The sequence below is a fragment of the Sapajus apella genome, unplaced genomic scaffold, assembly GCF_009761245.1.
Source record: "Sapajus apella isolate SASKATOON/1434 unplaced genomic scaffold, GSC_monkey_1.0 scaffold52, whole genome shotgun sequence".
NCBI classification, from domain to species: Eukaryota; Metazoa; Chordata; class Mammalia; order Primates; family Cebidae; genus Sapajus; species Sapajus apella.
In genome coordinates, this window is record NW_022436992.1 from 288,872 (window position 1) to 390,685 (window position 101,814).

A 101,814-nucleotide genomic window follows, 5' to 3' on the forward strand; every position below is an offset into this window, starting at 1 on the left:
GAGTTTCCACTCCACATCAGGATTGAAGTGGTATCATTAGGTAGGACTGGAAATTATAATTATTAAAAGGAGACTGAGACCAAGGGTGGCTGGAACAATCATGTGACTTGCCTAAGTTTCATTAAGGGGCAGAGCAAGAGCTAGTCCCACAGAATAAATGTAGAAGAGGTTGGGTGCGGTGGCTCACACCTGTAATCTCAGCACTTTGGGAGGACAAGGTGGGTGGATAACCTGAGGTCAGGAGTTCGAGACCAGCCTGGCAAACATGGTGAAACCCCATCTCTACTAAAAATACAAAAATTATCTGGGCGTGGTGGTATGTGCCTGTAACTCCAGCTACTCAGGAGGCTGAGGCAGGAGAATCACTTGAACCCGGGAGGTGGAGGTTGCAGTAAGCCAATATTGTGCTACTGCACTCCAGCCTGGGCAGCAGAGCAAGACTCCAACTCAAAAAGAGAATAAATGTAAAAGAGCAGTAAGAGGCAAAAATCAAGTTGTTTTCTGATTTTACCCCATTAAGTCATGTTCGTTCAATGGCAACAGTGCACAATATTAGCTTTAATTGTTAATTAACACACATCGGTTAAATAACGTTGTATTTGACTCTGGATTTTAAGCTTTCTGAAGGCAAGGACCATGTGCATTTTAATCCCACATTGTTCCCACAGCCTGGCAAAGTGCCTTGAATGTACACAGTGGGCACTGAGATGGCTGCTGACTGAATTGCTAAGAGGGACTGCCCCACATCAGGCAGCCCATACCATTACTGTGCTCATACCAGGCCCAACAGTACAAGGAATCCTAAGTCTTGGGTGGCTTGAATTGACTTTTCCTAAAAAAAGAGCCTGTCATCTAGGAAGTCTAATATAAAATGATGTTGCAAATTGCCCAGACTTAGGGTAAGAGGGGCAGAAATGAAGTAAGCATGGATGGGAATTCTGTTTCTCCATCAGGGCTGCTCTCACTCTGAAGTAAGGAGAGGAAGGGTAAGACACAAAAGGGGGACTCAGCCACCCAGCTTATGTCCTGTGATACCAGAAGGGAGTATCGCAATGACCTATTAAACCTCAAACCAAGCTGAATCCATTTTTGAGTAAGAGACTCTTACAGGGCTCCTGTCCTCAAAACTATATAAAATTGTCTAAATTATATACTTCTGAGATAATAAATTAGCAGAAGAAGCATGGAGCCTACCTCTTAAGATAGGGAAGTAGATCTTAAGCAGCTCAAGAAACAAAGTTTTCTACAGATGATGGATGAGAGAAGGAAACCCAAGACCAGTTGATTCTGGTTTGGGAAATGGTAACATTGCAGAACACATTCTACTGTTTCTTGTGACATCCCTTGTGCTACAGTTATTTCCTCTGTTGACATGGCCACCATTCCTACTTCTAGTTCAGTGGAGGTAAAAGAGACGTATGAGTGTCCCCAATGCTGAGTGCTTAGTTACTGCCTCTCTGGGAGATAAACTTGACTGGAGAGGATGTGGGCAGGCATTCAGTCAAGCAACAAGCCATTTGCTGAGTGCCATCCATGGGGTGGAAAAAGACGACTCTCCTTAGACTGGTCCATCCAAAACAAAGGAAGTGCGGAGTGCATACCTGGGTGGTCTTCAAGGTACTCCTGGAAACATCCCTCAGCTCATGAGCTCACAGCTGAATTCCAAATCCTGGGATGCCTGCTTAGAGGGAGGGTAAAACACCATTTCTCAGGGACAGAAGCCCACAAAGCTAAAGGCAATGGGTTTCTAAGTCAGGATTTTATCACAAGCTGTTTGGAAAGCCAGCTGATCTCCAGGAGTCCTGATACCTAAGACCTATGCAGTCTTTCACTTCTAGGGAGAGAGATGGGGACTAGTTCTGGCTCCTCATGTATTTCTTCCCTCTTACTCTCTAAAGACCTCAGAAAACAAATCCTCAGTAACGATGCCTTCTTTGGGCCAGAAAGCTTAGTTGACGTGTGGATTCTTATACAAGCCTCATGTTTTCTAGACTCCTAGGAGACTCAGAGGAGACACCATAAGTAACCCTTATTGAATTAGAAGAAGTGTGAAATACACTATCAACCCCTGTGACTTCCATGGCTCAAAAGGGTAGTTTTTAAATGCCATGTTCTCTGTGGCAGGTCTAACTAGATATAGGGCAGGTCCAACCCTCTGTGCAGAGGTCTAACTAGATGTAGGTTTCAATCCCTGGCTTTAGAAGTCTGACACTGCACAAATGTGCACACACTACATGCTCCCCTCACAGAGAAAACTGGAGTAGGGGAACAGAGCAGGACAAAATCGCAATACTACTACAGGACAACCTCATCATTCTATTACTTGTCCTTTGCTATGTTGGAATATTTATAGGTTAATTTCAACAATCAGGTTACTCCTTATCTTTGCTCTAAGTCTTGCACAGGTCTTTGGCAAAAAACAATAGAATTTTCACTTGACTCTCGGTGGGCTGGGGAATCTTGCCTGTACTACTGTTGGTTCACTCACATTCCCAAACAAGAACCTACAACCACGCTGTAACTTTATGTATGTAAAATCCATTCTACTCACCCCAGTGCAGTGGCCTGTGGCTCCTGGGCCCTGACTCCAATCCTTTTAGGGTGGACCTTGCAGTTGGAACCATCTACCTCTCGTTTTTTTCTACCTCTGCCATTAACATAGCCCCTCCTCTATTGCCTCACCAACTATTTTCAAACCAAAAACTCTTTGTCTATTCATAGCTACTGTAAAAGTAACATTCATTTTCTGTTTTTTAATCTAATGTCTGCGTCTTCAGTGGTTCTCACTGGCTAATCTAATCAGTGTGTTCTAGGGAGGTTTATTCCTTGTTTGTTCAGCTTGTCTCAGCACAATAAAGCTGAGGCATTTGCCTGGGGAGAATAAGCTCTTTTAAATCAGACAATCCTCAGGAAAAATGTCAGGACTTTTGCCTCTTTTCTCCATGGGCCCAAAATTCAGGAGAACATTCTACATTTCACTGCCACATAGCTCTGCAAACCTCAAATCCTGACTCTTTGGAGAAAGGCAGGGGCAAGGAAAACAAAGAAGGCATTTGAACAAACCAAACCCTGCAAGAAGAACTTTGCATACTTAGTGATTTTTCTAGGTTTATCCTGACTTTTGGCCTTTTTTTTTTTTTTTTTTTTAATGGAGTCTTGCTCTGTCGTCAGGCTGGAGTGCAGTGGCACTATCTCGGCTCACTGCAACCTCTGCCTTCTGGGTTCAAGTGATTCTCCTGCCTCAGCCTCCCAAGTAGTTGGGACTATAGATGCGTGCCACCACATCTGGCTAATTTTTTGTATTTTTAGTAGAGACAGGGTTTCATTGTGTTAGCCAGAATGGTCTTGATCTCCTGACCTCGTGATCTGCCCGCCTTGGCCTCCCAAAGTGCTAGGATTATACGCATGTGCCACTGTGCCCAGCCTGGCCTCTTTTTTTCATGAATTTCTTTTTTACAAGTGAGAAAGATGGTGACAGAGACAGTGGAATATGGGAAGTTTGGAGGAAGATGGGAAGGAAGAAGAGAGCCAGTGAGTAGAAAGTAAGAAACTGGAGTGGAGGGAGTGAGCGACACAGTGCTGGGGGATGGCGAAGAGGAACATGCCAGGAAGGTACAGTGTCTATGGGCACCCAGCATGGGGCTTGGTATATGCACACCTCATTGAACTCTTAACAGTCCAGCGGGGAGAACATTCTTGTCTCCCACCTTACGAAGCTAGAACTGAGGCTCAGAGACTCAAAGACAGGAAGAAAAGCTGGAGCTGGAAGCCCCATTAAAAAAGCAACTCTGCCCCTCTTTTTTCACAGTCCCTTCTGTGGCTTCTCTAAGGGTCTTCAGCCTCCATATTTCAGGGTTGACCTCTTTCAGATAGGAAATTTATCTTCTGGTTGAAAGTCCTCACTTTCTTCCTAGATCACGTGGAGTTTTCCCTTGGCGGAAAAGGCTCATCCCTGGATCTAGGGCCTGCCGGTGGCAGACATGTAAAAGAACATGTTTTGGAGGCCACGGCCAAGCCAACATATTAACCCAGCATTATAGTTTCTGTTAATAATCCACGGAATCAAAGGCTGGGAAGACTAAGGGAGATCAACACATGCTGGGCCACCAGAGACTTTCTTGGTTTTACCACAGAAGATCTGTGACCCAGGAAACCCCTTAGTCCCAGGAAGATCAGCACATCCTAGGCCAGAAACAGTTTCAGGCCTTAGGTAATTTCCAGCTGGTTGGGGATTCAACAAATTCAGAAGAATGTGAGGCTCCAAAAAGACGCACAAAGGGAGGGAGCGGTTCAGTGAAAGAAAAATCACCCTTATTTGGAGGATTACTTTGTTCCAAATGTTCATGGGTTACCTGCTGGCCCTGTGTGTTAAATAAAAGCTTTGTGGAGAAAATGGCTTTGAAGATGCAGTGAAGGGGTAGGATAGGGGTAGGATTTAGAATAGCAGGACTACCAAGGAGTATCTGAGGCAGAGGGAAGAAGCCACAAAATATAAAGATGTAAGAGGTGGAAGGACATAATGTAAATATCCTGAGAACTGGAGAGCAGTTTCCGTGGGCACAGGGCAGGTTTAGGGAAATAAAGCTTTCGGCCTGTGAAGACAGCCTGGGCATTCTATGGAGAGGAGTGTACATCAGCAAGCATGTCTGAAGTCAGAGGAATGTGGAATGGGACTTGTTACAAGAATGGAATAATTGGCTTCATAGTGGATTGTAGCACAGGTGGAAAGACAAGTTGAGAATTTACTGCCAAACATTAAAGTGAAACCCTTTGGTTTCTACCTACCCAGGTTTTGTTCAAATCATTTGGACATTAATTTCAGAGACGTTAGGTTTGGGGTTTGTTTCTCACTTCACACAGGAATTTGAAGGTGAGCTTCATCTGGTTTGGTGAGGGCATAGGAAGGTTTGGGGCAGGGGCTGTCCCTTCAGGATGCACAAAGGGAACAGGTGTGCAGGCTCAGGAATCCTCCTAATGGAGGAAAGAGGGAGGGGCTGCCCTGGCAGCACTGTGCTTTCTTCCTCGTGTCTAGTATCCACTGGGAGTTGGCTGGTGCACTGCCTGTCTCCTTGTCCAGGCCTAATGCCACAATAGCTGTCAATCAAAGTATGTTCCTTGCTTATTTGAGAGCCTTTCTACCTTGCTAGAGAAAGCCATCTGAATGTTCTCTGTGAGCAAAGAGAAAAGCAGGGTGGCAGTGTGAGACCACAGCCTGAAGTCCCCTGATTGCTACCACCTGCCACAATATCCTGCTGCCACTGCCCAGTTCTGCTGTCTCTGAGCCTCAGTTTCCCACATGAACCGTATGACTGAAGTGGGAATGGTGGATTTTCTCCTAGAAGGGAAATTGCTAGGCATCAGGTCCAAAGTAGTGTACGTAAACCCTTCCTCATATTCCAGCACTGCTTTGGAATTTTTTTTTTTTTTTCCCTTTTTTTTTTTTTTTTTTGCTTTGGATATTTTTCCCTTTTACATTACTTTTTTTTTTTCAACTTCTCTCATGAGGTTGCATACTTTACTTTTTTTTTTCATTTGAAAAATGTAATTCCAGTTGGACTTACGGAGGAAAGAGAAGTAAATATAACAGTTCATTTTGCCATCTTGAACTAGTTTTTTACTTCCGCTAAGGTTGATTTAACTTGGTAGTTGTATTTTTTGTCAATTTCCTATTCATATCTATGTTTCTATTGATGTGTTTCTTTTTCCTACTATTTTATTTAGAGACAGAGTCTCTCTCTATAGCCCAGGCTAGTGCATTGGCACCATCTCAGCTCACTGTAATCTCTGCCTCGTGGGTTCAAGTGATTCTCATGCTTCAGCCTCCCAAGTACCTGGGATTACAGGCATGCATCACCATGTCAGGATAATTTTTGTATTTTTAGTAGAGATGGGGTTTTGGCTGGTTAGCCAGGCTGGTCTTAAACTCCTGGCCTCAAGTGATCCACCTGCCTCAGACTCCCAAAGTGCTGGAATTACAGGCATGAGCCATCACACTCAGCTTCTTTTTCCTAATTATTTGTAAAAGTTATTTATCATATGTTATAAATATTTTTTTCTTTTTTGTTTTTAGAGACAGGGTCTTGCTCTGTCACCCAGGCTGGAATGCAGTGGCTCAATCACAGCTCACTATAACCTCAAACTCCTGGGCTCAAGCAATCCTCCCGCCTCAGCTTCCCAATTATAAATATTTTTCTGTTTGTCATTTAATTTTGTTTATAGACTGTTTTTTCTTTTTCTTACAGAAAGGTTTAATAGGTGTGTCTGTGTGTGTGTATTTTAATAAAGTCAAATTTATCTATATTATCCTTTAAAGTTTCTAGTTTTGATGTCGATTTTAGAAAAGTTTTAGCCATCTCCAACTTTATACACAAAATAAATTTTCTTTATATAGAAAATTTATGTGTTCTAGATTTTCTTCTAGTTCTTTTCCAGTTTTGCCTTGTATATTTAAATATTCAATCCATCTGGACTTTAATTTGGTATATGGTGTAAAATGAGGATTTAATTTTATTGTTTCTCCCAAGTGTTACATCACCATGTGTAAAATTATGTACCCTATACCCAGCATCCTACACCCTCCTCCCCAAAGGGCCAGACTGAAATCCAGCCAAGGGGACCCATCTTGCTTGATCACATACTAATGTTTCTTTGTGCTTGAGTCTACTCTCAGCCAACCATCCTGACAGTAGGCCCGGCACCCAGTTTCTCTTTCCTACCACTCACTCATCCCTCAAACCACTGGTCACAAACATTTCTGTGGCAAAGCTCATCATCAGACTTCTAATTGCTAAGTGGACAATTAGATGGTGGACACTTTATGTTGACGATTCCTTCCTTTTTTTTTTTTTTTTTTCCTGTTTTGCTTGGTGTATTTTAGGACTTGTGGGCCACTCAGTATGTGCATATTTATCTTTGTTAAATAAGTCCACATTGTTTTCCAGAGTGGCTGTAGCACTTCACACCCCTTACCAGCCGTGTGTGAATGTCTAACTGGATTATTTAAGGATAAGAGTTGGGAGATCTGAAATGCTCTGGTTTTCTGCCACCAGACATGTGCTCAGTGTCCCCTTCGTGCTGTCACCCCACAGATCTCCTCTCTCCTGTGAGCTTGAGTCCTGCTTGAGTTGGCCTAAGCCAACCCCACCACCATCACTACCAACCCCCAACACAAACAAACCAAGAGAGAGCTTTAAAGACTCACCTTCCCAAAACCTTGTTTTTGCATTTTGTTCCCTGTTCCAGCGGCTTCCCAATGCAGTCAAATACAGTCTGAACACCTTGGATTGGCACTAATGGCCTTCTCCTGCCTGGCTTCCTCATTCCTTGCCAGCCTTATTTCTCTCCCTGCTACACCCTCCTCCCAAAAGAGGCAGACTGGAATCCAGCCAAGGAGACCCATCCTGCTGATGGGGCTGTAAACCGGTACAGCCACTCTGCAAAAACAATGTGGCAATATTTAATAAAGATGAAAATACTCATAAGGAATGACCAAGCAATTTAACTCCTTACAGAAACTTTTGCACATGTGTGCCAGGGCACATGAACAAGGAAGGATATTTATATAGCATGGTTTGGAGGTAACTAAACTTGGAAGCAACCCAAATGTCCACTCGTAGTGGAATGGATACATTCTGGTCTCTTCACCCTTCTTCACCTTCTGCCCTTGCCACCTCACTGAACTTACACAGGCATATTAATTTTTCAGGTAACATGTCTTCATTTAAAACAGGAGCCCAACTACCTACTTTCCAAAATAGAGAGCATTTTTTTCCACTGAAAAATGGATTTCCAATATCACTATGTTAGTATGTATAAAAACTGGCTGGGCATAGTGGCTCATGCCTGTAATCCCAGCACTTTGGAAGGCCAAGGATGGTGAATCACAAGGCCAGGAGTTCGAGACCAGTCTAGTCAACATAGCGAAACCCTGTCTCTACCAAAAATGCAAAAAATTAGCCGGGTGTGGTGGTGTGTGCCTATAATCTTGGCTACTTGGGAGGCTGAGGAAGGAGAATTACGTGAACTGGGGAGGCTGAGGTTGCAGTTAGCCGAGATCATGCCATTGCATTCTAGCCTGTGTGACAGCACGAGACTCTGTCTCAAAACAAAACAAAAAAATGTATAAAAACTTTGTAAAATGATGTGGTCATGTTTTATCATTTGGTAATCTAAGTGTTTCTGTCTAGGTTTTCAGTTCTACATTGTCAAATGCATACAGTCTATCCTTTGCTTTTTACAAAGGAGTACCAAGATGAGTTAAAAGTGATTTATCTCAGATTTTGTTCACTGAGGCTTTGGAAAACAAAGTTTAATTTTACAGCTTGGTAGGCATGTTTACTCCATGAGTTCATGAGGATTCAGTTCCACCTATTGGTCCTTGCTCAATTGTTTAAGTAGGTCCTGATTACCTGCCAGATGGCCAGTCCTGGGCTGATCTTTTCTGCTAAAATCAGAAGGGTCTTTTCCGGCAAAGCAAGCCTGGCTTGCATTCTCTATGAAACACTGACTAGCCATGGCTGCAGCTAGAGGGCCCAACCAAGGATATTTCCAAACCAAGTGCCTTTGGCTGTCAAATATATAGGTAACTAAAACTCCAATCTCTGAGGGAGGACAGTCTGCCCTATTTGAACTCCCTGTCTTCTAGAAAGGGTCAAATAGTAGCCTAAGCATTGAGGGAAAACAAACTTTTCTCCTCATGTCTCTGCAAAGGGCAGGGAACACTAGACCATTAGTAATGATGTAGTTTTTAAAGTACATTAAATCAGCTAAGTTAACTGTTTAACCATAAGTTCACCATTCCTTTTTTTTTTCTTTGCATTCCATGTTAGGCAAAACCCCCAAATTTTCATTGACATGAAATAAAAACATAGAAATAAAAAGTATGCCATCCCATCATGAGACCAACCACTACCTCATCCAACATTTTCACCCTTCTCCACCCAATTGTTTTGATCTCTTTCAATGGGTGACATCACAGAATTGAGATGTTAGGTCTCAACAAGATGGTGACCTTTACAGCCAGCCCCTCTGGGGTGAGTAGGAATTAGCATTTCCTAGAATTCCCAGGTGATGCTGTTGCTGTTAGGAAATCACTGCTCTAAACCCAACTAACAATTTATGGAAAATGGAGAAGACAGAGGAACTTATTAACACCATGAGGATGCATTTCAAGAAAATCCATAGGCTGGGCGCAGTGGCTCAAGCCTGTAATCCCAGCACTGTGGGAGGCCGAGGCGGGTGGATCACGAGGTCAAGAGATCGAGACCATGCTGGTCAACATGGTGAAACCCCGTCTCTACTAAAAATACAAAAAATTAGCTGGGCATGGTGGCGCGTGCCTGTAATCCCAGCGACTCAGGAGGCTGGGGCAGGAGAATTGCCTGAACCCGGGAGGCAGAGGTTGCGGTGAGCCGAGATTGCACCATTGCACTCCAGCCTGGGTAACAAGAGCAAAACTCCGTCTCAAAAAAAAAAAAAAAAAAAGGAAATCCAGATTTTGAGAAATAGTTCAACAAATAAATTATAAGGAAAAATCATGCAAAAAAGAACTAGAGTGCCTGTGAATGGCCACTGCACTCCAGCCTTAGCAACATAGCAAGGCCTTTCTCTAAAAGAGAGAAAGAGATGATGATGATGAGGAGGAGGAGGAGGAGGAGGAGGAAGAGATGTTTCTAAGCTCAGAACTGCAAGAGACTGGACTAGAGGCTTCAATTTACTCCCAGCATCATCTGGGAGGGCACAAAGGGGAGAGCCAAGATGGCAGTCCAAGGCACAGTACAAGCCTGTCCTGCACTAGCCAGTGTCAATGTCTGCTAGATTCTGCCCCAGGCCTCCAGCAACAGCTACAGGCTAGAATGTGGACCATTCTTCCAAAGGAAGACTGCCTATGTCAACTCAAGGATAAAATATCAGGAAAGCTCTTTGCTCAAGCACCAGTAGAACAATATGCTGACACTGCTAAGGAGACAGTGAAAGATTACAGCTTCTACTTTGTAATGTGGTCTAGGATGACACTGCGCAGGTATAGTGCTTTCATTGGCATTGGCTTCATAGATGAGGGTGACGCCTTTGACTTTGATATCTTCCTGAAAAATCACCTTAACTGGATAAAACAGGTATCTGAGATGCCCAAAGGATCTCTGGAAATGAACACTCATCCCAAGTTGGATTTGGGCTTCAAGGAAAGGAAGACCATCAAGTTGAGTAATGGGAACATTACAACCAAGGAATGAAGTGTTTCAGCCATGTGCAGTGGCACACACCTGTAGTCCCAGCTACCCAGGAGGCTGAGGCAGGAGGACCACATGAGCCCAGGAGCTGGGGACTATAGTGTGTTATGACCATGCCTGTGAATGGCCACTGCACTCCAGCCTTGGCACCATAGTGAGGCCCTTCTCTAAAAGAGAGAAAGAGATAATTATGATGATGAGGAGGAGATATTTCTAAGCTCAGGACTGCAAGAGACTGTATTGGAGGCCTCAATTGATTCCCAACCCCATCTGGAAGCAAGTTACTCGTCCCCTCCATCCTCCAAGGACGTTGCCTCACCAGCTGTTCCAATTCTAACCGTGGAGAGAGTGCCACAGATATCCTTTTAGGCTGTGATTCTTCTGCTTCTGTCATGACACCAGCACCAGCTGCAGTCTCTGTGAGCAGTGACTTGGAGAGTCTTTAGTACTGTAACCATTCTGTCCCAAACCTGGCACCAGAGCCATCCAACTGACTCCAGATCTGAGTAGTACTGGCAGGACATCAAGAACAGACTTGAAGAACAAAAATGACCTTGAGAAAACAGGGCAGAAAATCACATCTCTGAGGAAGAACATGAAGGAGTAGACGGCAGATCTGGTAAAAGAAAGAGACTGTTTCCTAAAGAATTATGATGTCTGATGGTTTGGGTATTATCAGAGTCCTTACAGTGAGCCAGTGGATATTCTTGAAGATCTTGTTATAGAGTTCATCAATTAAATGATGAACTTCCAATGCCAATTGGAAGACCAGATCAAGTACAAGTTGAAGAAACCGTCTTCTTAATTTGAAAGGACCCAAGAAAGTTTGCTAGGGTTAAGACTTGGTTACTATGAACGAATAATTGAAATGAGCTAGAAAAGCATTTGACAAAGTCAACTGTGGATTTTGACACTTTTTGTACTTTCTGAAGCTATATTATTTTCTGGGACAACCATATATTGTAACTAGATATTTTCTACAGTAAGGTCCTGATATCTAACCATGTAAATGAAAGATGAAGAAACAAAGTTTTTGTATTTTCAATTTTAAAATGTTATTTCAGACTTTTAACGCCTGCATTTATATTACCATACTTGAATTATTCAGTTTTAATGACGATGAATGAAGGATCTTGCAAACTGCACAGTTCCTTCTGACTTTTGACTACCTACATGATGAAACAACACAATATTTGTGTTGAGTCTTTGTGCCACTGTAAGCTATACTACAGCTCTTTAATATGTGAAATCCAAATGGTACCTTTGACTCACCATAGCCTGAAACACAGCTTGGTCATGTGTTCTTTAGTTTCTAGACAACATTAATCAAATTATTAAAGATGGTGAGCTGTTTGATGTTTCTCTTGAGTAGATATAGAAAAAGTATCTTTTAAGAATATTTGTATTAAAAGGTAATTTGTTTTAATATTCTTTTCTTCAGATAGCAAGTTGTTTTTTTGGAGAAACTGTTTCATGTGAAGGCTTCAGTGTTGGAAAACTTTTTATTTGAGACAGTCTCATTCTGTCACCCAAGCTGGAGTACAGTGGTGGGATCTCAGCTCACTGCAACCTCTGCTGCCTCAACCTCTCAAGGAGCTGGGACTACAGGCATGCGCCACCACACATGGCTAATTTTTGTATTTTTTTTGTAGAGATGGGGTTTTGCCATGCAGCCCAGGTTGGTCTTGTCTGAAACTCCTTGACTCAAGTGATCTGCCTGCCTTGGTTCCCAAAGTGCTGGGATTAAAGGCGTGAGCCATTGTGAGCCATTCCAAAGCCTTTGGAAACCTTTTTAAATTTAAAAGCTTTGGGGCTTATCCATTCTATTTGTCAAGTTTTTGGAGAATTTATTTTCCTAGATCAGATAAAAGCTTCTAAAACTAAATGCTTTTAGTAGTAGTTGGAATGGTGTTGCTTTAAAAGTTGGTGACAGAACAAGCATTTGGTATTAAGCAGGTATTGTTTTGTTAACTTATTTGTTAGTACTATTCAGTGTGAAAATGCATCCTTGTCTAAAACTGTATGTGGCTGTGGACACCACTTTTGTAGTTCAGAATATACAGATTTTGTGTGCATTTAACTGTGTTACATGAAATCATCACTGCACTTAGAAGGATTGAACTTGCATTTAAAGGGATCGATGAATGTTACTGTTTGTGAAATGGAAAGTTTTTTATGCCACTTATAAACATTATCTATAAATCAATACTTGGGAAAATTCTTTCTTAACCTATTGATACCAGGAATAAAATCTGAAAAATTAAATAGAAATAAAATGATCTCGGGAGCAGGAATCTTTAAGAGGCTAGAAATCTCTTCCCTTCCTAGAACTACAGTAACTAAACAACCATTTTCTTAGCTTCCCCATTATATTCAAGCTGGTGTATGCCATTCCCCTTTGCAGTTACTTGCTGTGCAGCCAAGAGTGTCTGCCATCTCCTATTCACTAACAAGCCAGGAACTAATGGGTCTTACCATACTCACGGCTGACTATGGAGAAATGACCCCTAACACTGTAAAAACAAAAAATTTCCACCTTCTAAATTCCACAACTTATTTCAGTCATCTCATGGCTCTCATGTACCCTTTGTGAAGTTCTATTTAGCAATCTCAGAGGACCAAAACAAAACACCCTTGCTACTTCCTACTCCACTACGCCAATTCTCTGAAAATGGATAGACTTGCCTCCAGTGTTTATAGATTCAAAATTTTGATGGGTATGGAGAAAGACCTCTTACATAACCTTCTTCACCACATTCAGTGCTGAGTGCAGCTCCATCGCCCTCGTGTGTCTACATGTCTCTTCCTATGTTAGGAAGGTTGTGTTGGTAGCACCTCCATTCTTTTGTCAAAAAGTGCAACATCTTCAGCTAGTGGGTGTGGCTTGGATGAAGGAAGTTCAAAGGGCTGTTCTAAGTTATATTCTAGAAGTGTTTATTTTCTCCATCCAGCTACTGCAACTGATGCAAGGCTTTACTTTGTATTTGCCCCATTATTTAATCTAAAATTAAAGAGTTTAGAATTTTAACCTGATTTGTGGAGCAGAGAGATTGAAAGCACTTAACTCTCATTCAGTATCCATGTTGCCCTGCTGCCTGGGTATCTGTCTAGTCCCCTTTCATAAAGTTTTTTTCAATCCATTAGCACCTCAGTAAAAATCTGCTACACTTTCATCATTTGTAATGATGGAGAGTCATAGCTTCGGCCATTTGACAGGTTTCCCAAAGTGAAGGCTTTGGTATCTATCACCTAGAGTAGTGGTCCTCAACCTTTTTGGCACCAAGGACCAATTTCACATAAGACAATTTTTCCATGGAATGGGGAGGGGGAGGAGGATGGTTTTGAGATGAAACTGCTCTACCTCAGATCACCAGGCATTAGATCCTCATAAGGAGCTCACAACCTAGATCCCTTGCATGTGCAGTTCACAATAGGATTCACACTCCTACAAGAATCTAATGCCGCCGCTGATCTGACAGGAGGCGGAGCTCAGGCAGTAATGCTCCCTTGCCCACTTCTCACCTCCTGCTGTGCGGCCAGGTTCCTAACAGGCTATGGACCCGCTACCAGTCCACAGCCCAGGGGCTGGGGACCCCTGACCTAGAGTACCTCAAAGCAAGTTACTTTCTCACTACTTTCCCTCTGCCCTTTTTCTTATACATGGCTTTGAAGAGAGTTTCCTTTTCTAGGTCAATGGGCATTACCTATTTGGTTTGTTAAGGAATTTGAGGAAGAAATAAGATGATACAACTTCTCTCCTTAGCACCTGTCTGGATCCTTACATCCTGAATGAAGGACATTCTTTTTTTTTTTTTTTTTGTGAGATGGAGTCTCACTCTGTTGCCCAGGCTGGAGGGCAGTGGCATAATCCTGGCTCACTGTTCAACTTGGCTCCCGGGTTCAAGCACTTCTCCTGCCTCAGCCTCCTGAGTAGCTGGGATTAAAGGTGCATGCCACCATGCCTGTCTAATTTTTGTATTTAGTAGAGACAGGGTTTCATCACGTTAGTCAGGCTAGTCTCAAACTCCTGACCTCATGATCCACCTCCCTCGGCCTCCCAAAGTGCTGGGATTTCAGGCGTGAGCCACTGCACCCAGCCAGGAAATTTTTACATTTAGTTTCAAAATATATTCTCTCTCCTTGACTTACATCTTTTCATCTTTTCATAACTTTGAGTCCATTTTTTTTTTCATTGCACTCCCATTCCAGAAAGCTCCTGCTGTCTAGAATTCTTCCAAAGCCATGGCAGGACATCTTTAAATAGAAAATACTAAAAGGAAAATCTCTCTAATCCCAGTGACTAAGTACTGGGAACCTATGTTCTCAGTCTTCCTCATATTGTGTTCTTTGCATTATCAAGGTGATAATGTTATGTATCTGAATTGCTGACACATTGAAAATGAAGTTTAAAAAGAATGTATACAAAACAAACACTATATTAATACAATAATTAGAAAATAGGGGGAAAGCAGACTCAAAAGACATTTGTAGTGTATTGTCTTTGTCTTAAATCTCATCCAAATAAACATACTGTAAAACAAAATAAAACAACCAGGGTAACTTGAATACTGGATAGTTGATGAATTAACCTTTCAGATGTGATAATGGTATTGTAGTTTTCTTTTTTAAAGAGCTATATCTTTTAGGGATACTAAAATACTTTTGGATGAAATAAGGTGATAAGATGTCTGAGATTTGCTTCAAAATACTATGGGAGTAAAAGGGAGAGGAAAAGGGACAAAGATGAAATGAGATCAGCCATGCAATGAACAAATATTGTACATGTAAGTCACTACATTCTACTCTCATTTGTATGTTAAAATTTTCCATAATAAAAAGTAACAAAACACAGGGTGAGAGACATCTATTTACTCTGGTACCCGTTATTTGTGCAAGAAGAGTCTAATCCCCACATCCAAACTCCCCAGCCTTTGGGAAAGGAATGAAGGCCAAACGTCCCAGGCTGCCCCTCTGAGGACCTCTGTCCCTGGGAGTAGTGGTAACTGTTTCAGGTGGCACAGATAATAGAGATGGAGAGAGGCTAGGTATGGTCATGCTACCCATACACATAGAAGAGATGACACGAAACCACCACAGAGAAGCAGGAGGGAGCACTCACCCTCAGACTTTGTGTTCTCCAGGTGCCCTGGGCCTACTTGACAGGGGCCAAGGTCACCTGTGCTATGAAACTTCCATAGTACCTGGGCTATAGAGCATACCTGTTCCTAATGCACTTTTTGCCTCATGTCTGTATAGGGTGGACTTAGCTCTGGGGCCTCGTACATTCCCTAGGATTACCCAGCAGCAGATTTGGGTCTTTGCATTGCTCCACCCCTGCTCCCCACTGAAGTAGAGCGCTGAAAATGTGAACCAAGCAGGTGAATTCAAATTGTGGGAGTGGGGTGAGGGAGGTGCCACCAGGTTTAGACTCTCTCTCAGCCTTGGCCTGCTAAAAGGAGGTAAGAGTGCCTGGACAGTAGAAAATATGACAGTAGCCACCCAAAGAAACAAGCTGAAAATTGGGACACTAAGGGCTACCTATTATTTGGGGCTCAAAAGATGGTTATGCGTGTCGCAAGTACATCTTGGGAATGTGACTACTTCTATTTTGTTTCCTTTTCATTTGTTTAGTATCAACCTCTCCCAGGTATCATTTTTTAAGCACCTGTATCAAGCATGCTGTCTCATTTAATTTTCTCCCTGAAGACTACCTAAGAGTATCACTTGAGGAAGGTGCTATTGGCGTCATATTACAAACAGAGAAACTGACACTCAAAAGTTAAGCACCTTCTCTATGTTCAGACAGCTCAATAGTGAAAGAGATGGAATATAAGCCCTATTCTTTTTTTTTTTTTTTTTTTCCTGCCCCACTCTACTGGTAAATAAGCCCTATTCTTACTTCACAAAGCTGCCTCCATGCCGGGGCAGGTGATGTTAACCCTGGGAAACTGCCCAGAACCCACCAGAAGAGAGAAGCTCCTAGGGAACAGAGTTGATAATGTTCATACCCTGCCTCTACTGACTGCCAGCCAATCTGCTTGATTCTGTCAAACTGGCAGTTATGGCTCTGGATGAATCAAAGGAGGTTGTTAGTATGTTCCATCCTGGTACACAGAGCACCTCACCAGGCCTCTCCCCCACCATCACATCCCAGTTTCCAGAAACTATTCCCCTGGTTATCTGCCTGGCTACCGATTCTCCACAATCCCCATGAATGGATGCTACCCAGGACACACAGTGAGCGTGAGCTGCTGTCTCTCCTTTCTTACCACCATAACCCAGTTTCTGTTTCCTCTATCCCATGGAGACTGCTCTGGCCAGCTTACCAGGCATCTGTGCATACAATGGCCACTTCCCAGAACTCACTTGCCCTCTAAGCTGCTCAATCTCTGTCCTGCTGAGAAGTGGATGCCCCTTCAGGCTACAGACTTTTTAACTCTCAGGGCTTCCCAGGGCTCTACCTTCCCCTTCCCTATGTATACTCTCCTCAGGTAACTTGCTGCTTCAGATTCTTGCAGCCTTACCTGACTCACAGGTCTCCAGCTGCTTACTCTGTGCTGACCAACTCCAACAGGTTGGTGACCACATTCTGCTCCCCTTGCCACTACAGGACTTAGTTAGGCATGGGATCTGGCTTTCACAGTGGCCAAGTAGTATCATCCCAGCAAGAAAGTGGGAAGCTAACACTGGCTTCATGGCCAACTTTGGGCAGTAAAGTATGGACAGGAAGCAGAGCGGTGAATTTCCCCTCCATACCTCCATCAATCCAAATATAATGCATGGTGTTTCTGTGTAGTCTATTCAGAGACATCCAACATGGTCAAGTGACCAGCTGTGTCTTTGTGAAGCAAGGGCCAACTCACTAACACTAACTTTTGATTTTCTTTTCCTCCCTTCCTTTCACTGCTCTGAGACTTCACCTTCCAATAAAGTGCTAGCACTAGCTTTGCCTCAGATTCAGTTTTCTTAGTAACTTGAACAGTAACCTCGCCCAAACCATGCCTTCAACCACCACTGACACACTCCCAACTCACTCCCCAAACTTTATCTTCAATCTGGACATCTCTGCTGAGCTCCAGACCCAGTAGGTTCCAACTGCCAACTGGACAGCTCTGCTTGTACATTCTCACAGGCACCTGAAACTCATGTCCAAAATAAAATTCATCTTCCACCTCCCCAAATATGTGCCCTTCTCTTGTATTTGGCAGGATGCGGAGACGGAAGACACCCTAAAGGAACTCCTGCCTAAAGTGGGAGGGAAGTTAAACTAACTTCTCTTAAGTTAAACTAACACTTAAAATAGAAATAGATGCTTACTGGCATAAAGTAGCATAGTAGGAGTACATACTGGAGAAGAGAAGCAAGCCTACTGTGTGCCAGCACAGTGCTTGATGCTTGCATGCACTATCTCATTTGGCCTTCACAACAACCCTGTAAGATACCATTATTTCCGTTCTGCAGATAAGAAAACAGATCAGAAATTAGAAATCTTGCCAAAGTCACAAAGCAACTAAATCTAAGCATACCTAAAAAAAAGGTCTGTATATTTTGCTGCCTCCAGAGGAGGGCACTTAATAGGCCACAGGGATTGGAGATTTCCTGAGATGCCAATGGCAGAGCTATCTTAATAAATGGACAGAATGTCAGCTAAAGAATGAGGATGGGGCGGGGACAGGGAAATAGAGTGGAGAGAAGGAGGTAGATGGCATTCTGGGTGGTGGGAAGAGGCCTGAGAGAGCACAGGGTGGCAAGGAAACTGCAGGGGTTCACTGAAGCTGAACCACCAGGCATGTGGGGAGAGGCTAGAGAGGTGGACAGGACCCAAATCATGGATGGCCTCAAGTGCCATTCTAGTAAATTTAAATTTTAAAATCTAGACACATAGAGGAACCATTTCAGGATGTTACATGAATTTTAAATTTGGTTGGAGAAATCAATTCAGGATTTAAATCAGGGAATGACACGTCCCAGTTTGCATTTTGGAAATGTCCCTCATATTGATGTGCAGAACTGGTTGAAGAGAGGCAATGGAAGTAGGGTAACCAGTTTAAAAACTGCTGAAGTGACCAGAGCAAGAAGTTATTTATACACAAAGTTTGTGGATGTAAAAAAGTAGACAAATTTGAAAGAGTAATGAGGACAAGCTGAACAGGGCTAGATAACTACCTTAGCTAAGGAGATCAAAGAAGTCAAGGATATCCTGGTTTGTGGCTTGCCAAATCTACGACACAAAAGAGATGATTTCTGTTTTGGACATACTGACTCTTGGACAGATAACTGTGGGGCACTCACAGGGAGACAGCCAATGAATTTGGCTTGGGTGAATGAATTTGGCATTCAAGAGAGCAGTAGTTCAAGTAGTGAGAAACCACCACCAAGGGAAAAGGATGAAATAAAAAGCCCTATCCTTTCAAAGTGCCACCAGAAGTTGCTTGGCCTTAGTGTCTTAACAACACCAGTCAGAAGGCAGGTCAGCAGCTTGGGTAGAATCCAGTCCCAGGGAAAAGACAATGTGGTCTGTCTAGCAGACAGATTTGGAGATGTGAAGACTCTCTGGTTCAAGATACAACAACCCTTCTCAACCAGTTCTGTGAGAATTAGTACTTCATATGTAATGCATTATATCCAATGCATCTAGAATGATACTGGTTGTGTACCATCCTTGAGAATACTGACGAAAGTCATCAAATCATTTTCTCTCAGAATCCCAGGTGAGAAGGGCCAAGGTACACAGCAGGCATTCAAACTCCATAACCCACTGACCTCCCAGACAGTATGCTCATTAAGAATATGACCCCTAGGCTCCCACCTTGGAGCCCCCTCCTCCTGTCTGCCCTTCCCCTCATGACAGAAAGCACATGAGCAGGTCTGGCCTAGTCAGGCCTGGCACTCTGCAGGGCCAATGGTCTCTTTTTGCATCCAGATCAGAGCCTTCTGCAAGTTTAGACTGGAATTCTTTCCCTAAGTGGGGAAAAAAGAGAGTATAAAGGACCTAGCCAACTAATCTAAACTGGGGCTAATACCTACAATGCTAGGGTGTTGTTTACCAGCCTAATGGGTCCCAACTCTGGAAGTGTTTTCAGCAGATCTGGGTCAAGAGCCAGGTATCTGTTACAGTTTAAAAGAAGCTCCCCAGGTGATACTAATTTGTAGAGGGGTATGGGAGTAACTTTTGTCTTCTATCCTTTACTAGTGTGCCACTTTAGTTTTTCCTTATTTAGCAAATATTCCCTCTGAGAGGCCCCAGGTCTTGTGGGAAGACTCTGGCCAGTGCATCAGAAAGTTGGCTGGGGTGGTGATCATATCATTACTCCAGCTCCAAAAACTGCACTGAAGAGCAGTGGAAGCTACAGGAAACAAAGGCAGATTGGCAGAGGCTATACTCTCCCAACCCTCCTAACTCCATAAATCAACTTAGGTACCTAGCCCTAAGTCTAGCCCTTTCCTCCTTGCTCAGAGTAACTTACTGCAAATGAATTTTAGAGACAGCATTCTACTGGTGGCTTTGAAGAGGAGCCCTCAAATTTGATACAGCCACAGTGTCCTCAGCATCGCTCCTCCTCTCCTCCTGCGCTGAATGGCCCAAGTCCCACTCTCAACACCACACAGGAAGCACTGAAGCAGAACTTGCTTTAATCAAGGGGTGAAGTCCTCAATCAAGGGGACCTCACTCAACCTTTGGTGGTGGGGTCTCAGCCTACCCCCCACATGCCCTGAGGCCCCTCAGGAAGGAGGGAGCAGTTGAACAGCAAATTATGGCAGAGGCCAGGGGATAGGAGTGGGGGAACCCGGGTCAAGGTGAAGGGGCAGGATGCTGAAAGGGTGGGAGTGAAGCTGAATGTGGCAGGAAGAGCTTAACCCACATGGTTCTACCTGGGGGTTGGCTGAGGTGGCTGTGCATAGGGCAGAGCGGCACCAGAGGGCTGAGGGTCGAAGGGGACAGCAGCGGAAGGAGTGCTTAGGAGATGAGGCGACTGTGGAGCTGGTGCAGCTGCTCCTGGGTCAGCACCAGCCGGTGTCGCTGTCCAAGACCAGCCGCACACGAGAAGGTCACTTTGCCCATGTAGACTGTGTCATCCTGCTGCTCCTCCTTGGCCTGGTGGTTGATGAGGAAAAAAGGACTCCAGGTCAGGGACTTACTTGAGCTGTGGGCCACTAAAGGGGTCCCTGAGCACTGAGACCAAGGCGGCTCCTTGGGAGACTGGGGCTTCTGAATTCCTGGGCTATGGTGACCATATTTTTCAAATCAGAATGGGGATACGTAGTCTGACAAGGGAGTTTTGAGCCCTTCCTGGTGTCAAAAGTCATGGAAAGTGTTTATGTGCTAAAATATTGGAATTTCAAAGCTTCATAAGCACTTCTGAGTTACCTGTAAGATTTGGCCAGATAACCCAAAGTATGCAGTTGTTAGACCTGAGACTCCAAAGGCCTCTTCCAATTCTGGAGGAGAGGAGGACCCACCTGAGCCGTCCACACTGTCCTGTCCTCCACCCCATATACTCCCTCTTACCCTGAGGAAGGCTGACGAAGGGAAGGTGGCAAAGTCAGTGGGTACTGTGGCTCCAGGGCGCTGAGACACTGTCTCCTTTAGGACCTCATCCTACGGAAGGGGAGAGGAAGACAAGGGTTCATTTGGGGACCCCCACAGGCTAGCACAAGACCACCGTTTCACAGAAACACTAATACCAAGGGGGCAGAGACTCAGTCCTCTGTATCACCATACTTTTGCTCTCATCTCCGAGCCCATCCCCACCCCTACACCCGTCCTTACTTTATAAGTCCTCATATTGTAAGGCCCAACTCATATTCTACCACCTTTGGGAAGCCATGCCCAACCATTCTACCTCACAATGATCTCAGCTCTGATGGAAGCTAAAGCCTGAACCAGTCACTCTAAAGTTGATCCTAGCTTATCCATTTTGTTACGAGACTCTTCTGTTTGCACCAAGACAGTGAGCTTCCATGGCAAAAACCCTGGCTTCCCTTCCACCTCCTCCCCAGTTGCTGTCTAGCATAGGGCTGGGCTTAGAGGAAGTGTCTGGCTCCACCAGTGAATGCTGTGAAGTGAGCTCTGCAGGGCAAAGTCTGAGCTGACCTTGAGCTTCTCAATGGTGTCACTCAGGGACTTAAGCTGAGCCACTTGCTCCATAAGCTGGGCCGACGGGCTCTTGGCAGCTGTGGGGAGAGAAAGCTGGTGAGGCCCACCAAGGCGCTGGCAGGCAGCTGTACTGGATTAAGGGTTAGGGGTGCAGGACTCAGACTTTCTAACAGAGCAAGTACTTAAGAGGGAGTGGGTGAATCAAGTAAACTGAACAGTAAAGCCAAAGAACACTGCTAGGAAGGCTTCTGCAGTGGGGGAACCACCTGAGCAGGGGCTAAATCCCTGGGCCAAGTGGAGGGGGTGGTTTAGTCATCTTGGGGGTTGGCAGGTACATACCAGGGCTGGTGCGAGTGATGTCTACTACGTGCGTGTGTGCGCTCAATTGATTCAACGTCTCCAGCAGCTGGCTGGTCTTACGATACAGTGCTCCAGCTGCTAACTCACTGCTAGGGCCCTCATGGGATAGCTTTGCAACATGCAGAGGGGGCAGGGATGCCAAGGATGCCTTCATCTGGGCTCCCTGTAGGTGAAAAAAGAAGGGTAGTGGTAAGAGGTGTGCTAGGAGGTCCTTGCCATCTATCATCAATGGGACAAATATGCTCCATACCCCATGCCAGTCCTCCCTGTGGCTCCCTCACCTTAAGGATGGTGTTCTCATGCTGGAGTTGGGAAATGTGCAGCCTCATGGCAGAGATCTGCTGAAGCAGCAGTGGTGAGTCCTTCACCAGCCCTGGGCCTGGCACAGACCCTGGAGCCTGCCCAGGGACGCCTCCTATGGGGATTATAACAAATGTCATCAGCCCCAATTGGAGAGAGTTGAAAATTGGGCTCCATTCCTGCTCTTCTCCTTTATTCATTCCCCCCTCACCCACCTCCAGTCCTGGCCTTCCCCTCACCCTGCTCCCTTAGCTCCAATTCCCACCAGCCCTAGTAATTCCCAGCCAGAGTGGGTCTCTACCTCGCTGCTGTTCTTCTGTTCTCAGGATAGCCCATGGGGGAGCAGGAAAAGAGGAGAGAGGAGTTAGATGATTTGGGGGTTGGGGGACATGCCAGAGGAATCCTAAACACAACCTGCAAGAAAACTCTTTTCCTGATCATCATACTTTCTCTAACAAGACCCTCTGCCACCTACTTTTGGGGACGAGCAGATATGTATGAAAGAAAGACACCAAACAGGACTGTGGCCAGGAGACAGGGTACAATGTGTGAGAAACCGTGGCAAAGGGACTGTGCGCTGTACAAAGTACTTGGAACATGAGGGTGTTCCTGCCTCCCTGCCTCAGATGCCATTTTCCAGAAGGGCATAGAGAATGCTCCAGAGACCCCAATATGTCTGTACCCTTTGTGCTCACCAGCAGCAAAGCTTAGGTTGGGGATGCAAACACACTCCCTTGCTCCTCAGGATTCTCCATTACTCTGAGGCAAAAGATCTTCTTTTTTGGTGGGAAGTTTCATAAATTCAGAACTAATGTTTGTTTAAAAAGTGCTAAGAATAATACAATGTAGTAATTCTGGAAACTCTCTCCAAAGAACACAGAGCTGTCTGTACTAAGAGCCTAAAGTCAAGAAAGTACTTGGTCATCTCTCAAGACTCTGATGAAGACAAGACTCTATGTAGGTGAGGTCAGCTGACAAGACCCAGGAGCAGCTGGGAAAGTCTGAAGGCCCTAAGGGTTTAAATCCAGGGCAAGGAGCCTGTCTTCTGGACATGAGATGGGTAAGTGAGAAACTGGAGAGCAAACAAAACTACCAGAGGGCAGAGAACGAAGACAGCAGCAGCCACGTCCTGAGTGAGGAAACTGGGGAGGCTGGAACTGATAACCAGAAAAACTCTAGGTGAGGAGCCCTGACTATACTGAGTGACTAGGTAAAGGTCAGAACAAAAGCCCCAAGTGAAACTGGAAGAATTCAGCAGTGGAAGATATGACCATATCATAGAATTAAGCCACATGAACTCAGTGAGAAGACAGTGTCCAAGCAGAGAAGTAATCAAGAGCAGGTATGGAGCAGGGCCAGATGCCCCAGGAGAGTCAGCCCAGCCTGCTGCTGCCTGACAATCCTCTGGGATATAGCGCTGGGCAGAAAGGTCAGACTACAGAGCCAGAAAGGACATCTATCAGAGTCCAGCTATCATCATTATTCTGAACCTCATTAACAATTTAGTAATGCCCTCCTTTGCCCAGAGGAACTCAGCACATATCTTCAGGGGAAGAGAAAACCTGGTGAAAACTGGCACAGAGTGAAACTGTGCAAGCATGTTCCTCGCTGAATATCCCAGGGGTAAAAGAGGGCAGAGAGGTCAAACTGAGGCCAAGGACAGAAGAGAGGACAATCTCCTCTGTGCTAGTGCTGCCTATTCTACTGTACTTACCACCAGCAATGCCAGAGACCAGAGTAGCAATGCCTGAAGGAGGAGGGCCCCGGAGTCCCTCAATCGTGCGCTTGGACTGGCTGTTCAGTCGCTGCTTTAGTTCTGCCTTCTCTGCCTCCAGCTGGTCAATGTCAGCCTGGAGCGCATCCATTGTTTCCTCAAACTCTCTGTGAAGGAGAATCTGGGATCTAGCAGTGTCCCTTCTCCAAAGCACCCCTTGACTATTCAGCCCTGAGAGGTCCTTGGAATAGCCCTACTAGTGAGGAGCCAGGGCAGAGCAGCACAGGCTTAGGCTGGGGTGATGCAATGGGTTGGTACTGGGTAAAGAAAATGTGGAGTCTCACTACAAGAGAACTGAAACTGAGTAAGGGGTATGGGTTAGGAGACAGAGAGCTCTAGCAGTGGGGAGGATTAGAGGAAGCAAGGCTCCAGGGAAAATGCCTGACTTCTCCTTCTTCCGCAGCAGTGCCTGGGTCTCTTCCAGCCGAGTCTGGACCTTCTCGATGCGCTCATCCGCATCCTTGGCAGCACTGTCCAGCTTCTTCTCCAGGAGGCTCAGCCGCACATTGGCCTCACTTAGCTCCTCTCCCTGGACAAGGACAGAGCTTCTATATCCCTGACATCCTCCCCACAGTCCCTGGACCCTGGGAGCTAGACCATGAGTCAGGAGGCTCCCTGGGAGCTCACTAGAGCTCCCATTGATTGCAGGTCCCACTTCTCCCCTCAACTCCCAAGATGTCTTGGTCCCAATCCCCAACACTCATGCTTTCCCAGGCCCTACCAACTTCCTGGCCCCCAGATCTTGAGACTACACTACACCCTCACCTTAATCTTGAGTGACTTCTTCAACTCCTTAATAACTGTCTCTCGATCTTCGAGCTTCAAACCCAGGCCTTCAGCATCTGTGATCTCTGCACGAAGGGCGGCAGCCCGCAACTCAACTGGTGGAGGCTAAGAAATGGTCGGCGGGGGACAGGGGTGAGAAGGTGAGGGTGGAGAGAGGAGATCATCAATGTGCTCCTTTCAGAGAGATCCAGTTATAAGGAAAACCCTGCCTTCTAGGCAGGATGGTGCTCTCCTGATGCCTTCCTCCTGTCTCCCCATCCACCCACAGCTAGCAGTAGCTCTGCAAGTCTTACTCCTACAGGCCTCTGCGACTTCTCCAAGGAAATCTCCACCCACCTTGCTGGGGGGCCGCTCTGCATCATACTCCCCCTCCTGCATGGCTGTGGCCAGCTTGTTCATGGTACTGATGAGGATCTTGCATGACTGGCGCAGACACTCATAGGGGCTGCTGGAGGGGGTCCCATAGATCTGCAGGAGCCAAAGACAGAAGTGAAAGCCCCACACTGGTCACTGACTCTCCCCGCACCTCTGCCCAGCCACCCAGGCCCACCTGCTCGTTTGCTTTGAAAGCCAGTTCCTCCAGGGCAGCCACAGGTAGCCCCTCATTCTCTGCCAGTGGGGCAATGAGCTGGGCAGCAGCAGCTGCCACCTCCTGCAGCACAGCCACGACCCACGTCAAGTGCTTCCTGCAGTCTAGGAGTGTGTCAGATACCTGTGTGACAGACCAGAGTCAGGAGTCAACCCTAGGTTCAGCACCACAGTTTCCAGCTACCCCAAAATTATTTTTGTCCCCTGACCAGATCCAGATCTTAAAGTGCTATGCTCCTCCTGTTTCTACTCAGTTTCCTTCCCTTCCCCAATCGTAGTCCTAAACCTGTGGTCCAAAGGCCAGTGCAGCTGGGATCCCAGGAGCATCTGTCCCTGGCATTCGTCTTCGGATCTTCTTGCAGAACTGGCGGATGTCACTACATGAAGTTTCCAGATCCCGGAGCAGAAGGGCGATATCTGTAGCCTCCTGTCCACCCTACTCAGGAAAAAGAAAATGGATGGAGAACCAAGTTAGCATTAAGGCTGGGAGTATGGAAGTAAGGACTAAGGAGGAAGAGGAGCTCACACAGATCTAGATGTGCTCTCACCTGCAAGAAGGCACGCAGCCGTCCTACTTCCACGCTCATGCAGTCCAAAGCACTCTGCGTGAACTGTGAGGAGAGAAGCATGCAATCATCAGCCCCCAGCAGGAGCCCTTTTACCTTATCAGCTTTAAGAAGTCCCCACCCACCATCTGCTGACCTCCATACATAAATAGGTCCTCTAGTTTCCCTGATATGCCTTTGGTAACTCTGCCCTAGTCTTATGTGACACTCCTTGGGCACCTGATTTTTTGACCTGATGCCCACCATTTCTGATCTCCACAGGGGCTCAATCACTGGCCCAGACACTTCACCTTAATGTGGTCAGCCAGCTGCATAGTACAGTCCTCAGGCTGTTCGGCAAGGTGGATGCTGTACAGATGCTGAGGAGAGATAACAAAAGAAAGTTTTTAGGCCCTGGCAGGGTGGGGAGTTCTTCCCAAACTGTAGTTTGAGCCCTGGTCACCATGGGTCTCCAGAGGTACAAGAGAATCCAAAGCCCTCAAGCTGCATCATATGGAGAGTTCATCTAAGAACAAACCAGACCTCAAGCACCAGCATGGGACATATAACCTTGAATATATTCCTAAGAGCCCCCATCAAGTAAAAGCTTCCCTGCCTCCTACTCCAAGCCCGAGTTCTTGCCCCACACCTGATAGTACTTGATGGCCTTGGTGAGAGGCTCCACATTGACAGTCTCATCCAGTTGATCCTTGTGCAGCAGTTCAATGAGAAAATCCAAGGAGCGTTCATGGGCACTCATCTCAGGGTAGAGGCTGCCCACTTTTTTATATACATCCACATTGCACTGAGAGAGGGCACTAGAGACCAGAGAAGGACACTGTGAGGCTAGAGTCTGCCAGGCAATCTCAGTTCCGGCTAATCCTGGACCTTAACCCTGGGAGTGAGGGAGTCAGCGGTCACTTACTGCTCATAGCGGTGTAGTGTGGCCTGCAGCAGGCTCAGCGAGTACACCAGTCCAGCAGCAAAGCTGAGTTGCTCTCCAGCAGCTCCTCGCAGTCCGGGCCGCTCTGAACAGTTCTCACTTAGGTCAAACTTCTCCTGGGCCTGCTTCCGGATCAGCTCTGCCTGCGGGAAAAAGCACCAGGAACCTTGGCCTCAGAACAGAGGATGGAGATCACAGACTCAGGAATACAGCACGCAGAGCTTAACAACTATGTGGGGAGCATGAAAACACATGAGAGAGAAAACAGAAATAGCTCTTACCTGGGTGGGGAATCTTGCATGGGGAAAGGGTAATGATGTGATTACTGGAGATTGTGAGGAATCAGGATGTAAAAATGAAAGGGTAGTGGGACTGGTGGAATCAGGCTCTTTCCTGACTTAAAGCTGCCACTCCTGCTATCCTTTCACCTAGAATGCTATCCTGCCAATCATCCCCACGGTTAACCTCTAGGTACCTCCTGGCCCTCAGACAATTTTATTCCCTAAGTCACATCCTGCTCACCTCTAAATCAAATCTCCAATTGTGCTCTCTCACAGAACTAATCCCTCCTTCAAAACACACCATTTGTAATATATATTCATCAGTGACTTCATTGTGTTCCTCCACTACATCATAAACTCTTTGTGGGCAGAGAATCTGACTGCTGTCTTCACTTAGCATCTTCAATGCCTGGTTTATGGCAAGTTCACCAGATTTCTGTGGAACATGTGATTGATTGGCTGTACCTTGCAAATGAGACGAGGCATGAGCAGCAGCACCAGGACGCAGTCATGGTCCCCACCCGGCCGAAGGAAGCTGTCAGGCATGAAGGCTGTCAGCAGGGACATGTGTCGGTTGGCCTGAGCCACCTCCATCTGTCTCAATTCCATCTCAATTGCCTGTGAGGTGAACAGGGAGGAGGACTCTCAGCCAGAGTTGAAAGAGTCCTAGAACTCCCATGCCTTGCTCCAGTAGATCCCTTGCTTCTCGGGCAAGCCCAGGCCAGGAATCTTCCAAACTACCACACAAAGCACCCCTTCACCCAAGAATCTGAGGCCCAGAACCCCATACCAGGTCAACCCAGGCTGGGATCTTTACTACCTCATCCCTCAGACCAACCCACTTTCCTGACCTTGGCATGGGCCTTAGTCTCAGCGAACTTGATTTTGAAGTCAAAGGTCTCTGGAGGTGGCTGTTGTTGCCTCTCCACAGACGCTTCCTGCTGGTTTGTCAGTTCCCGATTCACATCCTAGGAGGAGAGACAGCGAAGCACAGCTGGGTCATGAGGAAGCCCTGGGGTGATGGTCGGCAGAGAGCAGGCAGTAGGCATGCACCTGTAGATGGGCGGTCAGCTGGCGGTACTTCTTAATTGTCTGCTGGTAGTCTGCAACTGTCTCCTGGGCTGCCTCCACACGCTTCTGGGCCTCACGTACCCGCGCACCCGCCATGTCCAGCTGCTCCCGCAGCTCCAGTTCTGTCTCACGTGCATTCTCCTGAAGCTCATCATTCATTTCATTCATCGCTTCCTAGGACACCACATCATAGTTGGAGCAAAAGAAAGGTAGGGTCAGCCTGGTGCAATGGCTCACGCCTGTAATGCCAGCACTTTAGAAGGCCAAGGCGAATGAATCACGAGGTCAAGAGATCAAGACCATACTGGCCAACATGGTGAAACCCCGTCTCTACTAAAAATACAAAAATTAGCTGGGCGTGGTGGTGTGCGCCTGTAGTCCCAGCTACTCGGAAGGCTGAGGCAGGAGAATCGCTTGAACCTGGAAGGTGGAGGTTGCAGTGAGTCGAGATCATACCACCATAATCCAGCCTGGGTGACAGGGAGAGACTCCATCTCAAAACAACAACAACAACAACAAAAAGAGGCAGGGTCAGGGTTGCAAGGCCAGGATGGGCCCCTTCACCTTACACCCTGCTCAAAAGCCAGCGGTCACGTCAATCTTTTTCTCGTAAGATCCCTTCCAAATACCCTCCTCATCAGGGTCAGATGTCAGGTGTCTGCTCTTCTCTTACCAAGTCTCCCACAGTCTCCCTCAACTCTCGCACTTTCTCTTCCAGATTCAGGTTCCGATCTGTCAGCATCTCCACCATCTCCTCAGCACCCAGAGCAGCATCCACCTGTGTTATGGGGGGATGAGGAGAAGGGCTGCTAGAAGGTACCTAGAAAGAGGAGGCATCAACCGATAGGAGAGTCAGGTGGGGGATTCTGGGTGAGGGGCTGGGCTCCCCAGACCTGCTCCTTGAGCTCATCAATGGTGCTCTCTGCTTGGCTCAGCTCCTCCTGCAGACGCTCCCGCTGTTGCCTCACAACTTCCAGCTCTTGGTTCTTCTTTTCCATGAGCTTCTGGAGTTTCACATGCTCCTGCTTCTCCGAGGAAGAAAGATCCCGCATCCTGCAGGGAGGTGGAGGACAGCATGTGTCAGAGTCTCTGGTGATGGGTGCTCTAACACATCTGGAGACAGGAGAGTGAACATCAGAACCAAGCACTGAAGATCCTACCTCACCAGGGCGTCCTTCAGGCGGGCGTTCTGCTCCTCAAGCTGCTTGAGCTGATAACTGGATGCAGCGCCATCTGAGCCTGGAGAAGACCATTAATACTTTCATAACACTTTCAGGTGTGGTTCACACCTAGTCATTTGGTCCCCAGCAGCTCTGGGCCCCTTACCCTTCTCTTCAATCTCAGCCTTGAGGATCTCTAAGTCAGTGGTGAGCTCGTCCACCCGCTCCTTCAGCGCCTCCACCTCCTGCTGTAGGGACTCAGCCCGCTCTTCAGCCATCTCCTTGTCCAGAGTGGCCATCTCAATGGCATCAGCAGTATCAGCCATCTCCTCCATATAGCGTTCCTTTGCCTCCAGTGCCTCCTTGGCTTCCTGAGGAAAAGGTGGAGGTGGGAGGGGATGCAAGCACAGAGATGCCCCATGCCTCCCTTTCTCACAGGGTTCTTCAGACTCCAGCTCCAATCTAGTTTCCATCATGCTTCCTTGGGTCTCAGGCCACCCCAGCCACCCACTTCATCCAGAGTCAAACCTTCCTCGCCTCCTTGAGGCGCCGCTGCAGGTCTGCCTGCTGCTCCTGCATTTTGCTCTTCCATTCCTGCACCTGCTCCAGCTGGATTTTGTGTTTCTCCAGCTCTTTAAGCTTTGCTTTGTCTTCTGCCCGTTTCAGTCTCAGGGTCTCTAGTTTCTCCTCCAGGTCCCGCACCTGGGCCCTTAGTCCCTCCTCTTCCTGCAAAGGAGAGGCCTCATGGTCTGTGCACAGCCCACCCCTCCTCTCCAACACTGAGCTGGTGCAAAGAACACAAGAAAGTATGCAAACAACACCCCACCCCAGGGCAGCCAAAACTCAGTGGCATACAAACATCTGAGAGGAAACCATGGCACAGTGTATACGGGCAAAGTATGGCATAAGAGCAAGAAAGGAAAGTGTGGCCCAGTCAGTAGCAAGATATCCACAGGTTATGTCCTCAGCCTTTCTGATCCAAGTTCTGGGTCTTTGCCAACCCCAGGAAATTTTCAAGACCCAGCCGGTAGCAACAGGCCCCTGGGTGTCTTGAATCTCCTTTACCCAACCCCAGTCCTTACCTTGGAGGGAGAAGGAAGCGGGGGTGCTGCTCCAGGAGAGGTGAGGGCCGGCGTGGGGATGATGGGTGCTGCCAGTGGAGTCTGAGCAGGGGTGCTAGGCTCACTGCTGCTCAGTTCACCGGCTGACGCTGAGCCAGAGGGGCCCAGGGAGCTACTGGCCCCAGCCGCCCCAGTGCTGGTTGGGCGGGTGGGCTACTCAGAGAAGGTTGAGGCAGACCAGAAACAGAGCAGAGGATAGGGGTGGTAAGAGGAACAGAAACAGAATATGAGAATATGGCAAGGGAAGGAGACAGGGAAGGGAAAGAGCAGAAAGAGAGTATCAAAGCACAGTGAGAACACAGAAACAGAATGAAAGGGACAGGGAGAGGCAGAGAGAGACAGTGACAAAGGACAGGGGGAGAAGGGAGGCAGAGAAGAGAGGGAGGAAAAGATAGAGAAAGACATAAGATTATAAGGTTCCTCCCTTGGCACTGACCTCACATTCCTCCTAACTCTGGCACTATCCTTAAGAGTAGAATCCGTTATTTCCTAGAACCCCTGTCTATGACCCACTTGTGATCATTCTAGCAACTTCTTAATACTCTCAGTCCCATCCTTGCTCCAGTCTATGCCCTCCTCCCCCAGATGGAAAAAGTACAATGTAATTCCCAGAGAAGGCTAGGCCAAAAGTGGGGGTGCCAGGCTCTCTATCCCTGTAGCCCTCCCTGCTCTTTGGAAATCAAGCTGAATCTCCCCTAGTCTATTTCAGGGGACTTTGCAGGTTAAAAGGGCCAAGGTAAAAGTTGTACCCCTAGACGGCCCCTTGAAACAACCCTTCTGTCATCTCCCCTGATCCTGTGACACTATTCATGCCTCTGTGGGGCAGGGGAGGAGGTGGGCAGAGGAGCTGCCCTGAAGCTCAAGCCCTGAAGCAGACAGGTCTGCCAAAGTGCTCTCTCAAAGCGTTAAGCCCCAAGCTCTCCCAGTAGGCTGACACTCAGAGATCATGTGCAATCCTCAGACATCCCCACCCAAAGCCTGTCACAGACGCACTTACCTCCTTATCCCCTGACATTTTACACTGCCAAGTTCTTTATCTCTCTTCCAATCCCTCCCCTCAAAACTGGTCAAAATTCCCTTGTTCAAGAAAGCCTGCTTTGATTAACCACAACCCCATTTCATTTCTCTTTTGTATTTAAGCTACTGGCTTAGACAACCTCCTAAAAGCCAACCTCCTAAAAGCCTAGGCCCTTCCTTAGGAGGGGCCTGCCAGCACCGCCAACCCCCCTTCCCTCTGAAGAGAATCCAGGGTGCACTGTGACCAGTTTTCACTTGCTCATACACACGCCCTCATACATGCACATGCCCGAAGTGTGTGTGTACACTCAACAGTGGCTCACACAGGGGGCTGTTTTCTCACCTTGGGCCGCCGAGTTGTGGTCTGGACAGGCAACAGGAGCCAGAAGAGAAGAAGTCAGGAAAGAAAGGAAAATGGCAGAAAGACAGACACCAAAAGGGACAGCAATGAGAGCAGAAGTAGTAACAGGAATGGGGCTACAGTTTGCCACCCCTCCCCATCCCATCCCCTTCTCCCTTCAGTAAACCATCGTGTTCCTACTTCAGGAACCCAGAACTCCTGTTCTCCCTGTTTCCTGCTCCCACCCTTGTCCAACCCTTGCAGCCTCACCCCTTCAGACACCCTGGAAATCCCAGATGTCCATCTCTAGGCTGAGCCATAGAACAAGGAAGCAGCTAGTGAGAAGGTCTCGAGAGACCTTCTCTCCTGAGAAAGATCTCTCTCACTCCAGTCCAGAGCCAGAGGCCCCACCCAGTCACCACTCCCAAGGACTTTCCCCGGTCAGCTTCTTCCTTCAAGTGCTAGACTCTATACAGAACTCCCTAGAAACCTCATGTGACAAGGGTAATCTAAGCCCAGAAATGGGAGATCAGATCAACACTGCTGTTTTCCTTCCCCGCAACCCCCTTCCCCAGAACCAGATCCTGCAGCAGTCCCAATCACTAGGGAAGAGGGCTCAGGTGTCAGGACCATGAATATTCCATTAGCAGAAGCCCAGAGCTCAGCAAAGTAACCCCACCCAGCTATAGGAAAGGAGGTGGGGGTGGGCAGCAGCACAGAGAAACTACAGCACTAAACCAAATCTCGAAACCCTTCAGGTTACCGCAAAGTGGTAAGCAGACAATTAACTTCAATTTCCAAATAGTGTTCTTGCTACCCAGTATCTCACTGCTCTAGCCAAGACAAGATTTGGCTTAGGCCCTATTTCCAGGATACACTGAGGCCAAGAAAACCAATTCCCATCCCTCCTCCCCTAGACTAAGCTTCATAGTTGTGGGTCAAAAACTATTCTACAGTCCCCATCCCTAGAATTTACCCTGGTAAAGTGACCTGATACAAACCCTGGGGACTGGGGGATGCAGGGAGGACAACCGAGAGGTATTCTAGCAAAGGCTGGGTGAGGCAGGCAGGCCTGTTGGAGCCACTGAGATACCTGGGCCTGCTTCCCTAGGTTCTACCATGGGAAACCCTCTCAGAACCAGTTTGCAGTACAGCCTGCCTGAAGCCCAAGCCTGTGAGACCACCGGGTATAAGGTCTGGAACACAGACTTAGGGCCAAAAGCAGGCAAGGCAGGAAGCAAATGCCCAGGGTGTGGGGCATAGTGGTGACACACACTTCTCCCTAACCCCACCTTCGTCCTCACCCACCTCCCCTGTCCAGGTAGACAGATGAAGTCAATCAGCCCCCACCCCCACCCCAGCAGCCTGCTGCCACCATTGCCCTGGCAACCCAGCAGCAGGACCAGAGCAAGCAATAGTACCTTTCTGGCTGTCGGTGCCTGTCTCATCATTGCAGAAAACCAAAGAAAGCAAGGAGAGGAAAGAGGAGGGACAGAGGAGGATAGACAAACAAACGGAGGAAGGACAGACGAAGGGAGGGAGGGCAAAAGACCGAACAGAGGGAAAGGCGGCGGAGACAGGAGATTAGTGCATCAAATCCCAACAATGCAGCCTCAGCTTCCCGGTGCGGCAGCTTCCCAGCTTGCAAACCACCGCCACTCTGACACAGAGGCCCCCGCAGATGTGCAGCAGGATCGCCAGGCTCCGGCAGGCACCGGAGCGGTGCCTGGCCCAGTTCACCAGCTTAGGCTGATGGCAGCCTCAGTGGCCGCAGCACCAGCTCCACCTGACGTCATGCACCCACCCTCCTCTGCTCCATGGGGGTGGAGCCACTGCTCCTCAGTCACCTAGCAACCATCTAGGGCTTTGCTGGCTCCTCCTCCTCATGACGGTCATGCGCAGAGATTGTCTTGCTTCTTTCTCCAAAGAACAGGTTCTGGCTCCTCCGTTCCCTCTCTTGCCCACTCCCAAGAGTGTGATCCAAAAAACTAGGCCAGGGGCTATCCCAGAAATGGCATCCTATGGGGCCAGAGCATCACTGGGCAGGGACACAGGGCCTCTCTGCTCTAGCAGTCTCTCTCCTACTCACACTCTCCCCATCACACCCACCCACAGCCCCATTAACTCCACTTCTGTCTCTTATACACCCTGGCAGCACCTTTACGGTCTCTTATCTGGCACACACATCTAGAGTGCCCCTCTAGCAACAGGCCTCAGCTCTGAAGAGCACACAGAGTGACTAAGAAATCGTGGAGAACACACATCTGGGTGGCAGCAGCTCTAATGACTACTGGGTTCCTCTCTAGCCATCCCCTGGTTGTAGACAAGTTAAAGCCTGTCTCTAAAGGGCTTCCAAAAAGAACTAAGCACTTTGCAGAGACATCTGAGTTTTCTTCTGTCTCCCCCGTCAAAGCACATTCTTTCGCTTTGGAATCAGCTCCCTGATCCACATGGGTGAGAGCAGGGGCCCTAAGCTAAGTGATATGCTTTGAAAAAAACCACTGAATAGGACGACTGGGGTGCCTGGGGGTGGGTGTACTCAACTGTCTGACTGACACTTTCCAACATGAATGCAGAAGGGCAGCAGGAGTGGCCTAGGCTGGATTTTGCCACATTTCCCCAGGCAGCTACCAAAGCCCCTAAATTTGGGCATTGCTTGGGCCCCAGCCCAGGGTTAAACCAGGCTGTGGCCAGAACTCCATCAACAGCAGACCATAGTTTCATGCTCTTCTCTATTCAAGGCCTGAGGTGAAATGGAAGTCCCAGCCAGGAGACAACAGTCAAAGGACAAAGACAAGTTTCTATGACTCTGAAATGAGCATAGGATCCTTCATAGCAGTATTTTCCTTATATCCCCATTCCCACTAGGAGCCAGCACCCAAAGCAAGTACTGGCATGTGGTCTCTACCATGGCAAGACTCCAAAGTGAGGACCCATTACCAATCAGGAGTTGAAAAGGAAATGTTTTCCTCTCCCCTCCCACAACCCCAATCCAGCAGCTCTCCATGCAATGTCAGAAAAGCCTAAGATAGGCTGATGACAAGGAAATCACAGAATTGTGCATACAGAACAATACATACAGGCCAGGCAGGTACATGCAGGTCAAAGACAACTTGGGCACAGGCCCAAGGCAGGGTCTGGTATGAGGAAGTGGTCATGGCAGTGATCTAAGATTTTAAAGAGTAGTCTGTGGTGCGGAGGGGAGGTGGCACGATTGAGTCCCACTCCAATGATGGTTAATGAAAGGCTGCAAGGAGTAGGAGGTAGGCCTCAGGCATACCACCAGAAGGAGGAGGCAGGGATAGACTGATGGGGCAGAGTTGCAGGGTGTGGAGATATTTATGGCAGTGCCCATCCAGAGGCAGGCACATGAAGGCTCTTAGGTTTTCCAACTCAGGACTGTTCTTTCTATGTTCTGTTCCCTGACCTCCCATCTCCTTGCAAAACCCCTCACTTGGTACCTTCCTCAACCCCATTTCCCCAGTCTATCCTTCCATGGTCTTCTAAGCTCTGGCTAAGTGAGAATGCACTGTAACCCAGTAAATGATCTATTTCACGGTGCTGCTATTTACAGTCAAATGCTTATAGTTTTTGACCTGGGAATCTTTGACTTGGAGTCCTGGGGCAGAGAGAATCATCCCTAATGAGTGCTACCTGGGCCTGGACATTAAGCCTGATGTTCTTGCACCCTTCAAAGGAACTCTGAAAGCCAAGGCCACCATTTCCTCTGGCCATCCCAGCCCAAGGTCACACACACATGCATGCAGCAGTCCAAAGACATGCAGGACAGCTGGGGAGGGGGCTCATGGCCCCCACCCACCCAGTCACAAAGAGTAAACACACCACCTTCTTAGGCTTCAGTCCCCGCTGCATGAGGAGTAGGAAGAGCAGAGTTAGAGAATAGATGTCCCAGGCATAGGTGTTAAGACCAACGAGGCATACACAGGTTAGGTGAGGGTAGGGGGAGTCAGGGTGCGATGAGTAGCCCCTCAAAGATCAGCTTCCAGGATGTCCACACCTTGGCCCAGAGAAGCTGCAGAGTCTGCAGCCCCACCTCACACACACACTGCACGGAGTGGCAGGGAGGAACGAGGATGCACCCTCTGCATATAGCTTAAAACAGGAGGCAGAGGGCCCAGCTCCTTGCCATTCACTTATGAATAGGAAAGTTCCTACTTCCTCCACCTTCTACCTTTACCTTACCCTCAGACCCTTTAGATGTTGGCAACTTTGGGTACCAAAAGGTAGAAGTTGACTACATTACTGAGGTCAGACCTGTGTTTCCTATCACCCTCAGCTCAATCTCATTTGACCCTGAACTTCTGGAGCCTATGAGTTTTTCCCTTCTACCACCTTAACTGTAACTCTAATGCAGCAATTCATCCCCAGAAAGCCTCCTTCTTGGCTAATGCCCTTTTCAGCCTTAGCCCAGCTGCATCCAGGTGAAAAAAAAAAAAAAAAAAAAGAAAGCCTCCTTCTTAGGGAAGTTGGAGAGACTAGAAGGCAACTCGGACTCACCTACTGCTTCTACCAGCCTAGCACTGGGTATCCCCCATCTTTCTCCTTCCCCTCCCTCTATTACTCCCCATTCTCACCCCCAAACCACTCACCAGTTTGCTAGTCTTTGCAGTTGTATCAGTTCCCTCTGTAGAAAGCAAACAGAAACAAAGTGTGTACTTGTATAGAGAGGTAGGGGCAGAGAACATCATGGTCAGGTTGGGGAGATATAAGGGAATATGGTGGTGATGGGGAAAAAAATCTTAGGATCCACTGTGGCCCCATGTTATGAGGAGAAGTTCTGGGGACTCCTCCTGGATATGAGGAGGCAACTGTAAGTTGGTGGTTGTTACCTCTTTTGAGGACTTTTGATGCAGAAGAATCAGGTGTCTCTGGGGAAGTAGTATCCGCTCCATCTTCAAATACCTGGATCTGAGGCCAGAGAATAGATTCAATATAGCCAGATCAAGGATGGCTGTAATATGGGTCCCTCCCCAGGCCTCAAGCAAGTCAAGAGTCCAGGGCAGCTTCCCTATGGATGGATCTCCAATCTTTCCACCCCCACTACCTTCCACTCTCCCAACCAGAGGCTTATGCTCATGCTCAGGAAAAGGAAGTACGAACACAGCTGCACATGTAACAGATATGCACACACACAGAAGAAGGTCACGAGTACCTGGGATTGGCGCACAAAGATGCCATGCCCTTCATCACAAGTGAAGTATTTCCTGCCTTGGACAGTTCCATCATTTTTGCCCTTTGCTTCATCCAGAATCACGCCTACCCACTTGCCAGTGGCAAAAAGCGTGGCTCCAACATAGGCCACAGTGCCTCGGTGGCCTTTTCCAATCACCTCTACACGGGAACCCACCCGCAGAGGCCGGGCGCTTGCCTCTGCACTCATCCTGTTGCCGCTGGGCGTCTAAAAGAAAGATACAGGCAAACATAGACAGTTAGAGGCCTCAGATCAAGGGTGGCATCCTCATGTATAAGAAATGTCTCAGCCAGGGGATGCTGGACTGAAAAACCACCAGAGTCATTTTCCTAAACCCCATATGCAGAATTGGGTGGACCCCCAAATTTCCCTTTGAAAAATGTCAGTGATGTTCTAAGACTTCTCCAAATCCTCTGGAATCTGCTAGAATTTTTAAGCATTTATATTTAAATTTTATAACAAATCAGAATTCACTGATCAGTCTGTGAATGTCACCACATGGCTGCTTTCTCAGAAACACTGCCTTCTTAATTCTCCTCTCAGGAGGGGAATTAAGCTCAAGCAAATAACTCAGTTTAGACCAGGCTCCCCACAACCCAATGCCCTGACTCAAGAGCCTGAGCTGGAAAGACAGGCAATTCAGCGGGTGACCCTACAGAATCCTGTTTCCCTTTCCACTGTCACTTGTCTCCTCTATGTTTGAAATGGTTTTCTTAGGCCTCACCCTGTCAGAGGCACATACTTGTGCCTCCTTCCAGACCCTTAAGTCACCACCTCACCTTCCTGATCTGACTCCTCCCACCCCCATCCACATACCCACCATGATACCCCAGATGCCTCACCACAGCCCATTCAACCATTCAACTCCTTTCTACCTGGCCTGAGTCTTGTTTGGTCAACTCTCTACCTGCAAGCTCTAGAGATTCTTTTTCATGCTATGTTGCTATAAAAAGCAAAACACAGGCCAAGTAAATTGGGTGGATCTATCCCTCACTCTGTCCCCAAGACGCTGCTCAGCGGTCCAAATGAATGGTTTATCGCCCTACTGATGGGCAAAGGAAAAGAGCAGACTAAGGCACTGTCCTTGGACAGCTCTCAGCCTCTGGCACACCCATGATGACTGAACACAATACGAAATTAGGTCCCAAATAGGCCCAAGCTTTAGAGGAAAATCACACTTAAGTCACTTTTATCAATAGCAACTCCATGAACCAGGGGCCTTGCAGCAAACAGATGAATGAGGCATAATGAAGTGATACCATCATCCTAAAGACTCTATGGAGGTCCCTTCTGATACTCCCATTTATAATAGCTTCAGAAGGGAGCTCTGGCAGAACCAAGAAGAGCCAGGACACCTCCCAGCCTGTCACTGCCTAATTCCCTTCCCCAAAGAGCTCATCCAGGAGGGTGAGGATATAGTTCCCAGAGGCTCCAGGACCCCAAATCACACCTGGGACAGCAGGATGGCTCTCATGGACCTGACAATAAAAGGAATTACCAGTGACATAAAAGGCTGAACACAAAGCCAAAGACTCCCCCACTTTCCAACCCCAATAAGCCTCCCAGAATCAGGGGGCCACAACAGTAGCTACAGATTCAATCTCAGAAGAGAAAGAAAGCAAGTAACATATAACAAAGCAGCTCTTAGGAAAGGCTTCACTGTAAGACCTCTCTGACCCATCATCCACATTCTGAGTCCCCAGGATAGCCTGGTCCCCCTCAGGAATCCCTGGTAATGAGGGCCAATTAGAGTCAGAGGCCAGGCCTTGCTAGTTCCCATTTAGGGCTCAACTCTAAAAAGGGAAGGCTGTCCAGCCATACATCACCAGGGCTTTGAGGGCTCCTTAGAAAACACAGTCTGAGTACCCCCAGCTGAGCTCCAGCCTATCTCCCCAGCCCCCACAGCAATGATGTCCACAGGCACCCAGGCCTTCCCCAGCAGCCCTTCCAGGGCCATCCCAGATTAGGGCCACTTACCCGGCTGTACATGTGCCTCTTGCTCTGTGCCATGTTGCTCACCCGGCCTCTACCCCCTCCCCCAGCTGGCCAAAGACAGAGAGAAGAGGTAGAAACCTAGGCAGGAGGGTCAGGGCGCTGGGCCGTCATGGAGGGACACAGGAGTCGTCAGGCACAGCCCTCCCCTGTCCATGGGCCTCACTCGGTGGCCTACACGGGTAGGGGTGGGGGCAGTGATGGGGGCTAAGGAGCAAGTCCCCTCTGCTGCCCGAGGATTCCTGAACCCAGAGACACAGAATCCTGCTTGCCAGCTGATGAGTCTCACTCTGCGCTAGTGCTGCTCTAGACTTGTCAGGAACCGTGCTAGCCTCTGGGTCCTAGTGCCCCCCTGCTTCACCTGGGCCAGAGACTAAGGGTTGGGCCCACGCCACAGACACTCAGCACTCACCTCTACAATACACTGTCCTAGGGCTGGGAGCAGTCTTGACAGTTCCTCCTAGTCTGTACCCACTCACCATTACTGTTTCCCTCTCCCCCAGGATGTAAGGCCTCAGCAGGCCCATAAGCATCAAGTGACACTTCAAAGTGATCAGCTGCCTAGGGCCTCCACAGAGCAAATATAAGGATCTTTCATCCACCTTTCTGGTGCTCTTGTCTCTCCCTTCCCTCTCCAAACTCTGGACTCAGGGTCCAAATTCACGTGATTAGGGCTTGTATTTCAACCTCACACTGAGCCAGAGGAGACAGGCCCTGCCTAATAGGCAGCAAGGGAAGGGCAGTAATGAAGACAACTTCACACACATATCAAAGCAAGCCAAGTATGCCAGCCTCCCCGCCCCCCGATAAGGCTGGCAAAGGTTGCCATAGTCACTCTTTATCATTTATGGTTGTTACAAGGAACCAGGTTGTAAACCCCAAGAATATCAGACTCAACTTGATTACTAAAGGCAGTATAGTCAAAAGCAGAGAGCCTTCTTTCCTCTTGTAGCACAAGGCCCAGTCCACCTCAGTCATCTGCCCCCTTGTACCCTTGGCCTTGCCTCCTAGCGTCTCAGACCCAATGAGATGATTTATTTTCTGTGTTTCTGTATTTCACAAAAATTCTTCAATAACCATGCATTACTTTTATAATTAAAATTGTTTAATTTAATGAGATTATGCATTCTAATGAGAGGTCTCCAAGTGACTAGCCATACTGCTTTCATTCACTTACACATCTAACATGGGCTGGGAACCAACAGACCAGGGTCCCTGCCCCTGCACAGCCAACAAGGTTGGCCTGGGGTCTGACCTATGGCTCCACTGGGTATGGTATGGATCTAGTTGCCTTCGGCCTAGTGACACCTGTCTTTTCTGCACTGGGCTTACTTCACTGGCAGAACAGTGACTTCACCAAACTCTACCCTCTTTCTAAGATAGGCCAGTAGCCCAACAGTAGAATGATAGCCAACATTCAGAAATATGGCCCAAAACGCAATTCCATATCTTCAGTCCTGGCCAGACCCCCTAGGAAATCATCTCTCTCCTCCCTTCAGAATCTCCATGTTGCCCCCTCCCTTTCCTGTTCACCATTACACAGATGGCCAGGGCCAGGCACGTCCTTGCAGCCTGGACCTCACATGTTTGGTGCACTTTACAGTCTACAGGATACCTTAAAAGAATACATTTTACCATGGTTGAGTACTGGTTCTAGACTCAGGCTGCTTTCCTGGCTTTACCACTTGGTAGCTACATAAACTTGGTCCAGTTACTTAACATCTCTATGCCTCAATTTCCGCATCTGGCAATAGAGAAGTAACATAGAACATATCTCAGAGAGGTATTGTGAGGATTAGCTAAGATAATCCATATGAAGCATTCAGACACTGCCTGGTATTTAATAAGTTCTAAATAAAAGTTAGCTAAGAACAATGTCATCATATATAGACACTACAATAGCCCCATTGAGAGGTTGGCCAGGGATGATGCTGACAAGACAACTGAGGCTTTGAGAACTGAGCAACTTCCCTAAAGTTACACAGATTGTGAGGTGTACAGCCAAAACTGGAACCAACCTGACCCAGAGCCCTCTGTGCTTTCTACTATGCCTCACCATTACCACAAATATCTCTAGGCTTCTAAGGCCGTGGTCTTCCCGTAGACCACACTGCCTTCAAAGATTCAAAAGAGCTCAGATCTAAAAATAGCCTTACAACTCACTAGCTACATAGGTATCAACAGTCCCCCAACTTCTTGGAATTTGTTTATTTTCCTATGAAATGGAAATAATATCTGCCACATCTACATCAGTATTATAAGGTTCAAACAAGCTGAAGCATATAAAAGTACCTTGTAGGTCTGGCATAGTGACTCATACCTGTAATCCCAACACTTCTGGGAGGCCAAGGCAGGTGGCTCACTTAAAGCCAGGAGTTCAAGACCAGCCTGGCCAACATGGCAAAACCCCATCTCTACTAAAAATACAAAAATTAGCTGGGTGTGATGGTACATGCCTGTAATCCCAGCTACTTGAGAGGCTTTAGGCATGGAATCGCTTGAAGCTGGGAGGTGAAGGTTGCAGTGAGCCAAGATCTCACCACTGCAGTCCCGCCAGGGTGACAGAGTAAGACTCAGAAAAAACAAAAAAGTACCTTGTAGAAAATACAGAAATTACAGAAGTGCAAAGAATTACCTATCATGATACTAAATGGTATATACATCTACACAATAAATACTATAATAAATTATAGACAGGAGAGAGGTAATCTAGAAAGAAAGGGGGTACGTAAGCATGCCTTAAATTATGGGGATTTCAAAAAATATGTGGAAAGGCCTAAAAAGCCCTATAAGTTGTGAACACAGTATGAAGAGACAGAAATAACTTTGCTTGACTAGGGAATAGTAAAGAACACTAGCTTAGCTGAAGTGACGAATTCTAGATGAGTTATTCTATCAAACTACAAGCCTTTTGAAGCTACATACCTTTTCCTCTTTACGATCCAACAGCCAGTAAGTAGCTCAGGGTCAAATGTTTATTGAATAAATAAACAGAGGTAACTGTGGGAAGGCAAGGAGTTTAACATCTGGCGGACACAGATGGACTTGATCCAATAATAACAGGAAGGCAGTCTTGTTCCTGAGCAGGAGACTACATATTGAAAACTATTTTAGGAAGATCAAACTGATGACACCTGCGGATGGAGTGCAGGCAGGAGCAAACTGGCAAAGACAGGAATAACAGCAAGGAGGCTGCTGCAATAATGAACACAGGGTAAGGAAGGTCTGAACCAGGATCAGGAGAGAGAGAATAAAGAGGGCAATTCAGAGACAGCACTAAAAAAAGCCCTGAAAAGGCCCTGTAATAGATCAGACATGAGGAAACAGGCAGTGGGCCTGCATGGGCTCTGGAGCAGACCTGAATACACCTTTGGTTCTCTTATTTCCTCACCTCTGAGGGAGATATTTAACTTTCTGAGCCTCAGTTACCTCAACTGCAAAAAGGAAGAAATAATGTTACCTCACACGGACACTTTGAAGATAGTAAAGCATTTAGCACAATGTGTGCTCAAGAAATGGCAGAAAACATCTTCACTCATTCTTTTAAGGGAACATCAATGATGACTTGCATACAGTAGGAACTCAAATGTTGCAAGGATAAACGGATGGGTCAATGAATGCACAAATAAGTAAATGAATAAATAAACTCAGGAGTTTTCAAGCATGAGAAATGTAATAATTGAAACATTAAGAGAATTTGAGAAATGGGAGGGGAAACAACATATTAGGAGAGAGAAAATGAGTCCTGTTCTTAGGGCCTTCTCTGGGGAATGGTATATATTAATGGTATATATTAATACATGGTATTAATGGTATATATTAATACATCGTATATATTAATGGTATATATTAATACATGTATTTCACTATCTCCTTCAAACATGAACCTGTGATATAGCCAAAACAGATTCCATTCTCTCCATTCTACAATTGATAGAACTGAGTCTCACAAGTCAAATGAGTTACCCAAGTCTCACAACCAAAAAATGGCAGAGAGGCACACTGAATATCTCTACAGGTAGGTGCTCCTCCCACAGCATTACTGGGCCCCGGCCCATATCCCATAGGACAATCCTGGGTTAATGTTACCTCAGCCAGGAAGGAGACAGACACCTCTTGGATTTCTAATCCATTTTCCTCTTCCTCTCCAATGTATTAAATACCACTAAAATACCTAGACAAATGGGAAGAGAGGAGGGAAAAATCTCTGTGTCTGATAAATAAGTTGCCAACAGTCTTTGAGAAATTTCAGGAAATTATAGGAAAACAAGATTTTGGGGAATTAAAAAGGGGAAAGTGATGAAGAAAAGCCTCTTTTCCACCTCTACCATTTCTCCCATGTCTGAACAATTTCTACCTTGTTTTTACTGGCACCTCAGCATCCATTGATACCTTGATCTCCTCTTGTCTCACCTTATCAAATGTTGATCCTGGGTTAACCCAACTGTCTGCTTTCCCTGATTTCCCACTCCCAGAGGAACTTGTCTGAAACCGACAGCAAGGCAAAACCATACATGTCTGAAAGCACTAGCAAAGAAGAGATAAATGTGGACCTAAGTCCTTCAGGACTCACAAAGGGAAAATGTCTGCTTACTGAGTGGAGGCTGGGGACTGGAAGCTTGGAAAGCTGGATTCCAGATATCCACAGGACATCAGAAGACAATGTGCACAGAAGTTTTTGTTCCCAGGTCCTACTCACTATCTGCCTTACAGATTTCATACAGACAGGGCCTATACCCTCGATGGACTTTCTTCACTTCTCCAGCTTCTCATTATCCTCAGAAATGTCTACAAACCCACTCCCACTCTGAATGCAGCTCTACTCCATCTCAAAATGTTCCCCTCCCCGAGAAATATCCAGTGACTTCCAGGCCCACCTCCAAAGGCCTAGACCTCTAAGAGTCAAGAAGAAAAGCTATGCTATATGCTTCACTTATCTTTAATAAAAGAAGGCAAGAGGCACTCAGCCCTGTACTCAAGAACTACAATCCTCTCAGAATTATCAGAAGTCCTACTTAGCCTGTTTGAAGTTCCTGATGATTTCTCCCCCTGAATCAACCAGCAAGTTCCTAGCACTAGGACCCTGTAGACAGGAACCCTGAGCCTGCGCTCTAAAGAGAGAGATGCACCATTTCACAACTTCAGCAAAAGCCAAAGCAGCCAACAAAGCCACAGCCCCATCGGCTATACTGGGCTCTGCCTTTTGGGCAGCTCCCCGGCCACTCCCCAAAAGCAGAGCATTCCATCCTTTCTCTTTTTAAACCCACGTCATCATCTGATCATAATGGAAATCAATCTCCTCAAACCACCATGCAAAGGCGTATCCATGGCAACCTCAAAAGGAAGGACACAGAGATGATGCTTCAGTGGCTGCAGCAGGAAAAGGTAAGTCCGCTTCTCCTCTATCCATGCCATCCCATCACTCTATCCTTTCACTTAAGTCAGGTATACAGCTCACCTACAAATTGTATCTGTCACACCAACTGAGAAAACACAAAAGGTGAGTTAATAATCATAATGTTATTATATAAGGTTTTAGATCTGCCTAGTCTCTCTGCCAAGAAAAAATTCTCTTTTTCTAGGTGATAGAAACAGGGACAAGGTCTCTCTTCTTATTTACCATCTCAGGTGACACAATCTCAGCCCACAGTACCTGACAAATCACTATCAGTCACTTGTCTCTCTAGTCAGGATGCTGGAAAATCACTCAAGAATGTCAGCGTTTCCCTATGTAGTTGTCAAAAACTGACAGCAACACTGATCTCACTGCCCTGCCCCTCCATGCCACCGTCATGCCCACAAACTGGCATGATAAGATTCCCTCCTTAGCAACCCTAGGCTCTAGGCTCTCAGGGTCCAGGAACTGGGAGTTGGGATTAAATTTCTGCCTTCTCCGATGCCTCAGGAGAAGGAATCCATTTCTGCAGAAGAGATTCATGAAATACAAGTACTACTAATCCTCCATGCCTCAATTTCTACTTCTGGAAGAAAGAGATAAAAGCAGTAACTTTCTAACAGGATTGCTGTAAAAATCACATAAAAATGCCTGAAAAGCACTTAGAATGTGCCTTGTATAAAGCACTCAATAAATGTCAGCCAATATTATTATGAGAAAGATGAAGGGGAGGCCTATAGTGTAGGATTTCAGTTCAGTTCAGAGAGTACTCAATAATCTTGGAGCTTATTTCAATTCTACTTTCTCCCTCTTTCCTCTTAACAGTTGTTTCAAGCTTCCTTTACTACTTCCAAGTCCTTACTCCTGCCCAAGCCAACACTAGCATCCCCATCTCTCAGCAGATAACCTTGCTGAAAAAAAAACTGGCCCTATTAGGTAAGAATTCCTTTGTAAATTTAGATATATCTGCATGCATCTGTCACTAGCTCTTTCTTCCTAAATTCCTTCCTTTCTTCCATCATTCCTCATTAAAGAAAACGCTATCCCCTTCTTTTCGGGGCCCACCCCCTCCCCTCTCCTCTAAGGACCTGATTTAGCATCATCTTTTCTCTTGTGCCATCATTGCACCCTCTCTACTTGATCTTACGTGGCATCAGGAAACCCATACACAAGACTCTGCCCTTCTAGGAAAAACTAGTCCCTGCTACCTCCTTCACAAGCTGCCATCATTCTGTATTCTTCCTTTCTCTGCTGAACTATTCAAAGTGAGTACACATCTCTATCTTCACTTCCTATCTACTTCTCAATCCATTGCCATCTGGCTCCATCCCTACCACTGCACTGAAGCTGCTCACATTTAAAAAGAGCCTTGGTGACCACAATGTTCTACATAACCTCAAAATGCATTTCCAAAGCTCATCTCAACTTGACCTCCCTGTAGCAAATGAGATTTGTCAATCCTTTTCCTGGAATTTTCTCCTTTCCTAGCTTCCTGGACAACATTCTCTCTTACCCTTGCACATCAATCCTCATCTCCTCTATCATTTTTCAGCCTTCTGTAAGCATGCCTGGGAGAGCTCATTCATTCCCACAACTTCAACTATCACCCATACTTACCACCCCTAGAAAGAAACTCTTCTGAACCTCAGACTCATGTCTCACCCTGTCTGCTAACTGCCACAGAGCCCTAAAGTTCAATATGACCCAAAACACACTTGGTATCTCCCCCACGCCCCCTAAAAAAATTCCTCTTCTATATTCTTTGCTACTGGCAACACCATCCACTCAAAATAGAAAACTGAGTCATCCACAACCACTCCCTCTCTCTTATTCTCAACAACCAATTCAGTCATTGTATCTGGTTAACTGTGTTTCTCCAATCTCTCAGATTCATCCTGTCCTCTCTATCTCCACTAACTTAATCCTTAGTTCAGCTCTAAACCATGTCTATGATATTACAAGAGACCCCCAATGACCCTGAACTAGGTTCTTCCCCTTCAGTTTATTTCCACTTTAGCTTCCCCAAATATAATCATGTCACCTTCCTGCCTAAAAGCCTCCAGTGCCTTCTCTGCCCACAAAATGAAACCTTTTTAGCACTGCACTACAGGCCATTAAAAACCTGGCCTTGACCAGGCACAGTGGCTCACACCTGTAATCCCAGCACTTTGAGAAGCCAAGGCAGGCAGATCACTTCAGGACAGGAGTTTGAGGCCAGCCTGGCCAACATGGTGAAGCTCTGTCTCCACTAAAAATACAAAAATTTAGCTGGGCATGGTGGTATATACCTGTAGTCCCAGCTACTCAGGAGGCTGAGTAGTCCCAGCTGTAGTAGCTGTAGTCCCAACTACTCAGGAGATTGCAGTGAGTCAAAATGGTACCACTGCACTCCAGCCTAGGTGACAGAGCGAGACTCTATCTTCAAAAAACAACGGGCCTCAAACTGGCACAGCAGCCTGCAGACCCACCTATACTGAGGAGGGTAAGGAGGGGGATGACTTGAGGCCAGGAGTTCAAGGCTGTAGTGCGTGAGGATCTTGCCTGTGAATAGCCACTGTACTCCAGCCTGGGCAGCATAGTGATACGCCATCTCCTAACAAACAAAATAAAACAATGTGGCTTCATTATGAATCCGGTCGCATCAACCACCAAAGTTCTCTTTTATTCCAGCCACTTGGATCTATCTGCCTTTCCCCTTATGCATCTGCAAATGTTACGGATGTCACCAGGACCATTCTTCTTCCTCATCCTTCAAGGCTCAGCACCATTCTCATCTCTTTCCTAAAGACTCTCCTGACTTCTCCATGTAGAGCTAGCCATTACCTCCTCTGCCCTCGCATTTGGGACATATCTCCATTCAAATACCACATTTTATTCAAAATATCATTTCTTACTCTACTATGAATTCCTCCAGGACAGAGGATTTTATCCATCTCAGTATCTAAGTACTCAACATAGTGCTTTGTACAGAGAAGGCACTCAATGTTGAATAGATGCCTGTACCAACATCACATTCAGGATATAAATTGGCTCTGACAGCTTTTCCGGAGTGTATCTCCACTCTCGAAGACCACTGCCATTGGGGAAATTACCAGTCATGTGCACATGTGCATGCACACACACATCTCTCCCCTGCCCCCGCTCAGTAAACGTGGCTCTTTCCACTCCAGATGGGAGCCTAAGAAACTAAAAGTATAGGAACAGCTCTAGGTTCTATGGAATTTGATAGTGATGCTAAATCTCAATCTTGTATACTTCCAGGGTAAAAGAACCACAGAGAAAGCTCTAGGTGAGGTGCTGATCTCCTGGGAAACAGCATTAAGAAGGATTTGGGGGCAGCAAGGGCCCATGCTCTGCTGTAGTGAAGCCCTTGGGGAGGCCAGACTAAATACCTAATCTGTTCCTTGACCACATTCAACTGGTATCAGCCTGAATCTCAAAAGCAAAATGATATAAAGCCAAAGTCAGAGTCTCCAGGATGGCAAGGACCTTAATATAGATTTGAATCAGTGAATATTTTAGCTCTTACCTCTTCAGGGGACACTGAGGACCCTATTCCTATTTTCCTTCGTATGGGACAGACAGCCCAAGTCCCCCAGTATCACCTAGTAGCTATAGACAAGCCAAGCAACCTGGGAATCATCTACTATAATCCTTCTCAACCTATAACTCCAAGCAGCTACTAGCAATCACAGAGCTGGCAGAGTAAAACCTAGAATGGTGGTTTTCAATGGTATTATGATTCACCCAACTACTTTGACTCTTCCCTAACAATTTCTTCTCCTTTGTGCCCTCTTGGTCAGTGAGGCCCCACTTATCAATTCGTCCTTAGTACTGCCTCCTGCATCTTTCCTTTCTCCTCCATTATCACAATCATTACTTTAGTCTGCCATGTAATAGCTTTGAAAACTAAGGCAAATCATTTACTCTCTTTGGCATATCATCTGTAAAACAGCTAACAACTGCTCTGCCTACCTCGTAGGAATAATAAATCAAATGAGATCATGCCTGTGAAAAGTTCTGTAATCTGTAAAGTGTTATACATAAATATAAGGCATTATTATCATCAACCTAAATCTTCTAATATTGCTATGTGAAGCCTATCCAGTTCCCTGCCTCCCTCCTTCCCCAGTTCCAACCACCTTTTAATCACAGTAAAACAAATACATCTGCTAAAATACTGCTTGGTCCCTGCACCCATCTGCCTCATATCTTTCATTGATATCTCATTTCTTACTATAATCAAACAATCCTGGATTTGACAAATGCAGTCTCATCTCTGCACCACTGTCAGCTGCTTAGGATAATTTTCTAGTCTTGCAAGCCACACCCATCCTTCAAAGTCCAACCAAAGCCCCACTACACTCCACACAGAACAAAGGCAAATTTAAGGGATTTCTTAAACATAATGGAAGTTAAAGACAATTCCACTTAAAATAGGCATATAGTAGGCACAGCTGTCATCTAATACGTTGAGTCAACTTTTTAGAAAAGCGGATAACACTTTTTTCCTGTTTGATTATTAAGAGATAATCTAGGACCAAGAGCATGGAAGTTGCAGAGATGTATTTCAGCAACACCAAGAACTTCCTTCTTGAGCTATTCCAAGAATAAAATGAGATGCCTTATATGTAGATAACTCCCCATTATTATAAATGTTGAAGCCAAACTGCAATATTTGCCAAATTGGCAAGAATATTTTAGATAGAATTCAACTACTATAGGGGTAACTGGACTAGACTCACAGAATTTTAAATCTGAAAGAAATGTTAGAGATCTTCTAGTCCAAACTGCTATCTTAGGATGAAGTGACTCTCTCAAGGCAGCACAATCTGTTCTGGAAAACATGGTCTCTAACTTTCAATCCAGTGACCTACACTTTTGCTACTCAGATTGTGTTCCATGGGCCAGCAGCATTAGCATCACATGGGAACTTGTTTGAAACGCAGAATCAGTCGGAATCTGTACTGTAACGAGATCCCATTACATGTGCACGGCATTAACATTCAAAAAGCACTGATCCACGCTGCCTCTTCTAAACCCTGAATTTCCAATTCTGGAACTCCAATTCCCAAATGGTTCCAAATGTTAACCAGAGGCATCACCCAAGAATAACAGTATATCCCAGTAAAATTTGGGAAATTCTACATACCATACCCCCAGTTGGAGATTCATGGTAAATGTTGTTATTAGCATATTAAAGGCCCTGCAATATTCTGTAGTAAAGTTTAACCACGAATTTTCCAAAAGCTTTTGAGAACAAAATGCCTTTTAAAAAATAATCATTATCTCTTTTAACATCTCTTAACTTAAGCTTTGGCAGTACATCGAGTAAAGGATGTCAATCTCTACCTCCTAGCTCTTCGCCTCTCGGTACCTTAAGTATACTGAGTGGTCAACACGGGCTTGCTGCTCTCCTCACTGCAATAAATGAGGGTAAGTTTTCAAATCCCTGCCTCTAAAAACAGCAGAGATCTTTATCTGTGTGATTTAGCTGTGGTTCTGTCTAAAAACAAGATGCACAAGATGACTTCAAGGATTATCTTGCCAGCTAAGGCGGACCCCAGGAGTAGTATGACACACATACCAAGCCATATCCAGACTCCCATGCTTGAGTCCTTTACGATTTTTTCCCCGTTTGACACGAATTTCTCAACCATGTGCCCATAGGAAACCTGTGGCTCAGTATGAACCCAGGGGCGCCTCAGACGCTCGCCCGAAAGGAGGGGAGACCCTTGCAGTTCTGGAGGAACTCTAAGGCGCAGTCACTCTGATCCCAAAAGAACACTACTAGGCTGAAGAGCTGAGGTGGGTCAGACCGGCCTCGGGGCAAACGCTCAGGCGGATCCCCCAGACCCCGGCGGGCGCCCACCTCTGATGCGGCCCATCGCGGCCAGTCCCCCCGCACACCGGGCTCAGTGCCTTGCCCTAGACCAGCACCGAATCCCCAGCCCGCTGCTGCAACCTCACGAACACGTAGGGGGCCGGCGGAACAGACGGTTGGCAGGGTCGCCGCCTCAGTACCTGCACTGTCAGGGGCTCCGCGCCCAGCTCGGGCCGCACCGGCGACCGACGCCCAAGACCCTGGGGGCCGGCCCCGCCGCCGCCGTCCCCGCCCTTGTGGGCTGCCCGACTCGCCGCCAGACCCTTCCAGGACCTCCCAGAACCTTTCGGCCCGGAGACCCAGAGGCGTTCTGGGTCCAGACAACGCTCTTTTCCCGCTGTCCCGCCCTGACTGAAAATTGCGAGCGGAGCGCAGCAGGGAAGACATCGATCAGGCACAAAGCTGGACACCTGGGACAGGATATGCGCACGCGCATTATGTCTGGGAAGCCGATTAGGACCATCAGAAATCGGCGTGTTGTGGCGAGCGCCCCCTCTCGGCGGACGGGAGAAAACTCAGAGGGTCTGGAGTGTTAATGTTAAACATTTGCAAGTGTTAAACTGCTAATTAAAACAATAGCAATAAACCATGTACCGTATCTCCTCCAATAACCTGGGGGAGAAAATTAAATATTGCTGCAACTCAGTGTTACCTGTCATATGGGGATACAGGCATTCTCATGCGCTTATGATGGAATTTGTAAAATACAAATTTACGTAATGGCATTTTAAAATTTTAGACATAGGTTCAAATTCTTTCTTTTTTTCTTTTTCCTTTTTTAAAGACAAGGTCTCACTCTGTTGCCTAGACTGGAGTCTGGTAGCACGCACAATCATGGTTCATTGCAGCCTCGATTTCTCGGGCTCAGACGATCCTCCTACCTCTCAGCCTCCCTAGTAGCTGGGTCTACAGGTGCGCACCACCATGTACTTTTAATTTTTGTATTTTTTTTTTTTGTAAAGACGGGGGTTTCACCATGCTGCCTAGCCTGGTCTCACACCCCTGGGCTCAAGCGATCCACCTGCTTCGGCCTCCCAAAGTGCTGGTGAGGAGGGAGACACAGGCATTTGGGATTCCCTCCCCCTCTGTCACATCCACTGTGCGTCTCAATAGAAGAGAGAGCAGGCCAGCTGGCACCTCCTGAAATCTCCTTCCTGAAAACACAGGCTAGGTCTTGGGGAAACTTCAGAAGGCACTATTTTTACTTAAAACAAGATCAAACCAGAAACCTTTTCACATGTAAGTCCTAAAACTGTGAACCAGAACCCTTTCATATGTAATTCCTGAAACTGTGAACCAAAACCCTTTCATATGTAATTCCTGAAACTATGAACTTAAAATCTTCCACATGTAGCATCTAAGGTATAAGCCTGTATAAAGGCTGAACCTCCCTTTGTTGGACGAGTTATGCTATTAGGCACACATACCAACAAAGCTCCCAGCTGTAATACAAATTCCTTCCTCCTGTATCCAGTGTCCGAGAGATCCTTTCCGCGAGATCCTTTCCCGTGGCTTTCCCGTGGCCGCTCCTGCTACACTGGAATTACAGACATGAGCCACCATACCCGCCTAGGTTCAAATTCTAACTGGAATTTTCTGTGTGAAATCTAGTGTTAGTTACTTACCCTCTCTGTGCCTCTGTTTTCTTATTTGTTAAAGTGAGAATGTTAATGATGCTATCTATCTCATTAGGTTGTTAGGATTAAGTTAGTCCATGTAAAGAGCTGGAAATATAACTTTTGTAATTTTATATTTATTTCAGTTAATCTCAGATTTAAAACAAACTGAAAAATTCATAAAGTTGATGGACGGTAAGCAGTAGAAGGGATTAATTTGAATATCCCCTTTATTACTCCTCTCTTTTCCCTATTTCATTTTCTAAATATTTATAATTATTATTTTGGCTGGGCACGGTGGCTCATGCCTGTAATCCCAGCACTTTGGGATACCGAGCAGGTGGATCATCTGAGGTCAGGAGTTCGAGACCAGCCTGGCTAACATTGCGAAACCCCGTTTCTACTAAAAATACAAAAAATTAGTCAGGTGTGATGGTGCGCGTGTGTAATCCCAGCTACTTGGGAGACTGAGGCAGGAGAATCGCTTGAACCCAGGAGGCAGAGGTTGCAGTGAGCTAAGATCATGCCATAGCACTCCAGCTTGGTAAATAAGAGCAAAACACCATCTCAAATAAATAAATAAATAAGAGATCTTCCTCGTTTATTTTTTAGCTGCTTATATTCTATTGCATGGATACATATAATTTATTAACCAGCTTCTTCTAGTTAACATACTTTATTTCCAGACTTTTACTATTACAAACAATGTTGCAGTGAATCACTTTGGACATAATGACATTCCATATATGGGCAGACATACCTGTAGAGTACATCTTGTTCAAATAATACATGCATCTATAATTTTAGTAGAAATGCCTTTCATCCCCTTCAGTTAAAGAAAAATGATATAAAAGTAAATTTTAAAACTTTAAAAGATACTGCATATACATATTTTTAATTGTGGTAAAGCATACATAACATGAAATTCACCATTTTAAAAGTGTTTATGTGTACAGCTCAGTGACACTCAGTACATTCACATTGTTGTGCAACCATCACCAATATCCATCTCCAGAACTTTTTCACCTTTCTGTCCCAAAAACCAACAGTAAACAAACCAAATCTTCTGTGCCCCTTAAACACTAGCTCACCATTCTCCACTTTCTCCAGCCCCTGGTAATCACTATCCTACTTTCTGTCTCTATGAATTTGATTACTCTAGGTACTTCATACAAGTAGAACCATACAACATGTATCCTTTTGTGTCTGGCTTATTTCCCTTAGCATAATGTCTTCAAGGTTCCTCCATGCTGTAGCATGGCCAAAATATATTCTATTGTATGGATATACTATATTTTCTTTTATCTATTCTTCCATCAATGGATATTTGGTTTGTTTCCACCAGTCAAGAGACAAAATTTCAACAAATTGGATTTAAAGATATAATTGGCTTTTATTAGTGATTCAAGAATTGGACAGCATCCCATCTAAAGATTTAGACAGGCATACCATTGGGCATGGCAGAACAGTTGAATTTTATAAAGTAGCATAAGTAGAAACAGCCTAATTTTTATTTTTATGTATTTATTTATATTGAGATAGGGTCTCGCTCTGTCACCCAGGTTGGAATACAGTGGTGCAATCACAGCTCACTGAAGTCTTAACCTCCTGGCCTCAATTAATCCTCCCACTTCAGCCTCCCGAGTAGCTAAGACTACAGGCACACAACACCATGCCCAGCTAATTTTGTATTTTTTGTAGAGACAAGGTTGTGCCATGTTTCTCAGGCTACTCTCAAACTCCTGGTCTCAAGTGATCTTCCCACCTCAGCCTCTCAAAGTACTGGGATTGCAGGCATGAGCCACCATACCCAGTCCGCATAATTTTTAAAAAATCAGATGGGTTAACACCAGGCTACTTCAGGTTATTTTCCTCATAAGGGTGAAAGCAGAAGGGACTTCCTTATAACACTGATTAAACCTGGCCTGTTTGGGGATTTGGCTATCATCTCTCTTCTGATTTCTCAGAAAATCAGATAAACAATTTAACTTTGGTTTGGTGACATGAAACTTTAGTTAAGTAACTCCAATTCTATTGGTCTGTTGGAGCCTCGTGCAAGAGCTCAGTCCAAATCAATGGAATCCCATCAATTTTACTTAACACACCTTTTAGCCATCGCAAATATGTATGCACATATTTTTTAGAACCAACAGCATTTCTCACTTACTGCATACACAAGATTCCTATCCAAATCAACTCACTCTTGATGCCAGTTTTTTATGTGCTGTTCTAGAATCAGGCTCTGAACACAAGCATTTTAAATGCAAATTGCAGCTTCCCATATACATGGTTCTGAATCTTGCTTTTATCCCCACTGGACAATGATATGGTTTGGTCTGTGTCCCCAAACAAATCTTGCCTTCAGTTGTAATCCTCATAATTCCCACGTGTCAAGGGTGGGACCAGGTGGAAGTAATTGGATCATGGAGGCAGTTTTCCCTATGCTGTTCTTGTGATAGTGAGTTCTCACAAGATCTGATGGTATTATAAGCATCTGGCATTTCTCCTGCTTGCACTCACTATATCCTGCTGCCCTGTGAAGAAGGTACCTGCTTCTCCTTTGCCTTTTGCCATGATTGTAAGTTTCCTGAGGCATCTCCCACAATGTGGAACTGTAGGTCCATCAAACCTCTCTCCTTTATAAATTATCCATTGTATTAGTCTGTTCACACACTACTAATAAAGACATACTCAAGACTGGGTAATTTATAAAGGAAAGAGGTTTAATTGACTCATAGTTCCACTTGGTTGGGGAGGTTTCATGATAATGTGGAAGGCGAAGGAAGATCAAAGTCACGTCTTACATGGCAGCAGGCAAGTAAGGGTGTGTAGAACTCCCCTTTATAAAACCATCAGCTCTCATGAGACTTACACACTATCATGAGAACACCATGGGAAAGACCTGCCCCCATGGTTCAATTACCTCACACTGGGTCCCTCCCATGACACATGGGAATTATGGGAGCTACAATTCAAGATGAGATTTGGGTGGGGACACAGCCAAACCATATCATTCCACCCTTTGCCCCTCCCACATCTCATGTCCTCACATTTTAAAACCAATCATGCCTGCTCAACAGTCTCTCAAAGTCTTAACTCATTTCAGCATTAACTCAAAAGTCCACAGTCCAAAGTCTCATCTGAGACAAGGCAAGGTCCTTCCGCCTATGAGTGTATAAAATCAAAAGCAAGTTAGTTACTTCCTAGATACAGTGGAGGTACAGGCATTGGGTAAATACATTTATTCCAAATGGGATAAACTGGACAAAATGAAGGGGTTACAGGCCCCATGCAAGTACAAAATCCAGTGTGGCAGTCAAATCTTAAAGCTGTGAAATTATCTCCTTTGACTTCATGCCTCACATCCAGGTCATGCTGATGGAAGAGGTGGGCACCCATGGCCTTAGATAGCTCTTCCCCTGTGGCTTTGCAGCATACAGCCCCCTCTTGGCTGTTTTCACAGGCTGGTGTTGAATGTCTGTGGCTTTTCCAGGAGCATAGTGCAAACTGTGGGTGGATCTATGATTCTGGAATCTGGAAGATAATGGCCCTGTTCTCACTAGCTCCACTAGGCAGTGCCCCAGTGGGTACTCTGTGTGGGAGCTCCAACCCAATATTTTCCTTCTGCACTGCCCTAGCAGAGGTTCTCCATGAGAGTTCCACTCCACAGCAAACTTCTGCCTGGATATTCAGGTATTTCCATACATCCTCTGAAATCTAGGTGGAGGTTCCCAAACCTTAATTCTTGACCTCTGTGCACCTGCAGGCTCAGGCTCAATACCATGTGGAAGCTGCCAAGGCCTGGGGCTTCCACCCTCTGAACAAATGGGCTAAGCTGTACCTTAGCCTCTTTTAGCTGGAGAGGCTGGGACACAGGGCATCAAATCCCTAGGCTGCACACAGCAGGGGGCTCTGGGCCCAACCCATGAAACCATTTTTTCCTTCTAGGCTTCCTGGCCTGTGATGGAAGGGGCTGCCTTGAAGGTCTCTGACATGCCCTGGAGACATTTTCCCATTGTCTTGGTGATTAACTTTTGGCTCCTCGTTACTTATGCAAATTTCTCCAGCTGGCCTGAATTTCTCCTCTCCTCTTTTTTAAGTATAAGTTCCAACTCCAAACCATATCTTTGTGAATACATAAAACTGAATGCTTTAACAGCACCAAAGTCACTTCTAACACTTTGCTGCTTAGAAACATCTTCCACAAGATGCCCTAAATCATCTCTCTCAAGTTCAAAGTTCCACAAATCTCTAGGGCAGGGCACAATGCCACCAGTCCCTTTGCACAGCAAGAGTAACGTTTACTCCACTTCCCAACAAATTCCTCCTCTCCATCTGAGACCACCTCAGTCTGGACTTTATTGTCCATATCACTATCAGCATTTTAGTCAAAGCCATTCAACAAGTCTCTAGGAAGTTTCAAACTTTCCTACATCGTCCTGTCTTCCGAGCCCTCCAAGTTTCTAGAAAGTTCCAAACTTTCCCACATTTTCCTATCTTCTTCCAAGCGCTCCAAACTGTTCCAACCTCTTACTGTTACCTAGCTCCAAAGTCACTTCCACATTTTCACATATCTTACAGCAGTGCCCCCCTACCTAGTACCAATTTACTGTATTAGTCTGTTCTCACACTACTAATAAAGACATGCCTAAGACTGGGTAATTTATGAAGGAAAGAGGTTTAATTGACTTACAGTTCCACATGGCTGGGGAGACCTCACAATCATGGCAGAAGGCGAAGGAAGAGCAAAGTCATATCTTACATAGCAGCAGGCAAGAGAGGATGTATACAGGAATTCTCCTTTATAAAACCATCAGTTCTCGTGAAACTTATTCACTATCAAGAGAACAGCATGGAAAAGACCTGCCCCTATGATTCAATTACCTCCCACTGGGTCCCTCCCATGACATGTGGGAATTACAGGAGCTCTAATTCCCATAGAGAATTATAGCTGGAAGATGAGATTTGGGTGGGGACACAGACAAACCATATCACCCAGTTTCAGGTATTTCTTCACAGCAGTGTGAGAACGGACTAATGCAGACAATATATCTTAGAAGTTGTCCATATCAGGACATACTGATCGGCAATGAAATAAAACAGTTGGCCCTTTGTATCTGTGAGTTCAAACATCCTTGGATTGAAAATATTAGGGGAATAAATGGTTGGTTGTGTCCATAGTGAACTTGTACAGACTTTTGTCCTTGTCACTATTCCCTAAACATACAGTATAATAAGTATTTACATTGTATTAGGTATTATACATAATCTGAGGTTATTTAAAGGAACAGTTCCCAACCTCTTTGGCACCAGGGACATATTTTGTAGAAGACAATTCCACAGACTGGGTTGGGCAAATGATTTCAGGATGATTCAAGTGCATTACATTGAGTACTTTATTTCTATTATTATTACGCTGTAATATATAATGAAATAATTGCACAATGAAACGATGTAGAATCAGTGGGAGCCCTGAGCTTATTTTCCTGCAACAAGACAGTCTCTTTTGGGGGTGATGGGAGACAGTGACAGATCATCAGGCATTAGAGTCTCATAAAGAATAAGCAAGCTAGATCCCTTGCACGCGCAGTTCACAATAGGCTACGTGCTCTTATAAGAAACTAATGCTGTTGATGATCTGACCAAAAAAACTAATGTATACGATAGAATGTGTGTAGGTTATATATAAACAGTACACCATTCCATGGATTTTGGTATCCAAGGAGTGTCCTGGAACCAATCCCCCATGGACACAGAAGAACCACTGTATGTATCTCCTTCTGGGTGACTTTAAAACATTTAACGTATGTGCTGAGTTTTTACTTGAGACCAGGAGTTCAGACCAGCTGAGGTGACTCCAGCTGCAGGTTGGCAGAACAAAACATTCACCCTCCAGAGAGTGAACACATACACAACTATTTATATTGCCTGACTGGACTGGTAGGAAAGTAAGAAAATTCCTCAGAGGCTAGAGATGATAGGAAAATATGAATCCCAAAACACAAGTGATCACTGGAGCCAGTGTTTGCTAAGTGACAATCTCTGGTGGTCTAGAACCTGGGTTTAAGTCTATACCAAGCAGATAAATCCCAGCACAGTGGCTCACGCCTGTAATCTCAGCACTTGGGGAGGCTCAGGCAGGCAGATCACCTGAGGTCAGGAGTTCAAGACCAGCCTGACCAACATGATGAAACCTTGTCTCTATTAAAAATACAAAAAATTAGCTGGGCATGGTGGCAGGCACCTGTAATCCCAGCTATGCAGGAGGCTGAGGCAGGAGACTCGCCTGAACCCAGGAGGCAAAGGTTGTGGTGAGCTGAGATCGAACCACTGCACTCTCAGCCTGGGCGCAACAGTGCAAGACTTTGTCTCAAAAAAAACAAAAAAGAAAGAAGAAGAAGAAGAAAATAGAAGGCCAGGCATGGTGGCTCACACCTGTAGTCCTAACACTTTGTGGGGTGAGGGGCCAAGGCAGGAGGATCACTTAAGCCTAGAGTTTGAGACCATCCTGGGCAACACAGCGAAACACCATCTCTAAACAAAAAAAGAAAGAAAGGAAGAAAGTTTGGAGGTGGGTTGGGGATAGGAACAGAAAATGAAATTATGGTTGATTGGAATGGAGAAGGAATGGAGAACTATCTCCCACCACACACATAAGCCAGGAAAAAGAGTAACACCCTCCAGAGAGTGAAAAACAACAAAAAGGAGTGCTTCCCAGAGGAAAACAGCAAGGGTAAAAGCCTATCTTAGTGGTGAGGAAAAGAAATCTTCTCTGATTATTCAAGTAATAAGCTTGTACTCATACAAGTTTAGGAAAACAGAACATATATATTTTAAAAGTCCCAAAACAAAACATTAATTTAAAGTGGTACCAAGTTGGTTAGTACTCCTGGGAACTTGGTCAAACGAAATGCAGTGAGGGAAGGCACTTTAATTCCAGCCTTAAATAATTTCTATAGCTATAGTTTCAAGAAGGATGAGTTTACAGTCACTAACACACAAGGAAACAAGCCGCTATAAACTATTCAAGTCACTAAACACACAGGAAACAAGCCACCATAAATTGTTCAAGCCTGCAAAGATTGTAGATAATGGAATTTTCAGTTACAGTATATAAAATGAATACACTAAGTATATTTTTAAAACATAGAAGAGGATTTAAAATATAAGAAAGGAACGAGACTATCAAAATTGATCAGGTAGATTGGAAAATAACCAATTATAAAATCTAGTAATAAAAAAATAATGGGCTGGGCACAGTGGCTCACACCTGCAATCCCAGCACTTTGGGAGGCTGAGGCAGGCGAATCACCTGAAGTCAGGAGTTTGAGACCAGCCTGGCCAACATGGTGAAACCCCATCTCTACTAAAAATACAAAAATTAGCCAGGCATGGTGGCGGGCACCTGTAATCCCAGCTACTCATGAGGCTGAGGCAGGAAAATCACTTGAATCCAGGAGGCAGAGGTTGCAGTGAGCCGCAATTGCTCCATTACACTCCAGCCTAGGCAACAAGAGCAAGATTCCATCTCAAAATAAAATAAAATAAAATAAGTTAAAAAGAATAATGATTGGCAATATGGTTACTAGATGGAATAAATAAGAGATTGGTCATGGCTAAAGAAAAAAATTAGTAAGCTGAAAAATAGATGTTTTTTTTGAACCAGAAGTATTTATTGCAGAAATTTGGCCAAGGTTCCAATTGGTTACAATTGGAGGCCCAAATAGAGTTTTAAAAAATGAACTAGAGGCTGGGCGCGGTGGCTCACACCTGTAATCCCAGCACTTTGGGAGTCGGAGGCGGGTGGATCACATGAGGTCAAGAGTTCAAAACCAGCCTGGACAACATGGTGAAACCCCATCTCTACTAAAAATACAAAAAATTAGCTGGGTGTGGTGGCGCATGCCTGTAATCCCAGCTACTTGGGAGGCTGAGGCAGGATAATTGCTTGAACCCAGGAGGCAGAGGTTGCAGTGAGCTGAGATTTTGCCATTGCACTCCAGCCTGGGCAACAAGAGGGAAACTCCATCTCAATAAATAAATAAATAAAATAAAAGAACTAAGATGTAGCTTTAACATATATAGAGAAGAAAAATATGAAGGAGTAATTAAGAGACATAAAAGATAAAGTAAGAAGATCTAGCTTTTATCTAAATTGCAATTCTATAAAGGGAGAAGAAAAAGGTCTGGGCACAGTGGCTCACTCCTGTAATCCCAGCACTTTGTGAGGCCAAGGCAGGAGGATTGCTTGAAGCCAGGAGTTTGAGGCTGCAGTGAGCTAGGATTGTGCCATTACACTCCAGCCTGGGCAACAGAGGAAGACCCTGTCTCAAAAAAAGAGAGAGAGAGAAAGAAGGTTGCAAAGGAAGGAGGGAGAGAGGGAGGGAGGGAAGGAGGGAAGGAGGAAGGGAGGGAAGGAGGGAGGGAGGGAGGGAGGGAGGGAAGAAGGGAGGGAGGGAAGAAGGAAGGGAGGAAGGGAAGGAAGGAAGGAAAGGTAATAAAGAAGAGATTGTATTTATTTATTTATTTTTTTTTTTTTTTTTTTTTTGAGACGGAGTTTCACTCATGTTACCCAGGCTGGAGTGCAATGGTGCGATCTCGGCTCACCGCAACCTCTGCCTCCTGGGTTCAGGCAATTCTCCTGCCTCAGCATCCTGAGTAGCTAGGATTACAGGCACACGCCACCATGCCTGGCTAATGTTTTGTATTTTTAGTAGAGACGGGGTTTCACCATGTTGACCAGGATGGTCTCGATCTCTTGACCTCGTGATCCACCCGCCTCGGCCTCCCAAAGTGCTGGGATTACAGGCTTGAGCCACCACGCCCGGCTAAAGATAAAATCTTAAAAGGAGCAAAAGAGAAAAGGCAAACTCCCTGCAAAATAGCTATTAGATTAACATCAATTTCTCAATAACCATGAAAGCCAGAAGACATAGAAATACTATATTCGGCCAATGCAATGGCTCACCCCTGTAATCTCAGCACTTTGGGAGACCGAGGCAGGTGGATCACCTGAGGTCAGAAGTTTGAGATGAGCCTGGCCAACATAGTGAAACTCTGTCTCTAAAAATACAAAAATTAGCTGGGCGTGGTGGCAGTGCTTGTAATCCCAGCTACTTGGGAGGCTGAGGCAGGAGTATTGCTTGAACCCAGGAAGTGGAGGTTGCAGTGAGCTGAAATTGTGCCATTGCACTTCAACCTGGGGACAAGAGCAAAACTCCATCTTAAAAAAAAAAAAAAAGAAATATTATATTCAACAGGATAAAAAGGACTGTCAACCTATAATTCCTTAGCCAGAGGCAAACTGATATTCCAAAATTAAGGTAAAATAAATACATTCTCAAACACATAAAACTGAGGAAGTTTATTATTATTAGATCACATATTAGTTTTCTATTGCTACATAACAAATTACTATAAATTCAGTGGGTGAAACAACATAGGTCAGGCATGATGACTCTCATGTCTGTAATCCCAGCACTTTGGAGGCCAAGGCAAGAGGATCCTTTGAGGCCAGCAATTTGAGACCAGCCTGGGCAACATAACAAGAATCCCCATCTCTACAAAAGAAAAGAATTTTTAATCCTAACTCTATTACCTCTGCAAATAATGAAAAAAAAATTTAGCCAGGCATGCTCCCATAGTCCTAGCTACTTGGGAGGCAGAGAGGACAAGGATCACTTGAGTCCAGGAGTTTGAAGTTGCCGTGAGCTATGATAGCACAACTGCATTCCAGCTTTGGTGACAGAGAGTGACCCTGTCTCTAAGAAATGTAATAAATAAATTTATTTTTTTAAAACACATTTATTATCTCACAGTTTTTGTGGGTCAGGAGTCTGGGTACATGTTTGCTGGGTCCTCCACTCAGGAGGTCACCAGGCTGAAATCAAGATGTTATCCAGGGGTGAAAACTCATTGAGGTTCAGGGTCCACTTTCAAGCTCACTGGTTATTGGCAGAATTCAGTTTCTTGTGACTATAGAACTGAGGCCTGGCTCCTAGAGGCCACCTGCCATCCCTGCCATGTGGCCCTCTCCACAATATAGCAGTTTGCTTCTTTAAGGTAAATGAATCTCTTTGACTTCTAGAAAGGCTTGAACCCATTTTTTTTTTTTTTTTTTTTTTGAGACGGAGTTTCGCTCTTGTAACCCAGGCTGGAGTGCAATGGCGCGATCTCAGCTCACTGCAACCTCCGCCTCCTGGGTTCAGGCAATTCTCCTGCCTCAGCCTCCTGAGTAGCTGGGATTACAGGCACGCGCCACCATGCCCAGCTAATTTTTTGTAGTTTTAGTAGAGACGGGGTTTCACCGTTGTTGACCAGGATGGTCTCGATCTCTTGACCTCGTGATCCACCCGCCTCGGCCTCCCAAAGTGCTGGGATTACAGGTGTGAGCCACCGCACCCGGCCCCATTTTTTTTTTTTTTAAAGACAAAATTTTGCTCTGTTACCCAGGCTGGAGTGCAGTGGCATGATCTTGGCTCACTGCAACCACCACCTCCTGGGTTCAAGTGATTCTCCTGCCTCAGCCTCCTGAGTAGCTGGACTATAGGCTCCCGCCACCACGCCTAGCTAATTTTTTTATTTTTATTAGAGATGGGGTTTCACCACGTTGGCCAGGATGGTCTCGATCTCCTGCCCTAGTGATCCATCCACCTTGGCCTCCCAAAGTCCTGGGATTACAGGCGTGAGCCATCACGCCTGGCTGGTTTGAACCCTTTTAAAGGGCTCACTTCATTAAGTCAGGTCCACCCAAAGTAATCACCACTTTGATTAACTGATTAGAGACTTTAACTACATCAGTAAAATCCCTTATGTCAGGCAAATAGCATAATCACAGGAGTGAAATCCCAACAAATTCATGCGTTCTGCTCAGACTTAAGGGGAAGGGGGATTTTATAGGGCATATACACAAAAGATGGGAATCTTGGAGGCTATCTTAGAATTCTGTCTACCACAGACCCTCACTAAAGTAACTTTTTTTTTGAGAGAGAAAGAGAGGATCTCACTCTGTTACCTAGGCTGAAGTGCAATGGTGTGATCACAGCTCACTCACCGCTCACTTGACCTACTGGGCTCAGGCGGTTCTACCACCCCACTCTCCTAAATAGCTGGGACTACATGCAGGTGCCACCACATCTGGCTAATTTTTTTTATTTTTGTAGAAACAGGTTTTCACCATGTTGCCCAGGCTAGTCTCAAACTTCTGTGCTCAAGCAACCCACCCACTTCGGCCTCCCAAAGTGGTCGGATAACAGGCATGAGCCACTAAGCCTGGCCTAAAGTAACTTCATTTTTTTTTTTTTTTAAAGATGGGGTTTCACCCTGATGGCCAGTCTGGTTTTGAACTCCTGACCTCAGGTGATCCACCCACCTTGGCCTCCCAAAGTGCTAGGATTATAGACGTGAGCCACCACGCCCGGCCGTAACTTCTAAAGGTGTGCTTCAGGTAGAAGGAAAATAATCCAAGATGGAAGATCTGATATACAGGAAAGAAGAGCAGGCAATACTAAATATTGATATTAAACATATGAGCAAATCTGTACAAGTATCACCTATTTAAAATAATATCAGATTTGTGAGATTAACAAAATAGTATAATTTAAATATTGGGTTACAAAAAATATTTAAATTCAAAGAGAATTATTCATGTTAGGGAACTCTAAAATCTATGAATTGTTTTAAAGAAGAATGACGATATTGGTTAAAGACATTAAGCTAAATATGTAGATTAAAAATTCTAGGCCTGGCAGAGTGGGTTACGCCTATAATCCTACCTACTACTCAGGAGGCTGAGGCAGAAGAATCGCTTGAACCCAGGGGGCGGAGGTTGCAGTGAGCCGAGATCACGCTACTGCACTCCAGCCTGGGTGACAAGAGAGAAACTCTGTCTCAAAAAGAAAAAAAGTCTGGATTATATAAAGTATAAAAAATAGTTGTTGTCACATGAGTTTTTTTTGTTTTGTTTTTTTTTTTTGAGACGGAGTTTCACTCTTGTTACCCAGGCTGGAGTGCAATGGCGCAATCTCGGCTCACCGCAACCTCTGCCTCCTGGGTTCAGGCAATTCTCCTGCCTCAGCCTCCTGAGTAGCTGGGATTACAGGCACGCGCCACCATGCCCAGCTAATTTTTTGTAATTTTAGTAGAGACGGGGTTTCACCATGTTGACCAGGATGGTCTTGATCTCTTGACCTCATGATCCACCTGCCTCGGCCTCCCAAAGTGCTGGAATTACAGGCGTGAGCCACCACGCCCGGCCCACATATGAGTTTACAGTATTGTTTTTAAAATGCTAAAACTATTTTGAGCCTTACACTGAAATTAAGAATCATTCAGTGGGAAGTCAGCCTGCTGCATGAGCTGCTCCCAACACCTGCTCCTTGTCCCCTCAGAAAAAAACACTTAATACAAAATAAAATTTTAAAATTACAAATTATAAATGAAAAACTGAGCAGGTGGTATTTGGCCAAAATTTGCTGAAAAGAAAATTATTCTTAAAGAAGACAATGGACCTTAAATTTGCAGACAGTGACACAGAGACTGAAAGGGCTGTCTGCTCAGTTGGAGAGACACAGAGCAACATCAGTGCAGTCACAGAGATGTGTGCAAAGGGGCTAATGAAGCCCCATAAATAGGGGTGGCTAGGGGAAGTGAAGGTTGGGAAAAGATCCACAGCAGAGGTAATATCTGTGCTGCCTCTTGGCAACTGAACTATAAAGTTAGTCAGGCCAACACGATCAGAAGGATATTCCAGGTAGAAGAAACCATATGTGCAAAAACACAGCCAGAGGGTGAAAAAAAAACAGACTGTGGTCCAAGAGCTGTGGATTGTCTGGCTGGAGGCTAGGCTGTGAGTTAAGGAAGGGCAAAAGGCAAGGCTCTCAGTGAGGAGAGGGCCTTCTAAGTGTAGAGGAGGGGCTTAGAATTCATCCTACAAAGGAGAGGGTACCTTCAAAGGATTTTAAGCAAGAAAGCAAGAAAGTGTCTTATCACCATGATGAAAAGTGATTACTAGATGTGGCAGTGGGGAGAATAGATTAGAGGAGACAGGAAGGAAGTTTAAGAAACTGTCACTAATCAAGATCCAGATATATCATGACATGTTACAATTTGTAGGAAGGGACAAAACAATTGTACTTGCAGGTGCATAGAGTTTTGCCTTTGTTCACTTTCCAGTTGGGACTAATTTAGTTGACAATGAAAGGATACGTGAGACCCTGGCAACAGTAGTTGCCTCTCAGGAGAGGAATGAGTGGCTAATGTACAAGAAGAGAAAAATACTTAAAAAAGACCCTCTGTATCCTTTTGTACGCTTTTAATTTTGTACTTTGGATATGTATTACCAGACCAAAAAAAATTGCTTTTCTTTTAAAGAGACTATCACATTGTAAGGAGATGAGTAATTTTTTTGAAAACAAACAAAAATAATAAAGGGGCTATTATACAATCTAGGAGAAAACATCAGGGAGAATGTGCCTGCCACCCTCTCTCTGAACCTTCCCCTGGAGGAGCCCAAACTTTATCAGAAAGAGCCTCTTCAGAGGACTTAGGCCCAAGGCAGTAATGTATCAACTCTTTCACCTGTATGGCCTATATCTCTGGCAGACCCTGAGAACAGAAACTCTGAATCTTCTTGCATTCTCTGTTTCTAGTGCCTAGTGTCCCCTCAAGAAGCCTTCATTACAATGACTAACTCTACTGGTCTGGCTAGAACTAGAGGATGAGAGAAGGAGGTCTGGGATCTCATATCCCCTTGCTGATTATATTCTGGGCTGAACGATTCTTCTGCCAGCCTTCTAATCCTGACTTGTGCCAGCTGGGCTTCCCTAATGTGTGACACAAAAGTGTGTTGGGTCACCACTCAGCAAGAAGCTGGGTGCCAAGAAGCAGGAGGTGGTCCTGGGAGACAGTCACTAGAATGCCAGGGGTACAGGGAAGAGGGGCAGCACAGAAGATGCCCATCCTTCCTTACCTTGGAGTAGATTTGTGAGCAGAAAAAGCCCAACATAGTTAGTGGCAAAGGTGAGATCCAGCCCCTCTGGGCTAAGTGTCTTGGGGAATGCTGGGAGGAGATGAAAACACTGTCACTGAGTGATAAAGAGACCACCTTGAGGAAGACATGGACTGGGAGGGACATATTACCTTCAGTAGAAATGCCACAGGCTCATGTACATGCAAAGATGGGGCAATGAAGTTTAAAGCTATAACTCAATGTCATTTTTTTAGAGGAGGGAATGGATTACAGTGTTTTGGCAAGATTGCATAGGTTAGGCTTTGAGGATACCTGTTTTGGGGTCCCTGAGCTAGAAAGAAGGCTGCAGAAACATGTTTGGAGAAGCAAGCCAAGGCACATACCACCAACACCAGCATTGTTTACCAGCGGATATATCTCAGGATTCTCCTGTAGAAGCTTCTGGGCAAAGCTCCGAATAGAGGTCATGCAGCTGAGGTCCATCTGGCCAATCAGGAGATGGTTGCTATTTGAAGTTGCCTGGATCTCGACCAGGGCTTGCTGTCCGTGTTCCCTGCTCCAGCAGGCAAGGATCACTTGGGCCCCACACTGAGCCAGTTCTTGGGATACAACCTTCCTGATGCCTGTGGGAGGGCAGGTTTGAGTGGGCTAATCTGAGTGGTGACTACAGTGGACAACGGACACTCTAGGGGAGGGACAAGGGTGTTGACAGTGGATGCTCCTACCTGCTCTCCCTGTGGGTATTGCTGGGGGCTGAGGCCCATTGTGAGGACACAGGGTGGGAGGAGCACTCACCACTGTTGGCCTCAATCACTATGGCTGTTTTCCCAGTCATATCTGTGGAGCAGTGCTGGAGGTCCCAGGGATGAGACTTCTGCCAGAGCTGCACACATAGTTGAAGCCAGGAGGACCACAATAAGGAGGACAGAGCCAGGGCCCCAGACCAGGGTGCTGAGCGTAGCCCACAGCAACATACCAGAAACTTCCTGGGCCTGCTGGGGAAATGCTATAGGAGAAAGTTGGGGCAGGATAAATCTGGGCAGAGTGGAGCCTAGGATAAAATTTAAGGAGGCACTGACTTCTGAGTTTTTTCAGTATACTGTTTGAATTTGAGAGTTCCTCCTTAACTCCAAAAGTGAAATTTGGATTTGCAGTCTAGGGTGAAGTGACCAAGCTCCAGGGACCAGGGAAGCAAGAAATCAAATTCCTCACATCTGGAATCACTCTGTGCTTATGCAGAGCCATCTTCTTCCTCCCCTACTGAAAGGAGGCCTGAAGTTCTCTCTACAGAGCCAGACCCGCTGGCAACCCTTATGTCTACTCCTTTGGGGAACAGGGGTCTCTCTAGAATGCCTCTGTGACAGCGCAGCTTTGGTGCTAAAGCAGGGTCTCCTAAGGGTGGCAAGGGGGCTATTTCCTGAACCCTGGTGCTATCTTCTTTTAGGTCTGCAGGATAACTGCTCCCCCTGGAGTTCAGTGAGAGAGTGGACACCCTTGGAAGAAACTGACAAGAGACATCAGACCGCTTCCTAAGGCAACTCAGGTGTTTATTTCTGGCAAGCAGAGGGAGGAGCCCATTACCACTGCCAGAGGCTCAGGGCTCAGAGTGAGGCAGAGGGCTTAGTAGGGCATGACCACACTTTGGGGACTGAGTTCTCCAATAGCTGTGCCACGGTCACCTGGGGCTTTGGGGGACCTGTCTGGATGGGTTGTTGCTCAACGGGAGGAAAGGTATCACTTTCTTTGTCCTCCTGTTCAGGCACACCAGAGCTGAGGAGCACCTGGGTGCTCCGGTTCCACATGCTCACGCCAGGGGCCAGCTTCATGGCTTCTGGCAGCAACGGAGGCTTCCACATCACCTGGGAAGTGGCTTCAAGGACCTGGGGTGTGGTTTGAGGCCATCTGCCAGAGTCCTGGCCCTCCCTGTCTTCCAGCTTCAGACCCTGTGGAGGCACGCAGGTTCGGCCAGCCCACAGTTCGCCCAGCAGCTCGGCCCCCTGCTCCCAACCGCTGGGCCACCTGGCACTGGGCCACAGCTTGGGGCTGGGGCTGCAGACCACATCAGGGAATACCGGGTGTGTGGTGAGGAGGCGGATCCCAGAGCCGGGGAGTGGTAGCTTTGACCGGAAGCATGGCGACGATAGGCCTAAGTTTAAAGTGGGGAACTGGAGTGTGGGGCCGGAGTCCGAGGCACAGAAAGGAATGCCTGGCTGGAGAGGGAAGAACGTTGCCGGGGAGACGCGGGTGCCGGGGCTGGGGGTTTGGGGTTCGGCCCGGGCCTTGGTTTTCTTGCCCCGCTGGTGCCCGTGGTAAGTTTCCAACGGGCGTTTCTGAGAGTCTGAGACCAGGACCTCGGCCAGGGGGCGCACCCAGTGGCGAGGGAGCCGCGCAGGGTCTAGGCGCTTCAAGGCTGCCTTGCAGGGCATCCCGTGGTGCTCAGCACTCAGCTGCACATCCGAGGGCCCGGCCTGCTGCTGTTGGAAGGATGCAGCGGGGCGCGTGGTGCCGCCCACAGAGGGGCAGGACACCCACAAGCCCGAGGCGAGGCGGAGTACCCCCTCTGACTTGTGCTCCAGCTGATCCCCAGCTGCGTCCAGCTGGGGCATGCAACAGTAGAGGTCCTCCAATGACAAATGGGAGCCAAGGGGCTGTGCCATCTCGGTTGAGGCCTGGGGGCTGGCTACCACGGACGGCTCCAAAGACGGGTTGGCATCGTCGGCAGGCGCCTTCTCCACCAACAGTTGGAAGCTCACACTCGAGGACCCAGCCGAGGAGAGGCGGCCTCTGGACTGGCAGTCCGCTTCCTCTACAGGACCTCCGGGCCCTGCCCCCTGAAACAGCTCCGATGTGGGAGAAGGGGCCGAGGTGACTCTCATCTCTGGAGAAGGCTCCCAAGACTCCATCTGCTCCTGGGAGCCTCGACCTATCCACGACCTTCCTAAGGGGATCTGGTCCACGCCCCCAGGGTCCTGGGAAAATGCGCTCGGGCAGTGAGATGTCGGAAAGGGTAGAGCAGGAGTAAGGGCAGAGGAGTACGAGGAGGCTCCTGAGGAGTGTACTTCACCTGGGAAGTTTTCCAGGCCCTCTGAGGTGGGCGCGTGCAGCACGGGCACTGAGCCCTGAGCCCAGGAGTCCGTCGTGCATGCCGAAGGCTCCTCATCCTCACCCCATGTGGGGTCCTCAGCCACTGCAGATTCTCCCTCGTCCCGGGCCAGGAAGCGCCACTCCGTGATCTGCAGCATGGCCTCCCGCGCCTGGCTGATGGTGAATGGAATGCACTGTGGAGGCGAGAGAGGGTCTCAGGTAGGCAGGGAGGGACGGGAGAGGTAGCAGATGAGTCTGAAGGACCCGGTTCCCGGCCCACCTGCTGAGTCAGGTAGACTTTGAAAGCAGAGTCCATGACTCGAGCCAGCAAGTCGGCCAAGATGTCCCCTACCACATCCTCGCCCTCCTCCAGGGCTGTAAGCGCCATCCACTCGGCCTCACTGAGCCGCCCAGGCACGATATCCACCTGCGGCACTGGCACGGTGGGCGGTCGCACTTTTTCCGCCTTGGACCGGGTCACCCCGCGGTCTCGGACCTGCCTCTCCTGCCTCTGTGAGAACAAAACAGGGTAGTCAGAGCAGGAAACCAAGAAGTGGAAAGGAAGAGCAGCAATAGGCTAGGGGAAGCTTTCTCAAGTTGTCCAGTAGGAAGGAAAAGGGAAAGGGCCAACTGAGGAAGAGCCCACTATGTGACAGATACTTAGCAGATGTTTGACCTAATTATTATTATTATTATTATTATTTTTTTTTTTTTTTTTTTTTGAGACGGAGTTTCGCTCTTGTTACCCAGGCTGGAGTGCAATGGCGCGATCTCGGCTCACCGCAACCTCCGCCTCCTGGGTTCAGGCAATTCTCCTGCCTCAGCCTCCTGAGTAGCTGGGATTACAGGCACGCGCCACCATGCCCAGCTAATTTTTGGTACTTTTAGTAGAGACGGGGTTTCACCTTGTTGACCAGGATGGTCTTGATCTCTTGACCTCGTGATCCACCTGCCTCGGCCTCCCAAAGTGCTGGGATTACAGGCTTGAGCCACCGCGCCCGGCCACGACCTAATTATTAATACTTTTCATGACAGCCCACTAACCACATTTGACAGGTAAACTGAAGTGGGGAGGCTGAGGCAAGATAATTGCTTGAACCCAGGAGGCAGAGGTTGCAGTGAGCCGAGATTACCACTACTGCACTCCAGCCTGGTGACAGAGTGAGACTCTCAAAAGAAAAGAAAAGAAAGAAACTGAAGTCTGACAGAAGTTAACCACCCTTGCTTGGGAGCACACAGTGAGCAAGCCCAGGCAATGTGAAGGTTTAACTTCATGTTCCTTATACCGGTGCAAAGTGTTCAAAATTCTTGAGAGTTCAAAGAACTTGAGAAAGAAACTCAGTCAACAGTCCTGGAATTATTGGTGCTATTTAGAGTCTTCTCTACATTTTGTTTTCTGGAAAAGGATTTTTTAAAAAAAATTCAAGTAACTGCAAATAGGAAACCAGAAGGGAAGCCCCAGGTTGGGGCAGATCATGGCTATCCCTCCCTGACAGACCAGGGAGAGGAGGTGGCCCCTATACCCTTTATGGTCGTTTGGGGGCCCCTTGCTCACTCAGCTGCAGCATCCTACGTGCAGGACCCCAACTGGGGTAGTTGGTCACCCAGCCTGCCATGCCCCACCCCCTCTTCCCCACAAAGAGTATCTCAGGGAGGGGATCATAGGCAGAGCAGGAGGCAATGAGGATGAACATTTGGCGCTGGTAGCAGCAGCAATAACAGATGTCAAAGAATGGAACATTGAACCAAAAACAACACAACTGCCCAGAAGTAGTTTATGAATAGAGGAAAAATGGATGGAATCGGAACTTTTAGGGGGTGGGAAGAGCAGGAGGATTGGGACCAGGCAGGGTGAGCTCCTTGTTATTGGTGCCCCATCTGAGGAGGGGGAAATGGCTGAGTGGTGGAAGCAAAGTAGGGTTGGGGGAGCAGCCCCAGCCCACCTCAGGTGGCTGCCACAGGGCTCATGGGCCCCACCAGGACAATAGGTGACTGAATCTCCATCACTGCAATATGTACTCAGATCCCAGGCAGAGCGCAAGGGGGCTGGAGCCACTGCAAAGAGGGAGGAGGGGACTCACACCCCTCCTGCTTTTCTGTAGCCAATGGGGGCTGTCCAACCTAGTGCAGGGACTAGGGAAGGTAGGGAAAAATGAAAGGTGTGAGCCCCACGTGGTGACAAAGACAGTTTGGGTGAGGGAATCCTGGGGGCCAGCACCCCCTTCCATAGGCCACACCTTCTGCTGCCAGGACAGTGGAGTGAGGCATCCCAGAATGGGGGCTTGGGCCCCTTTTAAGGCCAGGGGAACCCTCCCAGGCCCCTCTATGGGAAGCCAGAGGGAACAGTGGAGGAGCAGAGAGGTGGTCCCCAAACCAAAAGCCCAGAGAACAATGTCCCCACTATCAAGGGAGTGGGGATGCAGCAGGGTCAGGGTGTGGCTAAGTGGGACATTGGCTTTGTCCAGGAGGGCACGTGTGTATGCATGAGTGGGGGGGAAGGGGAAGGAACTGGGTGGGGGGCAATCCTCCCAAGTCAGCGCATGGGGGCCCTGCAGCAGCTGGTGTGCTGTGTGGTGTGGTGGTAAGGGCACAGGTAGAAGATGGGGGTGGCCACCGCCTCTGGTGATGGTGGGCCTGGGGAAGGGATGGGGGTGGTGGGAATTGAGCATAGCTGTCCTGTCCCAAAAGGAAGCTGCTCCTCCAGTGAGGAGCCAACAGCACATATGGTCACTGCTCCTCCTCCACGGACTCCTGTGAGCTGCCCTCCTTTTCCTCCTTCTCCAGTTTTTTGGGTCTGTCCCTTGGTTTCCTTCCTAGAACTGTGGTGATTTTTCAGGTCTTGGTAGCACCCTTGTTTTTGCTTCCCTTTGGTCTGTCCCGAGGTCTCTTAGGTGTTGACACTTGACTAGGCTCCTTCTGACTCCCTACCAGCGCTGTCCTGGGACTCACTGGAGGCTGCTTGTGTGGCCTGCCCTGGGCCCACTTCTCAATGCCGTCCTTTTTCTGCTTGGAGGCCAAGGGCTGGCTGGACTTCGCGTTCAACTTACTCATCTTCTCTACTCTAAGGGGCAGGTGGAAGAGTGATGGCTGGGATGCGCAAGCTCGGCAGCCGGCCTGCGGTATGCACTCCGGGTTGCCTGGAGTGGCGGTGAGGGGCCCTGAGGACTGGCCTGGCTCCAATGTGGCTGTGGCTGGTTGTAAATGCTGGATGCCTTCTCAGAGCCAGAGATAGCCCCGGCTCAGAGTCCCAATTAGAAGAACACAGCCCCGATTCAGGGCAGCATAAAAAGTTTGCTACATTTTTACCAACTATTCTTTTCTCCATTTTATGGCAATTTACCCAGTATCACACAAGTAGAGATAGTGAAGTCAGAATGCATTCACATGCAAGTCTGACTCCAGAGCCTCTCAACCAAAGACATTTACAACAAACATGAAAAAAGATAAATATCCCCGAGTAAATTAAAAGCTCACATAAAAGAAGAAAAATCAGCCAGGCGTGGTGGTTCACGCCTGTAATCCCAGCACTTTGGGAGGCTGGGGCAGGCGGATCATTTGAGGTCAGGAGTTTCGGAGCAGCCTGGCCAACATGGTGAAACCTCAGCTCTACTAATAATACAAATTAGCCAAGCATGGTGGCCGGCGCCTGTAATCCCAGCTACTAGGGAGACTGAGACACAAGAATCACTTGAACCCGGGAGGCAGAGTTTGCAGTGAGCCAAGATCCCACTACTGCATTCTAGCCTGGGCAACACAGTGAGACTCTATCTTTAAAAAAATAATAACATTTAAAAAATGGAAGAAAAATGGCCAGGCACAGTGGCACATACCCACAGTTGCAGCTGCTCAGGAGGCTGAGGCAGGAAGTTCAAGTCCAGCTTGGGCTATTTTACAGTAAAAGTTTAAACTATAAGAAGAAAAACCATTTAAGATCCCAAAGATAAGCAAAGGACATGACATTTCACAAAAGAGGGACTGTAGATGACTAATAAATATAGTATTGAGATTCTGATTTCTAGTTCATCAAATTAGAAATTATTTTAAAAATAAGAATACATTGGCAAAGGTTTAGTGTGACACCATCCTGCAGCAGTATGCATGAAGACATTAAAAAATGTTTTCGCTCCTTCAACCCTGCAATTTCAGTTCTATAAATACAACCAAAAGGCATTTTATGAAATGAAGATAAAAATATGTTCTCCAACAAATTCTTTGTGGTTTTGTTTATAATAGCAGGATATTGAAAACATGTTTTAAAAAGAGAATAAATAATTGACTATGCTATAGTGAAATATTATGTAATGATTAAAGGTAATCTTTTTTTTTTTTTTTTGAGACGGAGTTTCGCTCTTGTTACCCAGGCTGGAGTGCAATGGTGCAATCTCGGCTCACCGCAACCTCTGCCTCCTGGGTTCAGGCAATTCTCTTGCCTCAGCCTCCAGAGTAGCTGGGATTACAGGCACGCGCCACCATGCCCAGCTAATTTTTTTGTATTTTTAGTAGAGACGGGGTTTCACCATGTTAACCAGGATGGTCTCGATCTCTTGACCTCGTGATCCACCTGCCTCGGCCTCCCAAAGTGCTGGGATTACAGGTGTCAGCCACCACGCCCAGCCTGGTAATCTTTTTTTGTTTGTTTGTTTTTGTTTTTGAGACAGAGTCTTGCTCTGTCACCCAGGCTGGAGTGCAGTGACACGATCTTGGCTCACTGCAACCTCTGCCTCCCAGGTTCAAGTGATTCTCCTGCCTCAGCCTCCAGAGTGGCTGAGATTACAGGCACCTGCCACCACACCTGGCTAATTTTTAAAATATTTTTAGTAGAGATGGGGTTTCACCATGTTGGCCAGGCTGGTCTTGAACTCCTGGCCTCAAGTGATCCACCTGCCTTGCAGGTGTGAGCCACTACATCTGGCCATTAAAGGTACTCTTTAGAAAGAATTTGCAATGGCATAAAGAAAATGTTTATGATGTAATGTTAAGTGAAAGAAGCAGGATACAAAATTACATATCAATTATGATCTCATAGATGTAGACCACTTTGTGTTGAACAAAAGAAAAACATCAAAATGATAACAGAGGGTATGTTTCCTTCCTATGTCTTTTTTATTTTGTAAGTTCTCTACAATGAGTTTGTTTCCTTTTATAACTTTAAAAAAAAAAAAAAAAAAAAAAAGACTAGTCCCCAAAACTCACTTTACTGACATAAAAAGTTTACAAACAATCTCTTGGGAGCTTCCTCAATTCCTCACACCAGTCTCCCCGAACCTGGTTCCTTCCAAAATTCACCTTCAAACGTGACCTTTCTAAACCTTTCCCTATTGCTCCACTAATACCTCGTTTCATACCTGTTTCCTAAATTCATTCTCCCCCCAGATCTGGTGTTTCCTAAGTCTCGCACTGAACTCAAAATCCTTTAAGTGTCATTACCCCTATTCACCAGTGAGAACAGCCCGGTGGCAAGCACCCGGAGTGGCCCACAGCCCAGGCCAAGCTTGACTAGAGCAGGAATGAATGGACTGGGTAAAGAGAGTTGGTTCCTTAGACCTCCCTCCCAGCCTCGCATCTGACACCCATGACGGTGACCAGAGGGGACAGAGATATTTTTTAACAAAAGCTCTTCAAATCTGCTTTTTTTTTTTTTGAGACAGTCTCTCTCTGTCGCCCAGGCTAGAGTGCAGTGGCGCGATCTTGACTCACTGCAACCTCAGCCTCCCAGGTTCAAACGATTCTCTTGACTCAGCCTCCCGGGTAGCTTCGATTACAGGCAGGTGCCACCAGCCAACTAATTTTTTGTATTTTGTAGAGACAGGATCTCGCCATGTTGGCCTGGCTGGTGTTAAACTCCTGAGCGCAGGCAATCCGCCTGCCTCGGCCTCCTAAAGTGCTGGGATTACAGCCATGAGCCACTGCACCCACCCTGTTTTTCTTTATTTTAAAATTGATTGGCTCTTAAACAATTTGACTTTCAAGTGTAGCCTCTGAATTGTTAATTAATATATTTATTCCTCTTGAAATTCTCGAAATAGATTTATCTGTTAAAAATGCCTGTTTCTGGTTTATCCATTTAAATGTAAGAGGCTTATCACATTCATTAGCTGTTTCAAAATCCACTTCCTGTTCTCGGGCTCTACACCACCCACTGACCCTTTCCCTCATTGCTTGAGTGTGACAAAGCGTGTCGTGTGAGTGGGCACTGTGCAGGTGTAGGTTTTCCGCCCGAGTATCTACGTGGCTTCCTTGGTAATCTAGAACTCCAGCGCGGTGGGCGGGAGCAAGTAGCGGCATCCGGAGGCCCAGAGGCAGCCCACTGTTCCCGACACCGACCTTAACTGCCAACCCTGTCTCTGGCGCATCCCCAGCGCAGCGGAACTGAAGCTCACCGAGCCTTCGTGCGCCATCGCCAACGCGGTCGCTGCAACGCTGGTGTTTCGGCTGCATCCGAGGCGCCTAACGGTCGCCTAGGAAACTACGCGCTCCGGGTCGCTCGCCCCGCCCACAGTTGCCCGGGAAACCGCGCCGCCCGCTGCTAGTTCCGGCCGCTCACTCCGCCCAAGGGCAGTGCGTACGTGCGTCGTCTCTATGGTGGCGGCGGATTTGGAGGGACCCTACGAACCAGCAGTCAGGCGAGCCGATCTGGGGCTGCGGGTATGACCTCTGACCTAGCCCGGGGGCCTTAGGGATCCGAGCCGAGAGAGAAACCCTTGGGGGTTTCATCACACTTATTTGGCTCGTGGGCTTGGGGGCCATCGGGTGGCTCTGTGTCATCACTATTCCTCCTCTGGGATTCCCCCGTCGCCCCCAAACAGCCCTGGGATGCCCCTGTCTTGCTCCTCGAGACCTTCCCCACGCCTTGTGGCCCTCCCCCATCACCATCCTTGGGGCACCCCATCCCAGGACCCAGTCTCTGGCGTCTTCTGAAATGCTCGCTGATAGCTGCCCTCCTGCATCCCCGCTGCGTCTGTTGGTTGCGCGCCTGGTGATTCGGGTACACCTTCCCACAGGATGTTTCGCTGGGAGCGCTCCATTCCCCTTCGAGGTTCGGCCGCCGCCCTGTGCAACAACCTCAGTGTGCTGCAGCTGCCGGCTCGCAACCTCACGCATTTTGGTGTGGTTCATGGACCAAGCGCCCAGCTTCTTAGCGCTGCTCCTGAGGGTGTACCTTTGGCCCAGCGCCAGCTCCACGCTAAGGAGGGTGCTGGAGTGAGCCCCCCACTTATCACTCAGGTGAGGCATGGAGTTGGGAGTGATGTTGCTGAACCCAGCCCTACCCCCTGCCCTTTCTCTCCAAACCTCCAGGAGCAGGCATGTCCTAACCTCAGAATCTCCACTCTTATGCTGGGCGTGGTAGCTCACGCCTGTAATGCCAGCACTTTGGGAGGCCGAGATGGGCGGATCACATGAGGTTAGGAGTTCGAGACCAGCCTGGCCAACACGGTGAACTTCTTTTCTACTAAAAATACAAACATTAGCCAAGTATGGTGGTGTGTGCCTGTAATCCCAGCTACCTTGGAGGCTGAGGCAGGAGAATAACTTGAACCCGGGAGGCTGAGGTTGCAGTTAGCCAAGATCATGCCACTGCACTCCAGCCTGGGCGACAGAGCAAGACTCCGTCTCAAAAAACAAAAGAAAAGAAAAGAAAGAAATCTGACTCCTCATCATCCCTGCTTTGATTTTCTCCCTACACTGATGCACCTCCCTCCAGGTCCACTGGTGTGTCCTCCCCTTCCGAGTACTGCTGGTACTCACCTCACATCGAGGAATACAGGTAAGGAGTTTCCTGCTTGCCCCACCAGAGCCTTCTCAGCTCCCCTGCCAGGCTTCCAGACTCTTTCCTACTTGCCTCTAAACATTTCCAAACTTTCCAATGCTTGGCCCACTCACTCTTTTTCTATTTCTTATCTTCAATCCTTCCATCTTTTCCATTTCCCAAGTGCCACCTCCAGTATCTGCCCCTTTACTAGTTGTATGCCCTTACAGTGTTTCCTCAGCCTCACTGTCGTCCTCTGAATACATGAGGATAAAAAATAGCACCTACATCCCAGGTTTGTTTTGAAGATCAAATGGGCTAAGGCTATCATGATATGTGAAGTACTCAGCACAGAACTCAGCAGACGTCAGTTGGGTTATGCCCCCTGGTTCTTGCCCCTGTCTTCCAGATGTACGAGTCTGATGGCTCCACCATGGTCTACTGGCATGCACTGGACTCTGGAGATGCCACCCCAGGTACCTGCAGAACCAAGTGGGGTGGGGGCAGGGAGTGTTTGCTAGGGCTGCGTGGGGATATTTCTGATCATTCTGCCCTTTCATATTCAGTACAGGCTGTGTTTGCCCGGGGAATTGCTGCCAGTGGCCACTTCATTTGTGTGGGTGAGGGAGCCAAGGGCAGGGCATGGAGGGGTGCTGGGGCATGTGGGCTGTGGCCAGGAGGGTCATGAGGGCCTGAGGAAATTGTGGAAAGTTAAAGGGGAGGGTAGAAGTGCAGTGGAATCAGAGACTCCAGTAAACCATGGAAGGGTTCAGAGGGTCAGGGTGATAGAATGAGGGTAGTGAATGAAGGGGCAGAGCTGTCGAAGCAGTGAGAGGGGATTTGTTACTAAGGTTTCTGGGATGGAGTGAGTGCTGAGTATGGTGGCTGAAGACCCAGGAGGGTCATGAAGTCATCACTGGGGCACTGGTTCTGGCTGCAGGAACATGGTCAGGCCGGGTGCTGGTGTTTGACATCCCAGCCAAGGGTCCGAACATTGTACTGAGTGAGGAGCTGGCTGGGCACCAGACACCAATCACAGACATTGCCACCGAGCCTGCCCAGGGACAGGTGAGTGGACTTCCCCTACCCACCTGGGAGCCTTCCCCACCCTGGGAGGCAGGGGACCTGGGTTTGAGTCTTGGCTTTGCCACTAAACAGGTGGATGGCTTTGGGCAAATCTGCACTTTCCTAGTCGTTAGCAACCAAGTTTGGTGATAAAGCCAGAGATACTTTATGTAGTATTTTATAGTTAACTAAGACTATAATACTGATGTGAAATGAGGAGTTGGAACAAATGGTTTCTAAGATACTTTCCAGTTCTGAAATGTGCAGCCTCCATCTCTGGGGCAAGTCCTACCTATTCAGGCCCAGTTCTAGTGCCATCTGTCCTCTCCAGGAAGCTTTCCCTATATTCTAGCTCCCACTGATCTCTCTTAGCTGAACCCTGAATTGGCACTGCCCTCAAAACACAACTCTTATCTCCCAATTAGTTTGCAAACCTTTTGAGAACAAGGTATATATTTTCTTATTCATATTCTCCATTGCACTGGCATAGGGCTAGGCCCACGGGCTATGTTGGCTGCCTAGTGTTGGGGTGCAGAGGCCCAAGGTCTAGTCATGACAGTGACTGGTTCACAAGACCTCCAGAAGGTCATGACATGGTGGCCTCAGTTTTATCCATCCAGTGAGGCAATTATGCACCCGCTCCTAACATGCTATTGGGGGATGGGACTCCATGAAGAAATCCAAGGAAAGCAGTTCATGCTTCCTGAGGGAACCCTCAGGAAGGGTTCTGGTAGGGGTGGTTTCTGATGGGTCTGGCTAGTGAGGGCTCCACATCTTGCCCTTTCCCTGATGCACATGCTGCCTCTCTTCCCCTCCTGTCCTGTATACGGGACCATAGCAGGGGAGAAAGGGAAGGGCTGATCTTGCCTTTCCCTTCAGGATTGTGTGGCTGACATGGTGACGGCAGATGATTCAGGCTTGCTGTGTGTCTGGCGATCAGGGCCAGAATTCACATTATTGACCCGCATTCCAGGATTTGGGTAGGTGAAGCAGAGATGTAGAGGACTTCCTGAGGTAGCTTCAGGATGGGGAGTAGGATTTGGTCGGGGCAAAACAAAGTTGGGTGTCACCCCTTGCAGAGTCCCGTGCCCCTCTGTGCAGCTGTGGCAGGGGATCATAGCAGCAGGCTATGGGAATGGACAAGTGCATCTGTATGAGGCTACTACAGGAAATCTACACGTCCAGATCAATGCCCATGCCCGGGCCATCTCTGCCCTGGACCTGGCTCCTGAGGCGGGCAAGGTCGGTTTCCTTCTCTGTCCCTACATACCCTTTTTCCTGGCAGTGGAATGTTGAGAGAACACTACAGGCTTGTCTTTGCAACTCAGTGTAGCCCCCTCCCTGGGGCACCTGGGCTGGGCATTCCAGATTATACCTGTCCCCTGTCAGGGCATTCTGACTCCCCCTCTTCCTCTTCTACAGCTACTCTCCGCAGCTGAGGACACCTTTGTGCATATCTGGAAGCTGAGCAGAAGCCCAGAGAGCAGCTACATTGAGGTATGTATCATGGGATGGGTGGAATGGGGGCCCAAGCATGGAGCAGCAGGCCCTAACCAGTCCTCTGCTCCCCCAGGTGGAACACTGTCATGGTGAGTGTGTTTCCGACACCCAGGTGTGTGGTGCTCGATTCTGTGATTCCTCAGGCAGCTCCTTTGCTGTGACTGGCTATGACCTCGCAGAGATCCGGAGATTCAGCAGTGTGTGAGAAGAGCAGCCTTCCTTTGTCATTGTGGTATTCATAAAGTACCCACTCCACCCAGCCCTTGTCTGATTACTCAGTATCACAGTCATATTTCACAGTTGGTGAACTGCGCTCCAGGGGTGAGGTGAGGCAGGTCTAGACCAGGCAGAGAGAGGCACCCTATCCTCAGGAGCCAGATGAAGGCTGCTGTTAAATAACTTTAATGGTTGATGTGGGAGTCACAAGGGCTCTTCAGTGCCATCCTCAAAGCTGGTTAGTGCAGGGAGGTAGGGCAGAGGTCGTTCCAGTTTTCTTCCAGGAAGAGTTTAGGGAGGTCCCAGCCAGCCCCAGGAATGAGTCCCTCGGTACCATGGGAACCACAATTTAGGAGGGGCTTCTGCCCACCCCTGCAGCCTACCCCAAGTCCAGCAGAGGAAGAGGAGGCCAGGCTGGCCAACTTGCTATAGACAGCACCGTATCCAGAGTCCAGTTGCGCAGGGGTCATTTTCTCTTCTGGGTAGATCCTATGCCAGCACCTTTCTCTCTCACACTGGTGACTGGAGCCAAGTGCGAGGTTGGCCTTTGCTGCAGAGGCCTCTGGTCCGTGGGGATCGCTGAGGTGGGAGGGGGGCAACCGAGCGAGCCCTAGGGGAGTGGTCTGGGGGAACAGCATCCAGGGAAAAGGTTCGGGGTCTCCCCCAGGGCAGAGGTTGGGTCCAGGCTGGGGCTGGGGCCACTGAGGCAGCCGAGCAGGGGTTAGGCAGGGCAGGCTGGTCTGTAAACATTGCCAGCCAGGGTGGGGGCGTCTCCAGCCTTGCGCCCTCCCGCTGGGTCAGGATGTCTGTCACCGCTGCGATGTCATCCAGCGGCTCAATAGCTGTGGCACCAGGAAGGGGTTGGGGTGGGGTGGGCTAGTCAGAGCTCAGGCCCCAAGTCTACCCAGCCCTATCACCTGTCACTGTAATAGGAGGAAAGCAAAGCCTGGATCTCAGCCGAGATTGCATTATCCTGCAGGAGCAGCCCCTCACCTGGGCTCCCTGGGGCTACAGGCTCTGATAAGACTGTGGGACACAGGACAAGGTAGATGGGAATGGGGGTGAGGGGTGGGAAGCAGAGGTGGGTGAAGAAACCAAGAAAGAGGAGAAAAATGAAAGCAGTGCCAGGCAAATGAAGGGTCAGAGGAAGAGACAGGAATCCACATGTAGAAAGGGAAACAGAAAAGAAGAAATTAGGAAAGATATCCACAAAATGATCCTGGCTCATTGGGGTTTTGTTTTGAACTTTGGTGGAGGTGGTTCTAAGAAGAGTTGGAGAGGAGAAAGGAACACACGGGACTGGGTGAGACTTGGGTCCCCGGAGATCTGGTGTAGCCCAGAGTGTGCTTTCTCTCTGTTTCCATTATCTAGTTTCTCTTGAAGTCCCCAACCCTACTTCCCAACAGCTTCCTGGAGTGCACATGCCTCTCACTTACCCATCTCATGGTACAAGGACCCCTGCTTGGCCAGTGCTTGGGGTGGTTTCCGGGGAGCAGGAGTTTCAATTTTCATGATTTCATCACAGCACTGCTTCCACTGGCCTGGAGGAAGAGCACTGATTAGAGAGGGCCAGGCCGCCCTTTCTCCTGCTACATTCCCTTCCACACAATCTTGAAACATAGGCCTTTGGTAAAAATGACAAACTCCAGTCCCTCCCAAAGGTTCAACCCAGCCCTCTTCTCTCTTACTCATGTCAAAGAAAAGCTGCCACAGAGCCTCCATCCAGCTCTGCAGGGCTTCCCGACTTTCTGTCTGAAGGGTATGTGTCACCTCGTCATCCCCATATTGGTTACTGATACTTAGGCTGAAGGGCCGTCCTGGAGCCTGGTCCAGCTCCCCTGCCCGGACTCGAGTTTCCTGCAGGAGAAAGAAGAGGTCTACTTTGGTCACAGAAGTCGGCAGTGACATCAGGCAGCCTTGATCACTCCTGCCTTAGAAGGATGAGCTTGGGGGCTTTTGCTGAGCCCTGTCATTTGCTTCCTACTGACCAGACTAGGAAGGAATGGCAAAAAAAGGGCTGGGGATAAGACAGCCAGTCCTGAGTCAGGGGAGGAGGAGCAGCTTGAGACACGGAAAAAGGAATTGAGCAAGGCAGGGAAGACACAGAGGTATGCAAGTATGCTCCAGCCAGAGGTCCCTCAGAACTGCCAAAAATAGGCAGGAAAGCCAATGAAAGGGATAGGGAGCAAAGAAGGGCAATTGGACTTGGAGGGAAACGAGAAGTGGTAAAATCAATACAAATTGGAATCTGAGGGAGAGAGGATGAAAAACCCTGAACTGGCAGGCAGGAGAACCCTCTCTGAGACTTGGCAGGGACTGAGGATGGCAAGTAAATGGGACGATCCTCACGCAGTGATTCCGTGGTGGGGGAGAAGGTGGGCCCCCGAAGCTGGATGTGGTGCTGTCAGGAGCAGGAGGCCTGCTTCTATCTCTGAGGTAAGTGCCCACCCTCCTGGGGCCTGAAGGAGAGGCTCCTGGGCCCATGCCCTTGGTGGCCTCACTACCAAGGGACCCATCACCTTGTTGATGGCAATAGTAAGCAGTGGCTCTTCCCCAGTGTTGGCATCCTCAGGTCGCCGGTAACAGAAGAGGTTTGTGCCTTTCAGAACTCCATGCACTCGTGCCCAGTTCTGCATCTCCCCAGCTTGCTGCACAAATGACTCAACATGTTCTGGGGGAGTCACACCCCCAGTATCCCTCTTCTTAGCTCCCCCGCCAATGAGAACCTATTTTTTTTTTGTCCACACTGCTGTCCATTCCTCCCCTCATCTGGCCAAACCCCACTTCTTCCACCCAAATCTTGACTTTTCATTAGCTCTTCTATTCCTGGTTGTCCAGCTCTCCTCTGCCTTCTCCCTGCTCCCTTCCACTCCTCAGGGCCCCCTCACCTGCACCCTGAGGGTACCACTTGCAGTGGGCTGAGTCATGCAGAGAGGCTGAGCTGCCAGGCGGCAACACACGCTACCATAAAGGGGCAGCCAGGCAGGGTTCTCCTCTAGGGGAGGAGGAAGTGCAGGGTGAGGCAGGGGAATGAGAAGGGGACTATCCCATAGACCCTCTTCTCACCACCACATGTGTGTGTCCCTCATGCACACACTACTTACCATGACTGGCAAGGGTGAGGTCATGTGTGCGGAATCCATCTTGCACTGCTGCCAGGGTGAGTGTGGTGTGAGCCAAGAGATGGTACCGAGGACCACTGAGGGAGATAGGAGAGAGCATCAGCTGGGGGAGGGGCGTGTTGGCCAGCAGGAACTCTAAGGGCTTCGCACATCTGCCCCATTGTTCAGGCTGCCCCACAGAAAACTCACTTGCCTCTCCAGAGAGTTAGGAATGAGCATTGATGGAGCTCCAGCTAAGTGTCAGGACCTATGCTTTATATATTTTATCCCACTGTATTCCTGCGACAGCCCTGTGAGGTTGGTGGCTTTCTTCAACTAGATGAGGCAACTTGAGGCTTAGAGAGGTTAAGAAACATGCCCATAATTTATAGTTGTAAGTGGTGGAGCTGGAGTCTGAAGCTATATCTGTGTCCAAAGTCAGTACTCTGTTCATTACCCAAAGGCTGTCAAACTGCTTCTTAGAGTCTCAGTGGTCCCATGAGGTATCTCCAGGTCCAGGTAGGTACCACCACAGGTCTCAGAGTACTCTGCTCCAACCAAGAAGCTCTGTTCTATCCACATAATATGTATTTGCTAGGCTGAGTGCTGTAGCTCACGCCTGTAATCCTACCACTTTGGGAGGCCAAGGTGGGAGGATCACTTGAGCCCAGAAGCTCAAGACCAACCTGGGCAACATAATGAGACCCCATCTCTAAAAATAAAAATAAAATGTATTTGCTGCTGCTAAAAAGTTAAGACCCCAGAGCCTAACTCTCCCTGCCTTCCTACTGGTCTTCTGGACTGGCTTCAGCCCAGCTCTGGAGCACTGGCTGGAATGCCTCCCAGCTATGTGGCCACTGCTCATTCCTGTCTGCCTGCACATCCTGGCAGCAATGCAAAATGGGTTCTGCACACTCAGCACCGTTCAAAGATCACCTGTGGGCAGAATATAGGCAGCTGAGGGCAGTGGGGGTGTGCAAGGCCTTACCCCACAGCTGGGGTGGGGAGCAAGATTGGACTGCTCCCTGAACCCCCAGCACTGTCCAGCGATGCCCGGACACGCCTCCCTGAGGAGCGGCCCAGGGAGCTGCTGAGTTTGGTGGCAAGCCTCTTGGGGGCGCCAGTCAGGGCCCCCTCTTCTTCCACACAGGCCCCATACAGCTCTAACCGCAGTTCAAAGTCTGGCCCCGCCTCAGTGCTGGTGGGAGGAGTAAAGGAGGGTTGTCATAGGAAAGTACAGGGACACAAAGGGTGGGGGATATGGGTGGGGCAAGTGCAAGACAGTTCTGCAGTGAAGGCCAGGTGCTTCTCCCCTCCCCACTACCCACTCCTCTTCCTCCCCTGGAACTCGCTCACCCAGAACTGGAGCAGAGTGGAGGAAGGAGGCAGCCACAGTTTGAGGTACTCACAAGAGGACATTGCTCTGAAAGGAGATGTCTGTGAGGGTCCTGTCCACCAGGATCATCTCTGTGTCCTGGATGTGTTCTCCTAGCTGCAGCAGCAGGAACACAGCCCAGCGGTGCAAGTCTGGGGACAAAGAGGGCAAAATTCATAAAAAAAAAAAAAAAAAAAAAAAAAAAAAAAGCACCACAAGAGCCTCCTACTTTTGTCCCAGGGTGTGTGGAACTCACCACCTTTGTTCTTGAAATATTCTGTGTCCTTCCACATGAGTGGAATCCGGAGGTCTAAGGGGCAGAGGGGTAGGAATAGATGTTGAGATGGGGCAGGAGGCTGTGTACTTGGGCAATGGGTGCCAGCAGCTGAGGTAGCTGTGCTTCTTACCAGAGATGCAGACACGGCCGCGGCAGGGGGAGCGGTCAGCGGGCGGGCCACTGTCAGAAGGCCTGTGGATAAATCACAATGTCCTGGCCTTGGCCTCTAGGCACTGTTCCCCCTTGCTCTGGTTCCCAAGGGCTCTAGGATCCCCCTGGTCCCAGGGCCTTACCCATGAGGTCCCTAGCCAGGCTGGCAGGGCCAAGGGGCTGTAAGGGAGAGTTGTCCATTGAACCCAGCAATTTGCCAGGTTTTCAGGACACTAGGGAAAGTCGAGCCACATTAATTCATACATAAGGCATAAGCTCAGGGCTCCTCTCTCCAAGCACCCTCCCTGACTACCTCCCCAAACCCCTGCCAAGGACAGGTGTGGCCTTCAGGGGACAGGTGCCCACAGAGAGACTTCATTTCAAGGGCTCTCCTTTAAACCCCTGGCTTGGAGGGGTTTCCAGGCTTTTTTTTTTTTTTTTTTAAACAATAGGAAGGCTGCTTATTTTCCACCATCCCATCACTTCTTTTATATAAGAGGGTACTGGGTTAGAAAATAATTTGGCCAATGTTTGTTGAAAGGAAAATCACCAATGGAGAACAGTTATGTTCCATTTACAACAGACTCTTCTTCCCTACCACTCCCCAACTTTGATTTCTCCTTTTTCCTCCTGGCCCCATATGCTGCACCCTACTAGTGCCCCAAGTTCTGCAGCCCCCCCCCACACCCCACTGCAGGGCCCAACACCCGCCTGCCTTCCCTCCCTGCCCATCATCAGGACTCACCACATGTGTCCCTTTCCTGAAATGACAGCCAGCTCATCTGTACTTATTCATAATGCCACTAAAGTAATTACTGACTAGTAGAGCCTTAAGCTAAATGATGTGTCACTAATGGCAATGTGTTTAGCTGCCAGGGACTTAGGGTGTACCTCAAGTCACCTGTGTGGGCTAAGGACTTAGGCAGAGCCTGTCCATGCTGCCTCTCAGGAGAGGCTGTCCTCCTGCCAGCATGCCCGTCCTCTAGCTTCATGGGACAGTCGTAGAATGTGGGTTTTCTGCCTCCTTCTGGTAGCTTCATGGGTGAGCTCCTGGCAACCTCCCCTTGTGTCAGCCTTCACGGCTGGAATGGGCACCATTCCTGTGAGGGGGTGGGACCATTTCTCCAAGCAGCCTCAGTGGAGTAAATAGGCCGCTTTCCTAAAAACCAGTTCTCCAAATGACTACTTTACCGAAATTGGCATATTCTTAGAATAATTTGCCAAATATTTTCCCCACTATTTTGGTTTTATCATGGCATCACTTCAATCAAGTCACTTTAGACTTGTCAGATCATCCGTCTAATGTCAGTATAGCTTACATTTTACATCCAGAAGCTGAGCCCTTTTAGAATGCGCAATCTAATTTGTTTGAATGGATGGGTAGGCTTTCCTTAAGAGGTTTCTTCTTATTTCCTTTCCCAATCCCTGCCTCTGGATGGTGAACTCCAGATATAACAAACTATTGTCCATATGTGGTAAACTGGCCATTTGGTGAACCAGCGTTGAGGGAATTCGTTTTCCAAAAGCCAGATAGCCAGTCTTACTGGATCACAGATAGGGCTTACCAAATTAGTGCTTTTGCATTACTTGCTACCCTTCAGATCGCCTACCTTTCACCAGACACACCAGCTTTCCTAAGTCCTGCCCTGGCTACTCACAAGTTGACCTCTGGGCAACTCACAGTGGTGGTAAAACACCAAGGTCTCTCCCAGGTCCCTGACAAGACTTTGTGGGGAAGTCATCTTTAGGGTGGTCCACACACCACACAGGCACATGCGGCACCACCACCACCCAGAAGGCCTCCTGCTTCCATCGAGGCCTCGCCTCCCCCTTGCTCACCGCCGTCCTGTCTTTCCCAGCACCTGCGCCTCCTTGCGCCGCTGCAGCTCGCCCATGTAGCTGAGGATACGGCTGTTGCACACCAGCAGGCTCTTGGTGGCCTCCAGAGCCTGCTCTCGCTGGGAGCAGGCTGCCAGCAGCTTACAGGCCCCTTCTCTCATCCGGATCTCGTGGTCTAGCTTCCTCTGCAACTCTGTGTCCTAGCCAGGGTTGGGGGAAGGGTGAGAAGGAAATGTCAGTCAGAGGACAGGCTAAAGCACTCCCCAGTCCCCAAGTGGGTTATGGCCAGTAAAACTGACAAGAAACTAATGTTTTAGGCAGTTCAAGAGCAAGCATTGGGTCTCAATCTCAGCTGCCCACGAATAACCAGAGAAGCTTTGTAGCCAGGTGCAGTGGTGTGTGAGGGAAGTTGAGGCAGGAGGATCCCTTGGAGTTCAAAGCCAGCCTGGGCAACATGTGAGACCCCACCTCTAAAAAAATATATGACAAATAAGAAACATGGAGATGTCCTCATGCATTTGATGGTTAGAAGTATAAATTTCTTCGGCGTCTTTTGAGTGCAATTTGGAAAAATCTATGAAAACTACAAATTCATATATCCTTTGATCCAGCTATCCAATACCTAGGAGTTTATTTTACACTTATAGTTTCACATATAACTAGGTCAAGCCATACATACAAAATATTCATTATGGCATTGTTTTAAACACCAAAATTAAAACCCCTTCAGTAGGACATTGGTTAAATAAGTAACAGCACATCTGTACCCTGTACTATTGCAGACATTAAAGAATGAGGTATGCATATATATGCAGATATGAAACAATCTCCAAAATAAATGATGTGAGAAAATAAAGTGGTATTACACATACTACCATTTGTGCATGATATATATGTGTGTATGCATATGTATATATATAGATAGATAGATAGATAGCTAGATAGATATGCATGTTTATGCATAAAATATTTGTGGTTGTGGACCTGGGAGCCAGGAATGGATAATATTTATGATACTTTTTTTTTTTTGAGACCGAATCTCACTCTGTTACCCAGGCTGGAGTGCAGTGGGGCAATCTCAGCTCACTGCAATTTCTGCCTCCCAGGTTCAAGTAATTCTCCTGCCTCAGCCTTCTGAGTAGCTGGGACTACAAGCGTGAGCAACCACACACGGCTAATTTTTGTATTTTTAGTAGAAACAGGGTTTTTTTTTTTTTTTTTTTTGAGACGGAGTTTCACTCTTGTTACCCAGGCTGGAGTGCAATGACGCGATCTCGGCTCATCGCAACCTCCGCCTCCTGGGTTCAGGCAATTCTCCTGCCTCAGCCTCCTGAGTAGCTGGGATTACAGGCACACGCCACCATGCCCAGCTAATGTTTTGTATTTTTAGTAGAGACGGGGTTTCACCATGTTGACCAGGATGGTCTCGATCTCTTGACCTTGCGATCCACCCGCCTCGGCCTCCCAAAGTGCTGGGATTACAGGCATGAGCCACCGCGCCCAGCCAACAGGGTTTTACCATGTTGGCCAGTCTGGCCTTGAACTTCTGAACTCAGGTGATCCACTTGCCTCGGCCTCCCAAAGTGCTGGGATTACAGGTGTGAGACACCACGCCCGGCCTGACTTTTGTATTCTTATAGATGGAGTTTCACCATGTTGGCCAGATGAATCTCGAACTCCTGGCCTCAAGTGATCTACCTGCCTTGGCCTCTGAAAGTGCTGGGATTACAGGCTTGAGCTACTGCTCCCAGCCTAATGATACTTTATACATACCCTCTGTACTACTGGAAATTATATTTCCTTTAAAAAACAATAGATCTTTGGAGTTTAAAAAAAAAATTGCCAGGCCCTACCTAAGATTTGCAGAGTAAGAGTCTCTAGGAGTGGGGCATATGTACTTTTGGAAAACTCCCCAAGTGATTCTGAGGTACAGCCAGGTTGAAAACCAGCAACTCATGGGAATGGACAGAAGGAAAGGTAAATGAGGGTTATCCCTTAGACTCAACATCTAGTTGGCAAGGGATCAGTGGAGAAGGAGCATACCACCTACCCACGGAGTTCACCGCAACTGCACAGAACTCCATATACCCCAGATTACGAGACCCACCACCTACTGGCCCTCTGAGCTTGGGAGTTGAGGTCAGAGGCAAGGAATGGGGATGGGAAAGTAGGTAGTTCAGGAGTGAGGGGCTTTGGATAAGGGCCAGCTGAGAGACACTGGGAGAGACACCAGGATTATCAGGAACATTCACTTAGAAAGGAGTCCTGGAGGTCCTGCTTTAAAAGTAATGGGCAATTTGCTCAACCTCCCTAAGCCTCAGTTTCCTCATCTGCAAAGCAGGAATGAAAACAGTCCCTACATCCTGGGGTTGTGAGAATTCTGTGAGGCAGGAACATAAAGCACTTAGCACAGTGCCCAGCACATGGCATACATGAATGGCAGGAATGTTTATTTTAATCATGCTATACTTTGGTGGCAGCAACATTTACTCAGTCAACACTGGAGCATCCCTGTGCTGTCCAAGGCTCTACATTTAAAATTCAGCTGGGAGGTGAGCAATGACAACTTTAATGGCTGCTCCATAAGTGCCATGTCATGGCACAACCATGCTCACAAGAAACAGACTTTGCTTCTGGCTGAGGTGATAAAGGAAAGCTTCAGACAGGAGTTGGAAGACTAACTCCATCACAGTATACAAATTGGTTCAAGAGACAAGTGGAGCCACCCATTTGAGAGGGGAACTAATGTAACTACCCCAAACCTGTCTTTTTCCTCACACCACTCCCCTCCACACCTTGTGCCCTTGTGTCTGTCCCCAGGGGCTCCAGCCTTCAAGTCTCTCAGACCTGAACACCCTAAATTCCCTCTTCTAAAAGCCTTGTCCTGCCTGCCTACAGATGCTTCCTTGCATATTTTCCAGGCCACTGTGCTAGGCCAGACTTTAACACCTTCCCCCATCACCATCCATCTGTTTTCCTTCTGAAATAAGCCAATCCTTTCCCAAAAACCCTCCACCAGGAAGCCCTTTCAGACTACATAGGTCCTCCCAGCCTAGTTTTGTCAACACCAGAGTTCCACGATGCTTGCCAACCCCCACCCCAGTCTGCACCCAGCTTCAGCCATAAACATCCCAAATGAGTGAGAGCCCGGCAGGAGGGGAACACAGAGGTGTCCTCAACCCCCATCTTGGCTAGTCTCGTCCCAGTCCCAGCACTCACGGATCCTTCCCTAGCCCTGTCCATTGCGAGAGGCGCGCAGAGGCGCAGGAGGTCAGTAGAGCTGCACTGGCCTGGAGAGCCGGTGGGGGCCTGAGAGCCGTGGGAAATCAGAGGAGCCAGGGCGCCAGCGTAGCCGCACCGCCTCCAGCCGCAGCGCTCAGGGCGCCGGTGACATCAGCTCCCAATTGCCGCGAGAGCAACTGAGGGGTACCGGGGTGCGGGAGGTCCCTCCGGGCAACCTGGCCTGGCGTGGCTCAAGGCGCTGCAACCACTGAGACTCGGTCAGCGCGAAGGGATCTCCGGGAGTGCACCCGCGCAGCCCTGGAAAAGTCTCTGGGCCATCGCGACGTGCTCCAGCCCCGGGAGGCCCCTCCGGCGTAGCGTTTGCCCTCCAATATGACCCCTTGCCTGAGAATATGGAGGGCGGGTAGTGTATAAATTGGGACTGGGGCCCTACGGAGGTTGCTGGGCCCAGCATGGATGAGCAGGACCACGAATCCAGACACCTCCTCTATTTCCCTAATGCTCTCCAGCCCCAAATCCACTCTCCCATGGCCCTAGGCCAGGAGTGCCCTAGGAAACTGGCTCCCACCCTTTCAGGGAGAGGATCTAGGGAATCCTGGCTCAGGATCTGGACCTTTGTGCTTCCAGCGTTTCCCCACAACAGGGATAGTTCCTTGTTGCCCCCTCCCCACCGAAACCACACCCTATCCCCAAGCGGGCAGCATTTCCCCCAGATTCTCCTGGGAAAGAGCCCAGAGCTGGGTGGCAGATGGACCTAGGTCAGATCCCAAGGGGCTAGAGGATGAGTCATGGGCCCCACACACATTAGGCCCCCTGTTGATAACCCTTCCACCCCTCCCAGTCTCTTCTGTCTCTGGCTTCCTGCTCTGCTTCTCACCACCTTCTGTCCCCTTCAGAATCTCCACCAGGGCTAAGTACAAATCCTGGCTTAGGGACTTGACAAGCGGTGAGAATTTAACCCCTGGAGCCTGAGTTTGTAAAATGGGGGGCATTCCACCTCCTTTGTAGCATTGTTTGAGAATTATATGGGAAAGTCTCAACTCTACGTGGACCTAGCACATATTTAAACCTCCCTTTACTTGTAGCCTAAGTCACTTCCTCCAGAAAGTCTTCTTGGATTTACTCTTCCATGACTATCTCTTTTGCCAGTCCCTGAAACATCAATGGGTCTCTCTTTTGAGGACCTGCTGAAGTTGGTTGAGAAAGAACACAGCACCCTTAGCCATGGCTAAAGGAGAGGGAACAAAGTGAAACTAAGCCCCTCCTCTGCCCCAGTACTTGGACAGGCCTCCCAGAGAGAAAAATTACATTTTTTGGAGGAGGGAAGGATGCAGAATTTAAACATTTACATACCTAGACCAGCTCTGTCCAATAAAACTTACTACGGTGTTGGAAATGATCAGTAGCTATCTAGCACTTGAAATGTGGCTACAGCAACTAAGGAACTAAATGTTTTGTTTTAATTAACTAAAAGTAAGATTTAAATGGCCATACGTAACTAGTAATGTGGACAGTGCAGAGGACTATGAATGGTAAATAGGTTTTATCTCATGCACTGATGGAGGATAATTAGGTAGGGTCCCAATGAGTTCACTGGACACCTTTCTACAAATTAGAAAGAGGTGACCCTCTCCAGGCAAACAAATTAGATAAAGGTGCTCCCGCCTGATGCCGCTGAAACCGGACCAGGACTCCCACCTCTGGCTGGCATCTGTGTGAAGAACACAACCTGCACAGTTTATGCCAAGATGGTGCTGAGAAAGATTCTGAGGCCAGGTCTGGGCTCATTGATAAAGAGTGCCAAAACTGACCAGTAACATCTACTATGATCCAGGGAGTTGGGGCAGGACAGCATATACAATACCCCGCCATTCCTGATCTAGACTCTGCAGTCCTGCCTCTGACCTCTCTTAGCAGCAGCCCCTGCCTGGTCCAGGCAGTCACTTCCACAACTTCCTCCATCTTCCCCATGTCAGTAAACAGCCACACTACCAACTGCTTAGCCACATACCTGGGAATCATCCTGGAGTTCTCTTGCCTTGCCTTACCCCTCCCATCCAATCCATCAGCAAATCCTGTCAGACCTACCACTACCATTTGAAATCCACTCCCTTTCTCCACCATTTGCACTTTAATTCACACCACCAGGTTCACTCCCCTATGACTGTAACAGCCTCCCACCTGGTGGACTTTTGTGACCTCTCTTGCCAACCCTCCTCCCCCAACCCTACCCTCAACTTCCCATTAGGCACGAGTCATTCCCTTGCTTAAAACCCTTCTATGACCCAACATCACACTTAAGGTGAAATCCAGGCACCTTATCATGGCCTTCAAGGCCCTGCATGATCTGGCCCCTGCCCATCAGCTCTACCCCAGCTACTAAACTCCAGCCACACTGGCTCTCTCTTTCCCACAAATATATTATCCTCATCCTCATCTCAGGCCCTTTGTCCTTCCTCTAATCTTCACACATCTCCAAATCCCTTGGGCTCAGCTCAAAGATCTCCCCACAGAGGCCTCCCCTGACTCCACATCTAATGTTGCTTCTCCCATCTGATTTTCATCACATCCCCGTTTTCATAATTTCCTTATGTGATTATTTATGTTTGAATGTATATTTCTGTTCTCCCACTAAAATGGAACTTATTTGTCTTGTTCACTGAGGTATCCTATGGTCTAGAAAGGAACTTGGCACATAGTACATGTTCAATAAATGTGTTTAAGAATAAATAGGGCAAGGCACAGTGGCTCACACCTATAATCTCAACATTCTGGGAGATCGAGGTGGGGAGATCACTTGAGCCTATGAGTTTAGGACCAGCCTGGGCAATATAGTGAAACTTTGCCTCTATAAAGAATTGAAAAAAAACAAATACATTAATAAACAGCACCTTGCTGTCTCAAGGGCCAGCAGAATCCTTACTCAAAGCCCAGTCTTTTTCTTCTCTTGTAAGGCTACATCCTTTCTGCAAACCTCTCTCACACTGAACTCTTCTCTTCTTCCCATACCTAAAAGGAATCCTTGTCCCCAGAACAGACATCCACACTCACCCACAGAGCTTCCTGAAAACCCTGCTGCCAAACAAGACTCTGATGGGCAGAACTGAGCCTGGGTCCACGCACTGCACCCAACACAAGGCATTAGGGAACCACCTGTCCCTCTCCCACTTTAAGCAGGCCTGGCTCTCCCCACCATGCTGTAGCAGGAATGAGCAGGGCCAAGATTGGGGCTGGGATGCAAGTGAAGGAGGTGTGTACTCCAAGGGTCGGGGGATTACCTCCAGGCTGAGTGCCATCTGCCGAATGTAGAGCATATTCAGGTCCTCCAGGATGTGCAATCTGTCCTGCATCTCTGTGCCCCCTGGTGCCCTTTCCCTTGTCGACCCCTCCAGAGAGGAGACAGACAAGTACCACACTGTCCCACAGTTCCTCCTCTCACTGTTCCCTCAGTCTTGAAAGAGGTGGACAGCTCTTGGGCAGAGGGCAGAGGCTGCCCTTATCCCTCTACACTCCTGTTAGACCCCTCTGGATGCTGTGACAAATTTTCCTTGCCTACTGCTGCTCCGGGGCCCTGCTGGGAGCCAGGCAGGGGAGAAAAGGAAAGCAAAGTGAGGATGAGTGGGGTCCCAGGAGGAAAGGCCAGCTGCAGAGGGGGCTCTGGGCACAGAGTGTCCAGTCTTGCTTTGGTGGCAGCTGTTCTCCCAGCTGTGGAAGAAAAAGGCCCTTTCATTCCGACTCTGGCCACTCCCCAGCCCCCGCCCACATCCCTGGCCTGGTGGACAGAGAATCTGTGTGCGGAGAGGGCAGTGAGGGGCAGGCACAACTGGAAGGGGGCAGGGAAACTATGCCTCATGCAGGTTCTACAGAGTCATGGGGTTTACATGAGGTTGGAGCTTTCTGAGAGGGGTTCGGGCTTAGTTTGAGAAAGTTAGGCAAAAGAGCCGCAGAGGTGAGGACCTCAGGGGAGAGTGAGTCCAGGGAGTGGAACAAACGGGTGAGTTGGTAACGCAGCCCAGCCCCAGGGCCACCCCTTTCAACTCAGGGCCCCCATCCAGCCCACTCCACCCTGGGCTCACAATTACCTCGCTTTTCCAGAGAAGGGAGGAGAGGGAGGGAGAAAGGCAGGGGTGTGCCTGTCTGCTGCTGTCCCCGCTCCCTTCTGCAGGCCCCTTCCCTTCCAGACAGGAAACCAGCCCCGATTCCCAGCCAGCTGCAGCCTAGCGCCCCCGCCTCCACACCAGGCCCACGGAGTCACACTCCACTTGGCAGACGCAGGGCCCTGCGGCTCCGCCCCAGCTCCTTGGCCCTGGCCCCGAAGGCCGGGCTAATCCCGAGGGGCGGCCCCATTTCACAGGCCCCTCCCCCTGGACCCGGGCCTCGCCCCTTACTCCCCCACACTAGCCCCAAGCAGGTTCCTCGAGCCCAGTCGCTTGGGGAAAAGGGGACCCAAAGTAGGCCCCCTCTCTCCCAGGTCCATTAGCTTCTGAGTCAGAGAAGGCCCGGGATACCGGGACAAGGGTGTGAAAGAGCCTTTGTTCTGGGCAGGCTGGAGGGAAAGGGCAGAAGCCGGGCCTGGAATCCCAGCTGGGAGGGCGAGGGGGCGGGAGGAAGGCCCACCTCACTTAACCCTTTCCAGGCCCGGAAGGGAAGGCTTGGAACTGGGCTCTCCTTGGGCAAGTGTGAGTCTGACCTTGGGGACAGAAGAGTCTTTGGGGTTGCTACCCGTCTTCTCAGTCCCAGCTCAGCCACACACGTTCACCCCCACCCTAACCTCTAGGGAGTTACAGGTGGGGCTCCAACGGGGCTACCCGCGGAAGGCGGACGGGGTGGGGCGGGGGACGCTCAGCCTAGGGGCTGGACTCCTCAGGCCCCAGGAAAGGAGGCGGAAATTTTGCGTGTGAGAAGTAACCCCAAAGAGTTAAAAGCTCTGCAGGGGCACAGAGGAGCCTTGGAATAGGGCTTCGGGGAAGCGAGCGGCCCCGGCCTAGAAGTCGGGATTGATAACAGGCTGGCCCAGGTGGCTGCGACAGGTTGAGGGATGGGGCTGGCAGCAGGGGAACGAGCAGGAGGCCAGGCCAAGAGTCCCAGCGTTTGCGGCCCGCCTAGCTGCGCACCGCCCTTGGCCCGGGAATGCCCAGGACATTTTGGGGTCCAGGCACATTTTGGGAGTCGAGCTGGGGCCCTCCAAATTGAAACCAACCCGGGGTTTTTCCAGGCACAGGCAAATCATGCCAGCCAGGCCTGGGAATGTCTAGGGCAGCACTGATCTGATCAAAATGCAGACCGTCCACACCTTACTTTTTAAGTCAACAACTCCGTCAGGTTTGTACCCAGACCGTGGCGTCTCCATCCCTCAGCGTGCGCGCGGACGAAGGCAGGAGGCCGAGGCGGCCGGGGCTGCCCCCGGGAGCCGCGGAAGGGGCAGGCAGGGACGCGGGTCTCTCACCTCCGGCGGGTCGCTGAAGAGGCTGAGTCGGAAGCGGCCGCGTTTGAACTCCATCTCCAGGGCGGAGCCCCTGGCCACCGTGACCCGGCTCCGGTGGTTACGGGAGAACATGCTGGCGGCCTTGCGACTTCGCCTGCGCCCTGCGCCTCTCTGCACCGCCCGGCTTCGCCTGCTCTCCTCGGCTTCAGTCTCTCGACGCCCGCCAGCCAGTCCCGCCGGGGATCTCCCGCTGCAGGGCTCCAAACCCCGCCCCCGGAGACGACACCTGGGCCGGGCAGGGCGCGGCAACCTCCTCTTCCACCCCCGCCAAAAGCCCAGCCCGTCCGGCCAGTCCCAGCGCGCCAAGCCGATCTGGCCCGACGGTCCCGGAGCCAGGAGCACCCTGCACCTCGCGAGCACTGCGGGGGCGCATTCTCTCTGCCCGCGCGGGTCGCGAGCGCTCACCTGGGCGTGGGGCGGACCCTGAGAAGCCCCGCCCTGCCAGCCGTACCCACCTGGCAAGCCCGGCTTCCTTGGCGCGGAACCCCCGGTGGCTCAGGGATCGTCGCGTGGTACGTTCCGGCTCTATCTGGGCCCTGGGAACTTGACCAGTCTAAACCCCGGCAGCCTGCAAAGAGACCATTTCAACTTTCCACAGTCCCAAATGTTCCTTCTTCGTCTCCTCTCTGTGGCTATCCGCCCAAACCTAGCAGCCACACTGATGGGACAGTGCTTAAACACGTCGTGAAACCCCAGCTCTGTCACTGACTAATCGTGCAGTCACTGACATGGTCCAGTCACTGACCTTTTTGTGCTTCAGTTTTCTCATCTGTTCAGTGGGAATACTGTAACTTTCCCCACTCAAGTTGCTATGAGGATTATCTACAAGTATGAGCGTAAAATGCCCAGCATAATGTTTGGCACAAGGCAAGGGCCCCATATTTGGAGCCATAAAGATAAAGAGCAATGGCTGGGCAGAGTGGCTCAAGCCTGTAATCCTAGCACTTTGGGAGGCCAAGATGGACTGATGATTGAGCTCAGGGATTGGAGAACAGCCTGGGCAACAGGGCGAAACCCTGTCTCTACAAAACACATATACATACATACACACACGCACACACACGCTAGTCTGGCGTGGTGGTGCACACCTGTAGTCCCAGCTACTCAGGAGGCTAAGGTGGGCGCATCGCTTGAGCCCAAATGCTCAAGTCCAGCCTGGGCAACATAGTGGGACCCCATCTTTTAAAAAGCATTACAAACCAGTCACGGTAGTCCCAGCTACTCGGAAGGCTGAGGTGGGAGGATCGCTTGAGCCCAGGAGTTCTGGGCTGTAATGTGCTATGTCGATCAGGTGTCCACACTAAGTTCGGCATCAATATGGTGACTTCCTGGGAGCGGGGGACCACCAGGTTGCCTAAGGAGGGGTGATCCGGCCCAGGTCAGAAACAGAGCAGGTTAAAACTCCAGTGCTGATCAGTAGAGGGATCATGCCTGTGGATAGCCACTGCACTTCAACCTAAGCAACATAGGGAGAAGCCGTCTCTAAAAAAAAAAAAAAGGGCCGGGCGCCATGGCTCACGCGTGTAATCCCAGCACTTTGGGAGGCCGAGGCGGGTGGATCACGAGGTCAAGAGATCAAGACCATCCTGGTCAACATGGTGAAACCCCGTCTCTACTAAAAATACAAAAAATCAGCTGGGCATGGTGGCACGTGCCTGTAATCCCAGCTACTCAGGAGGCTGAGGCAGGAGAATTGCCTGAACCCAGGAGGCGGAGGCTGCGGTGAGCCGAGATCGCGCCATTGTACTCCAGCCTGGGTAATGAGAGCGAAACTCCGTCTCAAAAAAAAAAAAAAAAAAGCATTACAAATATGTAATATATCAGCTGCTTTGCTGGATGGTTGGACTTACCACTCCCTCCTTTCACAGAAACAGAGTCCCCTTCTTGCCCCCGGTAAAGCCCAGTGGGAGAGAAAGAAATGGCAAAGGATTAGCTTGCTGACCACACATGAAGGAATCTCCTGAAGGCTTCAGAATTTACAGAGAAGAACTTGAGAAAGGGTGAGGCTCCTACATAGCAGGCAGGCTGGACCCAGAGGCATACAGTCTTGAGCTCTTAGAAAGTCCAGATTAAAAGTGTCCTGCTATGGTAAATCATTCAACATTCTTTTGGAAAAGCTGACTGAAAATTACTAAAGCAAAAGGAGAAATGTATTGGCTCATGGAACTGAGCCAATACATACAAATGAGCCAGGGGGCAGACTTTAGATGTGGCTTGAACCACTCACTGAGTGGCAGGAAGATCCAGTCTCTTCCCATCACTTGGCTCTACTTTCCTCCATGATGGCTTCACACTCCACAGTGTAATGAAATTGCTGCCCAAAATTCTGGGTCTACACCTTTTCAGGCTTAAATTCAGCTGAAAAGAGAGCATCTGTTTCCCAAGCCTCCTACACATGTCTGGGATTCACTGTGAGGCATTTGGGATCATTCATCTAACCCAAACCAATAATGGGAGTCAGAGGGTGGCCAGACCTGAACCAATTGCTGTGGCTAAGGGGGTTCTAGGTGCCAGCTGGCCGGGCCTGGGGTCACTTGCCCACTCCTGGAGACTAAGCAGAACCCAGTAAACTGTGAGGGAGAAACCAGGGAAGGGCTGTTCCCCCAAAGAATGTGCCAAGTACTACCACCAGAAGGTGAGAGAATGGAAAATGAAAAGGAAAAACAACCAACATCCTCTACACACAAAATTTTATATGGAAAAAGGAGTTCTTCTGGTCAGTAGGAGAGGCAGATGAAGAAATTTATAAAGTTCACGGCATCTGAGATTAACCACAAAAGATGTGTGAGGGGAAAGAAAGGGAAAGATATTGTTCCTTAATTTCTTCAAATGTTCATCATCACTCCTCTGAACTTAAGCCTTCTAGGGAGGGACAGTCTGTCTTGTTCCCAGTGCCTGGCACATAGCAAGTGATCAATAAACATCAGTTGAAGTAAATAAACAAAGGAGAAAAATGCAGATTTGAGAGTCCTTGATTGAGATGTGCCATCCTGTTGGACTAAGACAGCTCATTTCAAATGTTTGTTTTTAAGCAACAGACCCCCTTTTTTAATGAAATCCTACCTGAAATGTGTGAAATCAAATCAGAGCTGCTATGATGGGAGTGGTGCTGGAGCCTCATGTCGTGTCCTCCCACAGGTGCTCAGCCGCCCCCCTGTCCCCCACTGAAAACAAGCTCTGTGGAATGGTTTGAAAACCCCTGGCCTGAGACCCAGGAAGGAGGCAGAGGAATGGAGAATGTTAGAAAAGGAGGTTGAGCTCAAATCCTGCCTGAGAGTTTGTACTCAATGTGGCTGAAGATTTTTGGGAAGGAGTGACATGATCAGAGTTTATATGATATTATATTGTATTTATTTTGAGACAGGACCTCACTCTGTTACCCAGCTGGAGCAAAATTTTGCCATGATAATGCACTGCAGCCTCGAACTCCTGGGCTCAAGCAATCCTCCTGTCTCAGCCTCCTGAGTAGCTAGGACTACTGGCGTGCACTGCCATGCAAGGCTAATTTTCAATTTTTTTTTTTTTGTAGAGACAGTGTTGTACAGGCTGGCTTTGAACTCCTGGCCTTAAGCAATCCTCTTGCCTCAGCCTCCCAAAGTTCTGGGATTACAGGCATGACAAGATTGTTCCTCAGCCCGGAGTTAATTTTAGACATCATAATTTGGCAACCTTTTCCGTAAATCAGTTGGAGGAGTTGTGACTGAAGTCAGGGAAGCCAGCTAACACGGCACTCAACTGAGGGAGGAGAGATAAGGACCAAAATTTCTATGGATTTATTTTTTTTTTAATTTATTTTTTTTTAATTTTTTTTTTTTTGAGACGGAGTTTCACTCATGTTACCCAGGCTAGAGTGCAATGGCGCGATCTCGGCTCACCGCAACCTCCGCCTCCTGGGTTCAGGCAATTCTCCTGCCTCAGCCTCCTGAGTAGCTGGGATTACAGGCACGCACCACCATGCCCAGCTAATTTTTTGTATTTTTAGTAGAGACGGGGTTTCACCATGTTGACCAGGATGGTCTCGATCTCTCGACCTCGTGATCCACCCGCCTCGGCCTCCCAAAGTGCTGGGATTACAGGCTTGAAGCCACCGCGCCCGGCATGGATTTATTTTTTTAATTAAATTTTCATTTGAAAAATATTTGAAAATGTATGTACAGTTTTTTAAACACTATAAATGCAACTGTTTTTTAAATAATTTAATTTAATGTAAAGTGAAAAAAATAAATAAAAGCATGCCTTCCTCACCCTCAATTCCACCTCCAGAAGAAAACACTGAGACAGTTTGGTGCATTCAAGTGCCGAAGCTCACACCAGCTCATGAGAGACAATTGCTGACTTTTCTGGAATTGGCCATGCCGGTTGCTAAACATTGCTGTAATTAAAAACTAGGCTGGTCTGAAGGTGGTGAGTTATCCCAATTGATTGTTCACAGTCAGTTACAGATTGAACTCCTTGTTTTACTGTTTCCTCCCTTCTCACTACTGCACTTGACTAGTCTCAATAAATTAAAAAAAAAATTTTTTTAATGAAATTACGGCCGAGTGTGGTGGGTTACACCTGTAATCCCAGCACTTTGAGAGGTCGAGGTGAGTGGATCACCTGAGGTCAGGAGTTCAAGACCAGCCTGGCCAACATGGTAAAACCCTGTCTCTACTAAAAATACAAAAATTAGCCAGGTGTGGTGGCGAGTGCCTGTAGTCCCAGCTACTTGGGAGGCTGAGGCAGGAGAATCACTTACCTGGGAGGCGGAGGTCACCGTGAGCCAAGATTGTGCCACTACACTCCAGCCTGGGGGATGAGAGAAACTCCATCTCAAAGAAAAAAAAAAATTAAATTACATAAACATATAACTAAATAAATTTTATTAAAGCAAAGGTGATAAATATTCAAAACTCGTCACTTCCTAATTATTTTCCTGCATTCTACTATGACGTCTTGAAGTTGTTTGTATCTGTAGTGTCTGTATGGAGGGAATGCTATACAAATGACATGCCAATGCACATCTCTTTCTAACTTTGTATTCAGTGATGTTTCATTTGAAATTGGCCATGGTGGGAGTACTTACATAACAGAAATAGGTGAACATGACAAATCGGCCTGTTTTTTTTTTTCCCCCAGGGGAGTTTTGGTTAAACATTTACCAACATGCCACTGCTTTGGTGCACAGTCTCCCGACTTTTTCCTTTTGTTTATGTTGTATTTATATCTCCCCAGCTATGAAGTAGATATGTGAGAAAGCGGCTGTGGGTCACCTGGCCCACATATCTACTTCAGATCATCTTCTATTTCTGCCCAATTCCCCACTGTGAGCAGTATTGATAGAATAAGCTCTAGCCCCTTTATGGCAGTTGGAGAGCATATATCCTTCTTCCCACTTTTTCACAGCCTAAAGGTAGGCGCTTGGCCTAACCCAACTACTGTAACTGGAATGTTTCCAACAGGACTTTGAACATTGAGGAAGTGCAGACAAGACCCAGCCAGAGTTCATGATATACACTCACTGCACCTATAGCACCTAAGTGGATAGTGGTGCCAGCAGAAAATCCTCATCAGAAATTTCAAGTGGCCTGACTTCAGTGTGGCCTTGGCATAACCTTAGCCATAGGTTCCTGCTGCCTGGCCTCCTTTGAATCTTACTCTTTATCCAGTGAAAGTACAAGATGAGCCCCAAAACATTTTGAAGCATTATTAAAGGGCCAGGCACAGAGGCTCACACCTGTAATCCCACCACTTTAGGAGGTCAAGGCAGGAAGATCACTTGAGGCCAGGAATTTGAGACCAGGCTGGGCAACATAGTGAGACACTGTGTCTACAAAAAATAAAAAAGGCTGGGCACAATGGCTCACACCTGTAATCCCAGCACTTTGGGAGGCTGAGACGGGCAGATCACTTGAAGCCAGGAGTTTGAGACCAGCCTAGCCAACACAGCAAACCTCGTCTCTACTAAAACTACAAAAAAAATTATCTGGGCATGGTGGCAGGCACCTGTAATCTCAGCTACTTCGGAGGCTGAGGCAGGAGAATTGCTTGAACCGAGGAGGCAGAGTTTGCAGTGAGCCGAGATCGTGCCATTGTACTCCAGCCTGGGCGACAGAGTAAGACTGTACCTCAAAAAAATAAAAACAACAACAACAGCAACAAACCCCCCCACACACACACACAAATTAAAAGTAGATAAACACGGTGACACTCACCAGTCATCCCAGCTACTTGGGAGGCTGAGATGAGAGGATCACTTGAGCCTAGGAGATTGAGGATGCAATGAGCCATGATCAGGCTACTGCACTCCAGCCTGGATGACAGAGCAAGACCTTTCATAAAAAAAAAACAAAAACAAAAACAAAGAGTGTTGGAGACATGTCAAAAGGATACAGAAATCAGCTTAAAGGAATATCCACTGCCCAGACCTGTGACAAATTTGAGCATCAATCCAGGCACAGAGGCTCATGCCTATAATCCCAGCATGTAAGGAGGCCAAGGTAGGAGGACTGCTTTTTTGCCCAGGAGTTTGAGACCAGCCTGGGCAACATAGCCTGAACCCTACAAGAAATTAGGAAAATTAGTTGGGCAGGGTGGCACATCCCTGTAATCCCAGCTACTCAGGAGGCTGAGGTGGGAGCATCACTTGAGCCCAGCAGTTCAGCATTGCAGGGAGCTAGGATTGGACCACTGCAATAGAGCAAGACTCTGTCCCCCTTTAAAAATTGAGCATTATATGGCTCACATCTGTAATCCCAGTACTTTGAGAGAGTAAGGCAGGTGGATCACAAGTTCAGGAGTTCAAGACCAGCCTGGCCAAGACGGTGAAACCCCGTCTCTACTAAAAATACAAAAATTAGCTGGACATGGTGGGGGAACGCCTGTAATCCCAGCTACTCGGGAGGCTAAGACAGGATAATCGCTTGAACTCAGGAGGCGGAGGTTGCAGTGAGCCGAGATTGCATCACTGCACTCCAGCTGGGGGGGCGACAGAGCAAGACTCCATCTCAAAAAAAAAAAAAAAAAAAAATTAAGCATTATAAGTAATGACAGCAATGGATTATAAGCCATT

The 101,814-nt window shown here is 47.9% G+C and overlaps 5 protein-coding genes and 1 pseudogene across 27 annotated transcripts in view; 1 reads left to right on the forward strand and 5 right to left on the reverse strand.

Annotated features, from left to right (window-relative positions):
* SLC4A5 (solute carrier family 4 member 5) overlaps nt 1–7,849 on the reverse strand; it is a 135,910-nt gene extending 128,061 nt beyond the window's left edge. For 4 of the 6 annotated variants that reach the window (XM_032243366.1, XM_032243367.1, XM_032243365.1 and 1 more), the window contains exon 1: nt 7,202–7,849. In XM_032243366.1, the coding sequence (XP_032099257.1) occupies nt 7,202–7,225 (24 nt within the window). In that variant the 5' untranslated portion in view covers nt 7,226–7,849. Of the gene's footprint in view, nt 1–1,601; nt 1,679–7,201 lie in introns of all 6 variants that reach the window. The other 2 variants (XM_032243370.1, XM_032243364.1) reach the window with 2 other exon arrangements.
* An 11,992-nt stretch (nt 7,850–19,841) lies between these two features.
* DCTN1 (dynactin subunit 1) lies at nt 19,842–50,525 on the reverse strand. Of its 10 annotated transcripts, none has more exons than XM_032243373.1 (32): nt 38,803–39,153; nt 36,787–37,032; nt 36,464–36,542; nt 36,224–36,258; nt 35,460–35,480; nt 33,035–33,052; nt 31,617–31,637; nt 30,218–30,409; nt 29,664–29,861; nt 29,302–29,506; nt 29,136–29,214; nt 28,869–29,028; nt 28,649–28,753; nt 27,958–28,149; nt 27,756–27,872; nt 27,370–27,522; nt 26,606–26,766; nt 26,330–26,498; nt 25,992–26,060; nt 25,684–25,746; nt 25,422–25,571; nt 25,098–25,259; nt 24,884–25,015; nt 24,527–24,652; nt 24,148–24,290; nt 23,702–23,868; nt 22,289–22,303; nt 21,969–22,102; nt 21,667–21,850; nt 21,325–21,404; nt 20,740–20,829; nt 19,842–20,325 (listed from the first exon to the last, which is right to left on the reverse strand). In XM_032243373.1, exons 1-32 carry the CDS (start codon nt 38,833–38,835, stop codon nt 20,188–20,190), a joined length of 3,837 nt encoding a protein of 1,278 aa, XP_032099264.1. In that variant the 5' UTR covers nt 38,836–39,153; the 3' UTR covers nt 19,842–20,187. The 10 variants fall into 10 exon arrangements, with proteins under 10 accessions (XP_032099264.1, XP_032099265.1, XP_032099266.1 ...); XM_032243376.1 differs by lacking the exon at nt 38,803–39,153 and adding an exon at nt 50,237–50,331 and having other exon boundaries at nt 19,843–20,325; XM_032243374.1 differs by lacking the exon at nt 22,289–22,303 and having other exon boundaries at nt 38,803–39,148.
* A 16,757-nt stretch (nt 50,526–67,282) lies between these two features.
* Nucleotides 67,283–75,237, reverse strand: CUNH2orf81 (chromosome unknown C2orf81 homolog). Its single transcript, XM_032243712.1, has 3 exons — nt 75,146–75,237; nt 69,046–69,276; nt 67,283–68,959 (listed from the first exon to the last, which is right to left on the reverse strand). The coding sequence occupies exons 1-3, from the start codon at nt 75,161–75,163 to the stop codon at nt 67,283–67,285; spliced, it is 1,926 nt and encodes a 641-aa protein (XP_032099603.1). The 5' UTR covers nt 75,164–75,237.
* LOC116526800 lies at nt 71,375–72,197 on the reverse strand (annotated as a pseudogene).
* Nucleotides 75,238–75,302: 65 nt separating the features above from the next.
* Nucleotides 75,303–79,336, forward strand: WDR54 (WD repeat domain 54). 2 transcript variants are annotated; one of them, XM_032243392.1, is made up of 10 exons: nt 75,304–75,410; nt 75,767–75,989; nt 76,468–76,530; nt 76,922–76,988; nt 77,079–77,132; nt 77,453–77,580; nt 78,457–78,557; nt 78,657–78,819; nt 79,000–79,074; nt 79,151–79,336. In XM_032243392.1, exons 2-10 carry the CDS (start codon nt 75,768–75,770, stop codon nt 79,280–79,282), a joined length of 1,005 nt encoding a protein of 334 aa, XP_032099283.1. In that variant the 5' UTR covers nt 75,304–75,410; nt 75,767; the 3' UTR covers nt 79,283–79,336. The 2 variants fall into 2 exon arrangements, with proteins under 2 accessions (XP_032099284.1, XP_032099283.1); XM_032243393.1 differs by lacking the exon at nt 77,079–77,132 and having other exon boundaries at nt 75,303–75,410.
* Nucleotides 79,337–79,439: 103 nt separating this feature from the next.
* On the reverse strand, nt 79,440–95,418 carry RTKN (rhotekin). Of its 8 annotated transcripts, XM_032243385.1 has the most exons (13): nt 93,361–93,609; nt 92,557–92,983; nt 86,036–86,235; nt 84,177–84,238; nt 84,026–84,079; nt 83,804–83,921; nt 83,383–83,592; nt 82,398–82,492; nt 82,182–82,288; nt 81,813–81,941; nt 80,982–81,150; nt 80,730–80,834; nt 79,440–80,135 (listed from the first exon to the last, which is right to left on the reverse strand). In XM_032243385.1, the coding sequence occupies exons 2-13, from the start codon at nt 92,626–92,628 to the stop codon at nt 79,804–79,806; spliced, it is 1,653 nt and encodes a 550-aa protein (XP_032099276.1). In that variant the 5' UTR covers nt 92,629–92,983; nt 93,361–93,609; the 3' UTR covers nt 79,440–79,803. The 8 variants fall into 8 exon arrangements, 7 of the variants coding, with proteins under 7 accessions (XP_032099276.1, XP_032099279.1, XP_032099277.1 ...); XM_032243388.1 differs by lacking the exon at nt 92,557–92,983 and having other exon boundaries at nt 93,361–93,635; XM_032243386.1 differs by lacking the exons at nt 92,557–92,983; nt 93,361–93,609 and adding an exon at nt 89,255–89,606.
* Between the last annotated feature and the right edge of the window lie 6,396 nt (nt 95,419–101,814).

Bases quoted from the DNA above. Each gene is read 5' to 3' on its own strand.
- DCTN1 (XM_032243373.1), bottom strand. From the start codon at position 38,835: ATGGCACAGAGCAAGAGGCACATGTACAGCCGG. The intron at 29,215-29,301 runs GTAAGGGGCCCA...GGTCTTCTCCAG, and splicing joins GGCTGAGATTGAAGAGAAGG to GCTCAGATGGCGCTGCATCC. The intron at 28,754-28,868 runs GTCTGGGGAGCC...CCCATAACACAG, and splicing joins TTGATGAGCTCAAGGAGCAG to GTGGATGCTGCTCTGGGTGC.
- CUNH2orf81 (XM_032243712.1), bottom strand. The intron at 68,960-69,045 runs GTGGGCCGGGAA...TCGCCTCCACAG, and splicing joins AAGTCTACCTGACTCAGCAG to TGCATTCCATTCACCATCAG.
- WDR54 (XM_032243392.1), top strand. From the start codon at position 75,768: ATGTTTCGCTGGGAGCGCTCCATTCCCCTTCGAGGTTCGGCCGCCGCC. The intron at 77,581-78,456 runs GTGAGTGGACTT...CTTTCCCTTCAG, and splicing joins CCGAGCCTGCCCAGGGACAG to GATTGTGTGGCTGACATGGT. The intron at 78,558-78,656 runs GTAGGTGAAGCA...CACCCCTTGCAG, and splicing joins ACCCGCATTCCAGGATTTGG to AGTCCCGTGCCCCTCTGTGC.
- RTKN (XM_032243384.1), bottom strand. From the start codon at position 94,835: ATGTTCTCCCGTAACCACCGGAGCCGGGTCACGGTGGCCAGGGGCTCC. The intron at 83,593-83,803 runs GTGAGTACCTCA...TCCTCCCACCAG, and splicing joins TTTCAGAGCAATGTCCTCTT to CACTGAGGCGGGGCCAGACT. The intron at 81,151-81,812 runs GTGATGGGTCCC...TTTCTCCTGCAG, and splicing joins TTACTATTGCCATCAACAAG to GAAACTCGAGTCCGGGCAGG.